Source organism: Schistocerca nitens, chromosome 1, assembly GCF_023898315.1.
Source record: "Schistocerca nitens isolate TAMUIC-IGC-003100 chromosome 1, iqSchNite1.1, whole genome shotgun sequence".
NCBI classification, from domain to species: domain Eukaryota; kingdom Metazoa; phylum Arthropoda; class Insecta; order Orthoptera; family Acrididae; genus Schistocerca; species Schistocerca nitens.
This window is the reverse complement of record NC_064614.1, coordinates 622,899,189-623,043,367: the sequence shown is the minus strand read 5'-3', so window position 1 is coordinate 623,043,367 and position 144,179 is coordinate 622,899,189. Positions and strand designations below refer to the sequence as shown.

At 40.7% G+C, this 144,179-nt stretch overlaps 1 protein-coding gene across 1 annotated transcript; it reads left to right on the top strand.

Annotated features, from left to right (window-relative positions):
* Positions 1 to 38,286: 38,286 nt before the first annotated feature.
* LOC126257563 (28S ribosomal protein S5, mitochondrial) lies at positions 38,287 to 143,213 on the top strand. Its single transcript, XM_049955573.1, has 10 exons — positions 38,287 to 38,460; positions 38,545 to 38,664; positions 38,777 to 38,902; positions 39,510 to 39,737; positions 71,911 to 71,945; positions 76,325 to 76,520; positions 96,776 to 96,975; positions 101,074 to 101,223; positions 111,883 to 111,999; positions 143,032 to 143,213. Exons 1-10 carry the CDS (start codon positions 38,418 to 38,420, stop codon positions 143,149 to 143,151), a joined length of 1,335 nt encoding a protein of 444 aa, XP_049811530.1. The 5' UTR covers positions 38,287 to 38,417; the 3' UTR covers positions 143,152 to 143,213.
* Positions 143,214 to 144,179: the final 966 nt, after the last annotated feature.

Genomic DNA, 144,179 nt, shown 5'->3' with positions numbered 1-144,179 from the left:
CAGTACTCACATCAACACAATCACCATAAACATTTTATTCTCTGATGAATCTCCTTTGCGGTGACACCTTCTGCTGTCAAGAATTCAATGACTGCACATTGCTTAAATCGCACTGACCAACCGTCTGCGCAGGGTTCCATACTTTATACTGTAACAACACAACTGTACAGTGCTAAGGCTTCCCACCACCTGGAGCTATGGAGAAGAGGCTACAGAACAAGCCAGTACCTGCCGCATACCAATGCTGCCAACTGTTGAAGAGTTACGAAGGTGGAGGCATTACTTTTCAGTCAACCCTCATAGACAAATATCATTTTTTACTTTGGGCATGCTTGGGTAGTTCACTTTCTCTAAATAGTATTTCCATGTTACATGCAGCACATCTACATTTGAATTCATTACCTGGAATTTGTCTTAACCATCCCTTAAAAGTAACATCACTTGAAATTTCTTCTTTCTTGGATCTTTCTCACTTCTTCTTTTGGCATTAATTCATCATGAAATCTTCTTTTCTTTTTAGGAGTACTTTGCTTGTTACTCATGTTACACACCTATCATATAGAATACTGAAATGTTAAAATAGAACTTTCACTGAGACTGAGGAAATGCAACTGCACAGGAAACTAACACACTAAAGCTGCTCTTTTGCAGGGCAGGTTCTATAAATAGGGAGTCCCTGGAAGTGAGCTTGCTAATAGCAGGGGATATCGGGTTCTATAAACAGCGGGATCCTTGGCAGTGAGGTCATGGGTAACAGGGGACATCAGATTCTATAAAGGGGAGAATCCCTGCCGATAAGCTCACTGGTAGCATGAGATATAAAGAAGCATTGCATTTGTCTGTAATATATGAACATGTTTGAACATTTTTTTCTTAGTTTACTTGTCTGGATAATAATTTCAAAATTTCCACGTTTTCAGAAATTATTCCTGATTTTTTTCCTTTCTCCCACAACCCAAAATTTTTGCTTATTTTTCCCTCGTTTATGGGAAATGTGCCTCAATCTGGCATCACTGGTGCATAGTGGTGTAGTGGCAGGGAAGTGTGGAGGGGATGAGATCTGCACATGTGTGGCAGTAGAAAGCAGGCCGAGTCCATGTTTCTACAATGTGTTGCTGTGGGTGACAATTAGCTTCATTTGCTAATGGCAACTTGTATTACATGTTCAAATCAATGAGGGGAATAATAAATTTTTGAACTGATTTTGATCAGTTGTCATGAGAGAATCTTACTTCACGTCTTGATGACGTTGCTTCCACTGCTCTACAGTTTTAGTCTGCGTGACATTGTATGGTGAGAGCAACTGACACATCATGTACAATTTTACTCAACATGACAGTTGTCTAACAGCAAGGACATTGAAACAGATTGCAACAATTATCATTTACTATGCTTTGGACTGTATTAGAAGAAAAATGTAATATACAACAAAATTAGTTTCAAGCACAAACTGAAATCATTATATTTGGTTGACAACTGCTTCTATGCCATAGATTTTTTTTAAAAATGTGTATATAGGTATTTATGTGGTTATGTTCGACTATAATTACTTGTAATCACTCTATGTAAAAAAGAATTATTGGTGCAAAAGACTCATTTAAAAGACTATTATAAAAATGGTCACTATGTTGTCATAAATTTCTCTGTCAATGGGCATTATGAGTGTAAACTAACTCATTTGACATTACAGGGAGAGACCAGATTTATAATCCATTGAACAGCAAACAATTAATCATCTTCTGTGAATAACTCAAGGGAACACTGACAATGACATAAAAAAACTCTGATATCATAACAGATAACTGTTATTGTAATGCATTTTCCAATTTGTGCTTTAAAAATGACAGGGGGTTTATCATTTGAAAAGTCAGAGTTTATGACAAATTTATTCGGTCGCATTCACATGAGTAATTAGAACACACAAAATGCAGGGAAATGCTTAACTTCTCCTTGGGCAATATGCTGAACTTAATAGTCAACATAGGTCATAGGACACAAATTCCTAATCAGTAAATGCTTACACCATTTTTTCCCCAACATTTCACACTTTAATGAAACAAATCGATTACGCACGTATCATTCAAGGTATTCAAGGTATTTTCCATCACTGGCCACTACTTTCTCCCATCTTTTGCGCAGTGTACCAATTCTGCATCAAATAAATTGTTCATCTTTTGAAGCAATCCATGAATCGATCCAATTTTTGACTTCTTCATGAGATTGGAAGTGTTGGTCAGCCAGGCCACGCGCCATTGATCTAAACAGGTGATAGTCAGAGGGAGCAATGTCTGGAGAATATGGCGGGTGGGGTAGGACTTCACATTTTAATGTTTCCAAGTACGTTTTGACCTCTTTTGCAATGTGGGGTCGAGCATTGTTGTGCTGCAAAATCACTTTATTGTGCCTCTTGGTGTATTGTGGCCATTTGTCTTTTAATGCTCTGCTCAGACACATTAATTGTGTTTGATAACAAGCATCTGTGATTGTTTCACTTGGTTTTAACAGCTCATAGTACACGACACCGAGCTGGTCCCACCAAATGCAGCGCATGATCTTGGAGCCGTGAATATTTGGTTTGGCCTTCGACGTGGAAGCATGGCTGGGATATCCCCATGATTTTTTGCATTTAGGGTTATTGTAATTAACCCATTTTTCGTCCTCAGTCACAATTTGATGGAAAATCCCTTCCGTTTGTGCCTCTGAAGCAACTGTTCATAAACACACAAATGTCATTCACAGTATCTTAGTTTGAGCTCACACGGGACCCAATTTCCTTCTTTCTGAATCATGCCCATAGCCTTGAGATGTTTTGAAAGGTCCTGCTGTGTCACTCCCATGAATTGTGCCAATTCTTTTTGAGTTTGATGCAAGTCTTCACTCAGCAATATCTCCAATTCTGCATCTTCGAAAACATTCTCTCTTCCACCACTATGCTGGTCTATGACATTAAAATCACCATTCTGAAGTGCTGAAACCACTCATGACACGTTCTTTCACTAATAGCGTTCTTACCATATGTACTTGAGAGCATTCGATGAGACTCAGCTGCCGTTTCCTTCATATAGAAACAAAACAATAACACCTCCCGCAAATGATGAGAATTAGGCTCGTAAACACATTTTCAATCAAGAACTATTTTATGATGCAGACACAAATCGACTAATGTTTGAATGAGGTTATGTTGACCGAGGTCCAAGCTAACTGCCTGATGGCTGTGATCTGTTTCTTTCAACCACTATTTACCACTGTCGCCACCTATCGGCAAATGGCAAAAGCAAAGTTGTACACATTGTACTATGTATGCAACTGAAATGTTCACAAACACATTTTTAAGCCAGGAGTCTTTAAAACTAAGAAATATTATTACCTCACATTATTCCAAAGTCTACATCATAGAACCATTGTCACTGCTATCTGAGACTATCTGAATGTAATTTACGATGATAGGTTCAAGGCTTATGTTCATCCTTGCCTCCCTATCAAAGTCTTTTTCCTGAAGCTTTTCAGCATGCCACACAGACTGTGCCCATGCTGCAGGGGTAATGTTGTCTACTGCTTCATGCACAAGTGATTCAGTGCCTGCTATCTTGAGTTATTTGTTTTTTCTCCCAAGTAGCCTTTAACCTGCCCAAACTAATTCCATGGGCTTGTGGTGCCGATGAGGTCGACACCAGCATCTATCTGAGTATCGTCTTTGAACTAAGCTAAGATTATCTTTGCTCTCTTCCGCCATGTCCAATTCTTTGTAAGCCTTGCTTGTGTAAAGAGGTGAATAAAAGAACTACTGTTAAAATGGTGTTGTTTGGTGTAACTGACCTGAACATCCACCTCACTGGTGACCACGTGTTGTAACGTCTTCTGTTTTCTCCATTTTACTGTGTCTGCGGCGTCCGCATCGGTTATTCTCGTGTGTATTACATCGATACAGCATTCGAACAATGACTTCGGCCCAACGCCTAATGCCTGATTTTGTGATTGACATGCATCGTGTTGCGGGCGAAGTACACCCGCCAGGACTGCAACACGATGCCTCTCACTCGACGATTATGCCGATTTCGCCGGACGTTTTCGAGCCTGCAACAATAAGTGAGGTATAAAACACCTTTATTTCCACCACATGTGCCCTCCCTCATCGACTGTGCAGTTACCTCTTACGGATCTCCGTGCAGTGCGGGACCAATGCCGATTTCTGCAGATGCTTTGTTGGCCAACCTACCACCGCCAGGACAATGATTTGCCACGCCGCAATCCATGCTGTACCACACAGATACCTGCCACCTGGCTGGAACTGCTTCGTTCACAGGTCAACCTACTCAGCATCTGACCACGCCCGCACCTGCCTCGGTTCAGCATCAGCACTTGCCTTCCTACGTCGATCCCTCAGCCTGCAACAGGAACAATAACTTGTTATCTGTGCCTGACCTCCACCTCCGTCCCACTACTACACCTCAGTGTTTTGTGCCACGACATTCACCTTATCCACACACTGTTTTGAGTGGAGTGACTATGAACAGTGAACTTTCACACATTCCATCCCATGTTCGACATCATTTCCCACACTGTGCTTCTGGACAGTCCGCACCTCTGCGGCCTTCCTGCAACACAGGTGGCCCCGGCTCTGATCATACATCGAGCTTTCCATGGACTAACACGCGTTCTCAAACTTTGAACTTTTTCTCACCTGTCACCCACGCGCTGGCTCCAGTCGAGCTTCCGCTACCGTTCTCGGCACATCTCGGTGCCTCATCCACGTCGGTCTTCTGCGACGCGTCAATTCGAACACACCCACAATGTGTTGAGCTTCTGCAACAGCAATCGACACATTATGGTGTCTCACCCACATCGGCCTTCTGCGTCACGACGGATCACGCTCAACCACAACGTGTCACCTTCACGCTGCCTCCCGAACAGCCATCGTTGCCACATCCCCTGGAGCCCACTCTCCTGGAATACTACAGCAACAATAGCTCGTTTCAGGCAGTGTCCCAACAAACTCAACTCAACCTGTTCTTCTGAACATTCTACAACACTTACCGACACTGCCGCCGTTTAATCCTGACAGAGCTACAACTTGGTTCAAAATTGCAGATGAAGTGTTCGACCATTTGAAACTCGACGAGTCAACCAGATTTCTGTACCTAATCACCCACCTGCACGACCAGGAGGACTTGATTGCTGACCTGGTCGATGCCCCGGACTCATCTACCTGGTACACTCTAACCAAAGAGACAGTTCTACATCGGCTTGCACACTCAACTGAGGCAGCAATACGGCAAGTGCTCCATGCTGAGCAACTAGGCAATGACAAACCTTCCCAGCTCTGGAGACGGCTACGTGCTCTGGTCAGCGCCGATCTATTCTCTGACACAGTTCTCCTCGCCATCTGGTCAGATAAACTATCTCCTCACATCCGATTTGCCCTGGCTCAAAGGCCTCCTGAACCTATCGAGCAAAGAATGACGATTGCTGACAAGCTACAGGATGCATCACTGCTTCACTTCGCCAGCAACTGCCTACCTGACAAGTCTCAGGTTCAGGCTCATTGCCCTGTGGCTGGACGCGGCCATGGGGCCATACTGTGCCGCCGGGAAGCAGTAAACAAGCTACTGGGATGTCACCGGCTCTGGACACCGCCACTGGCAATGAACTTTCCGCAGGAAATGCAACTGCGCTACCCGTACTGTTACTTCCACACACGGTTTGGTGAGGCGGCACGGAACTGCACACCACCCTGCTACTTCCCAAACGCCAATCGCAGGTAGGTTCAGGTGCCGCCTCCTGCACACAACATGACAGGCACCCCCCAGTGCTCCATTCTGTCTGGGAACGACCGGATAATTGTGGACGACTTTACATTAAAGCCATTTTGTCGGGATACCTTTTCCTAGTGGACACAGGCGCCGATGTTTCACTGCTGCCCATGTCCTTATCGTCGTCGAACATCTGCCCTCATCATACTTCACTGCAAGCCATGAATTCAACTAAACTACAATGCTCGGGTTCAACTTCCCACGTCATCTCTCTCTGCAAACTGCAAACTCGAGTGGACATTTTTAGTGTGCGAAACTGACGAACCTATACTAGGCATTGACTTCTTGCGACACCGCAAACTTTCACCGGACCTAGTGCGAAACACCGTGTTTCACCAACCATCCAAAGACTCACTTCCCCTGTGCTCCGCCGAGCAACCCCCCCCCCCCCCTCTCTGTGACACATCAGGCCGGGCTCATCTCATCCATACATGCTTGTCGTCTCTGTCGATGACGTTACAAGAAACCACGCATAAGTGCCTTGTCGAGCTCGAACACATCGCTCGCCTACGCAAGGAAAACTTCGAGCTCTCCCTCTGGCTCCACAAAACACAGCTCCAGCTCTCCGATGCAGCAAAGGAATTACAGACACTACAGCAAGGACAAAGCAAGGTCAGTAAGTGAGCCGAACATGCTTGCAATCCCAGCAATCGAGCCTCCGTGTGTTTACCTCCCGCTACCCGTTGCAATTGTGCTATCAAGACTGCCATAGCGTGTACTGACAGCTCCACAGGGCTACACCCTCCTAACACGGCAAGGTTTGACACTCGGCCGGACACAATTGCGCATGTGTTCCCGAACTGTCGGCTCCTACCCCGCCCCTCGCGGACAGCACCTCAAACTATGCAACTTCAACCCCTACGCACCGCCGTGCGACTGCCACTGACAACACAAACAGTGCACTCACACCTAGTGCTTCGCCCGCGACCGTGCAGCCATAGGCCGCGCCCTCAGACAATGGACTCACTAATGGCTCACGAGCTCTACTGAGCTCACCTGACCTTGGTGCCACTGCTTTGGGCCAGCGGCCATCTTGTCGCATTGTCTTGTCCTGGGTCACTTTGCCACCTCAGCTCCTGTCAGATCCGCCGAGTGGCTCCGAACACCACGACCACACCTCACCTGCCCCGCCTACCACACATAGTAAACAAACCGCCTCCCACGCCACCAGCAACATTTCCGTTATCACCAATGGCACGGTTCACAAACTTTGCTTCAAGCCTAGTCTCCCGATCTCCAGTAAACCACGTTGACTTTGTCCCGAGCGCCTCTCTGACCTTAAAAAGCGGATTTCTAAACTACTAAGCTCCAGTGTCATTGAACCCTCTGCCAGTAGCTGGTCTATGCCCATACATATGACACCCAAGAAAGACGGGTCCTGGCGCATGTGCGGAGACTACCGTCGACTAAACGCACGAAAAATTATGGAAACCTACCCCATACCCAACATTGGCGACTTTACCAGATCCCTCGCAGGTGCGACCACATTCTCTGTCGTTGATTGCAAATGGGCCTACCACCAGATCCCCATGGCACCTGAAGACATCGAGAAGACAGCAATCACCATGCCGATCGGGCTATTTCAGTTTTGATTCATGCCCTTCGGTCTGAAAAACGCAACCCAGACCTGGCAACATTTCATCAACGAAGTGCTATTCGAACTAAAATTCTGCTTTGCATATCTTGATGACATTCTTGTGTTCAGCTCCTCCGTCGAGGACAACATTCGACATGTGCAAACTGTTATGAACACTCTCGCGGCAGCAGGCATCGAGACCAACCAGGACAAATTGCAGCTACATTAACCCGCTGTCACTTTTCTTGGTTTTCGGGTCTCTGCCGATGGCATTTCACTGCCCCCTGAGAAAGTACAACCAATGCTAAACCTACCCAGACCTTCGTCATTCAAAGAGCTCCGGCTCTTTCTGGGGATGGTTAATTATTATCGCCGACATCTACCTCGGGCTGCGGAGATTCAGGCTCCACTGATGGATGCCTTGGCAGGCACCAACACTTCTGGATCTCGGCCTGTTCCATGGACCCTGCTGTGACTGACTCCTTCACTGCCCTCAAAAATCTTCTTGCAGAGGCCTGCACAATCACGCATCCTCATCCCAATGCGCAGCTTTTCATCCCCACAGACGCGAGCGATACTGCCGTCGGCACTGTCCTTAGCCAGACGATCGATGGCCAAACTTTGCCTCTGCAGTTCTTCTCGCGCAAGCTCACCAATGCACAATGGAAATATTCAGCATTCGACAGGGAGTTGCTCGCGCTCTATGAAGCGATCAAGCATTTTAAGACTGACGTTGAGGGACGCACTTTCTATGTTTTAACAGACCACAAACCCCTGGCTGCGGCCATTACAAACCTGCCAGCTGACACGCCTCCTCGCCGCTTCAGATACATGGACTTCATATCTCAGTTCACCACCGATGTCAAGACACATAAAGGGTGCTGAAAATATAATTGCTGATTTCCTTTCACGAGTCGATGCCGTTCATTTGCTGTTAGACCTCACTGGACTGCCTAACCTCCAACCCGCCAACGAGGACACACAAAACCTGATTTCAGACTCTACCTCTTCACTACACTCATCCGCACCACCTTCCCTGGCATTTCTTGTGAGATCTGGTGCGACGACAGTACGGGCATGTTACGCCCCCTCATCCCAACCATGCTCCGTCGAGCTGTCTCCAACGCACTGCACAATTTAGCCCACCCCAGTGTTCGTGCGTCCGCCCGCCTCGTAGCAGAGCGCTTTGTGTGGAGAAATGTCAACAAGGACTGCCAGCTCCTGCATCGCATGCCAATGCTCCAAAGTACACAAGCACAATTCATCCCCCTCGGCGCCTTTTCGATCCCTCCTGGGCGTTTCCAGCATATTCATATTGACATTGTCGGCCCTCTCCCCCCCTCTAACGGCTTTCGTTATGTTCTCTCATCTATCGACCGAACAATATTACAGCAGAAACTGGTGCTCGAGCTTTCATCAAGCCATGGGTATCGCGTTTCGGATGTCCAGCTATCATCACGACTGACCAGGGCAGACAATTTGATTCGGCCCTGATCAACGAGATTTGTAACATTTGCAGCATCCGGTGCATCCATACCACAGCATATCATCCGCAAAGTAACGGGCTAGTTAAGTGCTGGCACCGCACTTTCAAGGCTGCTCTTCGATGCCATGACTCTCTATGGATGGAGGCCCTTCCCCTTGCGCTTCTCAGCATTTGTGTGATCTATAGGGAAGACCTCAAAGGCACAATAGCCGAGTTCGTATACGGCCAGAACATTGTTCTCCCTGGCAAACTCGTGAGCCCTTCTGCTTATCTCCCTCAGTCTGACTTACCTTCCTTCGTGGACCACGCCAGACGCCACTTCATCAGCCTCCACATCCCTCCGCCCACCAGCCATTCCTGCCCTAAGGTTCATGTCCCAAAATCTCTGGACAATTGTGAATACGTCATGCTCAGAGATGACACTGTCTGTGCTCCCCTCCAACCTCCATATACCAGCCCGTACCGAGTTCTCTGGCACTCAGCCAACACCTATGACACCCAGATAAAAGATTCAGCTGTTACAGTCTCTCTCAACAGACTTAAGCCTGCTCATGTCGGGCCCGCTTCTACCCCCCTTCAGGCCACGACCATGCCACTCACTGTCATGGCTCACGACGCTCCAACCACTCCCTCCACGTCGCACTTACACACTCGGTCGAGTGACTTCCAGCTCCAATCGTTGAGCTCTTCTCCGTCCTCGCCCTCTTCTCCGGTCTCATGCACTCCATCGAGTGATCACATGCTCCCCACGTCGAGCTTACCTACGATCATGCCCTTGCCACCGGGCCCTTCCCCGGTCCCTTTGACCTCTGCCCCGTTGCCTGCCTCACCCTGTCGAGGTTTCTCACGCCCCCCCATCTTGATCATGCCCTCGGTCGAGGTGTTTGTGCCTATCCCCCCCGGACATAATCCATGACATCTCTATAATACTGCTCGATGATACACTGTTCGTCATGTGTCTCCCTTCATCCGGTGCTCATGACACAACCTCCACCATTCCCTGCCACCTGAAATGTGTTCCCCTCTCGCCCTATGTCGACCTGGACATGCTTCGTGTGTTCGCCACGCCCACCGGAGACATCGTCATCATCGCTCCATTCCACCCGCAAACCACCGGCCTCCCTGTCGCCGCATGACCAGCATGCCCAGTACGACACCTGGCACGCTTCAACAACTTCCAGGTTCGGTGGACAAACCTTCCTTCACAAAATCTACCCACACAGGTCCCCGACGACGCTGTTGAGCTGACTGTGGTCCAGCTCCCGCGGACCAGACCACCCCTGCCGACACCATAGTCACCCCCCCCCCCCCCCCGGCCTCTCAAGATTACTCCGTACTGCGGCAGGGGGGGGGGGGCTATGTGGCACCAACGAGGTTGACACCAGCATCGATCTGAGTATCGTCATTGAACTAAGCTAAGATTATCTTTGCTCTCTTCCGCATGTCCAGTTCTTTGTAAGCCTTGCTTGTGTAAAGAGGTGAATAAATGAAGTACTGTTAAAATGGTGTTGTTTGGTGTAACTGACCCAAACATCCACCTCAGGCTTATACTGAGAGGGACATGTGGGTAAACACATAATCTGCATGACCACATTAATGTGCAAGAAAGTCAAGTTTGTATGCTCTGTCATGTGATGTGTGTAAATTAACAACAGGCAAGAGTTCAACACAAGTCTGGTTTATACTGTGGGAAATATTATTTTTTTAAGCTGGGGCAAAATATCAGCTTCCCTGGAGTCTGTGCTTGGTGTTTTCTCTGTAACAGCTAAATGATAACGAGCAAGGTAATTACAATGACTGACTTTGAAGCAAGGTAAGGCAAGAATTTATTAGTGAAGCATTTCACGAAATTGACAGCATTCATATCCAAATGGTAGTCACTGCTGTTTTTCTTAGAGCTAAATACAAGGTTACTCTCAGGAACAAACCCAGAATAAGAGCAAGCATGCAGAATGTTACTTTAAAACCACCAATACCATCACTTTTTCCAGCAGGTCTTCTTGGAATAATTTTGGTTAACCCATGTTTCATCAAAGTAATACACTGTTTAACTACCTCCTTCTCTCGTATTGTGTGTTCTGCAGGTATGTACTTGTATCAACTAAAAACTTCCTTCATAACATATTTGAAACCAATGTCATTTAAAATTCTTTACATTACAAGTAATGAGCTGATACTTTTGAAGCCAATTGTCCCATGCATAATTGCAAGTTTTTGTGATGTCTGGTATTCACAATTCACACGGAGGGCTTTAAAACATTGTTGTCAAAACCATCCATTTGTCTTACACATTTCTAACAATTTTGATGGTTTCCAGAACACAAAACCAACTTTTCCTGAGGTTCCTACAGCTGTGACACTTCCATTTACAATTATCTTTAAAGTTATCTTGCTGACACCAGATGCTTGTGCATTCCATTCTTGTGTCTTCAAACGTCAACAGTAGGAGCCCAGCTTAAAATTCATGTTTGGAAAAGTTATAAATGCACTAATAATCCCTCTCAGCTGCTTGTGAAGCACTTCACATTTCTTTCGGTCACCTGACATTTTTAATCCCCATAAAATTATACAGATACACATTCACAGCCATACTACTAAAATAATAATAATAATAATAATAATAATAATATCACTGGCAGCTGAATGAATAAGTCTGTTATCATGAAGTACAGCAACAGTGCATGATGCAGGAAAGATTCTTGCTGTCTAGCTGTAACTTTCAGCTAGCCACTTGGAAAGAGAGTAATTCTAATTGGCTGCCAGCGTTTATTGGAGAAGGATGCATAGAATGGCTAAAAATTGGGCCACCTTCCTTCATGACGTGGACTTCAGTGCCTAGTAAGTAGTGCACTGCACACTTTGTTTACCTGACATCACAACTAGCTGCCATGTGGTCAGTCCAATGTCCATTCTTTTAACACTTTTAACAAGCTGTACCTGTGTAATAATTTTCACTGTTTCATTGGAGGACTTCCCATATTTTCTGCTGTTTGACTTGAGCTTCTTAGTTCATCATATATGTTCACAATTTTAACATCATATAATTTTTGTAAGTATTAGTTTTATTCCATGTACTCCAGTTCAGTATTGTGAAGTATCAAAATTATGAATAGGATAGTTGCTACTCACCATATAGCATTGATAGCTGCCAGAGACTGTGGCCAGGTGTGTGTGAGCTGCATTTATGTATCCACACGTGTGTGTGTGTGTGAGTGTGTGAAGAAAATACCCTTACTGGTATTGAAATCTGGTCAAGATTTTTACAGTAAGCTTATGCAACCAATTGTCTGTGTACTTTATTTACTGCAAATTAATTTATCATTGCTACTGTCAGCCATGTTTAAAATTTTGACAGCTTCACTTATCAATAGTATGATCATATGGGGCATCAAGCAATATTTGTGACTGGACTGAGGATTTTTATGATAGGTATGCAGAAAATTATGTGGAGTCTTCAATAGATGTTGAAGTAACTTCCTTAGTATTTTCAGTTCACTGTGAACAAAAATCCAATATACATGTATTCAAGTTATATCTCTGTGTTGTAATAAATTGTATTATAAAAGACTAAATTGGAATTCTGCATTCCATTGTGGGCATTTCCTCTGGGAAGTGCCACAGTGGTGACCCCACGATGAATGACAGCAGCCACTACAAGTTAATCATTGTATTTTGACTAATTGTCTTTGAATGAAAATGGGGGCATCTCACGACTGCTGTTCGTGTGAACAACAAGTATGAGAAAGTGACTCTCGTGGTACTTCATATAATGTTTTCAATCACACAAATCAGCATGCAGTATATGTAAAAGGAGAAAGTGAAGTTTTTCTGTATCATGCTATTGACTGCAACAATGACACATGTGTGCTTGAACAATGTGCAGTGACTGTTGATTTCTTTGGTGATGAGTTTACTCAACCTTTCCAATGAAAAGACAATGTTCCACAAACTGTTTCTGGCCAATGCAATTCCGCGTCATTGGCTTTTACAAGACCACTCATGTAAGAGACTTTCCAGCCCAACCTGCTTGCAAACCCATGCGGGTCCCAGCCACCTAGGCCAATTGAGAAGATTTTATGTTTACCATCCTTGCCACACATAGTCGTAGGGATTTCGTCTACTGCCTCCCTCAGATCTCAAGACCCAGCACATCAACAACAAAATTTTTGTGGGGCATGTTTCACAACCACTGACTTCACTCTACAGAACCACACCATCTTCAATGACATTTTCACATTCATTGATCTATTGAGCAACACAGGAAAGCACACCAACATTACCAGCAACTTCATAATAGCATCTCTGCCTGAAGGAAAATTTGCCACCGCTTAACAGGCATTGCTCTTCTTCTTTCCTGTCAGTCTTTGTCCCTCTTCAACACGGGGTCAGCCGTGTTATATGGATTTGGCAGAGTTAGTTGCAGAGGGCGGCCAGATGCCCTTCCTGCCGCCACACTGAACCCCCCCCCCCCCCAGGATGGAATTAGTGTACCCCATCTGTCTGCATATAGTGTAAGCCAAGCAATAGTGTAAACGTGTTTCAAATGTCTGTGAGTTGTGTAACTGAGGTGGAACATGGGGACCAGCCCGGTATTCACTAAGTGGAATGTGGAAAACTGCCTAGGAACCACATCCACGCTGGCCGGCATACCGGCCCTCATGGTTAATCCGTCGGGCAGATTCAGTCTGGGGCTGGCGCGCCTACCCGAGTCCTGGAAGCAGTACATTAGCGCTCTCAGCTACCCTGGCGGGTTAAAAAGCAGAAACACCAGGTGTTTCACGCTGGTCACCAGAATTCCATCTAAGATTTGCAGTCATCTCCATAAGTCTATCACCTCGTCACTCCAGCCAGAATTGTGAATTGTGGTTTATTAGTCTCATAACGTACATAATCTAAATCATTTGATTCAGGTACAGGGGACACGTCAAAATTTTGGTTAAGTTTTACCATATACACACAACACCTGATTTTAACAAATGGTACCATAACAATAATACAATATAAAAATACACATAAAATAAAAAAACTAACAATTAATTAAAACTGATTTTAACAAATGGTATCATAATAATAAAACAATTTTGTTACACATACAATAAGAGACTAACGATTAGTACCCCTTGCTCAAATTATCATGCCGTCCTCTATGAATTCTTCTACCGAATGGTAGCATTTCTCCCACAGAATTTGCTGTAGCCTTATTTTTAGACTCTCTGGCTTCATATTAAATCTGTTTTTGCCCATTAGCTTGTCATATATTGTCATCCCCATATACTGTGGAGTTCGCGTATATAATTTCAAATGGTGTGTGGTGTAGCGACCCTTTTTTCTATCCCGACTTCCGTATCTTGCATGAAAGTAGGAATGTTAATTTATCTATACACTGACTAGTATTGAGGGGTTTTGTTTTATCCCGGCTAGTTCTTAAGGCCCGTCCACACGTTACGATCTGTCTGCGCAAATGTCTGCGCACATCACATCTGCGCAGACAGATCGTTGCGTGTGGACAGAAGATTTGCACCAACCTGAGGTGTGTACAAACCTGGAAGTTGGAGTTGGAGGTTTGAGCGAAACCTCTCAAATCTGTGGGTTCAAACCACATCTGCGCAAACAAGTTGGAGCGTGTGGACAGGAGATCGCCGCAAATCTGGCGCGAAACAGCTGTTTGCTCATCTAGTGTTTGTATTTGTGCGCACCGGGCATTAAGTTGGCTGATACTCGTCAGTGTTCTCGAGAGTTTGTAAGTGAATTCATTGAAATATGTAGAAACCACCCATGTACCCATGTTTGTGGAAGATTAAAAGTAAAGAATATAGTGACCGAGACAAAAAGACTGCAGCATACAATGCTCTAATTGAGTTATCCAAAGTTCAGAAATCTAGATCTGGTGTAGGAGTAGATCAAGTATACCAGCCAACGTTATGGTATTTTGATCTGCTTGGCTTTCTTAGTGATCAAGAAACACCAAGACCAAGCAGGAGTACAACTGAAGATGAAATTGGAGTGTCAATGTTACCGCCAGCCGTTCATGAGGAGAAATTGCCCTTCCCATACAATTATTTTTCTCATAATATGAAGGGTTACGAGCTTTAAGAGATAATTATAAGTTTCGACATCCATCCGCAAATAATTTCGCCAGTCGTTAGGTTCGTCCTGCAACTCTCTCAGTAAATTTACGTGAGAAAACTGCTTTCGCTTTAGCAGCCACTGTCTACACCATTTTGCCCGCTTTCTCTGTTTCCTGCGGTTGGTCTGAATGTTTTTTGCAACACAAGTTGCGAACACAGACCACAACAGAACTTCCTCCATTTCTATATTTCAAAATAACTGAATTAAATGTTTGACGTTTACGGGGAGCGTAGTCGCTTGCCACTGATATTTCTTTTCTACACCGACAGATGGCGGGCGAGTAGTAGATTGGGGTTTGTGTCGTGTGAACACACCACATTTGCAGCGATCTTTTGCATGTACAGACATCTGCACCGATGTCTGCGCAGACAGATCGTTGCGTGTGGACCGGGCTTTAAATTAACCCCAGTGAGTCACTACACGTATTGTCTTCCCAGTTTTGAAGGGAAAAAAACCATAATTAAATTAATACTCGTGTTTTCAATAGATTCTCGTGCACTTGTTTCAGTTACTAGTCTGCAGTTTATTCTTGGTGAAAGTCACGTAACCTAATTATTTATGAACCCAAATCGAAGTAAAGTTCAAGACGAATAGTCAGTTTCAAATTAACACGTTATTTTATTTAACAATAATTATTAATAAATCAGTTCATTCACACGATCGCATTCAAAGGGGTTCTTGGAATAAGTATCTACTAGTGGTGGGCAGGAAATCGCGTATCTGTTAGAAATCGCAGTGACTGAGAAGTAACAGATATCACAGTAGCAACTTTACAGAATCTAACTGCGATTTCAGTCACAGTTAGCAGTCGCAAGTAGTATTTCACATTCAAAGACGTGAGCCATCTATTGGTCGAATTTAGCACTGCTTTCTGCGATTTCAGTGACAAGTCGCAACTAAGAGTCACAAGTAGCAACTAAAAAGCGCGGTTAACAGTGGCATCTGTTGGCCGAAGTTCGTACTACGTCCATCTCTGCGGTACGCTATGGAGTCTAACTGCGATTTCCGTGACAATTCGCAACTGAGTCGCAAGTAGCAACTAGAAAGCGCGGTTAACAGTGCCATCTGTGGGTCAAGTTCGTACTACGCCCATCTCTGCGGTACGCTATGGAGTCTAACTGCGATTTCCGTGACAAGTCGCAACTAAGAGTCGCAAGTAGCAACTAAAAAGCGCAGGTAGCACTGCCATCTGTTGAGCAAAGTTCATACTACGCTATTCGCTACCGAGTCAAACTGCGATTTCTGTGACAAATCGCAACTAAGAGTCGCAAGTAGCAACTAAAAAGCGCAGTTAACATACTTTTCCTAGTGTCATCTGTTGACCGACGTACGTACTTCGTTATGAGAGCCTTGTGCCTCACGAGATCGATGTGCTATGTGTGCACATGAAGGGCTTATTTCAATAGTGGTACAAGTCCATTTTTGTTAATTTTGAGATATAGAGTCGTAAAGTTAAATGAGCGCTGAAAAATCTGCAGTTGAGATACCAGAAATATTCAAGCATATGGCTTCTTACTAGAGATGAACCTTTATTTATGTTTGTTTGGATCACTAATTTCAGAAGCATTATAGGCAGAAAAGTGGAGGTAATGGACTTGTACCACTATTGAAATAAGCCTTTAATATTATATGACGACATGCACATTCAGCATCAGTTATGGTTGGTCAAATACTGCTGTGACTCCGAATGTATTATATTAATAAGAAGCAACATTGCCGTTTTCTCCTGAAAATATCAAGTAACGTAACAAATGTGTTTGATTCTGCTTCAAATATGACAGTTTTGGTTAATACTCCACATGCCTACAGGACTTTGCAATGTTAACACAGCAGAACTCAGACATCTGTATAAGTGTAGAGAAATGAAAACAGTCATATGAATGCCTCACTTTTGTTCCGACACAGTTCAAGACTCGGGAGAAAAGTTTTACACCTGGTGTTCTACATGACAACTTCACACACAAGAACTTTTTGCCGACACTACTACCACCTACATAAGTAAGCTTTTCCTGTGTTACTTTCAAGTAATGCACTTAAGCTATTCCTGATTTAACTGGAAGATCTGTACTTCCCACTTTCGTATCAACAGCCTCAAAATGCATATTGTAGACTTCGGGATATGTTACAGGTCAGTGTCACACCAAGATTGTGGAGAAAGGGGGGGGGGCGGGCGGCATGTCGCTCTCCAACAAGTGTTTACCAATAAGTAAGTGGCGGAAAATTATGGGTATAGGACGGCTTAAACATGTGGAAAATGAGATTTTTATTATTCACTCACTGTATTTGACATTTATTATTCCTTTAAAATCGCACAACAACTTCAATAAAACACAGCTTAATCATTCACACACTTATTTCACAATTGTTTCACTTTTAAACTGCAAATCCTCTAAGAGCTGTCTTGAATCTTCACGAGTCTCTCCCAACAGCCTTGATGTGGATAGATACGTACAGCAACCAGTAATCAGAGTCAGAACTGTGTCTGCAAAAACACAAGGATTATTAAACAATTTTTGCTGTCATTAATTACTAGAAATATAATTGACAGAGTAGATTGCTAATATTTGCTATAATGAATATCACATTTGCAAGAACGATCTCACTGAAGTAATTAAGTCCATCGAACTGCTTAGAAACTAACCTCTCGTCTGACGAAAACGGTCTAAAGACGCAGTGGCAATTTCTTCAGATCTGTTGACAATGATATTTTGAGTTATCACTTTACTGAGTGACTGAAATGTAGTTCAGGTACCTGTGAACATAACAATATGATAGAATTCATTTTCTAAATACGAACTATTACGGTACTGTACGGCTACTTACATATTAATTACACTATTAATATTTTCACAGTTGTTTCTTTAATACAAAATTAAAGCCAACGGAAGAAAAAACGTAAAACATACTTGCCAATGACAGGTTTGTTGCGATGCAATTTTCCGTGTTGACAGATGTAACTTTTTCATACAGTAGTAAGTCGCAGAAATCGCAGGAGTCACAGAAATCGCAGAAGTCACAGAAATCGCAGAAGTAGCAGAAATCGCAGAAGTCACAGAAGTAGCAGAAATCGCAGAAATCGCAGAAGTCACAGAAGTAGCAGAAATCGCGGAAGTAGCAGAAATCGCAGAAATAGCAGTGGCGGAGGGATACACGACCTATGTTCCTTAACTGCGACTCTTAACTGCGACAAATCGCAGTTAAGAATAACAGATATTGAAAAGTAGCATTCACAGAAATCACCGATATCGGAAAATCGCAGTTTAGCCCATCACTAGTATCTACTATCTAATCTGGAATCCCGTCAATATCAGAGATACTAAACAATGTTCTGTCACTTTTCGATAAAAAGATTGTTCCCGTTTAATATCCATAAACTGTCACGAACTATGATTACTAGTCGCGTGAAGTAAAGCTTTTCCAATATCACAATATAAAGTCCGAATCTGCCCAAAAATCATTAATTCCGTAAAATATTTAAATCTTCATACGAAGTGACGTTAAAGTCCTCTAATATGACATAAGTTCTAATTCTGATCTGAAATTAATGCTTCCCAAAAATCAATCTCGTCGCGATTTATTCTTGCGCCCTGGTTTAATAAAGCTCCTATTGTTGCTTCCTAAAGCTGTACGTCCTAATTGACTAATAGACCTACACAACTAATAACTTTCTTAATAAAGATTTCTCTGTAATATTAACTTGCAGGCACTTCAAATGACTTCTACACACATAATTGTTTTATAATAACCACAATAATATTATCATTTGAAATCATAAAATTATTATTACTTCAAAATAAACTTTTTAACTTCCGCATGATGCCATTTCTTACACGGTTCTTCTCGTCTGCTAATACATAACTACATGAAAAAGGTTTGCCTATTATTTGATAAGGTCCGTCAAACAAATATTCCCATTTTTTATTGATCTTCTTCCATATCGATGACTTTGGGTATTTACGTACTAACACCTTATCCCCCTATGTTATAATAAGATACAGGTTTCACTTTTTTGTCAAATGGTCTTTTTCTAATACAGGCTTTGTGCTTTAATGACTGATGTACTACTTTAAATAAATCATCTATCTTCATTGGAGATCTAGTCATTATCGGAAGATTAGACGTACAATTTGTAGAGAGATATGGTAGGTTATTATGTATATTTTAGAAAATTGGCAACATTTCAGTCCATCTTACATGGTCCTTCGAAATGTGAGCCCTCATAAATCTATTCAACTCTCTAAATACCCGCTCTATCGGGCTACTTTGAAGTCTGTGCTTGGAGATGAAGGTATGCAGGATTTTCTGTTCGTACATCATTTGCTTCCAACGTTTATTAATAAAATATGATGCGTTATCTGTAACTACTCTTTCTGGTTTCCCTACACCATAAATATATTTATTCACAAATATCCTCAACATAGGTCTTACATTCATAGTTCTTATAGGATATAACTTAATAAATTTCGAAAACACATCGTAGAAACCTATCACGTTCGAAAATTACCCCTTCGCAATCGGCCACAGCCCGATTACATACCAATTCCAGTGGTCTAGACGGAATGATGGGATGTAATTCTACTTTATTACTGATATTACTTGGCTTAGTATTCTGACACAAAACACATCTAGACAAAATTTGTATTGCATATTTTCTCAAGTTTGGGTAAAAACAATATCTTAATAATTTGCTTACACATTTCTTTACACCCGTATGTCCACAAACTAAATGAGTATACCAAATAAACGTAGTCAAACATTCAGTGGGTATGCATATTAAATAGTTGGAATCTGCATTTTTACGATAGTACAATGTTCCGCCGATCCACTGAATTTATCGGAAACATTAGCGACAGCCCCGGACATTTGCAAAAGCCCCGCCCATTTACCCCCCTCCACACCTACCCCACGCCACACCAGCCAAGAGCGCATCAATATGATCTTTGGTAGTCCTCCTCGCTGTCGTGTTTTTGTTCATCGTTTTTTGTTACCGTGGTTGTTCACAATAGCAGTGTTGTGGTGGTTCGTCGTTTATGTTTTACCGCGGTTGTGCATACTAGCAGTGTTGTGCTGTTAGTACTTCTTAGCAGTTTGTGTAATACTGTCAAAATGAAACATAGGTATGCACTCTCAATAACATTATCATACACAAGGTACCTAATTTTAACTGTTGTGGCCAACTGCTGTCAAAACTGATACCTAACAGACATTAAAGCACGATAAGATGTGTTGGAATGACACTGACGAAATTATGTACATATGTTTAACAATAGGCAGCTCTAAAGCTCTCAAACACTGAAGAAGAACTCAAAGTAATCTCGTGTCTGCTACAAGCAAGCAGTCATAAGAGTTCACAAGTAAAAATTCACCCATTACACAGGCAAATATTAATGAAGAATGTCACTGTATAAATATCTGACTGCTTGCATAAGGCATTTCTACATTATCCCACTCTTATATTTAGTCTGAATGAGGTAATCAGAAACAAACCAAGACATCGACTTTGCCTTGTTTATGCACAACATTGACTTTAGACAATCGAGATAATGGACAGCATCCTTGGCGATACTACCAATTAATATTTCCCAACAGAATTTCTTACACTACACGAAGTGACGGAAATTTGCGCTCACTGCAGTTAACAAATATCAGATTTTTTTGATATAGTGCAGATGAAAGCTCATGAAATAAAAAAGACAGTGTGGATACCATGTTTATTTTTCTTTCTTATTGATGATTTTTCAACTCACATATTCAGTGAACATATTTCTAATTCTTTTCACAATGGTACCGGAAAAACTGTATTTCGTACTAACTACTGATTTTCTCCCTTGTTATGACTGGCATATCTGTGATACGAACAACTTTGATGTTGTAACATGCGGCAGATCATGCCTGATCACACCCCCTCCACACCAATCCATATCCTAAGCTCCTTAGGATATGGATTGGTGTGGAGGGGGTGTGATCAGGCGGGACTTGTGCACCGTCTGGGGCTGTCGCTAACGTTACGTGATATTTATTGCCACTCACGTTACTCGCTTGTTTCAAACATCGTATTATATTGCCCCACTTCTTATCGGCACATTGCAATTCAGTGATTTTGTTACACATTTCATCAAACTCCTTTTTATAAGATGTTGATCTAATTAAAAATAATTTAAAATTGTGTTCACTGTCGTCATAATTATTTTCTTTTAAACCTTTAGGTAATCGGGACAATGCAGATGCTACTACGTTGTCTCGACCCTTCACATGTTTTACATCGATCTTATACTCTTGCAACAGTGGTACCCAGCGAGTTAGCCTGGCATGTAACATTTTACTGGATAACAAGAGTGACACTGCTAGATGGTCACAGTAAACTGTAATCTTTTTACCATAAACAAAATACCTCAATTTCTTCAACGACCAGACAACGGCCAGAACTTCTAGCTCGGTAGTTCTATACGACCGTTCACATGCTGATTGAATTCTACTTGCGAAACTGATAATTCTAATAGTATTAGGAACATTCTCGTTCTCCATTTGGAACAGAATACTACCCAGTCCGACGTTTGACGCAGCAGCTGCAATGCAAAAATCCTTTTCCAAGTCCGGATGCCTCAACATCTCTGCTTGTAATAAGGAATCGCGAATATTATCAAACGCTTCCTTACAGTCAGTAGTCAATTCCATGACACATTTTTCTGTAATAAACTTAATAAAACGTCACTATTAAGAATTTGGTTAGGTAAGAACTTTCGAAAAAAGACACCAATCCCAGAAATGACTTTAACGCCTTTTTAGATTTCGGATTAGGAATATTCTTCAGACTGTCTAATTTCTTGGGATCGGGTATAATACCACTAGATGAAATAATGCACCCCAAAAACTTGATCTTATTTCTCCCAAATTTAAATTGTGTTAAATTAGCAGTAACCCCATACTCTTTAAATCTTTCTAAAACTTTATTTAACAAATATAAATGCTCTTCTCCAGTTTGAGTAGCTATCAATAAGTCATCTACATACACAGTCACTGCTTCAAGTAATTCAGTTCCCAAGACAGTACCCAGTGCGGCTATGAAAACTCCTCCGCTAATATTTAATCCGAATGCCATGCCTTTAAATTGATAGCACCGGCCACTGGTTCAATAATACCCCTTTCTAGCATCTTCTTAATCTCTTTTTGAACACCTTCTCTTTTTCACCAAAGTATTGCGTAATTTACTCTACAAAATTTCTTATGTGGATAAACCCTTATGTTATATTCAAACCCTTTAATTACTCCTGGTTTTTTTTATTAAAAACGGATTTGAACTTCCTTAACACTTAAGATAACTCTTCCCTTTTAAAATCCGTGAGATATTCTGATTCCGATACTTTATCATTAATAATATTTTCACTGATTTCATTTGTATGATCCTCTCAATGATCATCACAACCTTGCAGTAAAATTCATTATTCAAACATCTTATACTAAAGCTATTACAGTATGTTCCAATGAACATAAAATCTTTTCATGAACTTTAACTCAACAAATTTATCGCTTATTTCTAACTTACACGTACCTTCTTTAATATCTAAGATAGCACTGTGATCTCTTAGGAAATTCCAACCCCAAATACACATTACAGAAAGTTTCTCAACAATCAAGAAGTCGATTATTAGTCAATCATCTTGTATTTCAATCTCAACCTGAACCTGCATCCTAACACGTTGTGCTTTAGCACTAAATGCCCCAGAGATCGTGCACCCAGATACCGGTAAAGTCGGCGTCGTTTAACATCGACAAATCTGCTTATAGAAACTGTAATTCATGACATTCTCTGAGGACCCAGTATCTATCAATATCCGCACAGGAATTTCTCCAATCTTTACCTCCATCGTGGCTAATAAAGTCTCTTTATTGGTCTTCGTACAGTGTCTTTCCTCTAACAGTTCTTCTCAGATATCTTTCTCATTATTATATCGGAGTATGTACGTATCACACGATATGCCTTCCGCATTCCCTCCAGCCAACTGAGGAAGGCCAAAGTTGACTGGATTCAGTTTAACTCCGTAGTTTCAGTCGTAAGTTTGGGTTCGTCATGTACTTCTACTATTCTCAGAGTATGTTGACCGTTACCTAAAGCACTGGAATTATTAAAACCTTTTCTATCGGATAACGGTATTGAATTGTCACACTGGTTCTATTACCATTACTTACACATGGCTCCTACCATTGTACATTTCGATTACGTGCCCAAGATGTACTCAGTGCAGAAATATTGAGCATTCCGTTAAAAATTTGTGATTGGTTTTCTGTAGTTCTATGCTTCCTATTCTGGACATCATTCCTGACTCCAAATTATTATTATTAGAACCGTAATAATGGTTGTTACCAAAATTCGAATTATTGTTCCCTAAGGAATTAAAATTTTGCCTTTGATTAATATTATTATTATTCCCATTTCGATTGTCGTTTCCCCAAGCGAAGTTGTTATTGTTGTAGTTAAGGTTGTTGTCATTACCACTACCTACGTTAAATTGACAATAATTGTTGTTAATATTCTGATGTCTAGCATCTTCTAACAGAAAGTCTACTTCATCTACCATGGACAAAAAATACTCAAGATCGTCATCGGGCACCGTTACTAGACGTTCTCGAATATAAATTGGCAATCTAGATCTTAAAATTCTTATTACGTCCCTAAACGAAATAAGATTATACCAGAATTTCGTCTTATTTATGTACTTTTCGAAATAATTCCTAAGAGTACCCTTTTTAGGATGGAATATCTCAGGATTATAAACCTCATTTCATAATCTTTCTTGTTTGCTAAATGACCAGAATTTTGCCAGAAATAGCCTTTCAAATTCCTGACATGAAGAACATCGTTCGCTTGCATCGGTAGCCCATATAGCTGCTTCTCCAACCATTTTAGAGACAATAAACTGTATTTTGTCCTTTTCTGTCCAACCTTGGGGAAATACTCTCTTAAAGCTATTAATGAATACTTTAGGATGAATTTGAACGCTATTTTTCTCGATTGAAAACGTGGGAAATTGTCTACTTTAAAGATACTGTTTTCAATTTTTAAATTAGATAAATAACCTTGCTGCATACGGGGTTCCGAATCCCAGCCAGACATTACATCATTTTCATTCGCTTCTCCACCAAATTTCACTCGTTTCTTCTGTCTAAAATTAAAATCACGGTCAGAAAAGATATCCATTTGCATCACTCTGGAATCCAATCTGTCCATTCCCTCGTCACGAATTTCATTACTAGAAACTTTGGAATTTGAATTTAAATGTTGTTTCGATACTTCCTCTAACGCTCTTTCCTTTATTAATTTAAATTCTTGCTTATAATCATTAATACTTTCCTGACGTGACCGCTGAATATCATCTACAATATCAGAGGCTTGTTTAGTAACCTTGGAAGATTTTTCTTCAAACCATTTAGATAATCTTTCTTCAGCGCCCTTCAATTGTTCCTCTAAATAATTATCTACTGCTTCTTTAGTATTAAATTCTAATTTATCCATCCTATCGGTCAAATTATTAACATCTTTTACGAAGTTATTAACATCTTTTACGATCTGATCCTGACTCGATTCTAAATGCGTACCTTTAATGCTCAAGGTATCGTACCTTTCAGTAATCTCTTGTACGTCATCTTGAACATTTTCAAATCTTTTCTTAAAATATGAGTCTAAGTTATTTAATTTATTGGCTAATTTTTTTGTTTTCTTTTAAAATATTCTCTTCTAATTGGGCAAAATGCTCTGCTTCTCTAGCAGAAATACTTTCCACCAATTTGGCGAAACGCTCTGCGTCTCTAGCAGAACGCTCAGCTTCTCTCGCTGAACGTTCCGTTTCTTTGGATGCAATACTTTCCTCCTATTTAGTGAAACGCTCTGCGTCTCTAGCAGAACGCTCAGCTTCCCTCGCTTAATGTTCCGCTTCTTTTAATCTACTTTCTTTAACCAATTCGTCTTTAAATTGAGTAAGAATATTAATTAACAAGCTAGCATCCAAAGTATTGGTATTACTAGATTGCGACGTACTATCTCCAAACACAGTACCTGTATTCTGCACTTCTACTAAGCTTACATTCACATCGGCAGTTGTTTCTATATTATGAGCGGTATCACGAATACTTTCTTGCAAATCAACAAGATCTAATCCCAGATCTAGTCCCTCTACCACATTTCTCTGAACATTATGTTCACCGAATGGTAAATCTTCCATATCATCCATTCTATTTCTCCTACGTCTAGCCATTTATAAAGTTAATATAAATCGTCACACGCTTTTTCAATAAATATACACACTTCCTACAGTACGACACTATTATCAAGGTGACACAAAGAAACAAACCATATCAAGATTTCTATAGAAAAAATTAATTAAATACCTGAGGTCGATTCTTTTCCGTAGTAATCTCTAGTGAGGTCTCGTAAAGACAAGCAGTGAAGTACAACGATCAGCTGTACTCTCGCGGTTCCGTAGATCAGCGGCGATGTGATTGGCTGCGCACTCGTAGACTCGAAGTCCAGCGTCGTCGCCTATTGGTTGCGCTGAATCGTCCTCTGCGTTGCCGGTCGTCTCCCCCAGCAACTGAAAAGATTGCGACCTGTTAAACAAATAACGCACGACGCTCTTCTTCCTAAGATTCTGTTCGGGCCTCAGATCCTGTAACAGCTTTAAATCTTGATCAGTTCGTCTTCTGATCGAGCCCCACGTTATAGGACGTTTGTACCGTTTGCACCGACCCTTTTTTCTATCCCGACTTCCGTATCTTGCTCGAAAGTAGGAATGTTAATTTATCTATACATTGACTAGTATTGAGGGGTTTTGTTTTATCCCGACTAAGTCTTAAATTAACCCCAGTGAGTCACTACACGTATTGTCTTCCCAGTTTTGAAGGAAAAAAACCATAATTAAATTAATACTCGTGTTTTCAATAGATTCTCGTGCACTTGTTTCATTTACTAGTCTGCAGTTTATTCTTGGTGAAAATCACGTAACCTAATTATTTATGAACCCAAATCGAAGTAAAGTTGAAGACGAATAGTCAGTTTCAAATTAACACGTTATTTTATTTAACAATAATTATTAATAAATCAGTTCATTCACACGACGGCATTCAAAGGGGTTCTTTGAATAAGTATCTAATCTGGAATCCTGTCAATATGGGAGATACTAAACAATGTTCTGTCACTTTCGATAAAAAGATTGTTCCCGTTTAATATCCATAAACTGTCACGAACTATGATTACTAGTCGCGTGAAGTAAAGCTTTTCCACTATCACAATACAAAGTCCGAATCCGTCCAAAAATCGTTAATTCCATAAAATATTTAAATCTTCACACGAAGTGACTTTAAAGTCAAAGAGATTATTGATCACCTCCCTGTTCCTCTAATATGACAAAAGTTCTAATTCTGTTCTGAAATTAATGCTTCCCAAATAAACAATCTCGTAGCGATTTATTCTTGCGCCCTGGTTTAATAAAGCTCCTATTGTTGCTTCCTAAAGCTGTGCGTCCTAATTGACTTCGAACAGACTAGAGGATAGAGCCTGCAGTACCATAATTGCATTGTATGTCTATTTATTGTTTAGTAAACGCTATCTTTGGTGTTCAAGACCCACATTCTGAGACTATAATATTGATTTTCTCATATATAATAATAACTAATAATTTAACCATTTCTATCGTTTTTCCCCCCTCCCATGCTTCCATAATTTATGATTAAAATTCTTTTCTTTTTCTATTATTTTTCTACTATAGATTTCCCTCTATTTGTCTCTTATTTCTATTTTGTAAACTACTACTTGTGGAGGGGCTTGGGATATTTTCTGAATTTATATTTCAAGGCCAAGGGAGCTAATTTGGGAGCTATTTTGGTTTATTAACACCGAGAGGAGTTGTAGGTGTTACAGTGGGTAACATAAAATTATTTTTATTTCTTGTGTTGTATGTGCGGTTAAAATGATTTTCCTCAAATAATTTTTGTCTGCTGTGTACAAAGATTATAATTTCATAAATGTATATGGAGAGAACTGTTAGGATTTGCAGGTTCCGAAAAAAATGGGCGCCAAGATTCTGTTTGTTGTGCACTACACATAGATCTTATAATTTTCTTTTGCAGTTTCAGTATTCGAGATACACTACTTGAATTTCCCCAGAAAATACCATACCTAATGACAGATTCAAAATAACTATGATATACTATTTTTCGTGTACTCATGTCAGTAGAGTTTGTTAGTATTTGCATTGCAAATGCAAAGCTGCTTAGTTTATTTGATAGGAACTCAATATGTGTACTCCAGTTTAAGTTGTTGTCGACATTTAGTCCTAGGAATCTGACTGCGTTAACTTCTTCCATAGGATGATTGTGATGATGTATTTTAAGACCCACACATTTCAAATGTTTGGTTTTGAAATGTAACATATTGGTTTTTGCAATGTTCAGTTTCAAGCCATTTAACTGGAACCAGTTTTCTAGAGTACCCATTGTGCTCACAATGGAGCTCTGAATTTTTTCTGCATCATCTTCAATTAAAACAGAAGTATCATCCGCAAACAGAACTGACAGGGAATTTATATTTATGGGCAAGTCATTTACATAGAACAGGAACAGGATTGGCCCCTAAATGGAGCCTTGAGGCACAAATTGTGATACTGTACTCCATTTAGAATAATAATTCACTGCATTTCATGTGACACTTACCCTTTGCTCTCTGTTGTGCAAGTATGATGTGAGCCATTTCAGAGCTTTGTCCTTAATCTCATATTTGTTTAATTTGTAGATAAGCAAGTCATGGTTCACCGAGTCAAATGCTTTCGAAAGATCAGAGAAGATACCTGCGACTTTACTCCTCTGATCCAATGGTTTGCGTATCATCTTATTTACTACATCCAGTGTGTTTTTCCTTGTTGGAATCCAAATTGGTTACTTACAATAATATCATTTGTTGCGATAAAATTTTTGATCTGATTTGCAGCTATTTCCTCTAACACTTTTGACAGGATTGGGAGAATAGAAATAGGGCGATAGTTTCCCATATCTTCCCTCGACCCTGTCTTGAACAGAGGTCTCACTTCAGCATATTTTAACACATCAGGAAAGCACTACTGTTCAAAAGATTGGTTGATTATTTTAGCTGGCAGGGTTCATATACCGTTTTAATCACTTTACATGGTGTCCCATCCCACCCAGCAGAATTTTTATTTTTTAATGACAATATAATATTTTTCACATCCTTTATTGTGACATTATGGTTTGGGCATCATGGCTCGTCCAACTACCAGCACACATCCAGATGGCAATGACCTTGCATGAAAATGAAACAATGGAATGCAGATTAGTCCTGGCTGACAGAATTTTTGTGATTCTGCCACAATCACAGTCACAAATGTATAAGACAACGTTGGCCACTGCCAGTACATTCCTGAAGAATGAACAAGCAGCAAGTGATAGCGACACCACCATTGCGATACGCTGCCTGCTGTTGCTAGAGTTGATGTGATCCAACTGATTCTGAAAATGCATGAGAGTAATGTCACTAGTCCCTGCTGCAATCACACTGACCACTGTCCAGCCACAACAGATGCCTCTGTCTAGCAACCACATTCCACCAACAGATGCAATGACATGATACTGATTGTATTGTTTCCACGCTTGCTTCAATGACAAAACGCTTATCTGCTCTATGCTGTGCAACCACTCAAACACTACACATGATCCAGATCACAGCACACAACAATGTCGCCTATAGCTCACACATGTGGCCCAAACTAGTTTTTCCCAAGACACTGACAGCAGCAGACTCTTTGTATTAGGGCACATAATTAATCAATACTTTCTGATGTACACCAGCCTGGAAACAGGCACCATCCCAAGGAAGAAACTATAAATGGAGCTTCCTGCACTGGTCAATCAACTGCAAGCTGTGAACGACTCCCCAATCAGACTTTATGGAACATTATAGACCTTGGCCACTGCGAAAAATTTTCATGACAATTTTTTGTTGCAGATGTTCATGAACCAGCCTTTGGTGTGGATTTCCTCCGCCACTTTCACCTCTCCCCATATTTGACATCGGGAGCACTGCAGCAACCAATAGCAGAGAAACAGTACACTGTGTCAACAGAGGACACTTATTTGCAAGTACTTTCAATGTACACTACACACAAACAGCATCTACAGCTACTCATTGAGTATCAGTTGTTAGAACCAGAGATACAGCACGACATTTTATGACTGAAGAACTGTTGTTTTAATGTAACTTTTATTTATTGCAGCTTTTTGCTTATATATACCAGTACTTAATGAAATAATATTGTAAATTCAGAAAAGAAGTATTGTTGTTTGAGTGGGACATTGCGGTGGCAAGAGACTGATCTGTTGCAGTGCCTGATGTCTATGTTAGAATGGAGGGAAAAAATTTGCTAGTGTAATGAATGATTGTAAATACATAACAATGGTAGTTAGTGATAACAGAATTATCAGTAGTATAGCTCAAAGTCTACATTTATCATTGGCAATATTGATCCTAATATAGGCCTAAAGGTCCCCACACACAAGCAACAGATCACAGTGATCAGCTGGAGGCAATATCACCTGCAGTCAGTAATTCATCTTGAACCCACAACACACAATTGTTTTGCCAAGCAATTTCAACCTGCACTACAAACTCCATTGTGTCCGGAAGTACCTATTGCTGGGGAAAATGAAATGCTATGTTTAGCAGCAGTTGCAGCTGATCTCCATACTGCCACCATTACTTACTAAATTTTAAAAAAAACTGGAGTTGTAATTTATTAAACTAGTTTTGAAATGCTTTTCTTTGGAACTGTAGTTTACTTTACTTAAAACTGTCTATTACACTTATCACTGATGCCAAGTGTGTTGTGTACACCAGACTATTCACTGAGGTGGTACCACTGTGGTGATATGATATAAGGTACGACACATTACAGTAAAGGTAAGACCACACTGAGAGGAACTACACTGTAGTAGAGCAGTGCAGCGCAATGCTACCAAATATTGTTTGTATGAAATCTTATGAAACAGAACACAATACATGGCAGCAGAACTTTGAGGTGCAGCACTGTGATGCAAAGTTGACCAACTGGCGATGCGGCATCGTGTATTCTGTTGTCGCTAGTGCAATATAGCAAGTGTTGCAATAATGCATGCCATTCAAATCATAGTTCTTTAGATGCGTGAAATGAAAGTATGTTTACCAAAATGGCCTTAGATGAGGAAAAGTTAAATGTACATTTGAGTGACTATCCAGAGTTATACGAGGTGCATTTAAGTTCTAAGGCCTCCGATTTTTTTTCTAATTAACTACTCACCCGAAATCGATGAAACTGGAGTTACTTCTCGACGTAATCGTCCTGCAGACGTACACATTTTTCACAACGCTGACGCCATGATTCCATGGCAGCGGCGAAGGCTTCTTTAGGAGTCTGTTTTGACCACTGGAAAATCGCTGAGGCAATAGCAGCACGGCTGGTGAATGTGCGGCCACGGAGAGTGTCTCTCATTGTTGAAAAAGCCAAAAGTCACTAGGAGCCAGGTCAGGTGAGTAGGGAGCATGAGGAATCACTTCAAAGTTGTTATCACGAAGAAACTGTTGCGTAACGTTAGCTCGATGTGCAGGTGCGTTGTCTTGGTGAAACAGCACACGCACAGCCCTTCCCAGACGTTTTTGTTGCAGTGCAGGAAGGAATTTGTTCTTCAAAACATTTTCGTAGGATGCACCTGTTACCGTAGTGCCCTTTGGAACGCAATGGGTAAGGATTACGCCCTTGCTGTCCCAGAACATGGACACCATCATTTTTTCAGCACTGGCGGTTAACCAAAATTTTTTTAGTGGCGGTGAATCTGTGTGCTTCCATTGATCTGACTGGCGCTTTGTTTCTGGATTGAAAAATGGCATCCATGTCTCATCCATTGTCACAACCGACGAAAAGAAAGTCCCATTCATGCTGTCGTTGCGCGTCAACATTGCTTGCCAACATGCCACACAGGCAGCCGTGTGGTCGTCCGTCAGCATTCGTGGCACCCACCTAGATGACACTTTTCGCATTTTCAGGTCGTCATGCAGGATTGTGTGCACAGAACCCACAGAAATGCCAACCCCGGAAGCGATCTGTTCAACAGTCATTCGGTGATCCCCCAAAACCATTCTCTCCACTTTCTCGATCATGTCGTCAGACCGGCTTGTGCGAGCCCGAGGTTGTTTCGGTTTGTTGTCACACGATGTTCTGCCTTCATTAAACTGTCGCACCCACGAACGTACTTTCGACACATCCATAACTCCATCACCACATGTCTCCTTCAACTGTCAATGAATTTCAATTGGTTTCACACCACGCAAATTCAGAAAACGAATGATTGCACGCTTTTCAAGTAAGGAAAACGTCGCCATTTTAAGTATTTAAAACAGTTCTCATTCTCGCCGCTGGCGGTAAAATTCCATCTGCCGTACGGTGCTGCCATCTCTGACGTATTGACAATGAACGCGGCCTCATTTTAAAACAATGCGCATGTTTCTATCTCTTTCCAGTCCAGAGAAAAAAAACTGGAGGCCTTAGAACTTGAATGCACCTCGTATGACTTTCAAAATAAGCATTATATGAGTAGTACCAGAAATAGCAACATTTGGAAAGAAATTGTCAAGGAAATAGGAGTAAACATGAGATACGAATTTTGTAGGGAGCACATTGTGCTTATGTGGGAGTGATCTACATGATGGCGGCTTTAGTTTCGCCGAAACCGGCAATCATGGAATAAAAAGAATTCCTCTGATCTTGACTACCAGTTTATTGTTTTAATGACATGCAAATACCTGCAAATTACTTTTTTTATTTTGTGAGATGGATGATTGGGTCTTTATTATCCATTCCTATGTGCTTAATATTACATTTTCTTACTACTTTTTTTGTCTTCGACTACATCTCCTGTTTACCATTTCATTTTGCCAGACCAAACTATGTTGTGGGAAATTGAAATAATCTTTGAATCCATCCCATATCTGGACAACATTATTTACCAAATTATCTTGTATATAGGGAAAGTCTCGTAATAGCATCTCTTCAGTCTCTTCATTATCAAACAACACTGTAGCGTGTTTGAGAGAATTGTGCAGGACACAACTGGCAAGAATCATGTGCCCTGCATGTTCCAGACCGAGACAAATCTTGCGATATTAAATCTTAAATTTTTGACACAATATTCCAAAAGCTTTCAGGCGATAAACGCATGTCTTTTTCGTTTGGTCATCTAACAGTGGACCAGTGTAATGTCTCATCAAACAGGTTTTTAATGGAAAAGCTCCTCCAGCAATCACAAGAGACAGCCGAACTCTTATAGCTGACAATTCTTTTGAGTCTGTTATATTCAAAGTATTTGATTCCAGTTTTTCTTCCTAAATCTCACCATGAAAAAATCCCCATAGCACTGTTCTTTCCAAAGTCACCAAAATTCGCATATTTATTGTTATTTATAGCCATCTTCCTCATATAACAAAGATATTAGAATCACATACATGTCATTTTTGTCCAGATTGTTTGGACGTTCCAAACGACTCACATATAAAAGATGCTGCTGGTCAATTGCGGTATACTAAATAGTGCCACATTGTGCTGTTCTGTTCTGCTGCAATGCAGTTCCGGTCATTATGATCTTAAGTGACCCCTAGATGGTCAGGAATACTGCGCAATGAAACTTCCTGGCAGATTAAAACTGTGTGCCGGACCGAGACTCGAACTCGGGACCTTTGCCTTTTCACGGCCAAGTGCTCTACCAACTGAGCTACCCAAGCACGACTTACACTCCATCCTTACAGTTTTACTTCCGCCAGTACCTCATCTCCTACCTTCCAGACTTTACAGAAGCTCCCCTGCGAACCTTGCAGGACTAGCACTCCTGAAAGAAAGGATATTGCGGAGACATGGCTTAGCCACAGCCTAGGGGATGTTTCCAGAATGAGATTTTCACTCTGCAGTGGAGTGTAAAGCTGTGAGGACGGGGTGTGAGATGTGCTTGGGTAGCTCAGTTGGTAGATCACTTGGCCGCGAAAAGGCAAAGGTCCCGAGCGCGAGTCTTGGTCCGGCAAATAGTTTTAATCTGTCAGGAAGTTTAATATCAGCGCACACTCCGCTGCAGAGTGAAAATATCTCATTCTGGACTACTGCACAATAATATTTTGCAATATTATTGACAGTCTCCCTACACTGCTCAATAATAATGCAGTTCAGACTGTTGACAATCAAGGTGCTGCTGCTGTGATAATTGCTCTACTTGAGTCAAAGAGCGTTGAAGATCTCTCATGAGAACTTAAAAAAAGAAAAGATTACTTTGAGAGTTGATGGTCAAACATCTGATGCACTTGTTTTGTAAATAAAACTGCCTTTTCCTGCTGCTAGTTACTTTATTTATTCCATAGCGTTTCGCCTACTCGTGTTCTAAGGCATCATCAGTGGGATCTATAACGACACAGTTTTGTTAGTTATAGATATCAAACCATTCACTTCGTGATTTTTTGTTTGATAATCTATAACTAACAAAACTGTATTGTTATAGATCCCACTAAAGACACCTTAGAACAAGAGAAGGCGAAACGCGTATGGGATAAATTAAGTAAATAGCAGCAGGAAAGGGCAGTTTTATTTACAAAACAAGTATTTATATGCTTGCTGCGGTGGATGGCCACACAAACAAACTTGTTATCTGATGCATTACTGGCAATGTAGTTAGGTGTCCCCATCCTCTCCAGGGGACACCACCCTGTCCATGTGGGTGGAGAGGCTTGCCTGTTTGCATGAAGCAGAGGGCTATGGCAGCTGTGGGAACCTAAAGTCGGTAAGGTCTTGGCCGATGGACCAGACTAAGTGTGTCCCACAATGACCTGTCATTCCACACCTACTCCTTGTCCTCTCCCAACTCATCAATACCCAACCATAGGTGTGATGCGGTCTGTGCCAAGGGGTGCATGGCACATGGGAATATGTGTCATGAATGGAGCCTCAGGTATATCGGGCGACCTCCCTGAGTAATTAGTCTTGCACCGTGTGGGGATTCCATGGTGTGGACCGATTAGATTCCCAACTCTTGTGGGACCAAAATGGACATGAAAGAAAATAGTAATACTGAGGGGCAAGTTGAGACTTCAGACACCCAAACATGGTGGCTGGAACCGATGGAAAACATCCCCTCAGCTGAACAGTCAGACAGACCTGTTCAAGAAGTGGGAATGGTTACTAAGAAGGTGCCCCTAATATCACAGGGGGAAGATGCAAAGCTTCTGGTGAAGACAGTGCCTGAGCTCCTCAGGCCCACAGAGATATTAATGTGGGTGCCAAAACTCCTTAAGTATACCTCTCCAGAGACTCTGATTGAAAAAACAGGGTCTCAAAACCCCAAAGTCTCAACACAGGATTGGAAGGTAATCAACCAGAAGGTTGCACCAAATGGCCAAACCCTTGTGGAGGTCAGAGAGAAGTCCCTGAAGGCATTGCAAGAACAGGACCTGAGACTATTCTTGGGGTTCTCGCAGGTTGCCATCAGGGTAATCAGATTCATCAGAAGCAACAATGGCAGCAATATGGAGACTGAATGTGCTGCAGGTAAATCAGCAACACAGTAAAGGGGCCACTGCTGTCCCGAGTCGTCTTCAAGGACGACAAGACGTGAATGTGGTTCTGATTCAGGAACCCCATTTATATAAAGGGGGTGTATCGGGCCTCGGTGGCACTGGAGACAAGCTGGTTTATGCTAGAAATATAAGAAACCACAGAACGTGCATCTGTGTAAAAAATGGAATCCCCTTCATGCCAGTGGTGGACTTTTGTTCTAGAGACTTAGTGACCATCAGGATACAGCAACTGGATTCATGAGGGAGTTTGTAATGGCCTCGTCATACCTTCCTTACAAGGACAGTGCTCCACCTCAGGAGGTGAGGAGACTGATGGAAGCCTGTGCACAACAAGGCGACCAACTATTGGTTGCTACACCTCCATAAGAATAAATCGTGAGTACGACGAGCAGACACACTTATCAGGCGCATATGTTTGCCGCACTCACAACATCGAACGAAATCAGCAAGAAGACCAGATATTTGCAAAAATCGAATGGTTGCTATCATGTCTACTCCCAAAGTCTGCTTTAAGTCTTCCATATTCATGGGAGTTTTTAAATCCATGCCTACAAACGAAAATGAAAAACTAAAAATTCTTCTAAATGTTAAAAGTATTCTTCCAAATTATCTCAAACTCACTAAGAAGGAAATTATGTACCAAATGAATTGGAAAGAACCAGTTATTTAAGTCAATACAAATGAAATAAATCTTACGTAACGTCTAGCACTTTCTTTTAAAACCACAGTCTTTTTTTTTCTTCAATTTTCAATGATGGCGCTTATCCACAGCAGACAACTGATTTATTATCTATGGCTCGAAAGTAAAGCCATTAATATCTATGAATGACCCATGACATCACTGATCAAAGCCGAGAGGTTGTATCACGTTCTTCAGCTGAGCCATGGATGGGACTACTGAAGAACATCATTCATCAAAGCCGATGAGTTGCATCCTGTTCTTCAGTTGAGCCATGGATTTATAGGCAAGGACGCCTTTGAAGAGTTTCTCCAGTTTATTAATTTTGAGTTCACTGATTGCTACCCACCTTCAGTGGGAATCCTTGCCCATTTTGGCAGATGACAGGTTGTTGTTGTTGTTTTTGTGGTCTTCAGTCCTGAGACTGATTTCATGCAACTCTCCATGCTACTCTATCTTGTGCAAGCTGCTTCATCTCCCAGTACTTACTGAAACCTACACCCTTCTGAATCTGCTTAGTGTGTTCATCTCTTGGTCTCCCTCTACAATTTTTACCCTACACGCTGCCCTCTAATGCTAAATTTGTGATCCCTTGATGCCTCAGAATATGCCCTACCAACCAATCCCTTCTTCTAGTCAAGTTGTGCCACAAACTCCTCTTCTCCCTAATTCTATTCAATACCTCCTCATAAGTTATGTTATCTACCAATCTAATCTTCAGCATTCTTTCAGAAACTACTTCCTCACACTTAAAAATCTATACTCAATGTTAACAAATTTCTCTTCTTCAGAAACGCTTTCCTTGCCATTGCCAGTCTACATTTTATATCCTCTCTACTTCGACCATCATCAGTTATTTTGCTCCACAAATAGCAAAACTCCTTTACTAATTTAAGTGTCTCATTTGCTAATCTAATTCCCTGAGCATCACCCTACTTAATTCGACTACATTCCATTATTCTCGTTTTGCTTTTGTTGATGTTCATCTTATATCCTCCTTTCAAGACACTGTCCATTCCGTTAAGCTGCTCTCCCAAGTCCTTTGCTGCCTCTGACAGAATTACAATGTCATCGGCGAACCTCAAAGTTTTTATTTGTTCTCCATGGATTTTAATACCTACTCCGAATTTTTCTTTTGTTTCCTTTACTCCTTGCTCAAGCGGGAAGCAGCGCCTATTTGTGTGTGATTGTGTAGTGTGTTGAGGTTATGGGGTCAACAGAAAGGTCCGATCTTACTCGTCGGCTTTGACCCGTGACGTAAGCGTGTTGTGGTGTGTGACGTCATTACGGCGCGGAAAACCTAATACATGGTTTGATGTACTCTTGTTTAAAGAACATGTATACGTAATATGAAGCAATTTGATGAACATATTGATCTGTAGCGTAGCCCACTTGAGGTTAGGTTGGGAGTTTTTTTTTTGGAATGCGGCCGCGGCAGCGGCCGCCTATGATTCGAAAATATTGATTTGACACTAATGAAGCCTGTGGGGGGATGGGGGGGCACTGCAGACTCCCCCCACCGCATAACGACATATTTAGTTTCTCCCCACCCAAAAACCCCCAATTTCCCACGCTTGTCCCGTTACAGTCATTAGGCTTTTTGTGAAACTTGTGTATTTCAGTGTTTACAATACGTATTCGATGTTTTTATATCCGCCATATTGGAATTGTTGTTTATGGTCGTTTCCGCGGTATTTGTGACGTCATGGGTCAAAGCCGACGGGTAAGATCGGACGCTTCTGTATTTCCGAGGTTATGCTGTATAGTTATTTATTTGCAATGATGCTATTGACTTCAAAGGAAGCAAACGTGAATTTATGGATGATTACAGCCAAAGCTAAACGTTGTGTGAAATGTGGCTTTTGAAGATTATTCGATTTTTGTATCTGTAAAGAATAAGATACCATAAGTTTCGAAGTAGGAAAACTGAAAAGAATATGCCAAACACGTATGAAAAGTGTGTATGATAAATGAAAACGACGGAGGAATATTTATACTATGGCGATTTAATAGCACAAGAACTGAGGAGCCTGATATCTGAACAAAGAAGAGATGAGGTATGTGTAGTTCCTCAACAAACTACTAAAAATAGACATGAAGCAACTGATGATGCAAATAATACTAAACTGAAAAACAGAACCTCCTTTCTAGTGGATTCTGGCTTCTATGAAATTCCCAAATTTGTCGAGCCTGAGGATGGTAATCTACATATTATATTTCATGATCAAATACTGTCAGCTTTTCATCATAATAAACGCAATACAAGCTTCCAAGCAAAGAAGGGCATTCATAGCAGACTGCTTGCGCAATGCGGCAATGAACACGAGAACGCCCATGTGTACATGTGGTTTTTCCTCAAACATTTGTGTATACTTCATGCCCTTTCATTTCCGCGCGTCTGCGATTGTGCAAGACGACAAAGGCATCTTTTAGACAGACCTTAATTGAATTATTAAAATAGAACAAGATATTAGGATAACTTTTAATCTTACGTAATTTATTTGAAAAATTGGAAAAATGCAGCAAATAATTAAACTTCTTGACAGCGTAAAGTTATTTTTCCAAATTGTAAAATCGGAAATGCTTTGTTCAGACTAAGGAATTTTGTTTGAATTACTCGTGTATGCGGTACCCCTGTTTACACATAACAACGAAATTAAACAAAAGCGAGGATATGTCACTAAACAGCAACGACGAATGGATGTGTACGAAGGACACAACTTTGTGAAAGAAAACAGAAGGAATGGAAAAAAGATAGTAATATACAGCGTGGCGTTTACAGACAGACTGAATGACCACAAGATTTTAATTTCCGGTCACCACAGAACAAGAAAAAAGCTGGTCACTACACACCACCGTAGCACAGTTGGTCCTTGCCAGAGATCATTAGGTTGGTGTACATGCAAATCAACTTTGATTCGAAATACAGCTTGACTAGAAACTTTGGGCAAAGATTGAGTTTGAGTATGAGTAGTGTGTTATTGTTTGTAATGTGGGAGATAAATATGAAAAGTACTGAAGTAGTGTTGTTATGTTGTTATGACAGCTAGAGTTATGGCTAGTTAACTGTCATTCTGTATCTGTTGTATAGTAAAATGTTAAACTGTCGCAGTATTTTAAAACTCGCCCAACAGACTGGTATTTCATTTGAAAATTTGAAATGTTTTGTGTGAGCTTTGTGAACTTTGTAACTTTTCTGTAAAACACCACATTTCATTTCAGGGGCACTAGTCCAGCAGAAATTGATATCGTCTGTAACACAGTCGGCATGTGATTTGCCAAATATAAGGCCCTGCAACGTTTTACAGCAGCAAATAAGGCCGGCGACGTTCTTCAATAAATGTAATTATTGGCATACCCTATTATCTTTTTAGTCACTTTCGTATTATCACGTAGACATTTAATGACCCTGAATGAATATACTACATTTTGAAATCTTGTCTATGTCTTGTAGTGCCTGCTGAAGAACTGTGGAAAGGTGTAACCAGCGTTAGCAATGCGGGCAAGAAAAGAGGTCGGGGTAAGGGAGTGGGAAAGAAGATAGCGAAGAACTTAAATAAGGGTCAAGTTATAGGTGTTGGTGAGTCAGAAGCCAATTTCTATCTTCGTTAGATTATCAGTATCTTGCATTAATGTGTCTAATGCATTGGTTGTACGGCTGTTAATAATGCATACGTAGTTAACAAATGACAGCAGTTTTATAACATTACATTTAACACATGTGTTTTCCTTTTCATCGCGCGTTCGTTGTGACCGTTATGATATACCTGTAGGAGAATGAGAGTGCTTGCTTTGTACTGTAAAATTGCCATTGGATGAACGTAGCAATGTAAAAATAGTAGTCGTTCTTGCTTCTTACAGGTTCTGGAATTTGTGTTCGTAAATTCACTTGTGAAAGTAAATGAAGGCATATGAATTTTTCAGTATTATTTGGTAATAATGTGTGAATTTAAATTTGTATCGGCTGTTTATCACAGAGCTGACATACTGACAAAACTTCTCACAGAAGCTAATGCAGATTCTGTTGGCCTAGAAACCTCTTTATGTTAGCAAAAACGTACATACTTTGTATTTATTTTAGTTTTTCATGTTGCTGAAAATGGTGGTAATCTTTCACCTGTTTATATGGTATTTCTTAGTCAAAGTTCAATATTGTGTTGTTGACATTACATATTTTTTTTATACAGGAAAGGCAAACATAGTATGGCCAGGCTTGACCGGTCCAGTTGTTCGAGGGCGAGAGTTAGTGCAACAGCAGCAGCTTCCTGAAGACACAGAACGTGAAGTGCGCCTCATTAAAATGCGCAATGAGATGGGTGTCTTTCGAAGACTGCGCCTAGCTCCAACTGAGCGGGGCTGGTCTGGTGCAAAGATGCCTGGACGCAGCATTGGTCCTCCAGATGACATAGGTGAAGGTATGTGCTCACGAAAAAGCACGCCGGGGCACCCAAAGTGAAGTGATCCAATAAAAATTAAGTTGTTTGCTTGACCATTTTTAAGTATTTTGGTTCTTTTATATGTGATTACCTTATAGTTGAGAAGTTAAAACAGTTCTTAAAAGATTACCTTGCTCACGATCAATGAATGGCATCCATTTTTATTTGTAAGTGCATGACGGTTTTCCATTTGAAGACATTAGTGTTAATTTGGGTGCTTGATTTTAGGAAAGTCTCCTCTAGAAAATTGTTTATCTCCCAAAATACCCTTAATTCAATAATAACCAGTCAACGTGATCTTCAAAGTTTGATATTGAAAACTTAGAAAATCCACTTTTTAGACCCAAAAATAACAACCAAGGAGTGATTTATCAGAGTGTATTTTTTTCTCTAGTTAGATATCGTAATGTACTAACCATATATAGAGCAAATGTTTCTTTAATATTTCATAAATTTTCGAAATTTGCAAATCTTTACAAAAAATAAATTTTGGGGCTAGTTATCTCTGGTGGAACTGTCTATAAAAAAATTGATTTTTGCACATTTTGTACACTTATATCATAGCAAAGTACTGTAAAAATTTCAACATTGGAATTTGACTCTCAACAAAGATAGGAAATTTTGGAAATGATGAAATAATTCACAGGACGCTGAAATTGATCTGATGACTGTTGCATAATTCATGTGTGATATTGGCTTGATGTAATCAGTTATTGTTGAAGTTGAGGTACTGAATTATATACAAGAACTCAAAAAAATTGCTGAACTAAACATTTATATTGTTGTTGTTGTGGTCTTCAGTCCTGAGACTGGTTTGATGCAGCTCTCCATGCTACTCTATCCTGTGCAAGCTGCTTCATCTCCCAGTACTTACTGAAACCTACATCCTTCTGAATCTGCTTAGTGTATTCATCTCTTGGTCTCCCTCTAAGATTTTTACCCTCCAATACTAAATTTGTGATCCCTTGATGCCTCAGAACATGTCCTACCAACCGATCCCTTCTTCTAGTCAAATTGTTCCACAAACGCCTCTTCCCCCAATTCTATCCAATACCTCCTCATTAGTTATGTGATCTATTGATCTAATCTTCAGCATTCTTCTGTAGCACCACATTTCGAAAGCTTCAATTCTCTTCTTGTCCAAACTATTTATCGTCCATGTTTCACTTCCATACATGGCTACACTCCATACAAATCTACTTCGACCATCATCAGTTATTTTGCTCCTCAAATAGCAAAACTCCTTTACTACTTCAAGTGTCTCATTTCCTAATCCAATTCCCTCAGCATCACCCAACTTATTCCCTGCCTCGTGATGACTGGGTGTTGTGTGCTGTCCTTAGGTTAGTTAGGTTTAAGTAGTTCTAAGTTCTAGGGGATTGATGACCATAGATGTTAAGTCCCATAGTGCTCAGAGCCATTTGAACCATCACCCAACTTAATTCGACTACATTTCATTATCCTCGTTTTGCTTTTGTTGGTGATCATCTTATATCCTCCTTTCAAGACACTGTCCATTCCGTTAAGCTGCTCTTCCAGGTCCTTTGCTGTCTCTGACAGAATTACAATGTCATTGGCGAACCTCAAAGTTTTTATTTCTTCTCCAGGATTTTAATTCCTACTCCAAATTTTTGTTTTGTTTCCTTTACTGCTTGCTCAATATACAGATTGAATAACATAGGGGAGAGGCTACAACCCTGTCTCACGCCCTTCCCAACCACTGCTTCCCTTTCATGTCTCTCGACTCTTATAAATGCCATCTGGTTTCTGTACAAATTGTAAATAGCCTTTCGCTCCCTGTATTTTACCCCTGCCGCCTTCAGAATTTGAAAGAGAGTCTTCCAGTCAACATTGTCGAAATCTTTCTCTAATTCTACAAATGCTGGAAAGGTAGGTTTGCCTTTTCTTAATCTTTCTTCTAAGATAAGTCGTAGGGTCAGTATTACCTCACGTGTTCCAACATTTCTATGGAATCCAAACTGATCTTTCCCAAGGTCAGCTTCTATCAGTTTTTTCCATTAGTCTGTAAAGAATTCGCGTTAGTATTTTGCAACTGTGACTTATTAAACCGATAGTTCGGTAATTTTCACGTCTGTCAACACCTGCTTTCTTTGGGATTAGAATTATTATATTTTTCTTGAAGTCTGAAGGTATTTCGCCTGTCTCATACACCTTGTTCACCAGATGGTAGAGTTTTGTCAGGACTTGCTCTCCCAAGGCTGTCAGTAGTTCTAATGGAATGTTGTCTGCTCCCAGGGCCTTGTTTCGACGTAGGACTTTCAGTATCCTGCCGAACTCTTCACGCAGTATCATATCTCACATTTCATCTTCATCTACATCCTCTTCCATTTGCATAATATTGTCCTCCAGAACATCGCTCTTGTATAGACCCTCTGCATACTCCTTGCACCTTTCTGCTTTCCCTTCTTTGCTTAGAACTGGGTTTCCATCTGAGCTCTTGTTATACAAGTGGTTGTCTTTTCTCCAAAGGTCTCTTTAATTTTTCTGTAGGCAGTATCTATCTTACACCTAGTGAGACAAGCCTCTACATCCTTACATTTGTCCTCTAGCCATCCCTGCTTAGCTATTTTGCACTTCCTGTCGATCTCACTTTTGAACCGTTTGTATTCCTCATTGCCTGCTTCATTTATTGCATTTTTATATTTTCTCCTTTCATCAATTAAATTCCGTATCTCTTCTGTTACCCAAGGATTTCTACTAGCCCTCGTTTTTTTTACGTACTTGATCTTCTGCTACCTTCACTATTTCATCTCTCAAAGCTACCCATTCTTCTTCTAGACTATTTCTTTCCCCCATTCCTGTCAGTTGTCCCCTTATGCTCTCCCTGAAACTCTGTACAACCTCTGGTTCTGTCAGTGTATCCAGGTCCCATCTCCTTAAATTCCCACCTTTTTGCACGTTTCTTCAGTTTTAATCTACAGTTCATAACCAATAGATTGTGGTCAGAGTCCACATCTGCCCCTGGAAATGTCTTACAATTTAAAACCTGGTTCCTAAATCTCTGTCTTACCATTATATAATCTATCTGAGAACTTCCAGTATCGCCAGGCTTCTTCCATGTATACAACCTCCTTTTATGATCCTGGAACCAAGTGTTAACTATGATTAAGTTATGCTCTGTGCAAAATTCTACCAGGCGGCTTCCTCTTTCATTTCTTACCCCCAATCCATATTCACCTATTTCCTTCTCTTCCTTTTCCTACTATCGAGTTCCAGTCACCCATGATTATTAAATTTTCAACTCCCTTCGCTATCTGAATAATTTCTTTTATTTCATCATACATTTCTTCAATTTCTTCGTCATCTGCAGAGCTAGTTGGCATATAAACTTGTGCTACTGTAGTAGGCATGGGCTTCGGGTCTATCTGGGCCACAATAAGGCATTCATTATGCTGTTTGTTGTAGCTTACCCATACTTCTATTTTTTTATTCATTATTAAACCTACTCCTGCATTATCCCTATTTGATTTTGTATTTATAACCCGGTATTCACCTGACCAAAAGTCTTGTTCCTCCTGCCACCTAACTTCGCTGATTCCCACTAAATCTAACTTTAACCTATCCATTTCCCTTTTTAAATTTTCTAACCTACCTCCCCAATTAAGGGATCTGACATTCCATGCTCCGATCTGTAGAACGCCAGTTTTCTTTCTCCTGATAACGACGTCCTGTTGAGTAGTCCCCACCAGTAGATCCAAATGGGGGACTATTTTACTCCGGAATATTTTACTCAAGAGGACGCCATAATCATTTAACCATACAGTAAAGCTGCATGCCCTTGGGAAAAATTACAGCTGTAGTTTCCCTTGGCTTTCAGCCATTTGCAGTACCAGCACAGCCATGCCGTTGTGGGTAGTGTTACAAGGCCAGATCAGTCAATCATCCAGACTGTTGCCCCTGCAACTACTGAAAAGGCTGCTTCCCTCTTCAGGAACCAAACGTTTGTCGGGCCTCTCAACAGATACTCCTACGTTGTGGTTTCACCTACTGTACGGCTATCTGTATCGCTGAGGCATGCAAGCCTCCCCACCAACGACAAGGTCTATGGTTCATGGGGGGACATTTATATTATCTTGACAAATTTCAAATAAATATTTTCAATTACCATAATTTCAAGATGCGGTGCATCCTATCCTATCCTAGTAGTGATTGCTAAGAAAACTTATTTCTTCAGACAGATTTAATGATGTAAAATAAGACCCCCTGTTGCTGTGGTAAATTCAAGCACTGAAAGCTTCCTTAAAACATTTTTCATTGGTATCCAAACTATGTCACTAGTAGATTTCTTGAATGATGTTCTTGGGTGAGCAGGATGGTAAATATGCATGAAAACGTCATTGTTTTCCAAATAACCTGTGCAAGCCACCATTGTCTTATCATACATACATGCCACTATATCATTCAATGTTAAAGACAGAGATTCACTGACACAATGACCCTCATAAATTTCAGTATCTGGTGTTAGAAAACATCGAACTAAGTTTTCTCCAGTGCAGAATTTGCAGAATTGCTTTGTTTCTTTTATTGCTACACAGTTTTCAAATCCGGTTTGAAGTGTTGTTTCAATATGAAGAACTTCCTCTTCTTTCTTGAGAAGAAAATAGGTGTTGCCTTTAATATTATTCTTGCAGAAGGCATACATGTCCTCTATTGTAAGAATTTGCTCTGTGGTCTTCCTTTGGAGGCTTTTTTTTTAACGGAAACGTCAGATTTCACCCGTCTTCTTTGACCAATGACGTCACCAATATGGCCGAAACGACCACTCACAACTACTCCCATATGGTGACTATGACGTCATTTCGTAAACATGACAGCAAACACAGAAATAAATCGAAAAACCATTAAACACATATTCCTCCAAAAATATAATGAAACTAACAGGATAAGCAGGGGAAATTGGGGGTTTTTGGGTGGGGACAAACTAAAAATAAACACATGCCACTAAACCAAATGACAAAAAACGTTAAAATAAAATGACCACAATCTTCCAAAAATCAACTGAAAACAATATCTACTGGAATCAAACACTTCCCTTGACCTCTTTAGGTTAACAGAAAGTACCGATACCAAATCATAAAACCCAAAACTACAACCACGTCCACAATCATCACTACCTCAAAAAAAAAAACACAAAAACACCAACAAAATTGGAATCTAACACTTCCCTTGACCTATGTAGGTCAACAGCAACTATAAATCTCAAAACTTTCACCACCACCTCACTTAATACTACCATAAAAAAAAAAACCACCTAGAAAATTGGAATTGAACACTTCCCTTGACCTAATATCCTTATGACATCTCCACATATAGCCATTCCTGGCCTGAGATGCCGGAACTTTAGTAAGCCTCAATTCTTTACAACACTCTGAAGACTTCACAACTTCACCCAAAAATCCGAGTAGTTGAAGAAATTTTACTAGAGACAACGCCCCCATCATCGCCAACAACCGAAAACTGTTGGCCTTGTCATCATATCCATACCTACCAAAGACATAAACAAAGCAATTTATGAAAATTCACACACGACGGTTGTGACCCAATGTTTGAACGTAACGTTGTTGGGCATTTCCTCTTCAGATTTGTTAAACAATTCAAGAGCGATTTTCTTACCATCGCATTTATCATAAAAACTCATCATGTAACAATGGAAACAATCAATTTTTGACAAAATGATTTAATTGGATTGATAAAAAACTTACTTTCCAAGCAGCAGAAGAACACACACACAAGAGGGTTGTTATTAGGCAAGCTTTCGGAGCCAGTGGTTTCTTCTTCAGGCAGAAGAGTAGGAGGGAAAGAAAGAGGGGTGAAGGAAAAGGACTAGTGAGGTCTAGGAAAAGGGGTGGATTTTGGAAAGTCACCCAGAACTGTGGATTGGGAGAGACCGCACGGGATGAGAAGGAAAGAATGGTTGTTGGAGACTGTATCAGACGAGATTTGGAAACCTGAGAGCGTAAAGGTGGACGACGGTAATTTGCAAGACCCACAGTTCTGGGTGATTCTCCCGAAATGTACACCTTTTCCTAGACCTCTCCAGTCCTTTTCCTTCACTCCTCTTCCTTTCCCTTCAGCCCTTCTGCCCGAAGAAGGAGCCACTGGCTCCAAAAGCTTGCCTAATTGCAACCCTCTTTTGTGTGTGTGATCTGCCGCAACTCGATGAATAGATTTTTTTATCTATCCAATTAAACTCAACATGCACTTGTATTTGTTAGCGTCACAGACAATTGAATGTAGTAACTCATTGTAGTTAACACCATTGAGTTTTGCACCCGCAATCATCAGTTTGATATTTTGATGAAGTAAACAAACACATACGGGGTGTGTTATTGAGCAGCCGAGCAAAATACACCACTTAGGGTGAAGGTCACAAAATTTTGACCTTCCAGTTTTGCATTCTGGATGAGCATTTTTTGAAAGCTACATAAAGTTCATTTAAATTTTACAGTGCTGGTCGTTTCTGCTTTTTCAACAATTCTTTTGCTATCTTTGCTACTGGGGCACATTCTACATACTGTCTTCAGTGATCTTTCCAGTTGTTTCTTCACTTACACCTATTCCTTTCTTCTTTTCTAGAACTGCTAGAATGCCTTGTTCTTTCACTAAATTTTAGGTTAGTCTCACCAAACGATCAGAAATGTTGAACTCGTTAACTATTTTTTCTCTTGACGATGAGTCATGGAGCAAACTTAAAATTTAACTTTTCCTCTTTAAATGTTACTGAATGCTTACTTTTTAATTTCTTAATTAATTCTGTGTTGGATGACTCTGGGGGTAAGTTTTCTTCTTTTTTTAGAAATACTATTGGCATTTGCATTATTAAAGAATGATTCTAAGTCTTTTCTAATTTTCTCTGAAATTTGTTGTACCTTGCTTTCAGTAATTGCTTTTCTTTTTATGCTACTCAGTTTTCTTATTTTCAGAGCAGGAGATGCCTCCAAATTAGAACAAGCAAAATCCAATTTGTTAATAGCTTCCCCAGTAGGAATATCAATGTAATTAACAATATTACTTAATTCTGGTCTTGGGTTAATGATAAATATCTTTTAGTAACAATTTGGGCACAAGGAATTTCCAGGAATCTCATTACTTTTCCCTCGGGGAAACTGTTTTACTTGCACTTAAGGAGAACAAATGTTCAAGTTTTATTTCCTCTCAAACCTTTAAGAACTGGCTTTTCATGAACTTTGAGTGTTTCAGAGCAATTCCCCCCCCCCCCCCCCCCACAAATGTGATTGTACTTCTGAATATATTTTTCCTCACGATACTCGCAAACTGATGATAACGAAGAACATGTTCATAATTTAAACAAAGCTTGTCTATCTTCATCAAAGTCATTAACATTTTTTTAAGTTTTTTGAAACTGAACCATAAACTGTTCATGACACCCTTCACATACTATATATATCCAATAGAACACTGTTCGTCCATTTTATTGCATTCCAGTTAGTCTTTCAAATTTATTTATTATTAAATTTTAAAATTATTTTAATTAATCAAAAATTACACTCACAACAAAAGCACAAAATATTCTACACTCTCAATGAAGTATGAGCTTCCAGTGTAACACAGATTCCTGAACAGACTAACACTACAACAAACACACATCCAGCAAATGTAGTGGGTGTACACAGTTCATTTACCGGCTTGTCACTGACCACTGTTTATTATTACACTTTTTATCATTTTGGACCTGTAATAATTTACAATAAACCTAGATGTAAAAGGACAATTTTTAACATAGAACTAAAGCAAAGGCTGCTATTGTTTAATATTTTACTATTAAAACAAATAACACTAGGATGATAGTGTTAACCAAATATAAGTTGCAGTGTCAATTATTTCGTCATTTCCAAAAATTCGTATCTTTGTTCATATCAGATATCAGTGTTGAAATTTTAACAGTACTTTGCTATCATATAAGTGTGCAAAATGTGCAAAAATCAAATTTTTTGTAGTCAGTCCCACCAGAGATAACTAGCCCCAAACTTTATTTTTTGTAAAGTTTTATCAAATTTAAAAAATTTATAAAAAATTAAGGAAACATTTGTCATGGTCTTGCTATATATAAGGCTAGTAGTTTACAGTATCTAACTAGCGAGAAAAAATATATACTCTGATAAATTGCTCCTTGGTTGTTTTTTTGTCTAAAAAGTGGATTTTCTAAGTTTTCAATACCAAACTTTGGAGATCATTTTGACTGATAGTAATTGAATTTAGGGTATTTTGAGTAATAAACAATCATGTCAATTGCAATGTTGTGACTTAATCCAGTGCAGAGATATCAAATTAACGCTGATGTGTCCAACTGAAAATCCATCATATGCTCACAATTAAAAATGGCTGCCATTCAAAACCAACGGTACAAGATTAAACTTCTTAAAAACTGTTCTGAACTTCTGAATTATAGGGCAATCACACACAAAAAGTCAAAATATTTAAAAAGGCCAAGCAACCCTCACTAGATCACTTCATATGGATTGACCTTGCTTCATAAATTATCTTTCTAATAAGATGTCACTTTAAACTGATCTTTGTCCTTAGTATAAATATGTTGTGACATCTTTTAGTTGTGTTCTTCATGTATTCTCATTGAACCTTTCAGATTCTCAAGTTTGCATATGAAATAATGTCCTTTTTGCCCATTTTTAAACTGCACCCCTAACTGTCTTCTTCGAATGTGTCGTGCCCAGATCATGGTTCCAACTGAGCTAGCCAAGCATTACTCACGACCTGTTCATCCCCTATCTTCTAAATTTCATAGAAGTTCTCCTCTGTAAATTGCGGGACCAGTGTCCTTGGGAGAAAAGATATTGAGGGGGCATGGCTTAGCCATAGCCTGGGGGATTTTCCAGAATGAATCTTTCACTCTGCAGTAAAGTGCTGATATGCCCTACAAGCGATGGAGGAGAACTTCTGTGATGTTTGGAAGGTAGAAAATGAGATACTGGTGGAAGTAGATGTAAGGACTGGTTGTGAGTCACGTTTGGGCGGCTCAGTTGACAGATCACTTGCCTGTGAAAGGCTTTGATTCCATGTTCAAGTCTCAGTCCTGCACACAGCTTTAATTTGCCAGGAACTTTAAAAGTTGCACCATCTAACAACCTTACTATCACCTTTCAACTAACCTAGAGTGTGGTCTACTCTATAGATAAGCTGCCAACAACCTCCTTCCTAGTCGCCATGCCCAATTATATCCTCACCCATAATTACTTTTCCTTTCAGGGCATTACCTTCAAACACCATCCTATTCCAACCTATTCATAGATCATCTTGAGGAATCCTTCCTAAGATTCCAGAATCCCAAACTTCTCACCTAGTTCAGATTCATTGATAACATCTTTTTTATCTAGATTGATGGTCAGGAGATCCAGTCCACATTCCTCCAGAATCTTAACACCTTCACTCCCATTCACTTCACCTGGTCCTACTTCATCCAACAAGCCACCTTCCTTGATGTTAATCTCCACGTCCTGTGTCCATATCAAACCTACCCACCAGCAGCAATACCTCCACTTCAGCAGCTGCCACCCATACTATACTAAGAAGTCCCTTCCATAGAGCCTAGCCATCCATGGCCGTCATATCTGTAGTGACTATCCTTCCCACTCCTCCTACAGTGGTCCCCCTGCGGGCCCATGGGTGAGAATAGGCCTGAGATATTCCTGCCTGTCGTAATAGGTGACTAAAAGGAGTCTCACACCGTTTGGCCTTTATGTGATAGCCACTGTAGGGCTTGACCTCCATTTTTCAAAATTTTCCCGAAGAGCAAGCCAATTGGGGAAGGATGCCTTACATGGTGCATCATGTCCATTGTGCATTGAGATCTTTAGCCCAATTTCTTGTCATGGCATTACAGTCCCACTCATCCTCCATCTCTTGAGCGAGGACACCTTCCTGGATGTGATTTCTTCCCCCCACTAAGCAGTATCGTTTTCTGTGCCGACAATGACCATGGAATTCTTTGCACCTTATATCCAGCACGGTAGCCAGTCTGTTGTGCTGGGGCCATCATGTAGCCTGTTGGTTGTAGCCCCCTGACTACACAGGGATCACTCCGCTGATGCCTGCGCCGTTAACTCCCTACATATGCCAAGGAGTAGATGCCTGTCACCCTGGAGCATGGGGACTTCTGGCAATGGCCATTCTGCCAGGTGGCCTTTGCTGTGGCTGGGTGGTGGGGTGGTGCCTGTGAGCTGTGAGGGGGGTGCCCCTGGTCGGAGTGGGTGACATCAGGGTGGATGACACACGATGAAGCATACCACATCATCACTTGCTGGTGATCAAACGCCAGCAATCTCTAAGCATTCCCATTCCAAGTCACAGTCTGGCCACACTGTGGAAGGAATGCCAGCCTAAGGATGGCAGCAAACCTTATTCGCCCCAGTACCTCGTATGTACGAGAGCTGATGGGGACTCCTTTGTTTCAATGAAGCCTCAGTTTTTTGTAGAGCATTTAGAGGACAAGAGAGGTGGAGGGCTTGTCAAGGTCACTCTTGATAAAAATGGCATCCTCTGCCCAGTTACGGGCATTACTCACTTGTGACAAGCTGGGAGATGTTTCCGTTGCCATCAAGTCTCATAAGAGCTTCAATATGATCCAGGGTATTATATTCCACAGGCACCTTCTTTTGCAGTCAGGATAAGCAGGGGCTGTGCACCAACTTAGAGCAACAAGGTGTGTCCATCGGAGTCTGAGGGATAATCAGATTGCCACTGCTGCCTTCATCTTGGCCTTAGAGGGTGACCCTGGACCAACTGACCTACATTGAGGCCAAGAGGAAATTTGAACATGTGCATCCTGTGGCTATGACCTCCTCTTATGCCATCGCTACGAGAACAGTTGTAGCCCTATCAGTTCCGTGATTTCTAGTCGGCTCTGAGCCGGAAGACTACACCTGCCCCCTCGATGGTGGGAGGGGAGGGGGGGGGGCACTTCCCTTCCTGTTGCTCCTGCACCACCTACCTTGCTACCACTGTCGCCTAACCATTGGGGACACCAGTCCCCACTTCTCAGCTGGAGAAGGGTACAACGTCTTCTTCGGCTCCTCTCGCTAGGAAGGCGTCCCTTGGGTGTCTCCCTTCCCAGATTTCTGCTAGTGGGAAAGGTGACACCATCAATGGCTGAAGAGCCCAAGAGCAGCTGGTCTAAGGGCTTCATGATCACCCTCAGTCCTGGAGACTGAATCAGTGAAGCCCTCCGAGCCAGAGAAACCCAAGGATCAGCGAGGGAAATCCAGAAAGAAGACTCCCAAGACCAAGGGAATTGCGGTGGCACCCACACCACCACTGCCTATAAGCTCTATGTCTGAGGATGAGCTGAAGATTCTGGTGTCTGCTGAGGCCCTAGATTTTGCCAGACCCTCAGATACAATGGATATAGCCTGTTCAGGAAATAAGCCGGTGGCAGCAGGTGACCCTGAGGCGTAGACTGCCTCATTGAGTGTTTCGTGCCTTCCCAGTCTCATACTCACGTCATCCTCCAGTAGAATTGCAGCGTTTTTTTCCCACCACCTGGCTGAGCTGCGGCAACTGTTAAGCTTTACACTTGCTTTCTGCATTGCCCTCCAGGAAACATGGTTCCCGGCATTGCGGATCTCTGCCCTTCGCTGCTGCAGGGGATATTACAAGAACCGTAGCAAATATAATAGTGTCAGGTGGAGTTTGCATTTGTGTCCTGAACTCGGTATGTAGTGAACCTGTGCCCCTTCAAACTCATCTTGAATCTGTGGCTGTCAGGATACGGATGATGAAGGAAATAACTGTCTGCAATGTATATCTCCCTCCAGATGGTGCGGTACCCCTGAAAGTACTGGCTGCACTGATTCATCGACTCCCTAAACCTTTCCTACTTCTGGGAGATTTTAACACCCATAACCCCTTGTGGTTTACCACCATGCTTACTGGTCGTCGCAGAGATGTCGAAAATTTACTGTCCCAACTTGACCTGTGCCTCTTAAATACTGGGGCCGCCTCACATTTCAGTGTGGCTCATGGTTGTTACTTGGCCATTGATTTATTGATTTCAGGACTCCTCCCATCTATCCACTGGAGAGCACATGACGACCTATGTGATAGTGACCACTTCCCCATCTTCCTGTCACTCCCCTGGCGTCATGCCCATGGACGCCTACCCAGATAGGCTTTAAACAATGCAGGTTGGGTAGCTTTTACCTCTGTTGTCACCGTTGAATCTCCCCCACGTAGTGCCATCGATGTTGTGATTGAGCAGATCACTACAACGATTATTGCTGCATCAGAAATTGCGATCCCTCATTCTCTAGGGTGCCCCCTGTGAAAGAGAGTCCCTTGGTGGTTGCTGGAAGTCGCTGAGGCAATTAACGAATGTTGGCGAGATCTACAGTGACATAAGCGACACACTTCCCTATAGTACCTAACAGCATATAAGCAGCTCCATGCCCGTGTTCGCCTGCTTATAAAATGACGGAAGCACGAGTGTTGGGAGAGGTACATGTCGACCATTGGGTGCCGTGCGTCACCTTCCCAAGTCTGGATGATCAGACATCTTTTTGGGTACTGGACCCCAACAGGTGTCCCTGGTGCTAACATCAATAGAGTGCTCTCAACCGATGCAAACACAATTGCTGAGCACTATTCTCAAGCCTCTGTGTTGGAGAACTACCCCCCAGCCTTTGGCACCCTCAAACCGTGGATGGAAAGGAAAGTCCTCTCGTTCCATAAAAACACGGGAGAACTGCCGGATATCAGTAACATCCTGCCACGATATTTCGGCGCAGAGTCTTATGGCCATCTTCAGGTGAGTGCCACTGTAGTAGATGAAAGTCCTTTCGTTCACTACACGCCACAGTGAACCCTGTAATGCCCCATTTACAGAGTGGGAGCTCCTCAGCGCCTTTACACACTGCCCTGACATAGCTCTTGGGCCGGATCGGATCCACAGTCAGGTGATTAAAAATCTCTCATCTGACTACAAGCGATATCTTCTCTTCATCTTTAACTGGATCTTGCTTGATGGCATATTTCCATCGCAATGGCAGGAGAGCACTATCATTAAGGTACTAAAACCCTGTAAAAATCCACTTGATGTCGATAGCTATCGGCCCATCAGCTTCACCAATGTTCTCTGTAAGCTGCTGGAACAGATGGTGTGTCAGCGGTGGGGTTGGGTCCTGGAGTCACATGGCTTACTGGGTCCATGTCAAGGTGGCTTCCGCCAGGGTCGCTCTACCACTGATAATCTTGGGTCCATCGAGTCTGCCATCCGAACAGCCTTTTCCAGACGCCAACACCTGGTTGCCATCTCTTTCGACTTCCGCAAAACATACAACATGATTTGGCAACATCATATCCTTGCCTCATTGTAAGAGTGGGGTCTCCGGGGCCCGCTCCTGATTTTTATCCAAAACATCCTGTCGCCCCGTACTTTCCGTGTCCAATTTGGTATCTCCCATAGTTCGCTCCCGTATTCAGGAGAATGGCATTCCGCAGGGTTCCGTATTGAATGTGTGTCTATTTTTAGTGGCCATTAACGGCCTAGCAGCAACTGTAGGGCCATCGGTCTCCCCATCCCTGTATGTGGATGACTTCTGCCTTTTGTATTGCTCTTGAAGTACTGGAGTTGCTGAGTGGCACCTACAGGGAGCCATTCACAAGGTGCAGTCAGGTTCTAGCCCACGGCTTCCAGTTTTCAGCTGTGGAGTCGTGTGTCATGCACTTTTGTTGGCATCGTACCGTTCATCCGGAACCTGAACTTTATCTTAATGACGATCCACTCACTGTAGTGGAGACATATCGATTCTTAGGACTGGTTTTCGACGCCCGATTAACTTGGCTACCACACCTTTCTCATCCTAAGCAGGAGTGCTGGCAGCACCTCAATACTCTCCGCTGCCTGAGCAAAATCAACTGGGGTGCAGATCGCTTTACACTGCTGCAGCTCTACAAAGCCCTTGTTCAATCCCATCTTGACTATGGGAGTCTGGTTTACAATTCGGTGGCATGTAGAAGTGCAAGAGATTTGGCCACAAGCTCTGCAGTGAATACACTGCAGCCAGCAGGCAAGGAATGCTGTTCAATACGGCCTCTGTGGACATAGGCAAAGCAGCGTTGTTTACTCGACCCAGTGCACCACTGAGGCGTTCGCCTAGTGACGGGAGCTTTTAGAACGAGTCTGGTGACCAGTGTCCTGGTGGAGGCAGGAGTCCCTCCGTTGCGGATCCAACATGCACAACTGCTCGCCAGTTATGTTGCACACATTCGTAGTTCTCCTGAGCATCCAAATTACTGTCTCCTTGCATCAGTGGCCCAGGTCAGGGCTCACGATTGCGGTTCGCATGTGATCTCTTCTCTCCGAACTGGAGTCCTTGTCTTTACCACCTGTACTTGAGGTGCATTCACGTACACACCTCCATGGTGTACACCTTGGCGGAAGCTTCGTCTGGACCTTTTGAACAGCCCTAAGGACTTCGTTAATCCCGAAGCTCTCCGCTGTCACTTCCTCTCGATCCTTGATGTGTTCCTGCGCTCTGAAGTTGTTTACACCGACGGCTCGATGGCTGATGGTAATAATGTTGGCTTTGCCTATGTCCACAGAGGCCGTATTGAACAGCATTCCTTGCCTGCTGGCTGCAGTGTATTCACTGCAGAGCTTGTGGCCAAATCTCTTGCACTTCTACATCCATTCCTATATATACGAAGACAGTAACTTGTTCTCGAAAGAACAGTTACTGTTGATGACCGTGCAGCTTTTCCCTGGAATAAATGATGACTAACTGACAACCTCAGCTGCCGACAGGTCGGGGCACACATTTTCAGCTGTCCACATCGAGGTATATCAACAACACCTGTCGGCAGCTGAGGTTGTCAGTTAGTCATCATTTACATCCATTCCTGTTGTACGTGAGTCGTTTTTTCTGTGTTCTGGCTCCTTGAGCAGCTTACAGGCTATCGACCAGTGCTACCCTCGCCATCCTTTGGTAGCGAACGTCCAGGAGGCCATCTCTGCCCTGGGATGGTCCAGTCATTCAGTGGTGTTTGTTTGGACCTCCGGGACACATCGGAATCCCAGGCAACGAACTTGCTGACAGGCTGGCCAAACAGGCTATCCGGAAACTGCTCCTGGAGATAGGCATCTCTGAAACTGTCCTGCGTTCTGTCTTATGCCATAAGGTTTTTTGGCTTTGGGAGACGAAGATGGCATAACAGTATGCACAATAAACTGCATGTGGACTGTGAATGTGTGGAAGTCTTCCCTGTGATAAGCTCGCAGGGAATCAGTTGTCCTTTGCCTGTTCTGCATTGGCCATACATGGCTCACACATGGTTACCTTCTCTGTTGCGAGGACTCGCCTCAGTGTCACTGTGGCTCCCAAATGAGTCTTCCACCTCTTGCTGGACTGCCCAACTTTACCACCGCAGTGGTTAGACACTGGACTCGCATTCGGGAGGCCGACGGTTCAATCCCGCGTCCGGCCATCCTGATTTAGGTTTTCCGTGATTTCCCTAAATCGCTCCAGGCAAATGCCGGGATGGTACCTTTCAAAGGGCACGGCCGACTTCCTTCCCCGTCCTTCCCTAATCCGATGAGACCGATGACCTCACTGTCTGGTCTCCTTCCCCAAACCAACCAACCAACCAACTAACTTTACCACCATCCTACTTTCGGTGGTGGGTGACAATGCCTCAACAGCAGCTTTAGTTTTATGTTTTATTTGTGAGGGTGGGTTTTATCATTTGATCTGAGTTTTAGCGCATGTCCTTTGCCCCTCTGTGACTTCCACCGTAGAGGTGGAGGTTTTAATGTGTTGCAGAGTGGCTGGCTTCTCCTTTTTTTATTCTCATGGTCAGCCAGCCATGGTAATCTTGCTTTATTGTTTTTAATATCTTCTCCCTGTTTCTTGTGTTTCTCTGAGATTTTCTTGTCCTGTTTTGTCCATTGTAGTGTTTGTGGTCCTTCTGGTTCTTCCTTTCTCCTGTTATTGTGCTATATGTCTTCGTTTTCTACTTTCCCTTGGGTATTTTTCCTAGTAGAACAGTAATCTACAAGCTAAGCTGCAACCCTGTGCTGCATTGTAGGTGGGCTTGACAACCAACAAGCTGTCCATCTGCATGAATGGCTGCCAGCAAGGTGTGGCCAAGAAACAGCTGGACAGCCCTGTTGCGGAGCACACCGCCCAACACGATGTTCATCATTTCAGTGACTGCTTCACAGCCTGTGCCGTGTCTATTCTTCCCACCAACACCAGCTTTTCTGAATTGCACATATGAGAACTCTCCCTGCTAAATACATCCTACATTACCATAACCCTCCTGTCCTCAGCCTTCATTAGTCATTGTCCTTAACCATCTAGCCCCTTCGCTGTTCCCTTTCCATCACTTCACAGCCCTCTATTCCACCGACACACCCAGTCTTTTTACTTCTCTCATTTTCCGCTCCCCACACTCCGTCTAACCTCATGACTGCACCTAGAGCTGCCTCAACCTCTCTCCAGTTTGTCCCAGCACGCTCCCAGTAGCAGCACTGTATTGTCCTTCACCCCTACCCTGCCATCCCTCCCCCTCCCTACCCCCAGCGTTCCCCTTACCATCACCATGTTGCCTCTCCCTTCATGCCTTGCTGTTGATAGTCTGGCTTTAGACGCCAGACACTTTTTGTGTGTGTGTGTGTGTGTGTGTGTGTGTGTGTGTGTGTGTGTGTGTGTGTGTGTGTGTGTGCGCGCGCGCGCGTTTTTGTCTTTTTTCGACAAGGGCTGTGTTGACCGAGAGCTCATTTTGTGACAATCTTTTTGTTGTGCCTATCTGCGACTCATCATATCCGCTATATGTTGAGTAACAACTATCCTTTTTCATAATATTGTTACATTCCATCCTGGATTTTCCATTGTTTGATTTTGCCTGACGGCTTTTCTTCCATAGTTAACCCAGTGCTGTTTTCGTTTGTTACTATTTTCTACCCCCCCATGAACCATGGACCTTGCCGTTGGTGGGGAGGCTTGCGTGCCTCAGTAATACAGATGGCCGTACCGTAGGTGCAACCACAACGGAGGGGTATCTGTTGAGAGGCCAGACAAACATGTGGTTCCTGAAGAGGGGCAGCAGCCTTTTCAGTAGTTGCAGGGGCAACAGTCTGGATGATTGACTGATCTGGCCTTGTAACATTAACCAAAACGGCCTTGCTGTGCTGGTACTGCGAACAGCTGAAAGCAAGGGGAAACTACAACCATAATTTTTCCCGAGGAAATGCAGCTTTACTGTATGATTAAATGATGATGGCTTCCTCTTGGGTAAAATATTCCGGAGGTAAAATAGTCCTCCATTCGGATCTCCGGGCGGGGACTACTCGAGGACGTCGTTATCAGGAGAAAGAAAACTGGCGTTCTACGGATCGGAGCGTGGAATGTCAGATCCCTTAATCGGGCAGGTAGGTGAGAAAATTTAAAAAGGGAAATGGATAGGTTAAAGTTAGATATAGTGGGAATTAGTGAAGTTCGGTGGCAGGAGGAACAAGACTTTTGGTCAGGTGATTACAGGGTTATAAATACAAAATCAAATAGGGGTAATGCAGGAGTAGGTTTAATAATGAAGAAAATAAATAGTAGTGCATGTAATCTACTACAAACAGCATAGTGAACGCATTATTGTGGCCAAGATAGACAGAAAGCCCATGCCTACTACAGTAGTACAAGTTTATATGCCAACTAGCTCTGCAGATGACGAAGAAATTGATGAAATGTATGATGAGATAAAAGAAATTATTCAGGTAGTGAAGGGAGACGAAAATTTAATAGTCATGGGTGACTGGAATTTGTCAGTAGGAAAAGGAAGGGAGAGAAGGAAACATAGTAGGTGAATTTGGATTGGGGGGAAGAAATGAAAGAGGAAGCCGCCTTGTAAAATTTTGCACAGAGCATGACTTAATCATAGCTAACACTTGGTTCAAGAATCATAAAAGAAGGTTGTATACCTGGAAGAATCCTGGAGATACTAAAAGGTATCAGATAAATTATATAATGGTATGACAGAGATTTAGGAACCAGGTTTTAAATTGTAAGACATTTCCAGGGGCAGATGTGGATTCTGACCACAATCTATTGGTTATGAACTGCAGATTGAAACTGAAGAAACTCCAAAAAGGTGGGAATTTAAGGAGATGGGACCTGGATAAACTGAAAGAAACAGAGGTTGTAGAGAGTTTCAGGGAGAGCATAAGGGAACAATTGACAGGAATGGGGGAAAGAAATACAGTAGAAGAAGAATGGGTAGCTCTGAGGGATGAAGTAGTGAAGGCAGCAGACGATCAAGTAGGTAAAAAGACGAGAGCTAATAGAAATCCTTGGGTAACAGAAGAAATATTGAATTTAATTGATGAAAGGGGAAAATATAAAAATGCAGTAAATGAAGCAGGCAAAAAGGAATACAAATGTCTCACAAATGAGATCGACAGGAAGTGCAAAATGACTAAGCAGGGATGGCTAGAGGACAAGTGTAAGGATGTAGAGGCTTGTCTCACTAGGGGTAAGATAGTTACTGCCTACAGGAAAATTAAAGAGACCTTTGGAGAGAAGAGAACCACTTGTATGAATATCAAGAACTCAGATGGCAACCCAGTTCTAAGCAAAAGAAGGGAAGGCAGAAAGGCGGAAGGAGTATATAGAGGGTTTATACAAGGGCGATGTGCTTGAGGACAATATTATGGAAATGGAAGAGGATGTAGATGAAGACAAAATGGGAGATAAGATACTGTGTGAAGAGTTTGACAGAGCACTGAATGACCTGAGTCGAAACAAGGCCCCGGGAGTAGACAACATTCCATTAGAACTACTGATGGCCTTGGGAGAGCCAGTCATGACAAAACTCTACCATCTGGTGAGCAAGATGTATGAGACAGGCGAAATACCCTCGGACTTCAAGAAGAATATAATAATTCCAATCCCAAAGAAAGCAGGTGTTGACAGATGTGAAAATTACCGAACTATCAGTTTAATAAGTCACAGCTGCAAAATACTAACGCGAATTCTTTACAGACGAGTGGGAAAACTGGTAGAAGCGGACCTCGGGGAAGATCAGTTTGGATTCAGTAGAAATGTTGGAACACGTGAGGCAATACTAACCTTACGACTTATCTTAGAAGAAAGATTAAGGAAAGGCAAACCTACGTTTCTAGCATTTGTAGACTTAGAGAAAGCTTTTGACAATGTTAACTGGAATACTCTCTTTCAAATTCTGAAGGTGGCAGGGGTAAAATACAGGGAGCGAAAGGCTATTTACAATTTGTGCAGAAACCAGATGGCAGTTATAAGAGTCGAGGGGCATGAAAGGGAAGCAGTGTTTGGGAAAGGAGTGAGACAGGGTTGTAGCCTCTCCCCTATGTTATTCAATCTGTATATTGAGCAAGCAGTAAAGGAAACAAAAGAAAAATTTGGAGTAGGTATTAAAATCCATGGAAAAGGAATAAAAACTTTGAGGTTCGCCGATGACATTGTAATTCTGTCAGAGACAGCAAAGGACTTGGAAGAGCAGTTGAACGGAATGGACAGTGTCTTGAAAGGAGGATATAAGGTGAACACCAACAAAAGCAAAACGAGGATAATGGAATGTAGTCAAATTAAATCGGGTGATGCTGAGGGAATTAGATTAGGAAATGAGACACTTAAAGTAGTAAAGGAGTTTTGCTATTTAGGGAGTAAAATAACTGATGATGGTCGAAGTAGAGAGGATATGAAATGTAGACTGGCAATGGCAAGGAAATCGTTTCTGAAGAAGAGAAATTTGTCAACGTCGAGTATAGATTTGAGTGTCAGGAGGTCGTTTCTGAAAGTATTTGTATGGAGTGTAGCCATGTATGGAAGTGAAACATGGACGATAACTAGTTTGGACAAGAAGGGAATAGAAGCTTTCGAAATGTGGTGCTACAGAAGAATGCTGAAGATAAGGTGGGTACATCACGTAACTAATGAGGAGGTATTGAATAGGATTGGGGAGAAGAGAAGTTTGTGGCACAACTTGACTAGAAGAAGGGATCGGTTGGTAGGACATGTTTTGAGGCATCAAGGGATCACAAATTTAGCATTGGAGGGCAGCGTGGAGGTTAAAAATCGTAGAGGGAGACCAAGAGATGAATACACTAAGCAGATTCAGTAGGATGTAGGTTGCAGTAGGTACTGGGAGATGAAGAAGCTTGCACAGGATAGAGCAGCATGGAGAACTGCATCAAACTAGTCTCAGGACTGAAGACCACAACAACAACAACAACAACAACTATTTTCTAAGGATTACTATACTCAGTGTCCGTCCTTTTTCCTCTTATTTCCTGTGATTCTCATGCTACCTTACAAACAGTACTGCACACTCTACTTACAAGCTACACTGTGTCAACTATCTTGACTGCTCACAACACACTGCTACAACACCAGCATCTTACGTCCCACATTACTCCTATACACATTAATCCTTTACTTTCAAATTGGTCACTCTCCCTGCGTCACTCTCCCATATTTTTACGTGTCATTTCCCACACCTTTCCTGTGTCACACAATCTTGTATCTCATCCTACCAACCCGTCCCACCCTCCACTCCTTCTCTCTATTCCAGTTTGCAGCTACTAATTTCACCTGATCCATTCACATCTGCCGTTCCCCTTCTTCACAATTCTCCACCCACAGACCTGAAACCCACATTAAAAATGTTTTTATCTATATTTTTTCTTTGATCTCATCGTGCCTTCGTGACAATCTCAGTTAGTTTTTACCTTTCATTTTTGATGTACTGCCTGAAATTTAATCTTTCCCCCCCCCCCCTTATTTCATCCTTTAATGGCTTTTCCCCCTTATTTTTGGGTGTATTTTTGCAAATTTTTTCGTTGTAATTGTAAGTTATTTACAGTTTTTCCACCACCATGGTGTCTTGCTTCTTCCATCTGCATCAACACAGAAAAGTTTCCTTATCTCTAGCCAGAACCCAGTCCCACATACTGTATCTACGTTGTAGCTTGGCTCATGGCAATCCCCACCTACTGGCCATACCATAAAATTAATTTTCTCTGGCTGCCACCCTTCTTTCCACAATGACCTCCATTTGTTCAGATGCTGCCAATCCGTAGCCCTTACCAACATTGTCCTTCAAAACAATATCAATTTGGCCCAAACCTCCTTCCAATACCTTCTCTATATCCGTAAAATCCTCCTGCTATGCAATTCCAAATTCCTGGATTCAATAATACACTTTGAAACTCTTGCCCTTCAGGAACTAGAGGAACATGCATAATACCACCTCAAAAAACTCTCCAACCTGCTCACTTCGTACTCCCACCTTGGGCTACCACTGTCCACCACTTCTACGACAACCTCCTAAAATCCCCCACATGCCCTCATAGCTGACAAACTCTGTCTTGCACACCTAGTACATTTACCCAACCCTCCTAAACTCACTCCCACCATTACGCAGAATGCAGAAACTAAACAGACCTGAAACCAGTCATGAACCTACCCTCCAAAGGCCATAGCCCCACAGAAATATCAATCCTTTCCAAAGGCCTTACCTTTTTCCCCACTCCCAAATTATGTCATGCAGGAATGTTAAAGACCTTCTCTCCTGCTCCAGGTCCCTACAGTGGAAACACTTTTTCGCCACCAACTGTACCAATCAGATTCAACCAGAGACCAATGTCGAACCCTGCCTGACTCAGTTCACTCCTCTATCCAACTCTGATCCACCCCCACTGCTCCCAAATCACCCCATGTTAATTTTCCAAAAGTTCTTAACCTCGAACCTTGTCTCACCATCATTCCCCAAGTACCTCAACATGCAACCTCACATTACACCTGCAGAAAGAACTGCAATCCACCACCTAAAAACTGATCCCGACCTTCTAACCCTACCTTCAGATAAAGGCTCCACCACTGTTGTTTTGAACCGCAAGGATTACATGGTAGAAGGACTCCACCAGCTGTCTGACTCATCCATCTACAAACCCTGCCACAGTGACCCCCTTCAAGAAATCTAGCAGGATCTCCAGTCTCTCCTCAAATCCTTAGGCCCATTGCAGAACCTCTCCCCAGAGTCCATCTCTCTCCTCACCCCTACCACTCCTATCTTCTACATGCTTCCTAAAGTCCATAAACCCAGTCACCCAGGATGCCCCATTGTGGTTTCACTGAGAAAAACTCTGCTCCCTTATACCTGAAACACAGTCATGAACCCTCCCTCCAAAAGCCATAGCCCCACAGAAATATCAGTCCTTTCCAAAGGCCTTACCTTTTGCCCCACTGTTAGCCATAACCTATCTTCGTACATAAAAGATACCAACTATTTCCTCCACATACTCTCCACAGTTCCTTTTTCTTTACCACATAGTGCCCTGCTCATCACTGTTGATGCCACCCCTTTTACACTAACAACGCTGATGCCCATCGTCTTACTACTATTGAACACTGTTTCCCAACCCCCGACAGATTCCAAACCAACAACCGCCTACATAGTCACTATGACCAACTATGTCCTCGCCCAGAGTTACTTTTCCTTTAAAGGCATTACCTACAAACAAATCTGGAGTATGGCTATGGGCACCTGCATGGCACCATCCTATGCCAACCTGTTCATGGTCCATCTCGAGGAATCCTACCTAAACATCCAAAATCCCAAACCCCTTTCCCGGTTCAGATCCATTGGTGATATCTTTGTGATCTAGATTGAGGGTGAGGACATCCTATCCACAATCCTCCAGAATGTCAACACCTTCGCCTCATTTGCTTGACCTGGTGTCCGTCACTTCTGTAGTGACAAGTGGTGCCTCTCAAAATATACTGAGTGTCTCACTGAGGTCTTTACAGACCGTAATTACCCTCCCAATCTTGTACAGAAACAGATCTCCCATGTCTTATCTTTCCAGACACCCACCACCTTCCAAAGTCCCACTGTCTGTCCACAGAGGAGCATTCCCCTCGTGACTCTGTCATCCAGGACTTGAACAGCTGAATTACATTCTCGGTCAGGGTTTCGACTATCTCTTATCATGCCCTGAAATGGGAAATGTCCTACTCACTATCCTCCCCACCCATCACACAGTGGTATTCCGCTTTCTACTGAACCTACACAATATCCCTTTCTGTCCCTACACAATCCCTGCTCCCAACCACTTGCCTCATAGCTCATATCCCTGTAATAGACCTAGATGCAAGACCTGTCCCATACATCCTCCCATCACCACCTACTCCAGTCCGATCACAAACATCATCTATTGCATCAAAGGTAGAGATACCTGTGAAACCGGTCATGTGATCTACAAGCTAAGCTGCAACCACTGTGCTTCATTCTATATGGGCATGAGAACTAACAAGCTGTCTGTCTGCATGAAGGGCCACTGACAAACTGTGACCAAGAAACAACAGGACGACTGTGTTGCTGAGCACGCTGCTGAACATGACATTCTTCATTTCAATGACTGCTTCACAGCCTATGCTATCTGGGTCCTTACCACCAACACCAGCTTTGGGAATTGCAAAGCTGGGAACTCTCCCTGCAGAATATCCTACATTCCTGTAACCCTTGTGGCCCCAACCTTTGTTTGTCATTGTCCTTAACCATCTAGCCCCTTTCCAACACTACACAGCCCTCTATTCCACCAACATACCCCGTCTTTTTACTTCTCTCCTTTAACGCTACCCCCCCCCCCCCCTCCTCTCCCTTCCATCTGTCAAACCTCCCGACTCCAATTTGCAATGAACATACATATTTTTTTCACATCATCGTAAATCTGATCAACACTCAACAAGATCAGAGTAATCACCCTTCTACACCATCATTAGAAAATAGTAGTTCAAATTTTAATAATGATAGCAATGTCTGTGGACAATATAAGTCTGCTTCCCTGGGGAGCAATGGTATTCGGTACATTTGCAGATGGTGACAAGGCACATGGCACAGCTCAGTCCGCACAGACATCATATCTTACCAGTTTATTACATGAAATACAAACAGAACGTATTTCTTGTAGTTACAAAAGAAACATATGTATACTTTAAAACATAATAAATCTTGAAACTTCCTGGCATATTAAAACTGTGTGCCAGACAAAGACTCAAACTCGGGACCTTTGCCTTTCATAGTTTTAATCTGCCAGGAAGTTTCATATCAGTGCACACTCTGCTGCAGAGTGTAAATCTCACTCTGGAAACATCCCTAAGGTTGTGGCGAAGCCATGTCTTCGCGATATCCTTTCTTCTAGGGGGTGCTAATTCTGCAAGGTTCACAGAGGAGCTTCTGTGAAATTTGGAAGGTAGGAGACGAGGTACTGGCAGAAAGGTCCCAGAACTGCTCTCATTAATAAATGGGCACAATGCCCATATAGTACTAGGGACAGAAAGTTGGCTGAAACCAGACGTAAACAGTAACGAAATCCTAAACTCAGATTGGAATGTATACCGCAGAGACAGGCTGGGCAGTGAAGGGGGAGGTGTGTTTATAGTGATAAGAAGTGCAATAGTATCGAAGGAAATTGACGGAGATCCGACACGTGAAATAATTTGGGTGAAGGTCACAGTTAAAGCAGGCTCAGACATGGCAATTGGATGTCTCTATAGGCCCCCTAGCTCAGCAGCTGTTGTGGCTGAGCACCTGAAGGATAATTTGGAAAATATTTCGAGTAGATTTCCCCACCATGTTATAGTTCTGGGTGGAGATTTTCATTTGCCGGATATAGACTGGGAGACTCAGACGTTCATAACGGGTGGCAGGGACAAAGAATCCAGTGAAATTTTTTTAAGTGCTTTATCTGAAAACTACCTTGAGCAGTTAAACAGAGAACCGACTCGTGGCGATAACATATTAGACCTTCTGGTGACAAACAGACCCAAACTATTTGAAACAGTTAACGCAGAACAGGGAATCAGCGATCATAAAGTGGTTACTGCATCGATGATTTCAGCCGTAAATAGAAATATTAAAAACGGTAGGACGATTTTTCTGTTTAGCAAAAGTGACAAAAAGCAGATTACAGAGTACCTGATGACTCCACACAAAAGTTTTGTCTCAAGTACAGATAGTGTTGAGGATCAGTGGACAAAGTTAAAACCATCGTACAATATGCGTTAGATGAGTATGTGCCAAGCAAGATCGTAAGAGATGGAAAAGAGCCACCGTGGTACAACAACAGAGTTAGAAAACTGCTGCTGTAGCAAAGGAAACTTCACAGCAAACATAAACATAGCCAAAGCCTTGCAGACAAACAAAAATTACGCGAAGCGAAATGTAGTGTGAGGAGGGCTATGCGAGAGGCGTTCAATGAATTCGAAAGTAAAGTTCTGTGTACTGACTTGGCAGAAAATCCGAAGAAATTTTGGTCTTATGTCAAAGCGGTAGGTGGATCAAAACAAAATGTTCAGACACTCTGTGACCAAAATGGTACTGAAACAGAGGATGATAGACTAAAGACCGAAATACTAAATGTCTTTTTCGAAAGCTGTTTCACAGAGGAAGACTGCACTGTAGTTCCTTCTCTAGATTGTCACACAGATGACAAAATGGTAGATATCGAAATAGACGACAGAGGGATAGAGAAACAATTAAAATCGCTCAAAAGAGGAAAGGCCGCTGGACCTGATGGGATACCAGTTTGATTTTACACAGAGTACGCGAAGGAACTTGCCCCTCTTCTTGCAGCGGTGTACCGTTGGTCTCTAGAAGAGCGTAGCGTTCCAAAGGATTGGAAAAGGGCACAGGTCATCCCCGTTTTCAAGAAGGGACATCGAACAGATATGCAGAACTATAGACATATATCTCTAATGTCAATCAGTTGTAGAATTTTGGAACACGTATCATGTTCGAGTATAATGACTTTTCTGGAGACTAGAAATCTACACTGTAGGAATCGGCATGGGTTTCGAAAAAGACGGTCGTGTGAAAAACAGCTCGCACTATTTGTCCACAAGACTCAGAGGGCCATAGACACGGGTTCCCAGGTAGATTCCATGTTTCTTGACTTCCGCAAGGCATTCGATACAGTTCCCCACAGTCGTTTAATGAACAAAGTAAGAGCATATTGACTATCAGACCAATTGTGTGATTGGATTGAAGAGTTCTTAGATAACAGAACGCAGCATGTCATTGTCAATGGAGAGAAGTCTTAAGAAGTAAGAGTGATTTCAGGTGTGCCGCAGGTGAGTGTCGTAGGACCGTTGCTGTTCACAATATATATAAATGACCTTGTAGATAACATCGGAAGTTCACTGAGGCTTTTTGTGGATGATGTTGTGGTATATCGAGAGGTTGTAACAATGGAAAATTGTACTGAAATGCAGGAGGATCTGCAGCGAATTGATGCATGGTGCAGGGAATGGCAATTGAATCTCAATGTAGACAAGTGTAATGTGCTGCGAATACATAGAAAGATAGATCCCTTATCATTTAGCTACAAAATAGCAGGTCAGCATCCGTAAATTATCTGGGAGTATGCATTAGGAGTGATTTAAAATGGAATTATCATATAAAGTTGATTGTTGGTAAAGCAGATGCCAGACTGAGATTCATTGGAAGAATCCTAAGGAAATGCAATCCGAAAATAAAGGAAGTAGGTTACAGTACGCTTGTTCGCCCACTGCTTGAATACTGCTCACCAGTGTGGGATCCATACCAGATAGGGTTGATAGAAGAGATAGGGAAGATCCAACGGAGAGCAGCGCGCTTCGTTACAGGATCATTTAGTAATCACGAAAGCGTTACAGAGATGATAGATAAACTGCAGTGGAAGACTCTGCAGGAGAGACGCTCAGTAGCTCAGTACAGGCTTTTGCTGAAGTTTCGAGAACATACCTTCACCGAAGAGTCAAGCAGTATATTGCTCCCTCCTACGTATATCTCACGAAGAGACCATGAGGATAAAATCAGAAAGATTAGAGCCCACACAGAAGCATACCGACAATCCTTCTTTCCACGAACAATACGAGACTGGAATAGAAGGGAGAACCGATAGAGGTACTCAACGTTCCTTCCGCCACACACCGTTAGGTGGATTGCAGATTATGGATGTAGATGTAGATAGATGTAGAATTGAAGCTGTGAGGGCGGGTCGTGAGTCGTGCTTGGGAGCTCAGATGGTAGAGCACTTGCCCGTGAAAGGCAAAGGTCCTGATTTCGAGTCTCGGTTCGGCACACAGTTTTAATCTGTCAGGGAGTTTCATATCAGTGCACACTTCACTGCTGAGTGAAAATCTCATTCTGGATAATAAATGCGTAGTATATACCCTGGTTGTCTGCTATGGAAATGAGTGTTGTAGATGAGTTTGTGACAGTAAAGCTGCAAATTTTGGTTTTTAGATACAATTTGACACCTTTTGATGAAAAATATTTCTGCATTTTGTACATGCAACCAAACAGAAAAAAATGAACAATATACAATCAGACTGCATCTGAATGTTTCACAATGTGTACTGCGTAAGATATTTCATACGCTGTTCTGTTCCGTGTATCATAGGCAACAGTTTTTGTAAGGCTGCAACAGAAATGTTGTAGCAATGAAAAGGCATAAGTTTGCATAATTGGATTTGGAAGTAGCTGACTCGTGTTATTGCATCTTTTTCTTTATTCAATTATTTTCATTGCTAATGTGAGTAAATGATGAAAATTCTATATTCCTAGATGTTAAGTTTAAATTCTCTCTCTTTTTTTTCTGCATGAGCTATTTCTGTTACTTCCTTTGAAATAACAACAATGTAAGAAAAGATAGATTGCTACTTCCTGTAAAGATTAATGTTAAATTGCAGACAGGCACAATTAAAATACTCATAAAGTTTTCAGCCACAGCCTTCATCAGTAAAAGAGAAACACACACCATTCATTTACACAATCAAGCACACCTCATGCGCATATGACCGCCACCTCCCACAGCTCAGGCCAGAATACAACTATCGCATGAGATGGAAGCAGTAATCTGGAGGGGACAGGGAAGGGATATTGTGGGAACTGGAATCAGCTTTATCTGCAGCCAGACACACTGCTCCAGAACCTGATGAGATCCATTACACCATGCTTCGTCATCTGTGCCCTCAAGTGAAAGGTCAGCTCCTCTCTTGTTTCGATCAGATTTGGTTTGATGGACAGTACCCCATGGCTTGGAAAGTGGAAATCTTAATTCCATTCTGGAAACCAGGTAAGGACTGTAGCGCCCCTAACAGTTGTTGGAGTGTCGTCCTTACTAGTTGTATGGGTAAGTCTCTTGAACACATGGTCAACTGCCGCCTTGTCTGGCTGCTTGAATCCCGAGGTTACCTGAGCCGCTCCCAGTGTGGTTTCAGGTGCTACCGTTCCATTCTTGACAACTTAATTCTACTGGAGATGGCAATACAGGAGTCCTTCTTACACCGTAACCATTTAGTTTGTGTGTTTTTTGAGCTCGAAAAAGCATACGACACTACTTGGAGGTACAACATCCTTCGCTAACTTCATGAATGGGAACTACGTGGATGCCTGCCACTTTCGATCCAATCCTTTCTCGAGCAGAAGCGTTTTCATTATCGCATTGGCAATGCCATGTCTGATTGCTATGTTCAGGAAAATGGTGTGCCCCTGGGCAGTGTCCTCAGTGTCACATTGTTTGCCATCGCTATCAATGGCATTTCCTCTGCAGTCAGGAGCCCTGTCAAATGCTCTTTGTGTGTGGATGACTTTGCAATCTTCTACTGTTCCTCTGATCTTAAGACGACAACGAGGCAGCTACAACTGACCATTAGGAGGCTGGAAACCTGGGCCCAGACAACTGGTTTTCGGTTCTCATCTGAGAAGACTGTGTGTCAATTTTAATCGTGCTCATTGGAGTTTTAACCAACCAGAGCTTACAATGGGGGACCGTATTTTACTTTTTCAAGACACAGTGCACATTTTGGGTTTATTATTTGCCTCAAAATTAACATGGCTCCCACACCTGAAAGATCTATGAACAAAGGGCTTCCGGTTGTTGAACATTTGAAATGCCTTGGCGGAAAAACTTGGGGAGCTGACAGGTCCTGCCTCCTACAGTTTTATAGGGCATTTGTTCGATCATGCTTAGACTATGACAGCATGGTCTATGGATCGGCCCGTCCTTCCTACCTCCGGATGCTAGATGCTGTCCACCATGCGGGCGTTCGGATATCGACTGGAGCCTTTCGGACCAGCCCAGTTCAGTGTCTGTGCAGAGGCTGGTGAACCACCACTCTGGATTCAGTGACGTATCCTTCTGGCTCAAACAGGCACTGAAAATCTTATTGTCACCCCAGTCGTTGGCATTTAGTACAGTGATTCAACCCGCCTTCGAACGAGTGTTCAGGAATCGGTACCGAGCGACCCAGCCATTTGGTATGTGTGCCACGGCCTGCCTCAAGGATCTGGATCTCTTGGACACAAAAATACACACCCAGGGATGGAACACACTGCCGTCTTGGTGTCTTCAGAGACCCAAAGTGATTTTAAGCTTGACGCAGCACTCGAAAAATTGTACTCCAGATATGGTTTTTACAGATTTGTTTTCGTCTATTTTAAGTATGTACCATAGTTTTATCGTTATTTATGCAGATGGATCCCAGCAGGGGAATGCTCTTGGTAGTTCTGTGGTTTTCCCTGATAGGGTTTTCAAAGTGCGTCTTCCAGAACAATTTACAAATTATGATGCGGAGTTATAGGGCATTTTAATGGCACTGGAGAGGGTTTACAGACATCACCGTGCGAGTTTTCTTGTCTGTTCCGACTCCCTTAGTGCACTGCAAGCGCTTCACCAAATGTATTCCGTAGACCCGCTGATTCAGCTCATCCATGACTGCTTACAGCGGCTCCAACACCGTGGCAAGGATGTGATCTTTTGCTGCGTAACTGGCCACATTGGGATACATGGTAACAACATGGCTGATAAAGCTGCCAGGGAAGCATATTGGAATGGTGCCGTCCATCAATGTCCCATCCCATTGCACGCCGTTATATCATTTTCTGACAGATGCACCATATGTCAGTGGGATACTGAATGGTTGCAGGTGTCGGACAACAAACTGCGGTTGCTCAAACCAACCACAAAAGCTTCGCAGACCTCGTGTCAGCCTTGCCGCTGGAAGGAGGTTTTGCTTAGCCGATTGCGCACTGGGCATATCCCTTTCACTGATGGCTTCCTCCTCTGTGAGGAGGATCCACCTTTCTGCGAAGTTTGTGGCGTGCCGCTTTCAGTTCAACATATTGTGGCTACGTGTGTCCTGTATACTGATAATAGGGCAGCCCTTGGTCTTGCTGGAGATCTGCCCACCGTCCTCGCAGATACCGATACCGGTGTTAACAGAGTATTGAAATTTTGTGAACTATCAGGCCTCATCCCTAAACTGGTGGGGAAGGGCGGCAGACTTTAGCACATTATAAACTGCTCTGCGTGTGGGGACAGCCTTCGTCCCCACCCATGAGATTTCATGTTGACTCTACGTCAGGGCGCTGATGAGCATGGTGTCGAGCGCCCCCTCAACCCAACTCATCATCATCATCATCATCATCAGGGAAGGGATAGCAGTGTATGGCAGGGGCAGGGGGGGGGGGTGTTTGTCTGGGGGAGGAGACTGTCTGGCAAGGTGGGGAAGGACTAGAATGCCAACAGGTACAGTGTCAGGAGGCAGGAGGTTGTAAAGCAGGGTGGTAGGCAAAACAGAATGAAAAAGGAGATAAGTGGGGAAAGATGGGCAGATACATTGGCAGAGGGCAGCAACCAGAGGGTGGGAGATAAGAATGGGTAGGAGGTCATAGGTCAGGGGGGGAAACCGTTGGGTGGGGAGGGTGTAGGGACAGTATGTTGCGTTCAGCTGTATGTCTTGCCACCAGGTGGTATACTTTGTTCTTGGCCACAGTTTGGCAGTGGCTGTTCATTCTTGTGGACAGCTGGTTGGTAGTCATACCAGTCCAGTTCAGGCTTAAGAGACATTGGTTTTCTACAGAGGTGGGTGGCACAATCCATCACAGATTGGCAGGAGAGTATAATAGAAGTGCTGAAAAGTTTTAACTGGTCCATGACAGGCCATGATACAATCATTTTAGGCAAAGCTGTTACTGACGTTGAGAGCTGATGCTTTGCTTGTATCATGAAACAAAATGTCAGATTCCAAATGAAACTGTGCTCTCAAAAGAAATGTGAAGATGATGCCAGTAGCAATAATTTTCTCGCATTTTTCCAGTAGCATGGCATTCTTCACAAAGAATTTGCACCTCTTGGTTGGAAGTAAATAAGGCAATTTGCTGGCAAATTTTAAAATGCTTTTTAGTCCAAGTCCAACAAGTTTGATCAGACCTCTCCACCACTTTCGATTTTTTTCCTGTTGAGAAACAACAATGCACCAATTGTTCCTGGCTGAAGTGAAAATTTTAATGCAGAAATATCCACAATATTTACTAATTTTTCGCACATCTGGTCTTTTTTCACTTTCAAAACATTAAAATACACATGAAGTATGCTAGACTCAACTGAGTTGATTAGGTCCAGTATATCAACTATATTTAAATGTCTTTTGAGAAGTGACTTGTAGCAGTACCTATCTATTAGGGGCTAAGAATATCGTAGCAAATAGATCCATTTTCTTTAGAGGGCCTTGAGGAACAGACACTTGTTCGATGCTTTTTGTTTCTGTTATTACATGACTTTATTAAACCTTCATTGTGCTCTCTCTCTCTCTCTCTCTCTCTCTCTCTGTGTGTGTGTGTGTGTGTGTGTGTGTGTGTGTGTGTGTGAATCCATCTGATTGACTGACACAGTTATAGGTTGCCCTCCATCTTTCTTCCATTCTTAAATCCAGAACACTGGAAAATTAATGATATCTGTTTCTATGTGGTTTGAGTTGTATTCTTTTTTTATTCTGTTTTATGATTTTGTATTAGGAATAAGAGTAGAAAATACTTCAACATTATAATATTTTTGTGTATGGTGATTTGTTAAAAAAGTTAGTTACATGCTCCATGGATCATATTCATGATAAACAGGCTGTGTAATGCGTAGAAAGAATGATCTTCACATTTTTTCCATTTCTCAGGCCATGTAATGATAGAAATAGAGCAGTATGCTAAATGAAACATTTACAGATATATAAACAAACACAGTATTGAGTTTGTAGTGCTCTTTCATAGTTTTATTTATTGGGGTCTAATTTGTGTTTGTGTTTCTTTGCAGATACTTTTGAGGGCTTTGACACAAGAGTTTTAGAGGTAAGTTTTAGTAGGATTTCCTACTTGTAAGTTTTCGTTTTGTTCTCTTCATATTTTAATTGTAAAAATTTGAAACATCACTTGTTGTATTAGGGTTGTGTCATAAGATGTAACTCTATGTGCTTCTGCTATGGATTTGTAAATTTGACTGTAAGATTACCCCTTTTCAGAACATAAAGTTTTCTTTATGGAAAATGCAGTACCTTCAAGCACCTATTCTTTTACTTATTAAATAAGAATATGTTGAGGTGCGAATATTAACATGTTAATGTTTATTTACAACATAGCATACACCGCAAAATGTCTTGTAATTTAACAATACTACACTCCAAAAATGGATAGGGACTTCAAAACACAATGTGAAACATAAAAAAATATCATAAGTCACAATTGGTGGTGGTGGTGGTGGTGGTAGTGGTGGTGGTGAAAATATCACAATATTGACTGATGGACATCTGAATTTTTGATATAATCAGCTGCAGCTGGTGTCATGATCAGAAAATCATATAGATGTCCCCCTTATGCAGTCAGGTTTTAGTGTTGTGTGATGTTATTCATTATTTGTCTTTCAGCAGCTGTGTCATCCCGTGGTGAAGATATTGTTTTCTAGTTGTGATGTGAATCACGAAATTTTTGTGGCTGGCCCTGATCAGATTTAGGGTTGAACACATCTTGCATGGTAGTTCAGAGCCAGCTGAGATAGCTGTAATGTACTGTGAACTTCTGGTTGAGGTTCTTGGGTCCATATCTGCGTCTACTCATTTATGGGGTTGAAATCAACAATTTCCAGATTTTCTACTGATCTTCGAGGAAGCATTCTTGAGTATAGCATATTCCTTTATATATATATATATATATATATATATATATATATATATATATATATATATATATATATATATATAACAGAGGGAAACATTCCACGTGGAAAAAATATATCTAAAAAGAAAGATGATGAGACTTACCAAACAAAAGCGCTGGCAGGTCGATAGACACACAAACAAACACAAATATACACACAAAATTCAAGCTTTCGCAACAAACTGTTGCCTCATCAGGAAAGAGGGAAGGAGAGGGAAAGACGAAAGGATGTGGGTTTTAAGGGAGAGGGTAAGGAGTCATTCCAATCCCGGGAGCAGAAAGACTTACCTTAGGGGGAAAAAAGGACAGGTATACACTCGCACACACACACATATCCATCCACACATACAGACACAAGCAGACATATTTAAAGACAAAGAGTTTGGGCAGAGATGTCAGTCGAGGTGGAAGAGTAGAGGCAAAGAACTTCTTTGCCTCTACTCTTCCACCTCGACTGACATCTCTGCCCAAACTCTTTGTCTTTAAATATGTCTGCTTGTGTCTGTATGTGTGGATGGATATGTGTGTGTGTGCGAGTGTATACCTGTCCTTTTTTCCCCCTAAGGTAAGTCTTTCTGCTCCCGGGATTGGAATGACTCCTTACCCTCTCCCTTAAAACCCACATCCTTTCGTCTTTCCCTCTCCTTCCCTCTTTCCTGATGAGGCAACAGTTTGTTGCGAAAGCTTGAATTTTGTGTGTATATTTGTGTTTGTTTGTGTGTCTATCGACCTGCCAGCGCTTTTGTTTGGTAAGTCTCATCATCTTTCTTTATATATATATATATATATATATATATATATATATATATATATATATATATATATATATATATATATATATATATATATATATATATATATTAGCAGTTGCAAGCTGAGGTTTTCTTTCAGTGACACTATTGATGGTAAGTCTTATTCAAACCATCTTGCACACTGATTAAATTTCTGTCTCGGTGGATATGGCACTCTAGTCCACAGTAATGAATTGAGTACATCCATTTTCTGTAGCTGTTCCCTCAATATGCAGTGGATTTTCATATTGTTGGATGTGGATTATGGCTTGGAGTTCGTAGCCAGTGATGATATTGTTTGGGCAAGATTGATTATTAAGATTATACTTGGACCCTTCTATCGACAGTCGAGAACCCGGACTCGCCTCCACATGCTACCAAAAACGTTTGGAAAACTTCAGTTTAATAGTATGGAAGTTCCCCACTCATACTGTCAGCATCAGCGAAGGCTAATTATTCAACAGTCAGTTCAAATAATTACATTTTTGCAATTGGTAGGCATCACAAGACATCCTGTGAAACAATACTAAATGCTTTCTGTGGAAACTACTTTTGCCAGATAGTTTGAAGCTGAACATCTGTCAGGTGCATTTTTTTGGATCTTACATTAATACTTGGGTGTCTCACCCAGCTTAAATTATCTGATTGGATGGAGAGTTGCTTAATCAAAAATTGTTATTGTGCTGCCCATACGAATGTCAGCTACCAGAATAACAGCTTCTTATGTGCACTTGTGACACTTTTTGGGGCAGTTTACGGTTATCAGTACTGTGATACAAAACAAGAAAGTCACAACCTAGCCTCTTGCAGAACCTTTGAAGTCTCTAGTTGAAGCATTTGACTCAACTGATGACGAGTGGGTCTCAGTTGGTTCTGGAGACAATGCTGCAGATGGGAGCTTCATTTAAATTCCTTGAGAAAGCAAGTTTTCTCAACTTTCTTTGCCAGATGCTTGAATGATCTAAAGGTTACATTCAATAACACTCACATACAAACACATAAAAATAGTGGAATTTATGACAAACACAGACAACAATCTCAGTATTTTGCCACAGTAGGGAATTTCTTGTGATTTATGTTTACGTCACTATTGTGAGATTTTGAATCCTTCCTATGAACAAACTAGCGAATGAGTTGAAAGAGGTGAACGTATTACACTAACTACTCAAGTTCTTACTGCAGTTATGGAAAAAAATGATATTCCAAATAAGATATTGTTGCCAAAGTTAATAAAATACCTTACACAGTTATAGTTTACAGCCGTTAATTTACTGTGAACAAAAGTATAGCTGTAATCATGTTTGTACACCGTGTAATTAAGAACAACAATTGTCTAAGTGAGGACACTACTGAAAAAGACAATTGAATTCCACAAGTGTTGATGTAGTGTGAATTTTACATGGCACTCAAAATTATTTGGGAACACACATTTTGTCATGAGTTACACCAATTTTGTTACAGTCAATAAATGGTAGTGGGAGAACACTAAGAAAATATCAGAATATCAAAGTGAATTTATCTGACAGAAAGGGTTCTACTTGTACAGAGAGGGGAATAAAAAATTGGTTGTCTTGTGTAATAAAATGCGTCAGTTGCACAAATTGTGTGACTTTGTGACAACGTCTATGGGTCCATGCCAAATATGAACACTGTAGCATCAATTTATCCCACTAAAAACATCAAAAACTGTGGAACACAACAAAGCACGTCTTCCACTCGGAGCGGCTAACATTGCTGACAGGACTAACAAGGCAGAACACCAGAACATGTCAATTGTAGGATCCCCATTAAGTGCCGCATAGTTTCTTCTGCAATACTATTTCTCGTTTCTCATGGAATGTATTTTTTATTTTTTTAAAGACAGGTTTTACTATTCTGTTTGAGATTTCTTCAGTATGTGTAGTAATTTTTTTTATTTTCTTGTTTGCTACAGAGACTGCAAATGAATTTCCTCCCTGCTGTTTAAACCCATGACCTGATTATAATTTTGTTTAGACTCCTACATTTCTGGTTAACCTTATGTTCCATTGGAGGTTATTTAATTTGTCCTCCAGCTCCTCTAACAATCTTAAGATCATAATATTCTGTACTTTATTGTCCCCAAATAGAAATGGTAGAAGTAGTTGGCTTTCGAAGGTGCATGTTATTGATTTAGTGGAACTTGATGTAACAAGCTATGGGCATAATAGTAACAGGGCATCACCCATGGCCTGCACCTATTGCCACAGTCCCCCCAGTCCATTACTGCTGACACTTTTCATTCAGGCTGGAATGCTGATGTCTCAGGAACTTGCACTTGACTGTAAGGCTGCCCCTACCCATGGTAGGATCCAAAGAGTTTGACAAGACCTGGGAACAATGCCAGACTGCAGCAGAACTTCCCTCTGGAAAGGCAATGTGTTTACATGAGCACCCACCTACCAGCAGAGCCTTTAAGTCTCCAGTCATCAGCAGTCACTCTGTCTCTGTATGATTTATAACAAATTCAAATCTAATCTGCTGGTTACTGACACTCTCGTGCCGTACTGCCTGAGAGTGTGTTGGTGAGCAATCCTCCATATTGGCTCCTCGTAGTAAGCTTACATTTATCAGGAGCCATTTTTTGGCAACTTATGATTTTTTTGCATTTTATGAAATGACAATTCAGAACCATGTTTCAATAATAGCTAATGCAAATTTTGAATCACCATCATCAAGGAAATGCTCTATAACCTATTTTTATTTCAGATGAAAACTGTAATAAACATGAAAGGCAATTTTGGACGTTATCGAAGAATGAGTGTGATGGTTGTGACTGGTAATGGCAATGGACTGGCGGGTTTTGCTCTTGCTAAAGCTGTGGAGCCAAGGGCTGCTTTGCGCAAGGCCAAGAATAGAGCTGGTCAGCAGGTCATGCATGTTGATCTGTTTGAAGGAAGAACAGGTTGGTTACCCTTTGAGTAATTCCTTAAAATTATTTTGAGTGTTTTTTGCAGATGTATTCTGTTTTCAGTATGTTTTTGTTTCTCTGTAAATTTCCTGTTTCGTTAGCTAGTGATGTGTACAGAGTGTAAACACTAGCTGTTGGCAACATATAACAGCCATATAACAGGGATGTAGCTGAAGACAAGGAGGAGGACGAGGAGATTAGTGTTTAACGTACCGTCAACAATGAGGTCATTAGAGATGGAGCAGAAGCTTGGATTAGGGAAGGATGGGGAAGGAAATCGGTTGTGCCATTTCAAAGGAACCACCACTGGCATTTGGCTGAAGTGATGTAGGGAACTCACGGAAAACCTATATAAAGACAAGCTGATGCGTGCTTGAACTGTCGTTCTCCCAAATGTGAATCCAGTGTGCTAACCAGTACACGACTTCATGTACTAAGTGAAGTCAGCACCAAAAAATTTTTATAGGTCACTTGTCGTCTATCAAGCAATGAAACAGCCTTAAATTGGCCTACAAAAGGCACATAAGCTACAGCGGTTTTGGTTAAATCTTACTCAGGTATTAAAAACCCCTTGTTCTTGCATTTTCAAAATGTAAGATTTAAGTTCTTGCAAATTTTACCACAAAATATAGTGAATTTTAACATCAAACAGTTAAATAGTTTTATTTGTCTTGTCTTCTTACTGCAAAACTATTGTGGTTGTAAGGGTTAAGTTTAGATTGAATTGTAAACATAATTAGTTTTTCCAGAATGAGATTTTCACTCTGCAGCGGAGTGTGTGCTGATATGAAACTTCCTGGCAGACTAAACTGTGTGCCGCACCGAGACTCGAACTCGGGACCATTGCATTTTGCGGGCAAGTGCTCTACCAAGTTCTTCAACCCATCTTTTCTTCTCCAGCTAGTACCTGTGTACTCATACTCTCTTAGATCTTGTAAGTCCATCTCAGCTGGTTTTCTTCCCTACGGTCTGTTGCATCTGACGTCTTCCTCCACCACTTACCTGGTGATATTGCATTCTTGACACATGATGTGACCACTTCAGTCTCCTATCTTTAATCACAGCTGCAATGTCCAGTGATTTGTACAGCTCCTGCAGCCTGTGGTTTTACCTTTTTCTCTTGTCTCCATGCTGCACTGGTTCAAAAATCTCTTTCAGAACAGCATTCTCAAATGTCAGCATTTTTCTACCTCCCCCCCCCCCTCTCTCTCTCTCCCTCCCTCCCTCCCTCCCTCCCTCCCTCCTCCAGAGTCCAGGTCACTGCTCTGTATAGAATCACGGGTTGTATTACGGTCCTCTAGATTGAAGAAATCTATAGAAGCCATGACTTGAGCAGCTATCAGAGTGGTAACTTTGACCTGTTTCTTGCTGAAATTCTTGCCGTTGTTTGCTGGTCAAGGAGTTTACCACCCCAATTAAAAAGGTTTGTCAGTATTCTCTCTGCTCACTATGAGGTATTCGGTCGTATCCATATTCTTCATCAAGCCTGCTTTCATTACATCTTCCAGTAACACTCTTGTCCTCTGAACCACATCTTGCTGATGCTGTGCTATTAAAACTGCTTCATCTGTGCAGTCCAGGGTGTTGATCCTTCTACACAGCTGAATTCCTGTCTCTAGGCTTTTCATTTATCAGAATTGTATCTAGAACCACATTAAACAGAAGAAGGAAGAGGCAGTCTCCCTGTTGCACTCCATTCCCCAACTTGAACTTCTCTGACATCTTTCCACTCACTTTCACCATGCATCTTATCTCTTGTAGACATGCTCGTTAGTGTTTTATTTATTTATTTAAGTTTTATTGCAGTTCTGTCATATTGCTTGCTTGTTCACACTAAGTGCTTTTTGGAAGTCCAGAGAAAGACAGTAACCATCTCTGCGAAATTTACAAGTCTTCGTTAACACTTGCCTTATTATATGTATGTGATCTGTGGTTGATTTTCCCTTTCTGAACTCTGCTTGTTGAAATTCAAGTGTCTCCTCAGCTTATGGTGTTAGCCACTTCAGCAACAACATGCTCATGATCTTATAAGTTATACATGGTAAGTTAATTCCTCTATAGTTGTCACATCTCATTAGATCTCCTTTAAGTTTTGGGCAGATGACAGGCTTATTCCATTTTGCCAGTATCCTTTCCCTCCTCCAAATTAAACAGATTAGGAGGTCCTTCCTCTCTTGTAGGGTATATCATCCTTCTTTCAGCATCTCTGCAGGTATAGCAACTACTTCTTGGGCCTGTTCTTTGAGAATTTGTACCTCTTCCATGTTTGGCAGTTCATTCTCCTCTTTGGGTATTTCACACTGTTTTCTTTGTACCATTCAGGAGATTTTCAAAATAATTTTCCATTACTCTTAAGGTTTTGTTTCATCAGTTATCATATGTCATCTTTGATCATGTCAATCCTTGTGTTACATGCTTTCTTGAAAAACATGACTGTCCTGTAGAGGTCTCTTATATTGTCTACTGTTCATTCATCTTCTGCCAGTATTGCCTTGCTGTTATATACTCTCACTTTTCTGTTCAGAAGACTTTTTAGGTTCTTCAGCTGCTTCCACCTAACCCAACCTTTTTCTTTTATCTTGTTCACTTGTCAACCACAATACTCGAGCCACTTTTCTCTTGTTGATTGCCTCTTTTCATATATCATTAAATCATCCTCAGCTCTTCTCTCTTATCTCCAAAGGTTTCAGCAGCACATTTGCAGTGTGTTTAACTCTTATCTTGAGCTTGGACCATAACTTGTCTACATCTTCTCTCTCTTCTTCCAGGGCAACAAACCTGCTTCGAATTGTAACCGCATATTTGCCATTTATGTGGTCCTCTTTCAGTAGATCTGTATTTATTTTTCAGTCTGCTTCTCTTCTCCTGCAGTTATTGCATCCTATCCTTGTTGTCAATAGGAGATGGTGGTCTGATCCTATTTATTGCACCTCTTTGAAATTTTAAATTCTCAATAATACTTCTGTGTCTACAATCCACTAGTATATGGTCGACTGATTACCAAAGATGTTAAGTCCCATAGTGCTCAGAGCCAGTATATGGCCTGTTTGATTCTGAGTGTTTTGGCCAAGTGATTTACAGATATCTTAACATGTTTTTCTGAGAAAGGTAGATAGTCATAACCCTTAGATTTTTTGGAATTGTGGAACTGACTAGTCTCACTAAGTTGTTGTTTGAGGAATCATGTAGACTATGGGGGCCAGTGTACGCTCTCAGAAGAACCTCTCTTCCTGTTGTGACAGTGGCATCACCAAGGACCACTTTTACGTCATTCGATAGCGCATCTTCATATACTGGTTCTAGAGTTTCTCACTAAATGCTGTGTGTGTGGCTAGCTATTGTGACCAAAGTTCAAATATTACTTCTGCAAAACAGTTAGTTGCTGTCAAGGACTCATAGGATGTGGGACAGTGATTTCATACATACATCTGGTTGTGTACACTCATTAATACGAGCCTCTCTAGGAAGTAAGAGATGGACAGCTATTGAAGAGTAGCATTTTAAGGCAGAGGGGGAAAGTGTCATGGCGTGCTGTAAAGGGAAAAACTCTTTAACAGTCTGAACAGTTTTTAGAGCTTGCGAACAGCAACAGTTTTTGCATGGGTGCTAGGATATTTTAGTAACTTCATAGTTACCAATGCGTTGCTACAACAATTGTCTCCTTGGACAATTCCAGTGGTTCTGGTCCTGTAACATTACAAAGTCATCATCAGAGAGATCAATTTGATTAGCAATTCAGTGCCTCAGTGTCAGTGGTGAGTAGGTTTTATCTGCGATTTATGTGTTATCAACTTTCCTGGTGCAACCAAGTGCTAGGCCGCACAAGCATAGGTGGCATAGCCAGTCAGATTTGCCAATGTACAGGGGCTCGCTGAAATTGTGGTGTATGCATAATTAGTTTTAGGCTTGCCAGTTATGTTTCCACCTATGATTAAAAGACCATAGCTGCCTGATTGAGAGTGAAGAGGTTATTTGAAGGTTTGTTTCTTGAATACCTCAGCTAGGGTGTTCAGGTGGAATTCATTGAGCATGTTCGTAGTGTGAGTGTCTTGTGGAAAATTACTTATGCACAACCTTGTTCTCTATGACCTGCAGGCTGCTTAGATGTGTTGGAGCTGTCTGTGTTGATTGTAGTCCAATGAAAATCACATTCTTGGACAGACACCCTCCTATTTAGTGCACTTTACGTGTTAAGAATCTGGTAGAGTTACTTAATTCTTGTGTATGCTTGGTTACTGACATGTGCGGTTCCCCTATGTCAGTTTGTGGTCCAGCCAGGCACTGTGGCAGCTTGACTTTATCAGAGAATTGTATTGGTTGTGTATGTAACATGTTTTATCTTCAGTATTCTTGTTTATGCAGTTGATTCTGTGAACAGAAGAACCACCCACTTGTCAACATTTACTGTAAGATGCCATTTCTCCAGTCAAGGCTCAACAGTTGTTAGTTCAATCTGTAGTTGTTAGGTTATGTTTCATGGCTTCCAACCCAGTGTCAGGATACCTGTCATAACCATGGTTGGCTACAATTGTTATTTGTTGCTGGAATGTTGCTTATGTCGGCTTCGCGTATGTCCATGGAGGACATATTGAACAGCATTCCTTGCCTGAAGCTGCAGTGTTTTCACTGCCGAGATGGTGGCTATATCTTGTGCTCTTGAGCACATCCATTTATGCACTGGGGAGTCGTTTCTTCTGTGTACTGACTCCTTGAGCAGCCTACAAGCTATCAATCAGTGCTATCCTCGTCATCCTTTGGTAGCGACCATCCAGGAGTCCATCTATGCCCTGGAACGGTCCAGTTGTTCAGTGGTGTTTGTCTGGACCCCATGTCACGTCGGAATCCCAGGCAACGAACTTGCCAACAGGCTTGCCAAACAGGCCGCGTGGAAACCCCTTATGAGATCGGCTTCTCTGCAACTGACCTGTGTTCAGTACTTCGCCACAAGGTTTTGCGGCTTTGGAAGACGGAATGGCATTACCTCAGTATGCACAACAAACTGCGTGCCATTAAGGAGACTACGAATATGTGGAAGACCTCCACATGAGTGTCTTGCAGGGACTTTGTGGTTCTCTGTCAGCTGCGCATTGACCATGCTTGGGTGACACATGGCTACCTCCTGCGCCGTGATGACCCTCCTCAGTGTCGGTGCGGCACCGAGCTGACAGTGGCCCATATCTTGGTGAGCTGTCATTCTTTGGCTACCCTGTAACGGACTCTTCAGTTACTGGACTTGTTGCCAATAATTTTAGCTGAAAATGCCTCATTGGCTAATTTAGTTTTATGTTTTATACGTGACGGTGGATTTTGTCATTGTATATAAGTTTTCGCGCGTCTCCCTTGTCCCTTTGTGTTCTGAACTGTAATGCTTTTAGGCTGGATGTTTTAATGTGTCGCGGAGTGGCTGGCTTTTCCTTTTCATTCTTGTGGTCAGCCAGCGACAGTTATCTGCTCTCTTGTTTTTATCCCTTCTACCTGCTTCTTGCATCTCTCTGTGGTTTTCTTTTCCTGTTTTGTCCACAGTAGTGTTGGTTGTCCTCCTGTTGTTCTTCTAGTTCTTCCATTCTCCTGTTATTGTGCTGTAAGTCTCCTTTTTCTTCTTTCCCTTGTGTAATTATTTTACCAGGAGCAAAGGGTTGATGACCTCGCAGTTTGGTCCCTTCCCTCCATCCTTTAAACCAACCAACCAACCAACCACATGGTTGCCTACGGGCACCGTGAGCCACGAGGGCAACGCTGAGCAACTGTGAGGGCACGTAGAGCGGGTAGCAGAGCTGTGTGATGTGGCTGGCAAATTGGGTATACACACTGCACCAGGGGGGCAACCGTGACACTGTGAGAGCACTTTGCGCGCACAACTGAGTGTGAACAAGCTAATGTATGTAGTGCAGGTGGAACACACACATGTCCAAAGTTGTTTCACACGTATGTGGCGTCCGTGAACACAGCAGTGGTACACTGTTATCAGGAGGCCAGTCATAAGTGGCTCCCTGCCGCCGTTGGAAAGTCGTATACTCTTAGCTCACTTATTTGTTACATAGTTTAATTCTTAATTTCTTTGCGTGTTTTTGGTACTTGCATTGTTTAATTCATAAATTTCGGGCGTATTATAATATTTGAGAGTTGTAGCATCGCGTTTTAGTACCTGAATAGTGTAAAATCACGTAGTCTCCTTCCGCCGCCGAGCAGTGTGTCAGCAGTGCGCAAGTAGCAGCATTACTGCATTTACTAGGCAATCTTGTATTTTAATAACCGTTTAAATTTTGTGTCTATTTGTTTGTGCTCTCTGTAGATTAGTTCAGACGTTCTTTGCACAACAGTTTTTAGCATGGATAGGGACTGCAACTGCTGTGTTCGGATGCAGGCTGAGTTGGCATCCCTTCGCTCCCAGCTTCAGGCAATGTTGGCTTCGGTCACACAGCTTGAGGCTGTTGCCAATGGGCATCACTGTGGGCATCCGGATGGGGGTTTGTCAGGGACGGCCAGCTCATCCCACGCATCCCCCGAACGGACCATGACTGTGGCTGCCCGGGATACTGCCCACATTGAGGCTGATCCCTCACCTGTGGTAGAGTGGGAGGTCGTCTCGAGGTGTGGCAGGGGGCGAAAGACATTCCGGAGGGCTGAACGGAAGGCCTCTCCAGTTTGTCTGACGACCCGGTTTCAGGCTCTGTCTTAGGCTGGTCTCAGGCTGATACTGATCTTCGGCCGAACATGGCAGCTTGTCCTGTTCCAGAGGTTGCCCCTCAGTCTGCAAGATCCGGGCGGTCGCAGAGGGTGGGTTTACTGGTAGTTGGGGCCCCAACGTCAGGCGCGTAATGGGGCCCCTTAGGGATATGGCAGCAAGAGAGGGGAAGAAAACCAATGTGCACTCCGTGTGCATACCGGGGGGAGTCATTCCAGATGTGGAAAGGGTCCTTCCGGATCCCATGAAGGGTATAGGGTGCACCCATCTGCAGGTGGTCGCTCATGTCGGCACCAATGATGTGTGTCGCTATGGGGTCGGAGGAAATCCTCTCTGACTTCCGGCGGCTATCTGATTTGGTGAAGACTGCCAGTCTCGCTAGCAGGATGAAAGCAGAGCTCACCATCTGCAGCATCGTCGACAGGACTGACTGCGTACCTTCGGTACAGAGCCGAGTGGAGGGTCTGAATCAGAGGCTGATATGGTTCTGCGACCGTGTGGGCTGCAGATTCCTTGACTTGCACCATAGGGTGGTGGGGTTTCGGGTTCCGCTGGATAGGTCAGGAGTCCACTACATGCAGCAAGCGGCTACACGGGTAGCAGGGGTTGTGAGGCGTGGACTGGGCGGTTTTTTAGGTTAGATGTCCTCGGACAAGTACAGAAACGGCAACAGCCTCAAAGGGTGCGGGGCAAAGTCAGGACATGCGGGGACCAAGAAGCAATCGGTATTGTAATTGTAAACTGTCGAAGCTGCATTGGTAAAGTACCGTAACTTCAAGCGCTGATAGAAAGCACCGAAGTTGAAATTGTTATAGGTACAGAAAGCTGGCTGAAGCCAGAGATAAATTCTACCGAAATTTTTACAAAGGCACAGATGGTGTTTAGAAAGGATAGATTGCATGCAACCGGTGGTGGCGTGTTTGTCGCTGTTAGTAGTAGTTTATCCTGTAGTGAAGTAGAAGTGGATAGTTCCTGTGAATTATTATGAGTGGAGGTTACACTCAACAACCGAGCTAGGTTAATAATTGGCTCCTTTTACCGACCTCCCGACTCAGCAGCATTAGTGGCAGAACAACTGAGAGAAAATTTGGAATACATTTCACATAAATTTTCTCAGCATGTTATAGTCTTAGGTGGATATTTCAATTTACCAGATATAGACTGGGACACTCAGATGTTTAGGACGGGTGGTAGGGACAGAGCATCGAGTGACATTATACTGAGTGCACTATCCGTAAATTACATCGAGCAATTAAACAGAGAACCGACTCGTGGAGATAACATCTTGGACCTACTGATAACAAACACCCGAACTTTTCGGCTCTGTAAGTGCAGAACAGGGAATCAATGATCATAAGGCCATTGCAGCATCTCTGAATATGGAAGTTAATAGGAATGTAAAAAAAAGGGAGGAAGGTCTATCTGTTTAGCAAGAGTAATAGAAGGCAGATTTCAGACTACCTAACAGATCAAAACGAAAATTTCTGTTCCGACACTGACAATGTTGAGTGTTTATGGAAAAAGTTCAAGGCAATCGTAAAATGCGTTTTAGACAGGTACATGCCGAGTAAAACTGTGAGGGACGGGAAAAACCCACCTTGTTTCAACAACAAAGTTAGGAACCTACTGCGAAAGCAAAGAGAGCTTCACTCCCAAGTTTAAACGCAGCCAAAACCTCTCAGACAAACAGAAGCTAAACGATGTCAAAGTTAGCGTAAGGAGGGCCATGCGTGAAGCGTTCAGTGAATTCGAAAGTAAAATTCTATGTACCGACTTGACAGGACATCCTAGGAAGTTCTGGTCTTACGTTAAATCAGTAAGTGGCTCGAAACAGCATATCCAGACACTCCGGGATGATGATGGCATTGAAACAGAGGATGACATGCGTAAAGCTGTAATACTAAACACCTTTTTCCAAAGCTGTTTCACAGAGGAAGACCGCACTGCAGTTCCTTCTCTAAATCCTCGCACAAATGAAAAAATGGCTGACATCGAAATAAAAGTGTCCAAGGAATAGAAAAGCAACTGGAATCACTCAACAAAGGAAAGTCCACTGGACCTGACGGGATACCAGTTCGATTCTACACAGAGTACGCGAAAGAACTTGCCCCCTTCTAACAGCCGTGTACCGCAAGTCTCTAGAGGAGCAGAAGGTTCCAAATGATTGGAAAAGAGCACAGGTAGTCCCAGTCTTCAAGAAGGGTCGTCGAGCAGATGCGCAAAACTATAGACCTATATCTCTGACGTCGATCTGTTGTAGAATTTTAGAACATGTTTTTTGCTCGAGTATCATGTTGTTTTTGGAAACCCAGAATCTACTCTGTAGGAATCAACATGGATTCCGGAAACAGCGATCGTGTGAGACCCAACTCACTTTATTTGTTCATGAGACCCAGAAAATATTAGATACAGGCTCCCAGGTAGATGCTATTTTCCTTGACTTCCGGAAGGCGTTCGATACAGTTCCGCACTGTCGCCCGATAAACAAAGTAAGAGCCTACGGAATATCAGACCATCTGTGTGGCTGGATTGAAGAGTTTTTAGCAAACAGAACACAGCATGTTGTTATCAATGGAGAGACGTCTACAGACGTTAAAGTAACCTCTGGTGTGCCACAGGGGAGTGTTAAGAGACCATTGCTTTTCACAATATATATAAATGACCTAGTAGATAGTGTCGGAAGTTCCATGCGGCTTTTCGCGGATGATGCTGTAGTATACGGAGAAGTTGCAGCATTAGAAAATTGTAGTGGAATGCAGGAAGATCTGCAGTGGATAGGCACTTGGTGCAGGGAGTGGCAACTGACCCTTAACATAGACAAATGTAATGTTTTGCGAATACATAGAAACAAGGGTCCTTTATTGTATGATTATATGATAGCGGAACAAACACTGGTAGCAGTTACTTCTGTAAAATATCTGGGAGTATGCGTGCGGAACGATTTGAAGTGTAATGATCATATAAAATTAATTGTTGGTAAGGCGGGTACCAGGTTGAGATTCATTGGGAGAGTCCTTAGAAAATGTAGTCCATCAACAAGGGAGGTGGCTTGAAAACACTCGTTCGACCTATACTTGAGTATTGCTGATCAGTGTGGGATCTGTACCAGATCGGGTTAACGGAGGAGATAGAGAAGATCCAAAGAAGAGCGGCGCGTTTCGTCACAGGGTTAGTTGGTAACCGTGATAGCGTTACGGAGATGTTTAGCAAACTCAAGTGGCAGACTCTGCAAGAGAGACGCTCTGCATCACGGTGTAGCTTGCTCGCCAGGTTTCGAGAGGGTGCGTTTCTGGATGAGGTATCGAATATATTGCTTCCCCCTACTTATACCTCCTGAGGAGATCACAAATGTAAAATTAGAGAATTCAAGCGCGGTACGTTCTGGTACATTTGATGTTGATTAGATAGGATGAAAAAGATTTGCTTCAGTGAAATAGTAAATTAGTATCATTATTTTTACAGATCTGAAGATGGTTCTGAATGAACCGAAACCAGTCATATGAATAATAAAAAAAATTTGCAATCAAGACGGATTTTAAGTGACATTATAAACAACTTATAAATCCATTTTCTGAATCGGAAACATGCTGTCTAGTCGTTCTTTGTATTCAGAATGTGGATTGCATGATTGCCATCTGGTTTGCACAGTTGCACTAAAATGCTAATCATTTGCACATCCTCCAGGGTGTATACGACCCGGGACATCTGGGAAAAACCCGGGAATCTTTTCAAGTGGGAGAAAACTGGGAATTTTTCATTGTTTTTGTTTTCAGTTAAATTTTTATAATTTTGACTGGTAAGAACCGATACTCTAACAAAGGATATTACGGTATCCCACTACTGCAGAATAGTACTGCAGCAATAAAACATGAATGAGAGAAAAAACAAAAATAAAACTTAATTTGAAAAGGAACTGTGCCATATACAGCAACAAAACACAGTGCTCATACAAGCGTCTGCCAACAGCAAAATGTGTCAAAGTCTTTAGGAAGATTATGCAATGCTTCGTAACAACAAATTGTCTGATGAGCGTGACAACACAACTGTTTATGTTAGATTTATTTTAGCAGTTACGTGCGGGATCATGCGTATGTGTAGTTGAGTAGTACCTTCTCCTGCTTCTGGCTACAGAAATGTGGCTGTTGGCTGTGTAAGCAGTTGCAGCAAGCAGTGAAATGCTACCAGGAAACAGTGAAATGCTACCAGGAAAAATTTTACGGGAGCGCCCAAGCTGCCAGATGCATGCATTTGCAGCAGGCCCCAATCTAGGGGGGGAGAGGGGGGGGGGACAAATTCATATTCTTGAGGGGAAAAAACCTGGTTTCAGAAAGCACGTAGCATCCAGCGCACATTAGTCTATCGATTATTCATATGACTTTGAAACGCATCCCTGTCGGGTTTTGAACACATTGTAAGTTGATTTCTGAATGAATCGTAAGCTGATTTGTGAATGCGTGCACAGTGTACATGATGTCTCTGTCAGGGGAATCCTCGTCGCATGTAGAAACAAACTTCCCTACAGACAAAAGGAGCTATATGAACTGAGCAGAGTTATGGATGAATGCCAACCGCTGTCTGATTGTGTGGTTGATTAGGTTTGTGAATGATGAGCGTTGTTATGATTACTAGCGAAATCCATAGATTCAGACTACAGGAGTGGAAATAAACGAATAACAGGTAAGAAAGATTATGTATTACTTTCTCGGTGTATCCAAGAAAATGAAATTTTGAGAGAAAATTTTTGACCAGATAGCTATACTAGTAAGGGCCAGTTGTACAGTCCCCAGCTAGCAGCCACTTTAAGTTCTATTCTGGAAGAAGCACGGAAAATGCGTTGTACGAACTTGTAACAACGCCTAACTGGAGAATAATCACAGGATAGCTAAACCGGTGATTCTGGCACAGTTATTAAAGTTAATCTGTGAAATAGTTACTGAATTGGCCAGCCGGAGTGGCCGAGCAGTTCTAGGCGCTACAGTCTGGAACCGTGCAACTGCTATGGTCGCAGGTTCGAATCCTGTCTCGGGCATGGATGTGTGTGGCGCCCTTAGGTTAGTTAGGTTTAAGTAGTTGTAAGTTTTAGGGGACTGATGACCTCAGTAGTTAAGTCCCATAGTGCTCAGAGCCATTTGAACTATTTTTGAGTTACAGAATTAGTGATAACAAAACTGTTTGTTAGAACGAGGAAGGAGAAGAAATGGGGACATAACACAAATTATGGAACAATATGATGATTCCAAGTTTGTATAAAAATTTCATACTACTACTTCTTGATCTCATGCTTGAGAAACTGGAGCATATGAATGAAGTGTGAAAGTATTTCCTAACGCAAAGCTTTTTGCTTGTAGTAGGCCTAATAGGCATTTGATATTGGTACTTTGTGAATTATATTCTGTCATTACAAGAAAGACCGTTTGTGCCAAAACAGTCTTGTTTATTTGATGTGTGTTACAATTGTTGTATTAGAAAGGCCTGTTTTGCTTTATCTAGCAGACAGTGACAAAATAGACGTAATCATATCTGGAAACCACACCAGTCTTGGATCCTATTTGTATTTGCAGCTTTCTCAATATTAGACAACGACATTTTGATTTTTCATATAGCAAAATGTTTGATGAACTTTGATGTAATAGATTTATTCGCAGAAAGGAAAGCATACTATATAAATCTGTAGCAAGATTAGAGAGAGAAAAATTCTAGGAGCTAAGGATTGAAGAAATGTGTATTGTCTTGCTTGTCTCATGTCTTTACTGGGTTTATGTATGCTTTAATTAATTTTGTGTCACACAAAGCAGCAAGTTGTTAGCTGACAGGGAATAAAGAATGCAAATTTTCTGAAGAGTTCTTTTTTTTTAGGGGGGGGGGGGGGGGGGGGCAGGCTGACAAACCAGCTGACTGTAAGCAGGAGAGGCACCACAGGACATTTTAATTTCCACTGTCCTGAATATGGTTTGATGGCATCCATTAAAAAATATACATGTTTCTATTCCACAGAGTGAAGTACAGTGACGTGCGATAGAAGAATGCTGTGTGAGGAGGCGAGGCACTGCCCTTTGGCACACTTACGACCAAATAGAGTCTTACATTTCCGTGAACACACATGTTTCATGCAACAGACTCTTCAGAAAGATGTGCACTACAAAATGAACATATTTTTGAAAATTCGATTTTTAAAATTTTTGAAGTCCTATCTCAGATGCTCGAGGGAGTGGCGGGGTATTGCCCCGATTCAGAAATATCGTAGATCCGCGGCTGATGCGCAGCGCAGTCTGAGTTATAGTGAGGAAGTGGGTAGTCACCAAGTGACCCGTGTTTACACTTAATGATATTGCTGTTTCCTCTTCGTTTACTACTCTCACGTCAAATGAAAACAAAACAGATTTCTGTGGCCGGGTGCTGTCAAGTGAATTAAAATACATTCACATAATTACAGAAGGCTAAAATGTGTTATTAGTTGCAGAACGAAGAAGTTATTTTTGTCGGTTTGCTAAAGAAATTTTCTTTTATTAATCTTTTCCACTGAGGCAGACAATATATTTGAAAAAAGTGTTTTAATTCCACACACTGTTCGCTGCATTTCAAGTGCACGTTTTCAACTTCTAGCACTTATGGTATTATGCCATAATAAAGAACCAAGCATGAGATAACACAGTACTGGTACTCCAAGAAAATTTACATCCCGAAAACCACATTGAAAAGCTTAATATCAGGTCGTGGCCTACTTCGCTCAGAATCTGGACATACGAATGTGCACATCTTAGTATGGGTCATGAAATTCTGATGCTCTTGGAGTATCTTCTGATGTCTTGTTTCTTTTATGACATAATGTAAGATCTTTTAATGTTTTACACGTAGTAACGTACCGGCTCCCTAAGACATCGTAGCTATGCAAGCGCGGTGATGACTCTCATCTGGCGCTCTCTAGCAACTGCAGAAATGAACCTATTTCTAACAGGTCATGGGAAAATATTCCGAATGTTCGTTTGAAAAGTGTTCTTCCACTACTTTATGTGCGGTCACAAGTGTGGATCGCACCTTATCATCAATCTCTACGGTCTTAAGCTATATCCACTCAGAGAGATCTTCTTCGAACTTTTTGCTTTGACCTAATAGGTAATTATTTATCTTCTTAGCTGAGTTAGTCTCTATTTCTCTTAAATGATCTGTAATATTACAAGCATTACCATCAAAGTAAATTTCCTTTTATGCAAGTTGAACTATGTGCGAGAATGTATGATGAATTTCTTAAATCGCAGAGCGTTTGACTCTCATTTAAAAATCAACTCTTTTTGTAATACGAAAATATGCAACGTACATGTTGCTGAACATCGAAGATTTTTCCAAAACGTGTTTTTTTTTCTCTGTGTTTCATTTTCTAAAGCACCGGGAAATTCTACGCCTGCGTATAAAACCATAATCATTCAAAGGACTGATAAGTTACGCAGTTCCAAGATCTGAGAGAAAATATACTGTCAGTTAACAGGGAGAAAGTATGTTTTCACCCGGGAGAAAGTGTATTTTTAACTGGGAAATCTGGGAGAAATCCTGGAATTTTTTTTTCCTTGTCTGTGTATACACCCTGTCCTCCTCGATCCTTTTGTAGCACACATACTACATCCAAAATTTCTTTTCCAGCTCAGGGAATATCTCAACTTACTGTGCGTAATTGCAGCACATACTGCACACCATGGACTTGTCTTCATTTCTGCATGATCGCAGTAGTTGGCAGTGTCTGGTTAAAGGGAGCTGTTTACCAGAATGTTGGCATGTCTTTGAGAAATAGAGGAAATTTCTATTTGTTTTTCATAATTTTGGACAAGAATGTGTTTAGCACATGCTATAATATGCTAGTACACCGTACACTATTAAAAAAGTGATTTCATGACAACAGTACAACAATATATTTCTCTTCACTGGTACATTGGGACTACAATTGGCAACAACTTGTATTTTCATATTCAGTTATCATTGTTAGCATAGTGTCTGGGTGTTTAATGCTGAATTTTCTGAGTGTTGGACATATTTCAGTTATAAGAGGCGATCAAAAAGTTTCTGTTCAAAGACTGCACTAGACCATTGCGTACAACTCGATGCCTATATATCCGCGGAGTCGCACTGGGTTGAATATACACTGCAGCAGTGCTCTCATACAAAAACTTTTTGATCACCAACCCCCCCCCCCCCTATATTTTCTAACATGGGAAGTATTTACTTTGAACATATTCTAAAATTTTGTTGAATTTCTCCAATTTTTTAAATGTAGTGTTTTACCCTTATTTTGTCCCAGTTGCAAGTGCATTTATAAATAACTATGTTGCAGAAGGTGGCACCTTTGTTTGCAAGGAACAAATTTTACACACTCTGATTTCCCTGTGTGAAGTTTTTATTGCCTTCTCAGAAAGGATGTGTCCAAGGCTGAAAGTATCAAATCTTAAATGTGGGGTCACTGTCTTCACCAATAAAAGATACCATTCCTTGAGTCTTGTGTTCATTACTGATTTGAGTAGTTTCTGTAATATTTTGACTATGCTACTGTTTTTGCATGGTTGCAATACTCTACTTTTATCTGCACGCTAATGGAACAGCAAACAGAAAAGGTGACTCAATTTTATTTCACAGTTCTAGCAATCATTTTTCTTCCCAGGATAGTTCAGTGTATCCAGTATACTGCCTTAGTGATTAAATTGATGAGCTGCTCATACTGTCAGAGGATGCATGACATCTGGATGCCCAGCAAAACGTGTGGTTCAGCACAGTTGTCATATCATCCTACACCGTTGATTTTCCATTATACTCTCCTGCCCTCAGCAGAAATGCTCAAAGATTTGTTCTTCAATGATTGCCTCCAGTCTTGGATACACCTATAAAACAGAAATAGACTACTAAACGATGCAAGCACAATGGGTGAGGACTTACTCTAATACAGAAACTAATTAAGGAATCTGAATTTTTTTTAAAGCAGGCAGCGTTACTCAAACAATTTACTCATGAATGGGATTTATGATTTATAAAGTACTTACTAAACATGTGTAAATGCCCGACTAGATTTGTGTGAATGCATGATAAGTACAGTACTGTCACATGCATTTTGCGGATTATATGAGAAGGAAAGGATAACCTCAGCAAGATGAAGGTTTGAATTGTTTTAATTAACTTGTAGCTATAAAAAATAGTGTAATTCCAAAGGAGAGAAAGGAAGTTGGAAACAGCTCGTTGGTTAGATATGTAATGGGTGTATATCACAAATGTGATTAACTTAATCAAATAAAATATCAAGTTGTGTGATTTTTAGGGCCCTGTCATCTTGACATGCCACCATGAAACACAAAGTAAAGTAGTTACCTGCTACTCTTACTGCTTACTGCTATTCCATATCCCAGTGATTCAAGTACATGGTAATTTTTAAAGAATCCATTGTACATAATTGTCATCTGTTACAGTAGAGTCTTTCATTTCTTGCATGATGTGTGTAACTTTCCATATTATTAAACAATGGAAAATCTAGGATGGAATGTAACAATATTATGAGAAGGAAAATTGCTACTCACCATACAGCGGAGATGCTGAGTGGCAGATAGGCACAACAAAAAGACTGTCGCAAATTAGCTTTCAGCCAGCATTGCCTTCATCAAGACTGTAGTCGTGTGTGTGTGTGTGTGTGTGTGTGTGTGTGTGTGTTTCTTCTATTTTTGAGGAATGTCATGCTGGGCGAAAGCTAATCTGTGACAGTCTTCTTATTGTAACTATCTGCGGCCCAGCATTTCCATATTATTGTTGTTATTTCTTTCTTTTCTCAGACGTTATGTCTGGTCAAAAATGGAAAGTGACGCGGACCTTGTTCAAGCGTGACTTCCTTTTAACTGTACGGTATATGTTACATTGCATTTAGGAACTTTCGGGTAATTGAACATGTATCAATAATTACGGATTTCTGTAGTTGTATATATAAGTTTGGATGTAGCTGTATTGCATTGATGTACTGGTGGATATTGTGTGGTATGACTCCTGTAGTTGATAGTATAATTGGTATAATGTCAACTTTATCCTGATGCCACATGTCCTTGACTTCCTCACCCAGTTGGATGTATTTTTCAATTTTTTTCCCCTGTTTTCTTTTGTATATTTGTTGTATTGGGTATGGATATTTCGATTAGTTGTGTTAATTTCTTCTTTTTATTGGTGAGTATGATGTCAGGTTTGTTATGTGGTGTTGTTTTATCTGTTATAATGGTTCTGTTCCAGTATAATTTGTATTCATCATTCTCCAGTACATTTTGTGGTGCATACTTGTATGTGGGAACGTGTTGTTTTATAAGTTTATGTTGTAAGGCAAGCTGTTGATGTATTATTTTTCCTACATTGTCATGTCTTCTGGGGTATTCTGTATTTGCTAGTATTGTACATCCACTTGTGATGTGATCTACTGTTTGTATTTGTTGTTTGCAAAGTCTGCATTTATCTGTTGTGGTATTGGGATCTTTAATAATATGCTTGCTGTAATATCTGGTGTTTATTGTTTGATCCTGTATTGCAATCATGAATCCTTCTGTTTCACTGTATATATTGCATTTTCTTAGCCATGTGTTGGATGCTTCTTGATCAATGTGTGGCTGTGTTAGTTGATATGGGTGCTTGCCATGTAGTGGTCCCCCCCCCCCCCCCCCCCCCCCCCCCCCCCCCCCCCGTGTCTGTTGATGTTATGTGATCTAAAGGGTTGTATTGTAGAAGTGGTTATGAAATTGCAGTGGTGTAGCCGATGTATTTATATGAGTGATTGCCTTGTGTATTCTGCTAGTTTCTGCTCGTTCTAGAAAGAATTTTCTTAAATTGTCTACCTGTCCATAATGTAGGTTTTTTATATCGATAAATCCCCTTCCTCCTTCCTTTCTGCTTAATGTGAATCTTTCAGTTGCTGAATGTATGTTATGTATTCTATATTTGTGGCATTGTGGTCGTGTAAGTGTATTGAGTGCTTCTAGGTCTGTGTTACTCCATTTCACTACTCCAAATGACTAGGTCAATATTGGTATAGCATAAGTATTTATAGCTTTTGTCTTGTTTCTTGCTGCCAATTCTGTTTTCAGTATTTTTGTTAGTCTTTGTCTATATTTTTCTTTTAGTTCTTCTTTAATATTTGTATTATCTATTCCTATTTTTTGTCTGTATCCTAGATATTTATAGGCATCTGTTTTTTCCATCGCTTCTATGCAGTCGCTGTGGTTATCCAATATGTAATCTTCCTGTTTAGTGTGTTTTCCCTTGATTATGCTATTTTTCTTACATTTGTCTGTTCCAAAAGCCATATTTATATCATTGCTGAATACTTCGTTATCTTTAGTAATTGGTTGAGTGGCTGATTTGTTGCTGCCAGTAGTTTTAGATCATCCATGTATAGCAAATGTGTGATTTTGTGTGGGTATGTTCCAGTAATATTGTATCCATAATTTGTATTATTTAGCATGTTGGATAGTGGGTTCAGAGCAAGGCAGAACCAGAAAGGACTTAATGAGTCTCCTTGGTATATTCCACACTTAATCTGTATTGGCTGTGATGTGATATTATTTGAATTTGTTTGGATATTAGGTGTGGTTTTCCAATTTTTCATTACTATGTTTAGGAACTGTATCAATTTAGGATCTACTTTGTATATTTCCAATATTTGTAGTAACCATGAGTGGGGTACACTATCAAAAGCTTTTTGGTAATCAATGTATGCGTAGTGTAGTGACCTTTGCTTAGTTTTAGTTTGATATGTCACCTCTGCATCTATTATCAGTTGCTCTTTACATCCTCGTGCTCCTTTGCAACAGCCTTTTTGTTCTTCATTTATAATTTTGTTCTGTGTTGTATGTATCATTAATTTCTGTGTAATGACTGAAGTTAATATTTTGTATATTGTTGGTAGGCATGTTATGGGACGATATTTAGCTGGGTTTGCTGTGTCTGCTTGATCTTTAGGTTTCAGATAAGTTATTCCATGTGTAAGTGTATCAGGGAATATGTATGGGTCTACAATGTAACTGTTAAATAATTTAGTTAGATGTGAATGTGTTGAGGTGAACTTCTTAAGCCAGAAAATTGCTATTTTATCTTTTCCAGGGGCTTTGCAATTGTGAGTAGAATTAATTGCTTGGGTGACTTCATGTTGCAAAATTATCACTTCAGGCATTTGTGGTATCATCTTGTATGTGTCTGTTTCTGCTTGTATCCACCGTGCATGCCTGTTATGTTGTACTGGGTTTGACCATATGTTGCTCCAGAAGTGTTCCATGTCTGTTATGTTTGGTGGGTTGTCTATTTTAATGTGTGCATTATCTATTGTCTGATAAAATTTCTTTTGGTTTGTGTTGAATGTTTGGTTTTGTTTCCTTCTATTTTCACTTTTTTTTTTGTATCTTCTAAGTCGTTTGGCCAATGCTTGTAATTTCTGCTTCTTTTCATCTAATTGCTCTATCGCTTCTTGTTGTGAGATTTTACCTAACCTTTTTCATTTTTTGTCTGATATTTAATTTCTTATAAATTGTGTTAGCTGTCCGATGTCTTTTCTCAGTTTTTCTATTCTGATCTGTAGCCTGTGTCGCCATGCTGGTTTTGTGGGTTTCTTCTGTGTGTTGGTTGGTTCTGATCTCTGCCTAGTGTGTATATTTCGTGTAGTGAGTGCTCCTATATAAACCAGTAGTTGTAACTCTTCCATAGTTGTGTTTGCATTTATTTTGTTGTGTATGATTGTGTTGATAGTTTTTATTGTTGTTTCGACTTGTGGGTTATTTGGTGGTCTATACAAGAATGGTCTAATGTCTGTATTTGTGTCTTTGTATTCTATATATGTCAGCTGAAATTTTTCTTCTATATCTAACATGTGTGTCACTTCGTGTTCTATTTGTGCTTGTTCTGGTGGCTGTCTTTAAGATTTTGTTTTCCTCTGATTGTTTAATTGATGCGTGTTGTTCTTTGTTTGTTTGATCTGGGATGTTTGAGTCCATTACTGTATTTTCTTCTTCTGATTGCACATTATTTTGTTCCAGTATTTGTTGTACTTGTTGTTTGATGTTTTCTAATTCTGACTGGGGTATCCTGTTATTTTTGATTATTACACGGATCTGATCAGATAGTCGTTGTTCTGTTAAAAATTTTAATTCTGGGTATCTGGTAATAAATGTTGTGTATACTTGTGATCTGTATCCAGTTGTGTTGGTTCCTAGGTTTGTTGCTTGGTAATAACAGAACATGAGGTGTCGATTAACTTCATCTGACCATCTCATCCTCTGTCTTTGTTTTCCTTCTAGGGTGGTTGCAGGAAGCATATCCTGCAAAACACCTCTATTTGGATTTAAATCATTCTCCAGTTGGCTAGCAGTGTTGTTGTTATTATTATTATTATTATTATTATTATTATTATTATTATAAGTAGCTAGACGTGTATATTTTGTGCCAAAGTATTTTGTGATTAATCTGAGTCCCCAACTTAAAAAAAAAAAAAAAAACATAAATAACACTACACCTTTGTATGCCTTAGAATGAAATGGAATTATTTTATTTATGATTTGTTTTATCTTATCTACAGTGTTCCATGATTTCTTTAGTCAGTTTGGGAAAACAAAACTCTTTGTTAGCAAGAGACCTGAAGGGTATGGCCTTGTATGTCATCGAGGCATACGTACAATATGTCAAGTTCTGGGCATTAGAGACCTTTATGCTAAAGTTGAAGGCTCTACAAATCTTAGCCATATTGTAAAGGCATTTTTCATAGGACTAATGCAGCAGGTAAGACAATATTTACATATCAGTTCTTATCTAATATATGTATAAAATTTTGTCAGTGCTTGGGCAGTGTCAGATTTGAGTTGAAACTTGAGCTTTTACCGCATGATTAATATACGTCCAAGATATGTGTGATGATGTCTTCACCTTGCTTACACATTCTCGGTCACACATTCCTAGCTCAGGTCACTCCACATTTATTAAAAGATAAGCAAGCAGAGAGTAAGAATGAGATACCTGTGTTTATCGTTTGCATCAGTACAGAGGTCGATTAGAAAAGCTTGGGGCTACGGCTGTAGCCATGGACATCGGCAAGATGGGGGGGGGGGGGGGGGGGGGCGGCGGCGGCTTGCCATTCCTATGGAATCTGCAGTACAGTGTTTTGTTCACATATATTGACAGAGTAACCATCATTTCTGTCGGGTACCACCTACAAAATTTAGTTTTTATGGTATGACATGTCTCAAAACTGGCCAACTTACCTATATAAAAACTGCTAGTTTTAGAACCTGCCCCCCCCCCCCCCCCCCCCCAAACTTCCGTTAAAGTATCTGCAGACACCCATGGCCATAACTGTATGTGTGTTAATGTGAATGATAGTAGATATGTAGTGTTCATTCATATTATTTTGTGTGTAGTGATCACCAGTTCATACTACATGACTCCACAATCCATCCATCCCGATCCCTTCCCAAAGCAAGTGTTTTAGACAATTGTGTCATGAGTGCGGTTATCAGTATTTTGTAGCCCATTGTTATAACTGAGCAGTGAAGAAATCGTAACAGTTTTCCAAGAAGTGTATCAGTGATCATTACTATCACCAAAAGTTAGCATTTGATGTCTGGATACAGAACTGATGCAGATAGTCGAACTTATTCAGATATTGTCCCTAGTTTACATGTATGTGAAGCCAATATGGCTGATTCTTAATATTGGAGTAACTGGTTCCAACTATGAAGGAAACACAAGATGATGATGATTTAAAACGCAATTACGTGTAGAATTTTCAGCAACTGAAAACATGCAGAAGAGGATAGGCAAAGTAGGCAGTAAAGCAACTAAATGTAAAATGAGCTTGACCTCTTCTTTGATCCCTAAAGTTCATATTTTCTTCAGCAGACCATTTTGTGCTGTTTATGTTGTTGTTTTTAACGATTTGGGGAAGCAACAATTTTAGGAACCTGGAACAAGCGTGGAAAAATAACTGTGGCAAAAACTCCAAATTCGTGATGAGAAACTCACATTTGTTACTTGTGATGCCACATATTGACAAGTTGAAACATATGATGAAGTTTAGCAGTACCTTACACAGCACTAAGAGTGAGAAAACACTTTAAAAAATTGATAAGGAACAACAGCATCCAAATCTTGTACCAAGAATTTAACAAACTTTTGTAAACCATATTGAGCAAATTGAGCCACACACACTTAAACTCGGTGAAAAGGACACAATAAAGCTAAGTTGTTTGAAGCTAGACAAGGGGCACTAGACATAAGTTTGAATGAACTGCATGGGGAACGTGGCCATATAGTTAGCTTGTCCTGTTACAAGACATTTTGAAGCCATACAGATAGCTGCTCGCTTGGTAGAACTAAGGATAATTCAGATTATTCACAAGCTAGAGTACTGCACTTTTGAAGCTTACATGAGAGTTAGCTGTCAGAGCATGCACCAAAGTGTTTCACATGTGGATTGGAAGGACATGTTACATGGGATTACAAAAACAGAAGCATGAAGCTTAGAGTAGAAATCCTCACAGAGTTCATTATGAGAGGTATTCATAATATTTATTCAGTTATGTCAAGGCAAGATATATCATCATAAATTACAATAAAGTATTGGTGGAAATGAAACATGTCAAACTGATGATTCTTGGGTATTCACCTGTATCAGACCTTGAATATAAATCACATTTTATAGATCTTCTAAAAAGTTTCATTTCAGCATCATTTGCTGTTAGTATAATTGCCGATTTTGATGATAAATTTTCTGGGTCCCTTCTAACATAGACACAAAATATTCATTGCACTTTCAAACATGCTCTTGGACAAGGTGACACAGTGGTATGACACTACATGTAGGAGGACAACAGTTCAAATCCCTGTCCAGCTATCAAGATATAGGTTGTCTATGATTTTACTAAATTGCTTAAGGCGAATGCTGCGACGGCTCTTTCCCAGTGTGAGCTTCTTGTGCATCATCTGTAGTGACCTCATTGTCAAAGGAAAATCAAACCCGAATCTTCCTTCCTTCCTTCAAACTTTATCTATTAAGCTCATCCATTAAATATTTTGTGTGTGTGTGTTCATCCTTTAGCTATTTAGGTTTTACCACAACAGAAGCAAACAGCACAGTATCATCAGCGAAACAAGTATGATTTATATATGTCCCATCAGCAGGTATCTCCTTTTATGTTTCCTGGTTTAGGGCTCTGAAAAGTTCCTCTAGACCTACTGAGAATAAATTGCGTGATACTGAATCTTGTCGTGTGACTCGTCTTTCGTGAATTTGCCGCTATCCTAATGCAGTCTGATAGAAGCTGTAGCATTGATGTGCATGTTTATCACTGTAGTAACATATATAGAATCAATACTTTGTTTCTGAAGAGCACTTAGTTAAGATATTGTGAGCCACTATCTTTCTCAAGATCTGTGAATCCCAACAGAGGGATAATTCAGATTTATTACTCTTTCTATAACGTTGTTGTGACTTGCAAGTAGCTCATTTGTGCCGTATGTGCCTCTTAAGGCAGCTCGTTCCATTGCTTGATTACAAACCAATGTTTTTTTCAGAGTGGTTGGTGGTAATCTTGGTGAATATCTGGTACATTAGAGAGAGAAAGCTGAGGAGTCTACAGTTTCTTTTGTGTCTCGTCTCTCTGTTTGTCTGTGAAGTAGAAGACTTGTAGCATCATTCCAGTTTCTTAAAAATTTGATACTGTCACAGACAGGCCTTATCACTGTCATTTCGTGGCATCTATCCTTTTTTACACCTCTGAGGGATTTACACACCTTAATTGGCATCATTTCCATAAGTCATTATTTCCACTATTAACTACCTTCATGATTTAATCTTTACAGTACTATGCAAAGATCAAAAGGGTTCCTCAGATGCATGTATTTTGGTTTATTTTTTTCACACACATTATTTTCAGTAGTTTCTCTAGTTAACTTTTTTGTATCTTCTAATTTCCTTTCAAAGGCATTTATAAATAGCTTCCTGTAACTCAATCATTACTTGTGTTATTGTTTGTTGGAGACTCACACCTTCACTTTAACAATTCTTCTTCATTGCTCCTTTCTAGCTTTTTGGGTTGTGAATCGAGGATCTGTGTCTGTCTCTCCACTGCTTGTCTCCTTTTTTAAGTACATCTATTGGGTTTTTCTCCCACCTGCTCTGTGATCTCCGTCACTGTATCTGCCAGTCTGTTTCTGGGTTTTCTTTGTGATCAATTTCATGTTAACTTTATAGAAAATACGTTCTTTGGCACTTTCTCATCTCTCATTCTTATCATATACCCTTATGGGTTGCTTTTTTGTTTCAATTTGGTCCTAAAGTTTCAACATTCTCCTCCTTTTTGTTTTTCATCATTCTAGCCTTTCTACCTCTTGCATTCAGCACCTCATAAATATTTCACCTTTGCTGCTTGCATTTTTCTCTCTTCCCTTTTTTTCGTAGTCCATATACCAACTGCATATTTCATAATAAGTTGATTATGGAACTTTTTTTACATACCTTTCGGATGTCTGTGTTCCACAGAACACCTCTTGCACTTTGGAGAAGCACTTTGCATGTTGTATTCTTTTCCCAATCAGGAAAAAAGTGTGATATTTTGTCTGAAGAAAAGCAAGAGAAGGAATACTAAAATAGATATTGAAGGATAATGCAGGTAGGATGATGTAGGAAAGGGAGAAAATGTTTAACAGAAAAGGAAAAGGATTGGGAGGGGGGCCCCTTCAGCCGAACTGACTTAGCACATGGTCACTCTCAAATGGAGATGGGAAGTTTATGTAACAAAATGTTCCATAATGTGTCATATTGGTATGTGTAGGACATTGTAATTCTGCATACTGGTACATAATGTGTAATTTGCATTACAGAAGAGTCACCATGAACTTGCAGAAGAAAAAGGATTACATCTAGTGGAAATGAGGGAGGAAAATGCTTGCTTTCCACGTGTTGTTGCTTCACCAACTGTGTGCCGTTCTTCTAGTGATATTCCATCAGATGAAATCCGTGATTTGACACAGGTTTGTATTTCTGATACAGAATTGTTACTGCATAAACTTTGCCACATAATTAGTTCTTGATTAAGAAAAAATCCATAAGTCTTCTATTGCCTTTTCTACTAGTTTTAATACCCACCCCCATAGCCTGGGTCTCTAACACACACCTGTGTCAAGCCACTCACTTGGAGGTAGATGGTTTGAAACGTAATGGTGAAAGATACTTTTGCCACCAATATTTGGTCAGTAAGGGATTGGAGATGCTGGCAAAAGTTCTTGGACTTTGCACCATTGTTGTGGATTAAATTTGAAAATCCCTGCATTGTGTAGTACAGTGGAGGCCAGTGATGCTGTTGATCTGTCCCTCAAAATACCCCATTGGTGCTTTATGGAGGTGAAGGTTAGGTGCCAGCACCAGATTTCATCCTGATCCTTCTCTCATAATCACCAACCATGCATGCTCTACACTATATACAGACTTGTTACAGTAACCTACACAAGACAGTTAAAACTCTCATACTTTGTTAAAGATAGGTACCATTGTGTATGAAAGATGAAGAACTTTTCCAACTGGGAAGCTGAACCTAGTCACGTCAACCAACCACCAGTGCCAAGTGATTTTAGTTTCTAATGACTTTCATAGACACCAAGTCATACTGAGCACTGTAATTTAGGATATGGAATATAATTCCTGTTAATTTCACTAAGTAGTTGTTGTTGTCAAGCAGACCCTACTGAGTAAAGAATTTATGGAAGCCATGACTTATGTGAAAATCCAGGTGTAGCAAAACAGTGTTCTACAACTCTTAAATCATCTTATGTCATCGCAGCCCTGTGTGTTTGTAATTATACAGTTCTCAGTGTTTCACAATAAATGTCACTTCAGTAAACATTTTCGCTACAGTTCTTCATATAGTGTGTGTATTTATTTTCATGTCGGTATAATAAAATTACTTAACATGTTGCCTACTTTCTTTCATAAACTAAACTTTAAATATTGACAAATGGGATAGGGAAGGCGATTCATTGTTGGCAAATATTTTTTCCCTTTTTGCCCTTGCTAAGCACACATCCTACAGCACTTAACATTTTTCATGATATTGACCAAACGTTGGACAACACATAGCATATTTCTTACATGCACTTTATCCCACGAGACATTTAAATATTGCTCAGTGATGACTGATACATCCAATACACACCGTCTGCACAGTCTTGATGAATGAGGGATCTTCTCTTATGTTCCACAGTTTCATGTCATGCACTTAAAGTTTCACAGGCTGTGTGTGGGCGAGTATTGTCATGTTGGAACAAGATATCACCTTCGAGTTGCAAAAATGGCAAAAGAGTGGATTTAACAACATCGTGCACATACTGAGCACTGGTTGGCATCCCCTCTAGAAACACCAAAGGTGTAAGGGAGCTGTAGCTCATCACACCCCAAACCATAAGACCTGTATTGGGGCAGCGCATCTTGGATGAATGCACGCTATGAGACAGTGTTCACCAGGTCAATGTTGTATGCACAACAGTTGCATGCAGGCAGAAACTGCTTTCATCACTGAAGGCCATGGCACACCGTTCCATCTTCCAGGTGATCCTCTGACAGCACCAGTCAAGCCAAGCAAGTCGGTGCTGTGGCACGAGAGGAAGACGGGCTAGAGATGTGCTTGCCCATAGTCCCAGTGCTGATAACCGGTTCACAACAGTTCTTATTGACACTCTTGGCTTACAAGCCCTCTTATCTGTGCTGCGGTAGCTGTATGGTTAGCACACATTTCACAATATTGGCTGACCGTTGTTGTGTGTACTTAGGTTGGTTGTGTAGTAAAATCTATACTGTAGTGAGCCCACCTGTGCCACATTAATTTTAAAGTGTTTATGTCTGTACAGTGTACTGCACATATGTAACTGTGTGTTTCTTAATGTTGTAATTCCAGCATTACAATGAGAATAAGAAAAAAATTGTTCTTTGAATGTGAAACTTGAGGGCTTGAAAAGACTAGACAAAGGAGAAACATTTAAAAAATATTTCTGCTGAGTATGGAGTCGGTGAAGTGACAGTTGAAACAAGTGTTCTCTTTTTGTCATTTGAATGGAAGTCAGTGAAGAAATCTGAGTATGAAAAGCTTTGTTTGTTTGGTTTCCTTGACAAGGACAAAAAGTAAATCAAACAATGGAAAATCCAGGATGAAATGTAACAGTAGTTTGACAGGATAGTCACTACTCACCATACAGTGGAGATACTGAATCGCAGACAGGCACAACAAAAAGACTGTCACAAAATAAGCTTTCGGCCAACAAGGCCTTTGTCAAAAGCCCCCCCCCCCCCCCCACACACACACAGACCATAAACTGAAGCTGCTGGTAATAGGGAAGTCTCCTAAGCCTAGAGCTTGAAGAAATATCACTGCTTGTGCACTGCCTGTTACGTATGTCCACCAAAAATCTGCTTGGATTAACAAAAATATTTTTAAGGATTGTTTTCTTGAAGATTTTGTTCCAGAGACCAAAGATTACTAAAGAAAAAGTGCTTGCCTTCCAAAGCAATCTTAATGCTTGACAACACTGTTTCACACCCTGATGAGGAAGAATTACAATGTGACAGTATTTTACAATGCTTGAAAAAAAGGGAAAAAGGTATTGTCGTCGTTTGCTTCAGACACTTCTGCAAATAGAAGATGAGGGAACCATTGAAGAATTTGTAAAAAAGAGGAAAAAACTAAAATAAAAGACATAGTTTACTGGATAGCCGAATCATGGCCTGAAATAAAGGTGGAGAAACTAAAAAAGTCTTGTAACCAGATTTTATGGAATGAAATGGATACCTCCAGTACAGATGAAGATGAACTACACCATTGGCAGAACTGATGGAAAAAACTTGCTGGATATGAAATAGTGAATGCGAGTGATGTTTCAGAATGGCTGAACAGTTTGAAGTGACTGATCTTGCAGATGTTGAAACGGTTACTGAACCTGCTGAAGACAGTGATGATAAGGAATTGCCTGAAGAAATTGTACCTGTGGTCACTCACTCAGAGGGTTTGGTAGCACTAGATGTGGCATTGCGTTATATCGAGCAGCAGGCAGAAACTACTCCAGCTGACACCATGCTTCTTAGATGATGGTGTGAGCTTCCTGCCAAAAATAATGAGGTCCTACTTTAAAACAAAGGACTATGCACAATTTCTTTAAAATATAACTTATATTTTTGCCACTTGGAAATGTGTGCCCATATATGTACAGGGTGATTATAATTAAAGTTAAACTTTCAAAATGCTGTAGAAATAACACCACTGGTCAGAATGACGTCAAATTGCAACAGAATATTATCGAAGAAGGGGGAAAACGTATGGCAGAAGAAAAAAAAATAGTGTGAAAATTGAACAATAGATGGCGCTGCATATGTCAGGATACGTAAATGAAAACACCTGTCATGCACACGACTCATTGAAGTTGGTATATAAACACGCTGGGTACACGGCTTTTACTCCTTTCGCACCTGCGATGTCTCAATGCATGGTCACACTGTGCTTGTAAAGCTGTATTACAGGAATGATGACTGTGGACATGTCACTCTGCAGAAGTTCCGGACACTGAGGGGTTTGAAAAAAGGTATTGGTCCAATGACTGCCATGGGTCTGGAGAAAATGATTCAGAAATTTGAAAAGATGAGTTCTTTTGATGTGCAACCTAGTAGAGGGAGGAAACGAATTTATTCGAAGTCAGTGGAAGCGGTGGCCAGAGCAATGCAGGAGGAGATGAGTGGTGGTTTGTAAATGTGTAGTGCACAGAGAATTGCCTGAACATTGGACACACCCATGAGCACAGTACTTAAAACCCTATGAAACATCCTTCTTTGCATCCATTCAAAATTACCCATGTGCACCAGTCGCTTCCTGTTGACCTGCCAGCAAGAGAGACCTTTGCTTTAAAATTTCTTGGTTGCGTGGAAGCGGCCAATGATTGGCAGTGGAAGATTTTGTGGACAGGCGAAGCCCACTTCCATCTGACAGGATATGTCAATACACAGAATTGTTGAATATGGGGAACAGAAAATCGACATGCAAATCAGCCAGTACCACTTCATCCTGAAAAGGTCACTGTGTGGTGTGGGTTTATGGCATCATTTATCAAAGGGCCATATTTTTTCAAAGAGAGAGGTGCTTCCAGTCCTGTTACCTGTACCGTCACTGGTAAGCGCTACAAGTGTCTTTTGCGCAACCATGTCATTCCAGCTGTCCAACAGCGTGGATGTGTGGCTGAGATCATTTTTAAGGAAGATGACACAGCTCTGCACATGGCAAATGCAGTTAAGCAGTTGCAGTTAAGCAGTTGCTGAAGCGCCATTTCAGAAATGCTACAATTATCAGCCACCATTTCCCTACAGCCTGGCTGTCCTGATCTCCTGATCTTAATCCGTATGACTTCTGGCTGTGGGGCTATCTAAAATATGTTGTGTTCAGTGCTCCTATTGCAAACTTAGCTGCATTAAAGGCACGCATTGTGCAACATGTTCTGAACGTGACCCAGGAAACACTTAGATCAGCTGTGGAACATGCTGTTTCTCGATTTTGGCTTGTTGCAGAGAACAGTGGATAGCATATTGAACATGTTTTGTGCCAGTCACACAGAAATTAACAATCCGATTTGATTTTGATTGATGCTTTTTATGCGGTTTTTGACCTCAGGATAATTAAAAACTGATGTGAGTGATGCTTGTTATGCGGTTTTTGGCCTCAGGACAATTAGAAACTGATTTTTCTCATCCGATATGATATGACCTTGCCATGGTGGTTGGGCTTACGTAACTAACAGTATCACACCTGTACATCTATGCACATAGAGTAGTAAAATTTTTTTAATGTCAAATGTCACTATTAAATTATGATACTTGCAGTGCCATCTATTGCTACATTTTGTAACTATTTATTTTTCTTCTGCCATATGTTTTCCCCTTCTCCGATGTAATTCGTAGCCCCAGGTTGACAGGTAGGTTTCGCACGTACCCCCTGGTACAGGCTAGGCCCAGTCAGGGGTGATTGCCTGAGCTGCAACCTTCCCAAATCACCAATTGGCCCCTCTGTCAGGTCTTTGGGAGGTGTGAACAATCACCTAAGGCGAGTGTGCCCCCTTGTGAAGGGCCCCCCAGTTGGAAGGAGCACACCATCGGAGACGCTGACAATCATGGGTGATTTTCCTGCAATGAACCAATAATCTTCACCATCAGCGTCTACAAAACATAAATATAATGAGGCTAATGATTCAAAGACCCTTCCCACTGCACCTCAGTTCCTCGTGGTCTCATGTACTGAAGATGGTCAGTCCTTTGCCATGGTAAATCCATTTATTATCCAGAAAGGTGTTGATGCAATTGCCAGCCCAGTGAAATCCTGCTCTTGTTTATTGAATGGCACTTTGCTTTGGAGACTACTTCTGATTCTCAAGCACAACTGCTTGCCACCTCGCTTCTCCACAGCCACCCTGTTCGTGTCGAGGCCCATAGAACTCTGAATTCTTCACAAGGTGTTACTTACACTAGGCTGCTCTATGGTCTAACTGAGGCTGAAATCCAATCTCTCTGATCAGGGTGTCATCACCGTCCATTGTGTAATGAAAAAGGTCGATTCATCCTTAGTGCCCACCCACATTCTTTTACTCACCTTTGATAGAGTGGTGCTTCCGTCAAAGATCAAATCAGGCTCTGAAATTACCACAATCTGGCTTTACATTCTGAACCTAATGCACTGCTACCAGTGTCATCATTTCAACCACACTAGAATGCCTTGTTGAAACCCAGGCAAATGTGTAACCTGTGATAGGGATGCGCACAAGGGCGATTGTCTGCCTCCTTCTCCCTGCTGTATTAACTGCAATGGCGGCCATGCCGCTACCTCTCATGATTATCTCGTGTATCTTGATGAGTGGGCTGTCCAAGAGATCTGGAAAAAGGAAAAAGTGCTTTACCAGTCACTCGAAAGTTGCTGGCTAGTCGCAAACCCTGTGTTTCCGCATCTGGCACCTATAGTTCCGTTCTTGTTACCCCTCGTTCCACGGAGGACATGGCCACACAGACATGCAACCTCCCATTCTGCTCTGAGGTTGTGAAACCACCCAGTGTCAAGATAGCATGGCCATCTCCCCCCCCCCTCCCCCCCTCCCACCCCATCCAGCTGTGTAACAAGTTGTCAAACTCTTGCCTCAGGGGGTGAAGCCACCAGCTACATAACCGGTAGGCTGTAAGGGACAGGAGTAGTACTCCCATTAAGATTTCCTCCGTCCCTCTAGCCAAACAACCCAAGAGTCTTCCCCTAACCGGAAAGGCTCCAAGAAGTCCACTAAAGGCAAACGTCTTCTCCTTTGCCAAATCAAAGATCCTCTTTGACAGTGCCGCCACGTGATACTTTAGCCCAGCCGGTCTTCGTTTCGCCGGTGCGCACCACCAACAGTTTTTCAGCGTTGGACTCCACAGACCGACCGCACAAGTATGCCGAAGCTTCTGTGGAGCCCATTGAGCAGGAGACTTCTGCTTCTGTGCCCTGTTGTAGCGACTCTTCACAGGCTGTCACTTGGCAGCCGCCGAGGTAACACCCCTACATCTCTTCCTCATCATGACTCTCCTCCAATGGAACATTCACGGCTTTCGGTCCCACAAAGAGGATTTATGACTGCTTTTAGCATCGCAGTGTCCCCTGCATTCAGGAAACAAAATTGCGCCTCATGACCATTTTGAGCTTTCACATTTCTTCCGAATTTGTTTTGACCTTCCCCCTGAGGTCGGCATTCCATCACATGGGGACGTCATGCTGCTCATACTGGATGACATTAACCCATCTCCTTGACTAACCATCTTCAAGCTGTTGCAGTCTGCCTTTTCCTTCCCCACCTGACTTTTTCCCTCTGTACCGCTTGTGTCCCTCCGTCATTCAATGTCACCAGGGCAGAGTTTCTTCAACTTCCATTTTAGCTACTCGGTGACCTTAATGTGCATCATTCTCCCAAGACCTGTCAGAGAGGTACCCTCTTGGCTGACCTACTTAACCAATTTAACCTCTTCTGCCTTCACACAGGGGAACCTACTTTCCTTTCCGACTCCTCGCAAACCTATTCCCATTTGGACCTATCCTTCTGCACTGCCCAGCTTGCCCATTGTCTTGAGTGGTCCATTCTTTCTTATACGTACTCGAGCGACGATTTCCCATGTGCAATCCGTTTGCTGACTCCTACCCCATCCACGTGACTGCCCAAATGGCAGCTTACTAAGGCTGACTGGCAGCTTTGCTCCTCCCTGGCAACCTTCAAAAAACAATATCTCTCCAGTTGTGATGACCAGGTGGAATATCTCACAAATATTATCCTTACTGCTGCAGAACGTTCCATTCCTTGCACTTCATCTTTACCACATCATGTCCTAGTCCCTTGGTGGACTGAGGCATGCCGTGACGCAATTCACAAATGTGGATGTGCTCTCCATGTTTTTAACTGTCATCCCATTATGGCAAACTGCATTCATTATAAACAGATGTGTGCAAAGTGTCATCGCGTTCTTCGGGATAGCAAGAGAGCTAGCTGGATTTCGTTCACTAGTTCTTCTAACAGTTCCACACTTTTCTCTCATGTGTCGGCCAACCTCTGACGGCTCTCTGGGACTAAGAACCATTCCCCAATTTCCGGCCTGACACTATCAGATGATGTCATTGTGGACCCTATTGTTATCTCCAACACCTTGTGCCATCATTTTGTGGAGGTTTCGAGCTCTTACCTCTATTACCCTGCCTTCCTCCATCGGAAACGAGTGGAGGAGGGCTTAGGTGGCCGCCAGCCCTGTTTCCTACAGGCATTTTTAAAAAACTGAGTTTTCAAGGTGCGTGTGGGTTATGCCTAGTTGGACACATTTATCCAGGAAAACGGTGCCCCTCAGGGTTCCATCCTGAGCGTCGTCCACTTTCTTATCATCATTAACCCTATAATGCCCTGTTTCCCGCCGGGCATCTCCAGCGCCCTTTTTGTTTTGACAATTTTGCCATCTATTGCAGTTCTTGATGGACCTGTCTTCACTGAGCCGTGTCTTCAGCTATATCCTGATTGTCTTTACTCTTGGAGTATCGACAATGGCTTTCGCTTTTCCACCAGCAAAACCGACTACAAATTTCTGTCGACCCAATTGGTTTCTCCCACCATCTTTACATCTTGGGTCTGTTGCCCTTCCATTCATTGAAACTTCAAAATTCCTGGGGCTCATGCTCGATAGGAAACACTCTTGGTCCTCCCATGTGTCTTACCTAACAGCCCGCAGTATGTGGTTCCTCAATGTCCTATGTGTGCTCAATGGTACTTCCTGGAGGTGCCGATCGAACCACCCTCCTCCCTCTGTATCAGTGCCTTGTCCGTTCGAAACTCGACTATGGGTTCTTTGTTTATGTGTCTGCATGTCCATCCCTCTTAAGCCTTCTCAATGCGATCCACCGCCGTGGCATCTGTTTGGCCACGGGCACCTTTTACACTAGCCCGCTTGAGAGACTGTATGCTGAAGCTGCTGAACTACCACTGACCTACTGCTGTGACTTTCTCCTCAGCAGGTATGCATGCCATTTGTCTGCCATGCGCAGCCACCCATTCTATGCCTGCTCCTTTGATAATTACTTCAATCGCCAGTGTGGGGCGTGTCCCTCTTCCCTGTTACCTCCTGGAGTCCGCTTTCAGCACTTGCTATGGTGGCTAAACTTCACACTACCTGCAGCTTTCCCAGTGGGTGTGAGCCCTTCACCACCTTGGCTTCATGAAGCGGCCCATGTTAACCTTGGCTTTCATTCGCTTCCTAAAAACACTACTCCAGCCTTGTTCTATTGCCTACAGTTTCATGACCTTCGCATGGAACTTCTCCATAGTACCTTTCTATACACTGATGGCTCTCGGACTGACCATGGGGTCAGGTGTGCCTTTATCATTGACACCCGTGTCTTTCGATTTTGGCCTACAGCACACTGCTCAGTATTTACAGCCAAGCTCTTCGCCCTGTATCAGGCCACAGAGTGCAATTGGCGACACAGCCTTTTCAATTGTGTCCTCTGCTCAGTCTCACTCAGTGGCCTTCAAAATCTATGTGCGCTGTACACCACCCATCCCTTAATTCAGCGGGTCCAGGGAAACTGTTACTTGCTCACTCATGGTGGAGCCAGTGTGATGTTTCTGTGGGTACCTGTCATGTCAGTCTGCCAGGAAACGAGGCTGCTGATGCTGCTGCCAAGGCTGCAGTCGTCGTAACTCAGGCCCCTAGTCCATATATTCCCTCTGATGATCTCTGTGTTGCTGTCTGTCAGGAGGTGGTGTCCCTTTGGCAGTGCCAATGGTCCTCTCTTCACAGGAATAAGCTCTGGCTTATGAAGCCTCTCCCAGCGGCTTGGACGACCTCCTCTCTGCCCTCCCACGGGCACTGCCTTTTTTAGCCATCATCATATGATAAGTGGCGCTACCCCACCACTTTGTACACATTGCGCCCAGGTTTTAACTGTCTGCCACTTCCTGATGGAATGCCTATTTTTTAACCATTTACATTCCCGCTTAGGTTTGCCGTCTGAGTTATCAACCGTTTTAGCAAATAATGTGTGGGCTGTCGATTGCGTTTTACTTTTTATCCGCCAAAGCAGTATGGTGAAAACCATTTAATATTTAGTTTTATACCTTTGTTTTGTATGGTGTCCTTTTTAGCCCTTTTCCCATGTGTCTTTTTTTAGCCGTCTTCTATTATGTCAATTGGGATTGACGTATAGTCATTTTTTAACTCCTCTCTGTCTTCGTATTCTTTAGATTTGACTTGGGCACATATAACCCTACTTGTTTTTGAGCCCTAAGGCAAAACAAAACCCTTCTCTGATATTATTCCTTGTAATTTCACATCATTCTGACCAGTGGTGTTATTTCTACTGTGGTTTGAAAGTTTAACTTTAATAATAATCACCCTCTACATAGAACGCAGGTATGTGCCATAGTGTTTTTATTTGTTTTTTATCGTTATTGTGCTCATTAAACATTTATTTATGATTTACCCACTGAATTATTGATATTTCTGTATTATCAGAGTTTTTTTGTAATTCGAGATCGAATTACTGGGGCTCTACTGAAAATATATTGTGCAGAGAAGAGAGAGTTTAAAATACAATAAAAGTTATTAATCTACAATGAAAAAAGGAGTAGTAATTAGTCCATTGTCACTAATGTTGCATCAGACTTACGAAAATAAGAGTTAACACAAATCAGAGAGGTTTTTAAAATACTAAATATAATTTTCTAAGATAGAGGAAAGCAGAGATTAATAAAACAGGCAAAGGTGGCAGACTGGATGGGTCTTCTGTATAGTTTGCACTTACGGCAGATGCCAACAGAAAACATGTTGTAATTATAGTAATTCTTAATAATTACGGTATTGCATCTACTTTAAAAAAATGGAGTAATTTGCTTGAATTGTAACCTAACCATAATTTTTCATTCATATCATTACATTTGGCAAAGCATTGAATAATAAAAGATATTTTTAAAAAATTGTCCAAAATTTCAATTTCTTATATTTTTATTGTTAATTTCATTATAATAATGTAATCTGTTTTTGTTGAAGACACCTAAATTCTTTTCGCTATAAATTTTCAACAGTTTATTTTTATAAATTTTTGTAATGAATTATTACAGTACGCTCTTGGTGGCAGAGTTGTTTTACACAAGAAAAAATGGCCTCCATTTTACACCAATCTACCCTTCTGGGATACAGTTATGAAGAAAATGGAGAAAGTTCGAAACCATGACAAGGTAGGGCATATACACAGAGTTATATAATTTACATCTGGTCCATTGTTAAACTTTGTTTGTAATTAACATGAAAGAAAATTACATTATGAATATTGTATGCATTTGCATGAAAAAGACTAGTACCCATTACATGAATATAGGTAGCAAATTGTTGCTATTAATACTCTGACTTGAAAGAAATAAAACTTCCTGGCAGATTAAAATTGTATGCCAGACTGAGGCTCGAACTCAGGACTGCTGCCTTCCATGTGCAAGTGCTCTACCGACTGAGCTTGCCAAGCACAACTCATGACCCGTCCTCACAGCTTCAATTCTGCCAGTAGCTTGTCTCCTATCTTCCAAGCTATGAAGATGCAGACCTTGCAGAACTAGAACTCCTGGAAGAAAAGATATTGCGGAGACATGTCTTAGCCACAGCCTTGTGTATGGTTCCACAATTACGTTTTCACTCTGGAGTGAAGTGAAAATGTCATTCTGGAAAATCCCCCAGACTGTGGCTTAGCTATGTCTCTGCAATATCCTTTCTTTCAGGAGTGCTAGTTCTGCAAGGTCTGCAGGAGAGTTTCTTTGAAGTTTGGAAGATATGGGACAAGCTACTGGCAGAATTGAAGCTGGGAAGACGAGTGGTGAGTCATGCTTGGGTAGCTCAGTTGGTAGAGCACTTGCCTACAAAAGGCAAAGGTCCTGAGTCTTGATCTGGTACACAGTTTGAATCTGCCAGGAAGTTACATATCAGTGCGCACTCTGCTGCAAAGAGAAAATGTAGTTCTTGAAAGAAATAGTTTTGTCTGCAATATTAAAGTGACTAGGTCAGCTATTAAAATTTATAGTGTTTTGTTTAATGTAGTAATTTGTCCCTAATTTTACAATACAGTGTCACTGCATTAACTGTGAAAACATAGTTTGTCTTCATGGTTTTTTGTAAAGTGAGTTGATTACCAAGTTTTTATGACTCTATGACCATTATTTTTTCTACAGTAAAATAACACATTGGCACCCACACAGTTAAACGATCCTTCGATTTGCTTATCATTCAGCTTGCTTTCAGATCAAGGCTTGTGTACTTCAATATTGTTTTATCTTTGATGTCTGTATGCTCCAGTATTGCAGTATATTTGTTGCAGTTTTAGGAGACACGCAGGCGGCAGGGTAACACCAGTTTCACAATAATTCTGCAAATCTGCTATCATGTGCAATTGGCTTGTGTTAGTGTTTGATATGGCCTCTCACAAGATTTTATGCACGAGTTTTGTAGATTTATAAAAACGCACCATTCTTAGTACGATTTATTATAATTATTGTTGTAATTAAATGTCACATAATGATTTTTTGTATAAGAGTGCTCTCTCTGAAGTGAGTTGTTTTTGTCAGTAATTTAAAAATTAAGCATGAAACATGCTTGTATTATAAATTGCAGTATGCCGTTTCAAGATGACCACTCATTGAAAATTTATCACAAAAATGTCACCATTATAAAATGTCAGTTAATAATGTATCAATGATAAAAGCCTTCAAGAGATACTGTGATAACCAAGACAGGAAATTAAAACCACAGGACATAGTGCAGGCGTAATGGATAGTGTCGTGGTTTATGGGGTTGAAGGATGTAAGTTCACGTCCTGCTGCATACATGTATTTATTTTCATCTTAGTGTTGTTAACACTTTCTGGGGTTTTCTTATGAATGTGGTACAAGGGTATTCTGCAACGTTTGATGTTATTTACGTTTCTGTCTGATTAGAGAACAAAGGATGAAATAAATATTTGGCAATTTTAGAGTCTTTGGGTAGGCACAAAACTGAGAGTACAGTTTTAAATCCTGTGACTGAAACGAACAGAAATTAACTTCATATTCTTTCTTCTCAGAAACATTTGGCTCCTTATTACTGAATATGTGGTGTAGTTATACAGGAACCTCAGAGGACAGCTTAAATTGCTGCAAGTGAGACAGGGAGCAGTGACATTCATATTCTTCCTTGTCACAAAGTCAGTAGCAGTACTGCTGTTGTTGATACTGTGCATGACATCAGAATGTTGTCACTTTTGCAGAAAGTGTTTTAAAATGAGTGTGACCCCACATGGAACTTAATCTATGCGTAAACAATGTAAAAAAAGTCTTATATGTCAGTTTGTCTTTTTTCGAAATAGCACTTCAAGTTAAGTAATTGTTGCAGTTTAGAAAGAGTGACTATGACAGTTTTGAGTGAATTGTGCATATATTATCTATAATTATGCCCTACTAACAATGGAGGAAATGAAAGTTTGCTAGGAATTGTTTACTAAAGGAAATACAACCCAGGATAGATCTGGAGTTGCTCTTGATGTGTGTGTGTCTAGGAATAATGTATTCTAATTTTCTGTTGCAGTCTCATAATTCATGCGAACAAGGTACTGATGGGTTTATACTACTGATTGATATGGTTTTTTCTGGTGCAAAAGTAACTCAGTTTTACAATGTAGTGAACGTGGTGTGGGTGGCAAAGTGTAAATTATAGAAAATGTAAGTACCAGGGGGCATATCATTTATATAAATAAGGAACAGGAGCGGCCACAACACTGATCCCTGGGGCACCCCCCACTTGACAGTACCCCACTCAGATCCCACATCACAGCCGTTATCAACAGTGTGAATAATGACCTTTTGCTGCCTGTTGCTAAAGTAAGAGGTGAACCAATTGTGAGCTACTCCCCTTATTCCGTAATGGTCCAACTTCTGGAGCAATATTGTGAGATCAACACAGTCAGATGCCTTAGTTAAATCAAAGAATACGCCAAGCGTTCGAAACTTTTTGTTTAGACCATCCAGTACCTCACAGAGAAAAGAGAATATAGCATTTTCAGTTATCACGCGACTTCTAAAGCCGAACTGTATGTACATTTGATAGCAAATCGTGCGACATAAAATGATCAATTAATCTTACATACACAGCCTTTTTGATAACTTTTGCAAACACTGATGGCATAGAACAGGTCTAAAATTATCTACATTATCCCTTTCTCCCTTTTTATAAAACGGCTTTACTACTGAGTACTTTAATTGCTCAGGAAACTGACCATTCCTAAAGGAAAAATTACAAATATGGCTAAATACAGGTCTAACATGTGCAGCACAGTACTTTAATATTCTGCTAGACACTCCATCATAACCATGAGAGTCCTTAGTCTTCAGTGATTTAATTATTGACTCAATCTCCCTCTTGTCTGTATCACAGAGGAGTATTTCAGACATCAATCTCGGAAAGGCAATTGCTAAGACATTTATATGATTTCCTGTAGAAACTAAATTTTTATTTAATTCACCAGCACTGCTCAGAAAATGATGGTTAAATACTGTACATATATCTGATTTATCAGTAACAGAAATATTATTACTGTGAACCGACTTTATATCATCGACCTTGTGCTGGATGGTGCTTTGTGGTGCTAAAATGATTTAGATGGTAACATATGATGCTGTTCTGTATTGTAATGATGGGAATGAAGGAAAAGTGAAGGTATTAGAACTTTTAGAGATGAATTATTACAAAAGCTTGAGAGTCCTGGACAAGAAACAGATTGATTGGACTGTGCACATTGATAAAAACATCAAAAATTTACAGGCAGTTGACAGAATCATGGGAGAGAGGAAGATAAGGTGAGGAAGAACTGATTATAGTGCAGGAAGATTTTTAACATTCATAAAGTTGATGTTTTTCCAAGGAAAATTGTAAAATTTAACAAAAATAAATGTTAAACCTTTTTTTTCACAAACTTTAGTTTTTAGGTTTTAGGAACATATAGCTCCATGATGATTCAAGCTAGAACCTTCAATTTTCTCAGCTTGTTTACATAGATAACCTGCTTAAAATGGAGTACAAAGAAGTAGATAGGGGATTGTTTTAAAGTGTGTTACTGTTCAAACTGAACAAAGACCCAGCGCCCAGTGGAGTACCTCTCAGATTGTATACTGAATTTGTGATTGACGTAGTCCCTCTTCTAAGTATAATCTAGTGTAGATCCCTTGAACAAAATACCTCGCCCAATTCTTGGAAAAAAGCACAGGTCACACTCATCTACAAGAAGGGTAGTAGAAGTGATCCACAAAACTGCTGTCCAATATCCTTGACATCAGTTTGTTGTAGAATCTTAAAACATATTTTGAACTCAAGCATAATGAGTTACCTGGAACAGAATGACCTCAATGCCAGCCAGACACTGAAAACAGCGATTGTGTGAAACTCAACTGTCACTTTTCTCACGTGACATACTGAAAGCTTTGCATCAAAGCAATCAGATAAATGCAGTATTTCTTGATTTACAAAAAGCATTAGACTGAGTATCATGGCTACACTTATTGTCAAAAGTATGATCATATGGGGTATCAAGTGAAATTTGTGATTGGATTGAGGACTTTTGGCAGGGTGGATGCAGAATGTTATCTAGGATGGAGAGTCATCATCAGGCGTAGAAATAACTTCAGGTGTTCTCCAGGGAAGTGTATCAGGACACTTGCTGTTCATGTTGTATATTGATGACCTTGCAGACAATACTAATAGTAATACCAGGCTTTTTGCAGATGATGCGTTTATCTATAATGAAGTACTACCTGAAAGAAGCTGCATAAATATTCAGTCAGATCTTTCAGAGTGGTGCAAAGATTGGCAACTTGCTCTAAATGATCAGAAATGTAAAACTGTGCACTTCACAAAATGAAAAAAAGTAGTGTCCTATGATTATAATATCAATGAGTCACTGTTGATATTGGCCAGCTCATACAAATGCCTGGGTGTAACACTTTGTAGGGATATGAAATGGCAAACGAATCTGCTCCAGTCCGGAATCCCTGAACCATTACACCAACAACCTGAAAACAGCTTTCGCATCCCGCAACTACCCTCCCGACCTGGTACAGAAGCAAATAACCAGAGCCACTTCCTCATCCCCTCAAACCCAGAACCTCCCACAGAAGAACCACAAAAGTGCCCCACTTGTGACAGGATTCTTTCCGGGACTGGATCAGACTCTGAATGTGGCTCTCCAGCAGGGATACGACTTCCTCAAATCCTGCCTTGAAATGAGATCCATCCTTCATGAAATCCTCTCCACTCCACCAAGAGTGTCTTTCCGCCGTCCACCTAACCTTCGTAACCTCTTAGTTCATCCCTATGAAATCCCCAAACCACCTTCCCTACCCTCTGGCTCCTACCCTTGTAACCGCCCCCGGTGTAAAACCTGTCCAATCCACCCTCCCACCACCACCTACTCCAGTCCTGTAACCCGGAAGGTGTACACGATCAAAGGCAGAGCCACATGTGAAAGCACCCACGTGATTTACCAACTGACCTGCCTACACTGTGAAGCTTTCTATGTGGGAATGACCAGCAACAAACTGTCCATTTGCGTGAATGGACACAGGCAGACAGTGTTTGTTGGTAATGAGGATCACCCTGTGGCTAAACATGCCTTGGTGCATGGCCAGCACATCTTGGCACAGTGTTACACCGTCCGGGTTATCTGGATACTTCCCACTAACACCAACCTGTCAGAACTCCGGAGATGGGAACTTGCCCTTCAGTATATCCTCTCTTCTCGTTATCCGCCAGGCCTCAACCTAATTTCAAGTTGCCGCCGCTCATACCTCGCCTGTCTTTCAACAACATCTTTGCCTCTGTACTTCCGCCTCAACTGACATCTCTGCCCAAACTCTTTGCCTTTACAAATGTCTGCTTGTGTCTGTGTATGTGCGGATGGATATGTGTGTGCACGCGAGTATATACCTGTCCTTTTTTCCCCCTAAGGTAAGTCTTTCCGCTCCCGGGATTGGAAAGACTCCTTACCCTCGCCCTTAAAACCCACATCCTTTCGTCTTTCCCTCTCCTTCCCTCTTTCCTGATGAAGCAACCGTTGGTTGCGAAAGCTTGAATTTTGTGTGTATGTTTGTGTTTGTTTGTGTGTCTATCGACCTGCCAGCACTTTCGTTTGGTAAGTCACAACCATCTACCTGATGTGATTCACCTGACCAGGTGACACACTTCCATTGATCCACGGTCCAATCTTGATCATCCCATGTCCACTGCACTTTTATGGAAGAAGCATTCCGTAAAATCAAAATATATTTTTTCAGTACTTTCTCAGTTTTTCATATTTATGTCTTGCAGGTTGATGACCTGCTAATTCAGTAGTTGATTCTCCTGTGGACCACTTTTGGTTTTCATTTCAAAAACCTTTGGCAGCTGTGGAACTACAATAAAAATATAAACAGAAATTCAGTGGTCACCTGATAATTCAGACAGTTAGGCATCAAAACACATAGACTTTTAAAAAATAGAGACTAGCCCAGATCAAAATTTCAGTTCAGTCTGACATGGTCGGTGTTTGACGCAACATGAATGCTATTGAAACTTCCTGGCAGATTAAAACTGTGTGGCCCGACCGAGACTCGAACTCGGGACCTTTGCCTTTCGCGGGCAAGTGCTCTACCATCTGAGCTACCGAAGCATGACTCACGCCCGGGACTCACAGCTTTACTTCTGCCAGTACCTCGTCTCCTACCTTCCAAACTTTACAGAAGCTCTCCTGCGAACCTGCAGAACTAGCACTCCTGAAAGAAAGGATACTGCGGAGACATGGCTTAGCCACAGCCTGGGGGATGTTTCCAGAATGAGATTTTCACTCTGCAGCGGAGTGTGCGCTGATATGAAACTTCCTGGCAGATTAAAACTGTGTGGTCCGACCGAGACTCGAACTCGGGACCTTTGCCTTTCGCGGGCAAGTGCTCTACCATCTGAGCTACTGAAGCACGACTCACGCCCGGGACTCACAGCTTTACTTCTGCCAGTACCTCGTCTCCTACCTTCCAAACTTTACAGAAGCTTTCCTGCGAACCTGCAGAACTAGCACTCCTGAAAGAAAGGATACTGCGGAGACATGGCTTAGCCACAGCCTGGGGGATGTTTCCAGAATGAGATTTTCACTCTGCAGCAGAGTGTGCGCTGATATGAAACTTCCTGGCAGATTAAAACTGTGTGGCCCGACCGAGACTCAAACTCGGGACCTTTGCCTTTCGCGGGCAAGTGCTCTACCATCTGAGCTACCGAAGCAAGACTCACGCCCGGGACTCACAGCTTTACTTCTGCCAGTACCTCGTCTCCTACCTTCCAAACTTTCTGCAGGTTCGCAGGAGAGCTTCTGTAAAGTTTGGAAGGTAGGAGACGAGGTACTGGCAGAAGTAAAGCTGTGAGTCCCGGGCGTGAGTCGTGCTTCGGTAGCTCAGATGGTAGAGCACTTGCCCGCGAAAGGCAAAGGTCCCGAGTTCGAGTCTTGGTCGGGCCACACAGTTTTAATCTGCCAGGAAGTTTCATATCAGCGCTCACTCCGCTGCAGAGTGAAAATCTCATTCTGGAAATGAATGCTATTGTTTATGGTGCTGTTGATGTTTAAGTTAGCAAGGAGCAGAGGTAACAGTTGGTAGGCCAATCTTATGTTCTGGAGCAGAAGTACAGGGCATGACAAAAATTAGAAGCAAATCATAATGTTATAAATCCCACAGTTTGAACTTAAATCAAATGGAAATAGAAAAATTTCTCTTCTTTCTTAAGAAAAAAGTAGATATAAATTAACTTTTTCCAGTTTTACAAATAATTTTATTTCATTGATGACTGGTACCGGTGACACAGTTTCAACTGGTGTATTATTTAGCAAAGAGACACATTTCCATATCCATTGATGAGCCAAAACATTTTGATTAGGTGTTTAACAATGAGATAGAAATGGAAATGAGTGTTTGGCATCATTGGCCAGGAGGCCCCTTGCAGGGCAGGTCCGGCCGCCGTGGTGCAGGTCTTATTACATTCGACGCCACATTGGGTGACCTGCGTGCCGGATGGGGATAAAATGATGATGAAGACAACACAACACCCAGTCCCTGAGCAGAGAAAATCTCTGACCCAGCCAGGAATCGAACCTGTGCCCGTAGGATGGCAGTCAGTCACGCTGACCACTCAGCTATCGGGGCGTACGTGGTCCACCTTTTGTGTGCAGTACAATGATGATTGTGCATGGCATCAATTCAACACCACAGGTCCACATTTGTGTTGTGGTGTATGTTTTGAGCAGCCATTTGCCAGTATGACAGTGGATACGTACACAACCATCTACCTGATGTGATTCACCTGACCAGGTGACACACTTCCATTGATCCACGGTCCAATCTCGATCATCCCATGTCCACTGCAATTGTAATTGATGACGACATTGGTCAATGTGGAAACATGTAAGGATCATAAGCTCTAGAGCCCCATTTTTAAAATTTGCTCTGAACTAATTGTGCCTGCACCAGCATTGTATTATGTCAACAGATTGCTGCCTATCCTGTTTTACATAGTAGGTAAATCTCTGACACCCATGCTGTTGGATGAGGTGGTGTAAGTCCAACACCTTGTTGCCTCTAACCACTTTCAGTAGATGCTCACAACAGCAGCAAGCAAGAAACTGACCAGCTTTGCCATTTCTGGAGTGCTTGTTCTCAGGCGCTGAGCCGTAACAGTCTGTCCTTTGTCAAAGTTGTCTGTGTCAGAGGATTTTCCCATTTGTGGCCCATATCATTGCTAGAATGATTCCCCATTCACCTCTGCTCTGCTTACATACTCTCTTACCTCATTGCATGTCCCCCAGTGCTAACAGGTGGCACTGAATTTCACAGTGATAACAGATTGCCATCTATTCTTTGGCAAAAGTGGCTTTGTAAAATCACAAAACTTACTGTGTAAGGTGGCAAGTGAATGCCATGAACTTCATTAATGGCCATGCAACTGATTTATTCGCAATAACTAGGGACCTGAAAAATTAGCATTTGTGATAAATGCGAATGTAGATGTGAATTATGCGTCAAAATGTAAAAAAAAAAAAAAAAAAATGAGGTTACCTAGTAAATGCTATTTCATAGCGAATTGTATCCAATGAACTATTTTAACAGAGATAGTTTGAAATAGCTTTATATTCTGAATTAATTGTCAACAATGTAACCAATTTTTGGTTACTGGTATTGCACATCACCTGACGAAGGCCAATTTGGAAACATTACAGTGTGTGTAAAAATATGTACATAAATTAAATAATGCAGGAACACAGTGACCACAGTGACAGATCAGTGCCCTTAATGTTGTAATGCCACACCAGTTGTGAGTGAGTGAATGGTCTAATAAAAGGTTCATGCTGCTTAATGCTACGTAGGACTCAGATGTGGGACCTAACATTTTATAACAAAGAAGTGCATTAAGTTCCTCTGCAAGATAAAGTGCAAAATTTGGTGTTGCATGGATATTCGAACTATTGCTGCATCTCATACTGGTAGAGGTAATTCCTGAACTATCTTGTTTAACACTGCCACCCTCAGCATGCAGTTGGACAGTAGCCGTTACCAAACGCTTTGTGTTGTTTGTTGCTCATATTTTTATTTTCTTATTTTGAAATGAGGTTGGCCCATCACAGATTTCAATTACAACCCTCACAACACCAAAAGGGATTGACAATCCCAGTGACCATGTGTCAGTTATGCTTTCGCAGAAACACAGAACAGATTTGTATGCTGGCTGACCTCTGATAGGGAGATGGTGCTTGTTACCCGACACTGTATCTCTCCGCCTCTGGTGGTCATTAAAATTAGCTTACACATGTAGCGAACTGCCACTTTGTAGAGTCCATGTTTTTGCACTACAGTGACCAGAAAACGAAATCCGTCAACTATTTCAGCCATGCCATAGGTCTTCCACTACGATGCGAATAGAACTATCTTGGATTCTACATGCTGCACGTCTTGTCGGTTCTATAAATACCCATGAAAGGCTGAAATCAATATTCTGCAGATTTTGTAATTGAATTGGGGAACTGAGTGTGTAAAGACAAATAATATCAAGAAACACATTAAATCGTAGAAACGTTCTCTTAACTGGGGAAATGAGGGAGTGGTTCTGCTGCTTCTCATCAGAAATGATTTGTTGAAAACTTAAACAGTCAGGAGAACGAAACAAGAAAAGACATTTTCAGAAAATACTATTAAAGCTTTTGCAAAAACATACATTCCACTCAAAAGCTCCACCACCCTACTTTTTTGCTAATTATATTCAAAGCACTTAAGTTTTGTCTTTACGGAAATGAATGTGACATTCTTTAAAATTTGTGTGTCTAATTATTTAAAAAATAATATATCTAAAAACAAAGATGATGTGACTTACCAAACGAAAGCGCTAGCATGTCGATGGACGCACAAACAAACACAAACATACACACAAAATTCAAGCTTTCGCAACAAACTGTTGCCTCATCAGGAAAGAGGGAAGGAGAGGGAAAGACGAAAGGATGTGGGTTTTAAGGGAGAGGGTAAGGAGTCATTCCAATCCCAGGAGCGGAAAGACTTACCGTAGGGGGGCAAAAGGACGGGTATACACTCGCGCGCGCGCACACACACATATCCATCCACACATATACAGACACAAGCAGACATATTTAAAGACAAAGAGTTTGGGCAGAGATGTCAGTCGAGGCGGAAGTGCAGAGGCAAAGATGTTGAATGACAGGTGAGGTATGAGTGGCGGCAACTTGAACCACTCCTCTCTATTATATTTAAAAAATAAGATGCATAATTATTACTCATAGACAATAATAATAATAATAATAATAATAATAATAATGAAACTTTCTGTAACTTGGATTCCACATTGCAATTTGACACTACATAACTAAATTGCTTTTTGAGAACTGAAGATGGCCTGATTCTGGCATGAAATCAATTGTCTTCAGTTAACATAAGGCAGTGCATGTGCGCATTGAGAAATAAACTCTTTGACTGTTCACACATAATGTATTACACCTGTGAGTAGCATTGACTCCGGACTAGGTGCAAAGCGTATTTTATTGGCCTTTGGATTGCAAACACATCTTATCGCTGTTATGTTTACTCTTCATTTTTTATGTTCGACAGTTTCATGTGTTCTCAACTTCTTGAAAAGTCTCATTTATCTAACTGTGTAAAATAAAATAGTTAATGTGACTATTGGTGATTCATTGACTCAGTATTATTGAATAATGGAATACAATTACAAATTGGTGATTCCTGGAATTCTGAAGAGCTCTCAGAAAACGTGCAGAAAACAGTGGCTCCATATCAAAAAACCAGACGATTTCGATCAACGATGCTGCTGTTACAGCTGCAAGAAGATCTACAAAGGCAAATAAATGACTTTCAAAACTCAAATCGAAACACGAAAAACATAGTTATTGCCACAAATAGCAAGATGGGCTGAAAATACAATGAGCATCTTAATCAACGAGTGTAATACAGTTTCTCACACAAAAATGGAAGTGGAGATACCTCAGTTTCTTCTGCAAAAAACCAGAGTTGCGGTAAGTGATGGTAGACTTGGCATTTATGCAAAAGAACATCATCAGTGACCGCTTGAAGTTTATTGCAGCAGACAACAGTTTAGATGCCCAGGTAATAGCAGTGTCCTCGGATATTATATTGAAGCCACCCTTAGATCAATAGTATACAAGATTTGGCTGTAAAATAACAGGACTGGAGCTGTCACAGAGGAAGTACACGTGCATCAAAGACGAACGACCAATAGCTGTGACGCTTGAAGCCTTCTCAGTTGAATGTGGCATCTGTGGTATCAGAAAAATGACAAGTGTAATTGTCTTGAAGTTTCACCTGAAATTCGGAATAACAGCTACTGAAACCTACCTTTTGCTGAAAGAAGTGTATGGTGAAGATTGTTTATCACGTATGCAAGTTTTTGAGTGGTTGAAGCATTTCCCGGACGGCTGAGAAGAAACTGAAGGTGACTCACATCCAGGGTGCCCTTCAACATCAAAAGAGGATAAAAATGTTGAAAAATAGGTGATTTGATTGGATCAACCTGCAGTTGAATATTCAGTCAATTGATGAAACTGTAGGAATTGACATAGAACGTGTAAGGAAAATTTTACACAGTTAATTTAACCTGAGAAAAAAGTGTGTGAAACTGGTGGCGAAAATTCTCATGATCAAACCGAAAGAAGCTCGTGGAAACATTTGTACTGACAATTTGAGTAATATTGAAAATGATCCTAATTTCTTGGAAAGAGCGGTAACATATGACGAATCTTTGTTTTTCGCTTATGATCCAGGAATTGAGTGCCTGTCCATGCATTGGAGGGGCCCAACTTCACTAAGAGCAAAAAAAGCTTGAATGAGCAAATCAAAGCAATGATGATTTTTCCCCCTCTCTAGGGAACTGTGTATCTTCACTGGATTCCTGAATTTCAGACTGTTAATAAATATTATTACCTTGCGATTCTTGCTCAACTCCATGATAAAATAAGAAAAATATGCCCAAACCATGGACAAATAATTCAAGGGTTCTGCATCAAGACAACATACCAGCTCATATCACATTGCCTGTTAAGATGTTTCTGGTGAAGTATAGCATCCCGGTGTTCACCACCCACCTTATTCGCCTGACCTAGCAACATGTGACTTTTATCTATTCCCCCGGGTATAATCTGCTTTAAAAGGAACAAGATTTCAGTACATTGAAGCAGTGAAAGTAAAAGCAGCACATGTCATCAAGGAGTTCACACAGGAAGACATCGAGCGCTGTTTCCTTTAATATAAAATTCACAAGGCACATTGTAGGGATAGAGGAGGAGAGTACATTGACAGTGACAATAACTAAATATGTGTGTTTTTGAAATGAATTCTTTTACATCAGTACAATCCCATTATTTTTTTATAGCCACATCTCGTCTCCATTTGAGGAAAATGCCAGTCAACCGAATACGCAAATCATTAGAGAAACGCATGCAGCAGGTATTACAGAGTGAGCATATCGGTGAGAGAAAGTCATTGGAGTTTTGACATCATGTGAGGAGCATCTTTGGAGAAGACACAATATCTAACATGACATTATGTCATGCACGGGTGAGACAGATACCATTACCAGTGAAAACAACCATGGTGGCATATCCGAGATGCAACATCACCTATGTACTTGCATTGGCAGACAAAGTGTATGCCTTGATAGGTCAAGCAATCTCTTCATTAGTGACGTGGGTAGCCAAGACATCAGCTTAGAGAGAAGGCATTTGCTATTGTAGGATGTAAGGTCCAGCAGTTATGCAAAACACCATTTTTTCCAAGTTCCCAAACATGTTTTAGCACCACTCTGACATCATCAGCGCGTTTCCATTTATTTAATGTGTAATGTGAACATTTTTACTAAATGATTACAAAATTATGTGAATATTTAGTTCAAACAATAATTCATTTCTTTTTCTTAATAACTTTACACTTGGTGTGCATGATTTTTCAGGACCACTTGTGTATTATTTATTACAGGTAGCTTGTCAACTGCAACCAAACAATGTTGATGAGAAATTTTGTTGGGAGTTAACCTACCATCTAAATGTAATTTAGTTTGTCACAATATTTTGTGCCTATATACGTTTTTATTTAAGTTTTCGTGTGGCAAGCCCTTTTATTCTCAGCATCATGTTGAGGTGTCGCGATGCACACATAAATATAACACCTATTTTCACAAATAAGGTTGTAATAGCACTTTGCCCTTCACCAAAACACAGTGTAATTGTGGTTGTTGTGTATCCCACCTCACTCAGTGTTCATTTGTTCAATAGTGAGTTTGGCGCCAAATTTGAATTTGTTTACATTTTATCTTTGTGTGTGTGTGTGTGTGTGTGTGTGTGTGTGTGTGTGTGTGGACTTTATCTGTTTGTGTTGTCTTTTTTGTAAGGTTCCTTTAAGGTGATAAATAGTGTGCCCTTGCAGAGTGTAGTGTATTCATTTATGACCTGTTTTCCTTCTGCTATTGCCTTCTGTATGTGGAAGTTTTCCTCATTGGTCAGTTTGCTGTATAGGCTGAGGCTGGGTTTTAGTATTCTTAAGTTTGTTTCTATTGTAGTTGGATGGTGATTGTAGGCTATAAGATGGTCAGCAAATATGCTATGGGAGCTGTTGCTTTTTAAAGCTCTGAGATGTTCTGATTATCTGGTTTTGAAATTTCTGCATGTTTGTCCTGTGTACACTGACTGGCAAGTGTTGCATGTGAGTTCATATATTCCTGATCTGTTAAATTTATCCGTGGGTGTTTCTTGTGTTCTGATCTTTTTCCGTGTTGTATTCTCTGTCCTGTATCCTATTTGGAGTCCCTGTTTCTTTAATATGTTGCCTATTCTTTGAACAATCTTTTTATTATAGGTGAGTATGTGCCATTTCACTGTGTGTGTGTGTTCATTTTTGTACTGTTTACATATTTTTTGATTTAACTTGTCTACCATATGCGTATCATAACCATTTTCTACTGCTATTTGTTTTATTGTGTTTAATTCTTGTGTGTACTTCTGTTTGTTCATGGGTGTTCTGTTTAATCTATCGAACATGAATCAGAATATAAAGGGCTTGCCACACGAAAACATAAGTAAAAACGAATATAGGTGCGAAATATCATGACAAACTAAATTACATTTAGATGATAGGTAAACTCCCAACAAAATTTCTCAACATCGTTTGGTTGCAGATACCTGTAATAAATAATACACAAGTGGTCCTGAAAAATCGTGCACACCAAGTGTAAAGGTATTAACAAAAAGAAATGAATTATTGTTTGAAATAATATCCACATAATTTTGTAACCATTTAGTAAAAATGTTCACATTACAGGTTAAATAAAACGGAAACCCACTGATGATGACACAATGGTGCTGAAACATGTTTGGGAACTTGGAAAAAATGGTGTTTTGCATGACTGGCAGACCTTACATTCTAAAATTTTAACTGCAAACATGGTAAACTCAAGGACCTGCAAATTCAAATGATGATGAAGGCAGTTGCTGTTTTGAAGAAGCGGCAAATACACATTAGTGAACACTTTAGATGTTTCACTGCGGTAGCTGTTGCCGGCACTGACAGTTGGCAAGTGGAAACACACAAGACAAGACAAAGAGAATAGGCATCCATCATTCCAAAAGAAGCTAGCAGAACAGACAAATGGTGCAGGGGAAGCTACAAAATCCAGTATATTAACTTTTCATAACTGGGATTCACAGTCATGTAAAATTTTTTGAAAGACATCATGTTTGCTCCAGTGACTGTTAAACTTTTTGTTTCTATTAAATAAAAAGTTTAACAGTCACTGGCGTAAACATGATGTCTTTCAAACAACCCAATATGCTGGTATGACTTGCGTTTTGGTGATTGGGCAAAGATCCACTTCCTCATGTCCGCACCTAAAAGGCATCAACAGCCTGTAGATGTGGCAGGCTGCAAAATTCTGCAGGAGCACCAAGTTACCGGTAAAGGTGCAGTGTTCAAATTTGGCTTGGTAATTAATGACAGCTCCATCATATATGCTGAGAACTGGTCATTTTTACTCATTTTCTTGCTGCTTATAGGTAAGGGAGGAAATAGCAAGGCATGCTACCAGTTGACCAGGATGAGAACTCTTTGGTAGCCACACCTACCCATTTTATGGCATCCTATAATTTGGCTATAACAGTGTATGGTACTTACAAGGTAGAAGTTGACCTGGGTTTCAGCAGGAATGTTGCAATGGAAGTTCATGCTCTCAAAAATGGTCGTACCAATGTTTGGTGTGGACTTTATTACTCAACAAATGGTGGAGATTAATCTCAGAATGGTACAGATTAGATGGATGGTTAAGTCATTACAGAAATACTATAGGCAAATATCATCGCCTCATGATGTAGCTCAGTTGTACAGGATGTTAGATAAGAAGTTGATGGCCAGATAGGTGAAGTGCAGCATATCACATTGCACCATCAGCTGGTCTCTTAATAGCCAATAAAATGAGTGCCTGACCATTTTGCTGCAGCAAAAGCGAAATTTTAAGACGTGCTGCAAGCTGGCAAAACAAACAGATCAGAGAGCTTGCAGTTATCGCCAATGCATTTGCATCCTGAACTGTTATTCAGTTCATAATGTGAAATATTTTACAAATGTACTAGCCAGAGTTATGATCTTCGGCATGTTTTGTCCAATTGCTTGGTACACTTTGTTTCTTCAGCCGTCCACAGTTAACTGCTGCTGGAATGGAAGCAAGTTCCTTTGCATAATATCTGTTGAATCTCACAGGTATTTCATCCTGTCCATATGCCTTCACACTGATTAGTGGTTTTAGTTAATTTTCTGTTCTGCAATCATTTATCATTGTACCCCTTTGACTCTCATTTGATACCTGGAAGGAGAAACTCTATTACGATTTTGGAAGAGTGAATTCAGTATTTCAGCCTTTTTCCCTGTCATCCATTTTGGTGCTACTCACTGTCATCCATTTTCATGCTAATATGGTCATTGAGTGACTGAACATATGACTTCAATCCCTTTAGTGAATTTACGTAATAACAAAACTTCTTAGTAATTTTGGTTGAATCAGTTGGCAAAATATTACTTTCAAATTCATTGAACATTTCCAACATTGCACTTCTTACGCTCATTTTGGCTTCATTCAGCATTTTTTTCTCAACAAGACTTTTGTACCACTTATATTAGTAATGAAGCTCTCTTTGCTTTCTTAGCAACTGAACCACAATGAGTCATATCCATCTTTCACAGTCTTGCTGAGTATGTGCAGGTCTAAAATTTATACTAAAGTGCTTTTGAACTGTAGCCATTTGTGCTTGACATCCTTGTCCCAAGAACTGAATATTTGATGTTGACTGCTCACTTTACAAATTATTTCTTGTCGGTCTTAATGGGATCTTACCAGGGACACTCCAGAAGTGTACTAGTACCAACACCACATTAACATTTGCTCATGCCAGTGCGCAAGGGGAAACCTTCTGTTCTGATAGTAACATGGCTGATCTTTCTCTGATAACTGCAAATGTTTCAGAATTCACTCTCTAGATGGTTCTCTAACTTGTAACTCATTTAGGGGAGTCTTACAGTTCTCCATCTGGTAATGAAGGTCGAGAAATCACAGCCAAGATTCTCACAGAATTGTCTGAGTCTCTACATCTAAGTCAAATTTAAACCTACCTCTTGGCTACAAACAGGATATGGCAGTTGATCCTGTGTATGATCCCACAAATAGTGAGCCATACTTAACCTTGTGTGTGAGGCGTCACCAGCTCAGCCAGCTGCCAAAGGAACTGAGGATGGCTTTCACATCCAGTCAACAAGCATCATACATGGTGATAGAGCTAAAATTACAGCCTTTTGTACCCATTGCTTTTGATAGTCACTGGCAGAACCATTTCAACCTCTCAGATGAGTCGTCCTGGCAGATATGCTGAATGTAAAGTGACCTCCTTACCCTTGCTTGATATTTCATTGGGGATCTTACTTTGGAGCTCCCAGTGATCAACATACACGCTTCCTTTGTTGATGTTATGCTATGTTAGTAGTTCTGAATTTGAATATTATAACTGTTTTTCTTCAGTTAGTTGACTAAAACGAAACACTTAAAATGAGAATTGGATTGTATGGCAGCAACATACAAGTCGTATTAATAATACTTATCTATAATCTATCAATAATATGGGCAAAATCAAACAATAGAAAGTCTAGGATAGCATAACAATAATATATTAATACCCACCATAAAGAAGAGTCAGTGAGTTGCAGACGGGCACAGTGAAGACACTAATAAATATTTAATCTTTTGGACAAGAAGCCATCCTCCATGACAAAGAACACACACACACGACCATATATATGTGTGAATATGTGCGAGTTTCCTTTCGTGGAAGGAGGACTTTTTTACAGAAAGCTTAAATATTTAGCAACATTTTTACACACAAATGACCATATATGTGTGAATATGCGCTTCTTTCCTTTTGTGGAAGGAGGACTTTTTTACAGAAAGCTTAAATATTTAGCAACTTTTTTAATGTGCCAGTCTGTGACTCAATAATATAAGAAAGTTGCACATTGCCTTAAATCATTAATAGACCAAGTTCTTACAGTGGAAGGTGATTTCTGACATTCCAAAGAAAAACTCAACCACACAGTTTGAATTTTCACTTGAATTTTAATGAACTTTTGAAATTTTCTGACTAAAACACAGACACAAGTTGGTCAAAAACTAGTCAAACTGGCACCATGTGCCCAGTTATTTATACAGGGTGACTCAGCTGCCCCTACTACCATCATGTTATGCAGCCTGCAATGTGATAGCTGACCTTAATAAACTACATGCAAGATTTTCATGTTCTCTCGCCTGCTATGCGCAAACTGCTATTCCTACAGAAAAAGTGAACAGGATCATTTTGAAGATAATCTAATGTTGTTAAATTTTGTACTTGGATATGCTTTCACTAGAGGCTGTAGTTTTTGAGTTATGGTTTTCTTGCCGATGCGTGCCTCTGGAATGCGTTCTTGGGTTTTCAAAATGTCATAAATAATAGCTTCGCTCTCAGGTTCACATTTAAAAACATTTTATTGCCGTACATGAATCTCGCCGTTGCTTGTATAGCATATGCATCTAGACTATTACACTGTAGTGCCTGGCAGAAGGCTTAACAAAAGTAACCTTCAAATGCATCCCCACTCCCACACTCAGCCCCTGCTGGTCAGGATTTCTAGTATGTTGTTTATGGCACTCTCTCCTACTGTTGTACAAATATTTGGGACTGCACGAATTATTTCCCACATTTTAACTTTTTTAATCTTCATTGACTGGTCTTATTACACCAATTGCTTAGTCGAGCACTTACAAATTGTAAAATTGATGATTTTGGTAAATTTCACCTAACAGCTTTGTATGCATTTAACTGCATAAAATAAACGATTACATCGTTTTATTCATCAGGCCTGCTGACTGTGCATGTGCTGCTACTGTGCTTGTAAGGATTAATTTTGGATTGAATAGTCAATGTAATTAGTTTTAGCGTAACGTACAAAAGTCATTTTTCGTTCATTACTCTCATGAGGACATTTGAATTAGTAATGTTAACGAAGTATCCAAATATACTGTGGCATAATAGTCCAATCAATAGAGCCAAAGGGGGGTCAAATATCAGGAATAGTTCATATAGTCGAAAAAATTTTCTACAGTGGTAAGAAGTAGTCCCACGAACAATGTACTAGAAATCCTGACCAGTGAGGGATGTGTGTGTGAGATGGAGATGCATTTGAAGGTCACTTTTGTACATTTTTCTTGAATAACTTAAAAACTATTGTCTCCAGCAGCACAAAATTTAACCACATTAAATTTCCTATAAAAAAAGTCCTGTTCGTTTCTTCTGTAGGATTAGTGATTTGTGCATAGCGAGTGAGAGAATATGAAAACCATGCTTGTGGTATATGAAGGCCAGGTTGCATAAAATGTCAGTGGTAAGGACAGCTGAATACATCTCTATATTCCAACAATCACCATTTTTAGAAATATTGTTGCATTTGCAATATTTTAAAAAGGTGCAATAACAGAATTTTACTTATTAAAGTTAATTACACTGCAATATGGCGAACTAAGTGAACAATATACATAAACTGATTATTCATAAAAATAAAATATATGGTATTTACGTTTAAGAATAAAAATATTCACGGCTTAAACACTACTCTGACATTATTTCTTAATTATTCGCGTAATTCCTGGTGTCCAATTTTGGTAATATTTGCTTTACATTTTATCATTAAGTAGTGATGACTAGTGTAAAAGACATCGTCACAAATTGTGTGTGAAACAGTAAACACTAGCATTATAAGGAAAAGATAGAATTACCGTAAAGATGACACCTTGAGTTGCAGACAGCAACAACGAAAGGACAGTAACATATTAGCTTTCAGCTAAAGCTGTCTACAGAAAAGGAAAGACACACACATTCATTCACACAAGCAAGCACACCTCACACACACATGACCGCTGTTTCTAGCAGCTCAGGCCAGAATACCATTCCTGCCAAGCTGCTGAAAATAACACTCACATATATGTGAGCTTACTTATGTGAATGAATATCTCTCTCTCTCTCTCTCTCTCTCTCTCTCTCTCTGTGTGTGTGTGTGTGTGTGTGTGTGTGTGTGTGTGTGTGTGTGTGTCCTTTTTCTGAAGAAGGCTGTGGCCGAAGCTAATATATAACTGTCCTTTCATTGAGCCTGTTTGCAACTCAGCGTGCCATCTTTACAATGGGTAGCAGTTTATCTTTTTCTTATATTGTTGATATTCTGACCTCGAGTTTCCATTGTTTAACTTGACATTCAACTTTAATTTTTACATATTTGATGAAAAATTACATAAACTGCAATCAGTAATGACATTTTTTCAAATCACTAATGTATTTAATAAAACAAATATATAAACTCCCATAGTTTCGACCAGTGCAAAGTGTGGACCATGTAGCATCTTAATTACAGTACCAGTTTATTCCTTATAGTGTGTCTCGGTCTGCTACATTACATGGTGCTTGTGTGGATCTGGCAGGAAAATTACCCACTGACCCAGCACACAAAGTGTCCTGTGATAGCTCAGTTGTGTTATCAACACATATGTTAAGCACCTGAAGCTGGGCCTTTGGGTCTCAAAATGCATTAAGCATTTAAACAAAAACTAAAATACTGAAAGTCAATGCTTTTGATTGTATCTAATGAATGTTAATCAGTCATTGCTCCAACAGTAAGCGCTAGGATAAAATTAAGCAAAATTGAAATGCTAGGTCTTTTGATTTGACTTGGGGCCCTCTTACTTGCATACTTATAATAGTTTGGGGCTGGAAGTTAAATTTTCTCCATGTAGCCTACTAGGGACACTATTTTTGTATAAAAATTGCACCATTCTTGGTTTAAATTTTCTTCTCATGTTGGAAACAAGATCAAAAACTTTTATTTACAGTGTCACTCAGCTTTGCAATTTGCATGAAAGAACCAGGAAAAAAATATAAGATCTTTTCACCGCAGTGTAATGGGTTCAAGGCCCCCTTGATACCCTTGTAGAGGAACAGCGATGTTCGTAATACGTGTGAGTGACTTCACTAATGTTAACATTTGCTTTGAGGATAATGTTGTACAATGTATTCCATTTTACTTGAAGGCTCAGTGCAGAACATAAGAAGAGGATTAGGCGGATGTGTGATTTCCAGCCTCTTTGGAGAGGCTGATGAGCTCCTTCATTACATCGGCTGGAATAATGTGGATGAAATTTGATATAGAGATAGCTCATACCCTGAATTAACACGTAGGCTACTTTCAAAAGTGTGTAGTACAAGATATTTATTTATTTATTTGATGGATATAATGTGAAATATGGAATAATACTTGAACTCTAAGCAACACGCATGAAAAAGTCACAGGAGGAAGGCCAATCAAAAAATGCACTGCATAAACACTAATTTCCAGATTGGAAACTGTGTTATGACAGTTTTGCATTTCAAGGCAACAGGGCAGTGAAGATATATCACAAACCCCACATTCTTGGTACAATTAGCTGTAGTTAAATGTCAGTTAAAGGCATATTGGCTGTAACAGCCTTAATAGGCTACTAATGCATCAGATGAAATAGCAGCATGAGAATGTTTCTCGTAGTTAGACACATCCCGTTACCAAACTGAATTCCTATTTGAAATTGATATCGTTACAACATTACTTCCCACTAAAATTTCCTTTCTTACAGTTGTGTCCTTTTACAAGTTGCTAACACCTGGTGTTACCAACATCAGAAAGCCGACAAGTTCCTTAAGTCCTGGTCATCTATGGAATCAACTTGAAGACTCACAATGGTGTTATTTAAATGTTGCATGATAGAGACATCCTTTACATGTAGAACTTCATAGGATTTTATTGAGGCTGGATTATGATATGCAAGCTTATCTGCTGGTAAAAGGCCCGTGCGTGAGGGCAGATGATATTGCCTTATATGCAAGTGTTATATAATTTGCAATGCATTGAACCACAAATTGCTTATTTTCCTTCTCCATTGAGTTAGTAGGCTTATTACCCATTCACACTGAAGTGGCTGGATGGATTTAGATTAACTTTGGAATGTAAACAGCCTAAACCCTGAATTACCACACAGGCTGCCTTTTGTTGCAAAAGAAATAACTGTTCCTGTGGGAAGTCAACATACTACTGTTCCCATAGGCTGGGTGACATGACCGAATAGCCATACATGAAAGTAAACTATCAATTGGCTGCATTACATTTAGCTAGAGATTACTGTTTAACTGTTTCAAGAAATGAAGTAAGTATGTGCATAAATCTATGAAAACAGAAATATTACTGTAGGATACGGCCTTGGAATTACACATACAAATAAAAAAAATGAAAAATTTGTGGGATACAATGTTGTAAGTAACCGAATTGCAGTAACTATTTCAGTTTAAGGTAAGAAACTCTCAGAATCTTTTACAAATGTGAAGGAAAAAAAATGTCTGCAGTATATCGCCAGTTACCTTCATACATCATTCACCTTCATAATCTGATGTTTCTAACTGTGCGGCTACACAGAAAATACAATAATAGGTATTTCAGGTATTGTATTAGTAGCTCGTTATGGCTATTACTGTCAGTATGGCTTAACCCTTTGTTTCTTGACATAAGAATTTACTTTTTAACATTTTCGTTGCAGAATTTATGCTATTGTGGCCTCAAATGACGGTAGGATTTTTTGTAAAATTTTATTTTATTTTTCACAACTTTTTTCTCTCCTGGTACTCAGAAGTACCGTCAGACTCCATGGACAGAATCACAACATGCGCAGAAAAATGCTCCAATTTTTATAAGTTGTACTTTATGCCACATAAATATTAAATATTTTTACATTAGAAAATTAATTAACAGAAATATGATATTTCTGAATTTTTTTAAAATTTCTCATAAATTTATTCTAGAGCAACTTCACAATACATAGTAACTTAGCTATACATTTTTGACAGTATATACATATCACATATTTAGTGATACCTCATGAAATTGTAGGAAACAGTTTTTTTTCTCATTGCAGCACAAATACACTTTACATGTACTACATTGTGAATGTGGTCTCGACTGAATTTTATTTTTCGCACACATTTCGCATCATCCTCTTTTACAACTGAACACTACAGAATGGTTTCCTCTGTTGCCAAGACATACATCCTTTGGAACAGAAAAGTTATCCTTCCTTCTCTTTGGGAGAGTTATTTCATCTTTACCACAGTTTCTCTTTCTGAGATTTGGCACTTGCTGTTCATTCATTAGCCCTAGTGCCACAGCACGCCTGAATTCCAGCAGTGGTAGTGCCCCATGTAGATCACTGAAAATGACGTAAGCATTGACAAAAGCAATTTCTATTGCTCCCCAGAAGAGACGGTGCCACCATTTCTTTGATCGCTTGTCAAGACCATAAGTTGAACGTAATCTGTTCAAAAATGGTTCAAATGGCTCTGAGCACTATGGGACACAACTGCTGAGGTCATAAGTCCCCTAGAACTTAGAACTACTTAAACCTAACTAACCTAAGGACAACACACACATCCATGCCCGAGGCAGGATTCGAACCTGCGACCGTAGCAGTCGCGCGGTTCCAGACTGTAGCACCAGAACTGCTCGGCCACCAGCGGCCGGCATGTAATCTGTCTGCATGATCCACACCACCCATGTTTTTATTGTAATCACATACAATAACTGGACATGTTATAGTCATACTAGTTCCATCTTTCTGTTTTCTTGTCACTACGCTCTGTTCGGTGCCATGGAAGTTTGACGCAAAATACACTACTTTATTTTCCTTCCATTGAAATACTGTTAGGTCTAAAGATGACTCTCTGTGATTTGATTTAGACATTTTTCTTTAGGTAAATTGCCTGGCAAACCTTTCCTGTGTGTTCTAATTGTTCCACAGGCAAATGTACTTAGGGATTCCTGTGTGAGAAAAAGTGGACAGAACAACTAGTGAGAGGTAACGCTTTGTTGCTACAATAAAGTGTCCGCACAACCTGACGGTACTAATAAGTCCGCCTTATATTTTCCACTTTATCTCATTCACATGTAACGTAATGCTTCAAACTATTATAAAAAAACAAAGAAGATAAGTACGTACAATGGAAAACTCAACGGAAGTTTCAATAAATTGCGCACAAATTCAGGCAACACCATGGAAACAAGCACATACAATCTTCTGTTTTCACAGCAGCGCGCGAAAAACAATTTCAAGCTCTGACCGCCAGAGAGGTCTATGTATTGCACAATAACACCCATGAAACAGTAGAGCAGAGTTACTGTTACGTACCGACAGGCTCTCAGATCACGAAACTGCACCACGAGAAAATAATGAGAGTCAAAACTTACTGGTACTTTTAAGTACCGACAGGCAACAAAGGGTTAAACTGACATTTAATTACACCAAATCGTACCAAGGATGTTGAATTTGTGATGAATCTTCAATGAGCTTTTGCCTTGAAATATCATTCCATATAATTATAAATGCAAAAATGTGTGTGTGTGTGTGTGTGTGTGTGTGTGTGTGTGTGTGTGTGTGTGTGTGTTTGTTACTCCTTCATGCAGAAACAGCTGGACGGATTTGGAATGGAATTAGCTTATACTCTGAATTAACAAGTAAACTACTTTTAAAAATATGCAGTACAAGATATTTTTTGATTTGAAAAATATAATGCAAAATGTGGAACAATATTTACTCCTTGACTTTTGAAATGTACCGTATTTTTGAAAATTCTTTTATTGCTTAATATGTCCGACGTAACACGATTCAACATTATGAATACAGTGCTTATACAACCCCCAACGTTTAAACCATACTTCCAAACCACCCCCGTTGCATTTTAGCTGCTGAGTATTATACCTTATAGCTTCCGAGAAGGTTAAGACTGCTGACAATGTTGTCATTTAAAAGCTGTACAACAGAGAGAGACATCACGCCTTTACATGTGAAATGTATTAGGCTTTTAGTGAAGCTGGATTTGATTATGGCATGCGAGCATCTGCTGGTAACAGGTGCACATGTGGGGACAGATGACATTGTTGCACGTGCAACCATTATAAAAGCACCGATCTAGAAATTGCTTATTTTCTTTCTTTATTGAGTTAGTATGTTTGTTGCTCCTTCACACTGAACTGACTGTACAGATTTGGATGAATTTTGGAATGGAGGTCAATTACACCGTGTGTTAACTCATAGGTTACCGTTCATTCGGGGGGGGGGGGGGGGGGGGAGAGGGGAGGAATCACTGTTTCTGTGAGATGGTCAATGTAACTACTGTTCCTGTGGGAAGGGTGATGTGACTAAAAAGTCATCCATGAAAGTTAACTATGATCCCAACAAACTTGTCTTTCTAGTTGAAGAACTTGCAGTTCCCTTTGAAAGTTGCCTTCTCGATCGCCATAAATAAGCATCAAGGGCAAACGTTACTGTACCAGGTATTCATCTGGGCCACCATGTTTTTCACATGAATAGCTCTAAGTTGGCCACTTGGATGTCTCCAAGTTGGCCACTTGGATGTATCAAGTGCCAGAAATCTCTATACATATGCAGAGAAGTAGTCTCGAAATGTTGTTTACAGTGACTTATTACAGTAGATTTCTGGCTCTCCAAACACACAAAGACAATAATGATCTTTTCCACTAGGTATGTTACTCCTTTTTCTGGCAAATTTTTTATTCTTTACTCGATCACGAAAAAGTTTTTTCCTTAAGTAAACGAGTGAGTTGACACACTTGGTTTTCCGGGCCACAAGTGCCTCGTGCCTCAGTACCTCCAAGAGAGAACTTTTGTGATGGTGCATATGCGTGGATGGCAAGTTTCAGCAGTAACATTTTGTTATAAATAACTGTTTAACCACAGGTTATAAAAGCAAAAGTGTGTGTGTGTGTGTGTGTGTGTGTGTGTGTGTGTGTGTGTGTGTGTTTGTTACTCTTTCACGCTTAAACATCTAGACAGAGATGTGGATGAGATTTGGCAAGGAGATAGCTTATACCCTTTATTAACACAGAGCCTACCTTATATAGATCTACCTATTGAAGGAGTGACGAAAACGAACTGTAGCACACAACGCACAAATAACCATATTTTATTCATCTTGTATTTGAGAATGAGAGCACACATTGACTTGCAACAAACTGTACACATAATATCAAACCTTTATGAAACGTTTTCTTGCTGACAACCTCCACAGAATGATGAAAGGAAAAGAAGTTTAATCACTGTTCACGCAGTATAACTGTCACATAAAGCATAATGTTTTAATTTATTACTTCTTTACTATTAACTGTATTCATCACTCATGTTGCAGACAGTATTCACATACACCACTGAATGTACCAGCAAAATTATATCATTGTATGACACACAATTTAGGAGATACGTCGTAAACACTGGGTACATGAAAAACTGCCACATCATGCATAAAGTTTTATTTTATTACGTGGCACATAGTTCAGGAGATATGACATAAATATTGAGCAGGATGGAAATGAAACTGCAGGGTAAAATTAACTATAGATACAAGGGAAATATATGTACATATATGTGTGAAATACATTAAATATGCGTGTACCCAGGCAAAACAATGGGTAAAAAGCTCATCCTAAACCCCTTTTTTTACCCAAACCTGGTACACATGTTAGTAACTACATGGGAAAAAAAAAATACCGTAGGGTTAAGAACCACCAACCACATATTGGCATGAGCATGATAATGTGGAAAAAATGGGGTGGAGGAGATTGACAGATAGAGAGGGGAGATGGACTAGTAGAAGATTGCAATAAATACATACCTGGGCATCTCCTATAAATAACTGTTTGACCATAGGTAACACCGTACATTGGAGTTAGTACAAAATATAAAAAAAGGTCTTATTCCCTGATAATTCATCATTGCATGCCCTGCCCCCACCCCCACCCATCAAAAAGGAATAATTTTTTAATAATCTTTTGCTAACAGCTAGACCAGTTTAGATTCATACACAGCTGCCTTTTCGAAAAGACTACATAATCTCCACGGAAAGCTCAGGGTTATTATGAATCTGATATATTTTAAGAGGTAAACATTCGGAATGTATTTTCTCAACTATTATTTTACACTGTTTGAGATAAGTGCCATGTTATGGATCACAGTAACAGGTTAGATTAGATTAGATTAGATTAATACTAGTTCCATGGATCATGAATACGATATTTCGTAATGATGTGGAACGAGTCGAATTTTCCAATACATGACATAATTAGGTTAATTTAACAACATACTTTAAAGTTAATATAACAACTTTATTTTTTTGTGTTTTTTGTTTTTCTTTATTTTTTATTTTTTTATTTTTTAATATTTTTTCTTCTTTTTTCTTTTTTTTCTTAATTTATATCTAAAAATTCCTCTATAGAGTAGAAGGAGTTGTCATTCAGAAATTCTTTTAATTTCTTCTTAAATACTTGTTGGTTATCTGTCAGACTTTTGATACTATTTGGTAAGTGACCAAAGACTTTAGTGCCAGTATAATTCACCCCCTTTCTGTGCCAAAGTTAGATTTAATCTTGAATAGTGAAGATCATCCTTTCTCCTAGTATTGTAGTTATGCACACTGCTATTACTTTTGAATTGGGTTTGGTTGTTAATAACAAATTTCATAAGAGAGTATATATACCGAGAAGCTACTGTGAATATCCCTAGATCCTTAAATAAATGTCTGCAGGATGATCTTGGGTGGACTCCAGCTATTATTCTGATTACACGCTTTTGTGCAATAAATACTTTATTCCTCAGTGATGAATTACCCCAAAATATGATGCCATATGAAAGCAATGAGTGAAAATAGGTGTAGTAAGCTAATTTACTAAGATGTTTATCACCAAAATTTGCAATGACCCTTATTGCATAAGTAGCTGAACTCAAACGTTTCAGCAGATCATCAATGTGTTTCTTCCAATTTAATCTCTCATCAATGGACACACCTAAAAATTTGGAATATTCTACCTTAGCTATATGCTCCTGATTAAGGTCTATATTTATTAATGGCGTCATACCATTCACTGTACGGAACTGTATGTACTGTGTCTTATCAAAATTCAGTAAGAGTCCGTTTACAAGGAACCACTTAGTAATTTTCTGAAAGACAGTATTGACAATTTCATCAGTTAATTCTTGTTTGTCAGGTGTGATTACTATACTTGTATCATCAGCAAAGAGAACTAACTTTGCCTCTTCATGAATATAGAATGGCAAGTCATTAATATATAATAAGAACAATATAGTTCCCCAGTTTGAGGAATGTGCTGATCTTTGCATGTTATGAGAACTACTTATTTCAACTTTCTGCACTCTTCCAGTTAGGTACGAATTAAACCATTTGTGCACTGTCCCACTCATGCCACAATACTTGAGCTTGTGTAGCAGAATTTCATGATTTACACAATCAAAAGCCTTTGAGAGATCACAAAAAATCCCAATGGGTGGTGTTCGGTTATTCAGATCATTCAAATTTGACTGGTGAAAGCATATATGGCATTTTCTGTTGAAAAACTTTTCTGGAAACAAAACTGACATTTTGTTAGTACTTCATTTTTACAGATATGTGAAGCTACTCTTGAATACATTACTTTCTCAAAAATTTTGGATAAAGCTGTTAGAAGGGAGCTTGGACGGTAATTGTTGACATCAGATCTATCCCCCTTTTTATGCAAAGGTATAACAATAGCATATTTCAGTCTATCAGGGAAAATGCCCTGTTCCAGAGAGCTATTACACAGGTGGCTGAGAATCTTACTTATCTGTTGAGAACAAGCTTTTAGTATTTTGCTGGAAATGCCATCAATTCCATGTGACTTTTTGCTTTTAAGCAAGTTTATTATTTTCCTAATTTCAGAGGGAGAAGTGGGTGAGATTTCAATTGTATCAAATTGCATAGGTATGGCCTCTTCCATTAACAGCCTAGCATCTTCTAATGAACACCTGGATCCTACTATATCCACAACATTTAGAAAATGATTATTAAAAATATTTTCAACTTCTGACTTTTTGTTCGTAAAGTTTTTATTCAATTTGATGGTAATACTGTCTTCCTCTGCTCTTGGTTGACCTGTTTCTCTTTTAATAATATTCCAAATTGTTTTAATTTTATTATCAGAGTTGCTGATTTCAGACATGATACACATACTCCTGGATTTTCTAATAACTTTCCTTAATATAACACAGTAGTTTTTATAATGTTTGATAGTTTCTGGGTCACTACTCTTTCTTGCTGTCAGATACATTTCCCTTTTCCGCTTACAAGATATTTTTATACCCTTAGTAAGCCATGGTTTGTTACAAGGTTTCTTACGAGTATATTTAACTATTTTCTTGGGGAAGCAGTTTTCAAATGCATTTACAAAAATGTCATGAAATAAATTATATTTTAAATTGGCATCAGGTTCACGGTACACCTCATCCCAGTCTAACTGCTGTAGGCTTTCCCTGAAATTTGCAATTGTTAAAGCGTTGACTGAACTTACTACTTTGGAGGACTGTTTAGTATTGCTGAATGGAGCTATGTCATTTATTGTAACTAGCTGTGCACCATGATCAGAAAGACCATTCTCAACAGGCTGAGCATTTATCTGGTTAAACTTATCTTGGTCTATAAAGAAGTTATCTATCAGTGAGCTGCTATCCTTTACCACCCGAGTAGGAAAATCAATAACGGGTGTCAAATTGAAAGAACCGAGTAATACTTCAAGGTCATTTTTCCTATTACCCTCTTTTAGAGAATCTACATTGAAGTCCCCACAAATAATAATTTGCTTCCCCCTGTCTGACAGATAGCACAACAAGGAGTCCAAATTTTTCAGAAATAGATGAAAATTTCCTGATGGGGACCTATATACAGTTACAATTATAAATGTGCCTTTATTTAATTTAAGCTCACAGGCACTTGCTTCTATATGTTTCTCTACACAAAACTTTTTTGTTTCTATACTTTTTGCACAATGACAACTTTTGACATATATGGCAACTCCTCCTTTCTCCATATTTTCTCTCATTACATGTGCAGAGAGCTTATATCCACTTACATTTACCTTATCCATATCAGTAACAATGTGGTGCTCAGACAGGCATAGTATATCTATTTCATTCTCAGCTTCTAAATCTTCTAAACAAACCAGAAGCTCATCTACTTTATTCTTTAAACTCCCAATATTTTGATGAAATATACTTACATTATTTTTAATTTTACTTTTATGAGAACCTTTCCTTATTCTAACATTTGCAGTACTCTCCTGTCTGAGTTTCTCATTGTGCTTAGGCCTAGTTCCTATACCTGTGGTCACATGGTGTTCAGAGAGGCAGATTATGTCAACTGGGTTGGGTGACTTTAATTCATCAATGCAATTACCTAGGACTGTGGGGAACCATTAGCTACTGTGTTGTTTTCCATAGCTATGTTCTCAGGATTTGCCCACTGGAAGTATTTACAGTGGCTTCAGAGTTATATGCAGTGCTGCTAATAAATAAAAACACAGGTTTTCAAATAGTAAGTATATGTTTACATTTTGGGAGCTTGAAAGTATGTGTCAGTGACCACCTATTTATTGTAGATAATTCAAGATAGATGGAAACCTGAAGGGCATATGAAATACGTTCTATCTAATTTGATTATGGATAACACAAATGTTTCTTCAGAGTACCAAAGAGATGAAAACCACTGAGGTTCAGAACTCTAGGGAGAAAGTCACCTCCTACCTAAACCAACACAGCAATGTGCTCCAAAATCCTAGCATTTTCAGTATTCAGTAGTCGGGATGAGGTCACTAGTTCCACTTTAGGGAGTGAATACCTGTGTACCTGCAGGATAGGCAGATGTGATTGACAGGATGATTTGTGGGCAACAGATTCTAAGATAACTGAAAACAATGTAATTTGCTGTGACACTTTTTAAGCACTGATGATAATGCCACTGGCTTGCATAATGGACATATCTTTTCTGAAGTCAGTAGTTATCAACTAAGTTTTTTTTCCAGATTGTGTGTGCTGTCTCTTAAATTTTTAGAATGTTCACATCTGTAATTGATTTTTTTCACTGTTGCTACAACTATTGTCATTAGCACTTATATCAGTGCTGAGTGTAATTGATGGGACTGTTGCAGGTGAGATTGGAAATGCTGAGTGAGTATGGGGAAGTACGCAGCTTTTTGACAGAGAAGTATCCTGAATGTAAACCAATAAGATTCAGCAAATCAGATAAAAATGCAGAAGGAGACAACTAATAAACTAATAAATTATTTTACTATGTAATTGTAAAGAAAATATTAAAGCTAAATACTCAATATACATTGTTTTGATAATTACCTTCCAGTTACAGCAGTGACACATCTGTAACTTGGTTATCTCCAAATAATGTAAAACATCTGTCTGTCTGCAAGTACCACAAAATAATTTGTGAAAATTGTAATACTGAGAAGATCTGTGTCACTGAAGTGAACATTACAGCATAGTTTAGACTCTTGTCAGTGCATATGTGATTAGGATTACAGAAATGTACGTGAAACAGTTTTGAGAATTCAGTATTGTATAATGCCCACACAGACTGCAATCTGAGCCTCTAAACCACAGACAGGCAAGAATCTGGCTTGTGACCTATGCCATGGTACGAGTGCCATAGCTCTCAGCCTGACGGCACATTTTGCCCACAGCCACGGTATGCTGTCTGTGTGAGGAGGGGGCAGAGGGGAAACTGCAAACATTCCACATTTAAATAGCAATGCAGTTGGACTGCGTACAACTGGGTATTAAGTTTCACGTTTCTCAACAACATAGAGCAGAAGCAAAACAAATTTTCATTATTATTTAATTATTTTTGTTGCACTGAAGGTATAATATAATTTTTATCTGGTACAAACTGTCAGTATACAGACAGGTGGTGACAATTTCACAGTTCCATAATAAAAAAATAAAAAAAATTTTAACACACACATGATGATTGAAATATTGTAGCACTTTTGCTGCTTCATTATGGAGACCCGAGGAAAACAGTGTAGATGTCCTGGACAGTTTTACCATAAAAAAATTGTCTTTAAAATGGGAATTACTGTACAGATCAGTTAGTTACATCTACCCATGCACAAGGGCACTTTCAGCTGAAACAGCAAACAGTCTTGAAAACAGATGTAAGATTGGCAGTGCTATTTTAGAAAATTGTCCCTTTAATTCTTTCAAGGCCACAATGAATTCCTTAACCTTCATCAGTTCTTGCCAGTGAGCTTAGAGAACTGTACTGTGTGTGTGTGTGTGTGTG

Coding starts and splice junctions, on each gene's coding strand:
- LOC126257563 (XM_049955573.1), top strand. CDS start 38,418: ATGTTAAACTGTCGCAGTATTTTAAAACTCGCCCAACAGACTG. Junction 71,946..76,324: donor TTGACACAAGAGTTTTAGAG/GTAAGTTTTAGT, acceptor TTTTTATTTCAG/ATGAAAACTGTAATAAACAT. Junction 101,224..111,882: donor AAATCCGTGATTTGACACAG/GTTTGTATTTCT, acceptor GAATTATTACAG/TACGCTCTTGGTGGCAGAGT.